The sequence below is a fragment of the Oncorhynchus nerka genome, linkage group LG16, assembly GCF_034236695.1.
Source record: "Oncorhynchus nerka isolate Pitt River linkage group LG16, Oner_Uvic_2.0, whole genome shotgun sequence".
NCBI classification, from domain to species: Eukaryota; Metazoa; Chordata; class Actinopteri; order Salmoniformes; family Salmonidae; genus Oncorhynchus; species Oncorhynchus nerka.
Genome location: NC_088411.1, coordinates 13,656,681 through 13,780,919, shown reverse-complemented (window position 1 = coordinate 13,780,919; position 124,239 = coordinate 13,656,681). Strand labels below are relative to the sequence as shown.

Sequence of the window (124,239 nt, the reverse complement as noted above, 5' to 3'; positions counted from 1 at the left end):
ATGGTGGTTACAGTGTAATATAGACCTTGGGAGACGGGGTTGATAAACTGTTCACTTATCCACCAATCTCTTGGATCCCTAACCCCTACCCTTTGTCCCTTTCCCCTAACTCCAGAGGATCTTGTGGATATCTAAATGAAATAGGTCAATCTATATGTAAATACAGTAACTCTTACTGTAATACAGTAACCCTGCTCTCTGATAGGCTGGAATAAATCACGTACACCTTTCCAATCACTTACTCCATTGTATAAGCCGCTAGGGGTTAGGGAGTAGGAGCTGTAATGTGTTGAGGATAGGAGTTAGGGGCTGAAAGAGGCCCTGGCTGGGACCAGTGAGTGTGTTTAGTCTGTGTGTTTGTATGTGTGTGTGTTTAGTTTAGTCTGATGTGTCATATTTGTGTCTGAAGGGAGCAATGTGGACATAACATTCTCTAACCCTACTGCCCTACAAACACACACACACACACACACACACACACACACACACACACACACACACACACACACACACACACACACACACACACACACACACACACACACACACACACACACACACACACACACACACACACACACACACACACACACACACTGTATTTTGTCCTCCTCTTCTCCCCCATTCTCTTCTCCCTACATACCTCGCTCCTTTATCTCTTCCTCCTCTTTTCCCCTTCCTCCATGCACCTGTGTTGTTCTGGAGCTGGAGGGGTGTGAGTGTGAGTATGTGTGTGTCAGTGTTTCAAGTTTCAAAGTTTATTCGCCATGTGCACAGGATACAACAGGTGTAAAACAGCACAGTGAAATACCATGAGAGATCTTTCCCAACAATGCAGTGATAATAATATGAATATAGATAATAGAAAATAGAATAAGTCCCGAGTGGTGCAGCGGTCTAAGGCACTGCATCGCAGTACTAGAGGCGTCACTACAGTCCCGGGTTCGATCCCAGGCTGTGTCGCAGCCGGCCAAGAACCGGAGACCCATGAGGCGGTGTACAATTGGCCCAATGTCGTCCAGGTTAGGGCAGGGTTTAGCCGGCTAGGATGTCCTTGTCCCATCGCACTATAGCGACTCCTTGTGGCGGACATGGCGCATGCACACTGAATTCGGTTACCAGCTGTATGTTGTTTCCTCCAACACATTGGTGCGGCTGGCTTCCAGGTTAAGCGAGCAGTGTGTCAAGAAGCTTGGCGGGGTCGTGTTTCGGAGGATGCATGGCTCTCGACCCTCACCTCTCCCGAGTCCGTACTGGAGTTGCCGCGATAGGACAAGACTGTAACTACCAATTGGTGAAAAATGTTGGAAAATGGTGTTTCAGAAAGAAAGTATTCACATTTTTCACCACCATACATATTTGTCCTGATTTTTTCTTTTTTCCGAGTAGGCTGGCTCATAATAATGGCTGGAACGACGAGAATGGAATGCCATCAAACACAGAAAACCATGTGTTTGATACCATTGCCATATTCCGCTATGGCCATTACCATGACCCCAATTAAAGGAGAATCTCACCCTGGGGGATTCTGGGCTTTTTTTCATACATATTTTTTTCACACATATTTGCCCAGGAGGAAGGTCTGGGCTTTGCACGCTGAATGATATGATGGTGTACTGACGGTGAGAGAGGCTGAGATCGGAAAATAAATGTAGTCCTGCTTTATAACAGTATAACATCTCAAAGGCTCTATGTTATACTGATCCCACTATATGTTTTTGTGCTTGTAGATATGGCTGTCCTTGTTCGATGGAGCCAATGAACCTATTTCAGCTATGTTCCTATCAGAGGATTCATTTCTAAATATACAAGCCAAAAAAAATTATTCTCCCGTCTCCGAAAACTACAATTCATGTGGGGCGGTGCTTTGTGCTCTGGCCTGTCCCTCCCACAAGGCAGGCTTTTTTGAAAGGGAGGCAGACACTAACGTCACAATCCTTTGGGCAAAACTAAAAGAACTGACCAGACCACAATGGCTTCAAGTGATTCCTCTGATCAACACAAATTCGACAATGAAGAATTGTTTGATGCTCTGTTAGCTACATGGTGACATTCAACCATACATGTTTCAACCAGAATAAAGCGAAAAGGATTTGAAACAAAGAGTTGGATTTAGCTAGAAGCTCAGCTACAGCTGATGCCAGCACTACTGTAAAAGGGCAGATGACAAATACGGTGGCTAGCTAAGAAAGTCATTTTCCTGCAAGCCACCTAGCTAGCTAGGTAACTTCAGTTTATCTACTGAAACCCATATTGTGTATTGCTGGCTAACATACTACTGTGTTACAGTGGGGGGAAATCAAATTATTTTTATGATTGCTAACTTAGGTAGCTAGCTAAACAACTACAGGTAAACATATCTATGGCTAAAAATAGAAGTGGTTTTACAATCAGATATCTATTGTACCTCGATTGTAAAACCTCTTCTCTTTTTATAGATATAGCTACTAAACAGCTACCTACATTACAACCAGCCACCTAAAGCTAGGTTTACCAGCAAACGTTAGCACATGACTGGAGTTGGCTGGCTGGCTAGCTAGCCTGGCACCTGCTAACTTGTTATGCCTTGCGTTTGTAACTGGTTAGCAAACATGTGTAACATCAGCGACTGTGAACCATTTTACTAGCTAGCTATGTGACGTAATTGACGAGGGTTGGCATTGGTTATGATTATGACGGTAGAATCTCACAAAATTATAAGCGTGACGCAATATTGTATTCTTAGCTCGGTACATTTGTACGGTCTGGGCCCTGTGCAAAGGTTGAGGGTTATGCCATATTTCTTTCTATTAGGCTAGATATTGTTCTAAATGTAATCTCTGTGCCTGTGCACATGTATGCGTGTTCAACTATTCTACCCTAATGCTGATGTTATGCTGGTGTAACATGGTTGGTGTAACATTTAGTCAAGTCTAAAGAAACATTTTGATATGAAGAAAATGTATTTTAGATGAACAGAATATGTTATCTGTCTATGCGCCATGCCATAGGCTGTAGGCTTGTTCATTTAGCTGACAATGTATGCTTATAAATCCTGTGTCATTATTTTATTCAACATGATTTTATAGTAAGAATAATACAATTTAACTTAGCTGAATAAAATAGAAAGGATATGTTTCCCATTTATTTATTTATTTTATTTTCTACTTGCTATATTGTATTTACTTCGCCACCATGGCCTTTTTTTGCCTTTACCTCCCTTATCTCACCTCATTTGCTCACATTGTATATAGACTCATTTTTCTACTGTATTATTGACTGTATGTTTGTTTTACTCCATGTGTAATTCTGTGTTGTTGTTCGTGTCGAACTGCTTTGCTTTATCTTGGCCAGGTCGCAATTGTAAATTGAGAACTTGAGAAATTGAGAACTTGTAATAAATGTGAAATAAATACAATTACGGAGTAGCTATGATGAGCATAAAAGTGATCATTTGAAACAGGTTCAATATGACATATTTAGAGTTATTTGGCAACTTTAGTTGTGAATGATACAAACCTTAGAATGTTTTATAAATAAGAACTTACACTACATGACCAGAAGTATGTGGACACCTGCTCGTCGAACATCTCATTCCAAAATCATGGTCATTAATATGGAGTTGGTCCCCCGTTTGCTGCTATAACAGCCTCCACTTTTCTGGGAAGGCTTTCAACTAGATGTTGGAACATTGCTGCAGGGACTTGCTTCCATTCAGCCACAAGAGTATTAGTGAGGCCGAGTGCTGATGTTGGGCGAAGAGGCATGGCTTGTGTAGCAGTGTGATGTTGTTCCCCTAGATTATGCACCAAATTGCACACAAGGACCAATTCAAATAGGCCAGGTCAAGAGGGGATGTTAATAATTTGATAATAATAATAATAATTCAGTGTATTTTTTTATTTAATTACAGCTGCATAGCTAATGTTTTTCTTTGGTGTTCAAACACTTTTTCATATCAATATTGTACATACATGTGATTGTAAAAGTTTTGTATATTTTGGTTTGGCCCATCGCAGGTTATCTGTATTTCCGTACCCCCTTATTGTTCTCTTTTGCCCCACCTTCGGCTAGCAATGTATGTTGTCCTTGTTTAATATAAAACCGTCATAATGTTACACAATGTACTGTTATGCTACCATAAGTTTGTTACTATGTGGATAATACACTGCTCAAAAAAATAAAGGGAACACTAAAATAACACATCCTAGATCTGAATGAATGAAATATTCTTATTAAATAATTATTTCTTTACATAGTTGAATGTGCTGACAACAAAATCACACAAAAAATATCAATGGAAATCAAATTTATCAACCCATGGAGGTCTGGATTTGGAGTCACACTCAAAATTAAGGTGGAAAACCACACTACAGGCTGATCCAACTTTGATGTAATGTCCTTAAAACACGTCAAAATGAGGCTCAGTAGTGTGTGTGGCCTCCACGTGCCTGTATGACCTCCCTACAACGCCTGGGCATGCTCCTGATGAGGTGGCGGATGGTCTCCTGAGGGATCTCCTCCCAGACCTGGACTAAAGCATCCACCAACTCCTGGACAGTCTGTGGTGGATGGAGCGAGACATGATGTCCCAGATGTGCTCAATTGAATTCAGGTCTGGGGAACGGGCGGGCCAGTCCATAGCATCAATGCCTTCCTCTTGCAGGAACTGCTGACACACTCCAGCCACATGAGGTCTAGCATTGTCTTGCATGAGGAGGAACCCAGGGCCAACCGCACCAGCATATGGTCTTACAAGGGGTCTGAGGATCTCATCTCGGTACCTAATGGCAGTCAGGCTACCTCTGGCGAGCAGCTGTGCGGCCCCCCAAATAAATGCCACCCCACACCATGACTGACCCACCGCCAACCGGTCATGCTGGAGGATATTGCAGGCAGCAGAACATTCTCCACGGCGTCTCCAGACTCTGTCACATGTGCTCAGTGTGAACCTGCTTTCATCTGTGAAGAGCACAGGGCACCAGTGGCGAATTTGCCAATCTTGGTGTTCTCTGGCAAATGCCAAATGTCCTGCACGGTGTTGGGCTGTAAAGCACAACCCCCACCTGTGGACGTCGGGCCCTCATACCACCCTCATGGAGTCTGTTTCTGACCGTTTGAGCAGACACATGCACATTTGTGGCCTGCTGGAGGTCATTTTGCAGGGCTCTGGCAGTGCTCCTCCTGCTCCTCCTTGCACAAAGGCGGAGGTAGCGGTCCTGCTGCTGGGTTATTGCCTTCCTATGGCCTCCTCCACGTCTCCTGATGTACTGGCCTGTCTCCTGGTAGCTCCTCCATGCTCTGGACACTACGCTGACAGACACAGCAAACCTTCTTGCCACAGCTCGCATTGATGTGCCATACTGGATGAGCTGCACTACCTGAGCCACTTGTGTGGGTTGTAGACTCCGTCTCATGCTACCACTAGAGTGAAAGCACCGCCAGCATTCAAAAGTGACCAAAACATCAGCCAGGAAGCATTGGAACTGAGAAGTGGTCTGTGGTCACCACCTGCAGAACCACTCCTTTATTGGGGGTGTCTTGCTAATTGCCTATAATTTCCATCTGTTGTCTATTCCATTTGCACAACAGCATGTGAAATGTATTGTCAATCAGTGTTGCTTCCTAAGTGGACAGTTTGATTTCACAGAAGTGTGATTGACTTGGAGTTACATTGTGTTGTTTAAGTGTTCCCTTTATTTTTTTGAGCAGTGTATAAAGATTTATGTCAACAAGTTTCACAAAGCTCGCTAACTAGGGTATCTATTGTAACTTGTGAGTACTTGGGACAGTGTTTGAGTGAGTGTCCATGTGCTTGCGCAGGTGCCTGAGAGCTAGGACTGCACAAAGGGTTAACGTAATGTGTGTTGTCTCTTCGTGTACAGGGCAAATAAAAATAATTCCACTTGCAGACCTTCAGTTGTGGCAGCTAAATATATATATATTTTTTAACTGAAATATATACATAAGTATTCGAACCCTTTACTCAGTACTTTGTTGAAACACCTTTGGCAGCAATTACAGCCTCAGTCTTCTTGGGTATGACGCTACAAACTTGGCACACCTGTATTTGAGGAGTTTCTCCAATTCTTCTCTGCATATCCTCACAAGCTTTGTCAGGTTGGATGGAGAGCGTCGCTGCACAGCTATTTTCAGGTTTCTCCAGAGATGTTCGATCAGGTTCAAGTCTGGGCTCTGGCTGGGCCACTCAAGGACATCCAGAGACTTGTCCCGAAGCCACTCCTGCATTATCTTGGCTGTGTGCTTAGGGTTATTGTCCTTTTGGAAGGTGAACCTTCGCCCCAGTCTGAGGTCCTGATCGCTCTGGAGCAGGTTTTCATCAAGGATCTCTCTGTACTTTGCTCCATCTTTACCTCAATCCTGACTAGTCTCCCAGTCCCTGCTGCTGAAAAACATCTGCCGCCACCGTCCTTCACCGTAGGGATAGTGCCAGGTTTCCTCCAGATGTGACGCTTGGCATTCAGGCCAAAGAGTTCAATCTTGGTTTCATCAGACCAGATAATCTTGTTTCTCTAGGTCTAAGAGTCCTTTAGGTGCCTTTTGGCAAACTCCAAGTGGGCTGTCATGTGCCTTTTACTGAGGAGTGGCTTCCATTTGCCTACTACCATAAAGACCTGATTGGTGGAGTGCTGCAGAGATGGTTGTCCTTTTGGAAGGTTATCCTATCTCCACAGAGGAACTCTGGAGCTCTGTCAGAATGAAAATGTGGTTCTTGTTCATTTCCCTGACCAAGGCCCATCTCCCCTGATTGCTCAGTTTGGCCTGGCGGTCAGCTCTAGGAAGAGTCTTGGTGGTTCTAAACTTCTTCCATTTAAGAATGGATGCCACTATGTTCTTGGGACCTTCAATGCTGCAGACATGTTTTGGTAGCCTTCCCCAGATCTATGCCTCGACACAATCCTGTCTCGGAGCTCTACGGACAATTCCTTCGACCTCATGGCTTGTTTTTGTTTTTTTACATGCGCTGTCAACTGTGGGACCACATGTGTGTTCCTTTCCAAATAATGTCTAATCAATTGAATTTACCACAGGTAGACTCCAATCAAGTTGTAGAAACATCTCAAGGATGATCAATGGAACAGGATGCACCTGAGCTCAATTTCAAGTCTCATAGCAAAAGGTCTGAATACTTATGTAAATAAGGGATTTCGTTTTTTAATTATTATTACATTTGTTAAAATGTCTAAAAAAACTATTTTTGCTTTGTCATTGTGGGGTATTGTGTGTAGATTGATGAGGACGTAATCAATTTTAGAATAAGGCTGTAACGTAACAAAATGTGGAAAAAGTCTAGGTCTGAATACTTTCCGATGGCACTGTATGTGTGTGTAAGGTGTGTGTAGGTGTGTAACGGCGTTCCTCCTCCTCTTCGTCTGAAGAGTGTAGCAAGGATCGGACCAAAATGCGGCGTAGTTGGTGTTCATGTTCTTTAATAAAGAAAAAAACTCAAACATGAACATAATACAAAACAATAAACGTGAAAAACCGAAAACAGTCCTCTCTGGTGCAACAAACACAAAGACAGGAACAATCACCCACAAGAGACCTAAAGAATATGGCTGCCTAAATATGGTTCCCAATCAGAGACAACGATAAACACCTGCCTCTGATTGAGAACCACTTTAGGCAACCATAGACTTACCTAGAGTACTACTCTAAACACAATCCCATAACTACAAACAACCCCAGACAAAACAAACCACATAAATCCCCATGTCACACCCTGGCCTAACCAAAATAATAACGAAAACACAGAATACTAAGGCCAGGGCGTGTGTTCTCTATCCTTACAGAGGTCTATAGGGAATGCCTATCAGTGTGAGGTGCATGTAAGGTGTGTCTGAACTCTGGTTTTACAGCGGCCTACGTATGGCGTGTCATTCAGCGTAAGTGCAGATGTGTATGTTTAAGGTGTGTGGGTAGCTGAATACTCTGTTCTTACAGAGGTCTAGGGCATGCCGTTGAGGGTGAGGTGTGTGTAAAGCAGGGGTGTCAGACAAATTTTGCCCCGGGGGCCTCATTCGGCCTTCAACAAGTGTCACGGATCTCTCCGGAACTGTCATTATGCACACCTGGTCCCTATTCCCATTGATTAGTAATTGTATAAGTGTACCCTTTGTTTACCATTGTCCTGTCGATTATTGTTCCTATGTCCGTTGGTCGTGTGAGTACCTGTGCCACTTGTATTGCGCAGATGATTATGGGTCTCGTCCCGTGTGGTAGTCATTGTATGCTTGTGTGTGTTCGGGTCTCATCCAGTGAATTTATTAGAGGCACTCCTAGCTCTGTACGTGTTTGTTTGGTCTTCGTCCCCGTGCCTTTACATGGCACACTGTAATTTGGGTCAATAAAAACCCCTATTACGCATTCCTGCGCCTGTCTTCCGATCCCTTTATACCAACGTGACAACAAGGTCCGGAGGGCCACACAAAAAATGTGCTATATTACCTTGCTGTGAACATTTTCAGAAAATAGTCCTCTGTCCATCGTTTTGGGGATTTTCGATGCTCCCTGCCTGTCTAACTTTCATTTTGGTGATTATTAGCAAGCTGGACACAGTCAAGAAACAATATGAATATACAATAGGTTCCTACACAGTTTCGTTTTAGTCATTGTAAAGTATATTGAGTTTTTTCCCCCACTGAGTGTTTAAAACACTAGGAACACCTTCCTAGTATTTGGTTACCCCCCCCCTTGCCCTTAGAACAGCCTCAATTTGTCAGAAACCTACAAGATGTTGAAAGCATCCTGCTGGCCCATGTTGACTCAAGTTGGCTGGATGTCCTTTGGGGTTGGACCATTCTTGATAGACAGGGGAAATAAATCAATCAACCAAATGTATTTATGAAGCCCCTTTTACAGCAGCAGATGTCACAAAGTGTTTATACAGAAACCCAGTCTAAAACCCCCAAAGAGCAATACAGATGTAACATTTCTGAACTTGTTTTTGATTTGTTATTATTACGGGCTATTGTGTGTAGATTGATGAGGAAACAAATACATGTAATCCATTTTAGAACAAGGCTGTAGCATAACACAATGTGGAAAATATTATAAAGTACAACACAGTAACTAACCAACAGTCACTACAGTGTGGTAACTATGAACCCGTCATGTCCCTGCCCTGATCTCCATGTTCAATCAGCAACACATCTCCTCCACCAAGTCAATAAATAATGAAAAAAGGGTAGCGATAGCATCAAAAGGAACACCATGTCCTCTTTGAAAAAAAAACGCACACAGGTGCTTCAGCATTGCCCTCACTCCTCTATCCAGATACTCATCCCTCCATTCCTTTCTCCGTCTCTCTCCGGTCAGCAGTGTGTGTGGTGTGAGTTTGAGAGCGAGAGAGACAGTGTGCGAGAAAGAGTGTTAAAGAGAGACAAGAGATTGAAAGAGGCTGCGGTTTCTTCCTGTAGTGGTGTGTGTCTGTGTGTGACATAGACCTTGGGAGATGGGGTTGATAAACTGTTCACTTATCCACCAATCCCCTGGATCGTTACCTTTTGCCCCATTCCCCTAAATCCAGAGGATGTTGTGGATATCTACTGCGACCAGGGAGTGTGTTTAGCCTGCTTGTATGTGTGTGTCTGAGGGAAACAATGTGGACATAATGTTCTCTAACACAACACTCATAAAAATGGTTATTAGGTAGTAACCCTAACCCTTTTTGGTTCCAGGTAGTACTATTTTGGGTTCCATGTAGAACCCTCCGCGTAAAGGGTTTTTACCTGAAACCAAAAAGAGGGAGAGAGAATGGGATAGAGGGAGGATAAAGGAATATTTGTCACGATCGTCGTAATGAGCGGAACAAGGCGCAGCGTGAGTATAGGTCCACATCTTTTTAACCTCTGTCAAACAAACAAACAAACAAACAAACAAACAAACAAACAAATAAATAACGAAACGTGAAGCCATGACGTGCACACAGGCAACTAAACACAAACAATATCCCACAAAACACAGGTGGGGAAATGGCTACCTAAATATGGTCACCAATCAGAGGCAACGATAAACAGCTGCGTCTAATTGGGAACCATATTAGCAACAAGATAGAAATAGACATACTAGAACACCCCCTAGTCACACCCTGACCTACTTCACCATAGAGAACCAAGGGATATCTATGGTCAGGGCGTGACAATATTGTTGTGTAGGAAATTTGCTAAATAACTTCACTTATGTCATATTTTTGAATAGAAGAGAATATAATCAAAGTTAAGGTAACTTCACTTGGGTAATATTTTATTGACTCGTTTGATCTTCAAAACTATTTTTCATAATAAAGTTCCACTTTATGTTCTTCAAAGAACTGTAACAATAAAAATAAAAGTAAAATACTGTAGAAAAATTGTATATATATAAAATCAAAAGGCTAAATGAACACTTAGATGAAGAACACCACAGTTCAATGCTCCTCCTTCACTTCAGATAGAAACAGAGAGGAGAAAAGGAGAAAGAAAGAGAGAGGAAGAGAGGCGTCGACGAGAGGGAGAGAAGAACAGAGAGAAATAGGGATAAAGGGATAGATAAAGAGAAGGAATCAATTAGTTACATTTTTCTGTCAAATTTTTAGGTTTTATTACTACTATGTCTTTAATGCTTTATGTCCTGCCCCCAGTCTGATTCCCATGCATGTGATTGGTTGGCAATATTGCTTGGATGACCCGGGGGAGCGTGTTTGCCGACAAAAGCTAGAAATACAATGTCCAGATTAGTCACAATGGAGACTACTGCCTGTTCTGGACAGTGATGTTCTATCTACTCTGTTCTTACAGTAGGTTTGTGTCTCAAATGGCACCCTATTTCCTGTGCACTACTTTTGATCAGAGCCATGTAGTTTTAGGGTTAGCACTAATAGTGCACTACTTTAAACATCTGCCATTTGAGACCTACACAGTCTTACATGCACTGAATGACATCATAGTCACACCTTTAACCTTCTCCACAGAGCCCGCCCCCACCCCCCCTACTCCTGGCTGGCTGGAATTGATCACATGGACAACGAGAGGGACAATCAACCAATGTGAACACACAGGATGCTCGGAGAGGGAGGGCCAATGAAAGTAAAGCAACTCAAATTCTATTAGCCAATGGCATCATGAACAGCTCTATCATTATAGAAACACATGATAACACTTAGTATTCTGTTTTTGATTATTTTACAGACATTTTTTTTTTGTAATATAAAACGTTCATCAGAGCACGTATAGTTGTCTATAGGACAGGCTTTAAAACGGGGCTAGGCCTGTGGCAGGAGGACATACCCAGCCTTTACACCAGGGTTACTCACTAAACCACAACCCAAAACAAACACACCAACCTGGCTCTCAGAGACCCTGGAGCCTGGTCACACTCTGCTGTGTGTTGGAAGGGATGGAACGTTGTTGTGTGTACAGCATTTGTCCTGTCTTCTTATTGATGATTGCTATATAATGTTAGTTCTGAAGTTAGCTTATCCTGTTGTGTTGTCTGTCTGTCACTATTAAGCCCTGTAATAATTGGCCCTCGGGTGGTGGATCATGTGGTAGGCTTCGGTGAGCCAGGTGGTAGGTTATTATAAGCCCAGGTGGTGGATCATGTGGTAGGCTTCGGTGAGCCAGGTGGTAGGTTATTATAAGCCCAGGTGGTGGATCATGTGGTAGGCTTCGGTGAGCCAGGTGGTAGGTTATGGCTGTACTGGGTTTAGGAGTAACCCCTGTAGTCTCTGCTCTGTTAGAAACACATGGAGTAAGATAATTCAACGTGCAACAATTTCCCCAAAGAGTCTAAACTGCCCACATGTTCATCCTCATTCTTCTTTTTCTTCATCATCGACTTCAGCATTATCATAATAATATCATCATTATCGCAGATATCGTTGCCACCGGTCAGGGATGAAGCTCTGGTAATGAAGCTCTTGTGGTGTTGTAGGAGGTGTGAGTGTGTGTGTTGTGTGTTGTGTAGGTAGGTAGGTAGGTAGGTAGGTAGTTCTGGTGTCTCTGGTCTCCTCTCCAGAGTCAAAGTCTCTCGTTTTCATAGTCTGGATGGGTTGATACAACATTGTAACGTACGTTGTATAACGTTTGAAAATAAATGTCCCGACAACATTTCAAACACACACAGCTCCCTTTTCCACGTACACACCCTACTCCGTCCCTCCCCAGCGAGTCGGGCAAACAGAGCCACCATGGCAACCCTGGTGGGTGTGACTCTTCCGGTCTTATTGGCGTGGTAACGTCCATTCTGCTGACTGGTGGGCTAGGGTTAGGGGCAGGGTTCAGGTAATCTGGTGTTCCCCCATTGGACAACACCAGCCTTACACAAAATTGAAACTGGGAGTTTATCAGGGTGTTAATCTGGATATACTGATTTTGACTCCGTACGACAGAACACTAGTGTTTTCTTTTGGTGTTCTTTCCCAGTCTGCCCCCTGCCCCCTCCTCTCTGAGTCTACAGGACAGTTTATAGCAGGGAGAGACAGGGGCTAGTCCTTGAAAAAAAACAGCTCTTTACTGGTCCTGTACCAGGAGTCTACCTGGTGATTACTCTGCTTGTCATTACGGTTATTCTGGTCGAACACAGGCCTCACACAGAGAGGATGTGGTTAGTGGTTATTATTACTGTACAGGATGGGTCTCTGCCCTCATGGCAGTCTCTATGTCTCTGTGTGTTTTCTTTTATGTGTGTGTGTGTGTGTGTGTGTGTGTGTGTGTGTGCGTCTCAGGGCATGTCCTCCTGTATGTGTGCATATGTCTGTATAAGTGTAGATGTGTATATGTGTATATGTGAATGTCATAAGTGTGTCCCTCCAATCCTCACACGTAGTACTCCTTGTCTTTGTTCTTCTTGTTCTTGGAGATCTTGGCGATGCCCAGCGGCTTGTCCTTGGTGCTGCCGTTAGGCTGGGTGGCAGAGTTACTGATGTAGTTGCGGCTCTCGTCCACGTGGTACGAGCCCTCGTCGCGGTTGCGGTACTTGTACATGGCGTAGAGCAGGATGAGGATGCAGAGGGCGGCGGCTGCCACGATGCCCACCACCATGCCGGTGGTGCTGCTGGACTCCCTCACTCCCTCTGATGTCCCTGGGAACGGCTTGACCTCCGGGAGAGGGGGGTGGGCTGCTGGAGGGAGGATGACGGGAGAGGGGGAGGGAAGGGGGGACAGTGAGAGTTGTCTGCATTGTCCAACATTTTTCTCCATGTTAGTTGCCATCATTGTCCATCTTTCTGTTTAGTCTGCAGTTGCAGTTTGCTTTGGTTTTTGTTCTGTTTGAAACTGTAAAGCGTATTTGGATTCTTGAAAAGCTCTATATAAATTCCATGCATTATTAATATTATTCATGGAAAATGATATAGAACAGTGCTCCATAGTTTCACTTGCATTAATTCCGCAAGTGTGTGATCTCAGGATAAACCTAACGCACATTAAACCTAAATGTTTCTCTAATCTACTAGTTGTACTGTAAGTGTGTGAGGGTAGTAAATGTTTCTCCAGTCTATGAGCCATACTGTTAGTGTGTGAGGGTAGTAAATGTTTCTCCAGTCTATGAGCCATACTGTTAGTGTGTGAGGGTAGTAAATGTTTCTCCAGTCTATCAGCCATACTGTTAGTGTGTGAGGGTAGTAAATGTTTCTCTAGTCTATGAGCCATACTGTTAGTGTGTGAGGGTAGTAAATGTTTCTCCAAACTTCTAGCCATACTGTTAGTGTGTGAGGGTAGTAAATGTTTCTCCAGTCTATGAGCCATACTGTTAGTGTGTGAGGGTATTAAATGTTTCTCTAGTCTATGAGCCATACTGTTAGTGTGTGAGGGTAGTAAATGTTTCTCCAGTCTACTAGCCATACTGTTAGTGTGTGAGGGTAGTAAATGTTTCTCCAGTCTATTAGCCATACTGTTAGTGTGTGAGGGTAGTAAATGTTTCTCCAGTCTATTAGCCATACTGTTGGTGTGTGAGGGTAGTAAATGTTTCTCCAGTCTATGAGCCATACTGTTAGTGTGTGAGGGTAGTAAATGTTTCTCCAGTCTATTAGCCATACTGTTGGTGTGTGAGGGTAGTAAATGTTTCTCCAGTCTACTAGCCATACTGTTGGTGTGTGAGGGTAGTAAATGTTTCTCCAGTCTATTAGCCATACTGTTAGTGTGTGAGGGTAGTAAATGTTTCTCCAGTCTATGAGCCATACTGTTAGTGTGTGAGGGTAGTAAATGTTTCTCCAGTCTATTAGCCATACTGTTGGTGTGTGAGGGTAGTAAATGTTTCTCCAGTCTACTAGCCATACTGTTGGTGTGTGAGGGTAGTAAATGTTTCTCCAGTCTACTAGCCATACTGTTGGTGTGTGAGGGTAGTAAATGTTTCTCCAGTCTATGAGCCATACTGTTAGTGTGTGAGGGTAGTAAATGTTTCTCTAGTCTATGAGCCATACTGTTGGTGTGTGAGGGTATTAAATGTTTCTCTAGTCTACGAGCCATACTGTTAGTATGTGAGGGTAGTAAATGTTTATCCAGTCTATTAGCCATACTGTTAGTGTGTGAGGGTAGTAAATGTTTCTCTAGTCTATGAGCCATACTGTTAGTGTGTGAGGGTAGTAAATGTTTCTCTAGTCTATGAGCCATACTGATAGTGTGTGAGGGTAGTAAATGTTTCTCCAGTCTACTAGCAATACTGTTAGTGTGTGAGGATAGTAAATGTTTCTCCAGTCTACTAGCCATACTGTTAGTGTGTGAGGGTAGTAGTGTGGTAGTACAGTAGTAGTATGTACTGTATATGGTATATATTACCAGAGCTGGGGTCACATGGGTCAATGTCCTCGTCATCACTGGGACACTCAGCTGATGCCACCAGCAGGTCGTCTGTCGACTGGAGAGAGACAATGTATCATTAAACACACACTTTTGTTTTTTGTAATACTTATGGATCACTGGAGCCTTTCATGTACACGTTATTGACATGTAAAGTATTTTCAGAGAGCTCCTCTCTTTCTGCAAACAGAACACAAAAAACTCAACTTGAAGTCAAATATACTTTGGATTTACAAAAATTCCAGAATCCCCGTGTCCTGGCAAACTTCCAAACTGCGAAATTGTGAAGAGAGAGGTGGAGAGAAAGCGAGAGAACGGAAGTGAGATAGAGAGAAGAGGAGGAGAGAGGTGTTGGTTACGAGCTGGGATCTAATCACAAGGGATCACATATCCATCTCCTCCTCTCTCCTTCTCTGGCTCTCCCCTTCCTCCTTTTCCCCATCTTCTCCCACATTCCGTCCTCCCCTTTATAGTGGTCCACCGATGTGCTGATTGCTGATCTCTGAGGACTGTGTGTCCATATAAGTTAACTATAATAAAGTAACTAACCAACAGTGTACCGTACAGTAACTAACTATGAATCCTTCATGTCCCTGCTCTTTGAGCAACACAAGTTGGGAAGATGCTCCTTTGGCCAATCCCCCTCCTTCCTCACTCTCTCTCAGCCGAACAATGCCTCTCCACTTCCTCTCCTCCTCCACCCTTTCTCTCATTGGCAGCGCCCTCTCTCTTCCCCTACTCTCCCGCCTGTTGCCATGGCAACTCTAAGTTCAGGCCGTTAAAACGAAGGGCGTGTTTCACTGAGAGATCTGAAACACTGGCACTCACCACCAGACAGAGAGAGAGAGATTATCAGGGCGTTAATCTGGACTCCGTATATGACAGAAGACTAGCGTTCTGTGTTCTTTCCCAGTGAGAGCGAGAGAGAGAGGATAAGAGAGAGAGAGAGTGATGTAAGTAATGGAGGTAGGGAGAGAAAAAGAAAGAGCTGTGTTGGGAGAGAGACAGGTGGAAGAAGAGAAAGAGATGGAGGAAGAGAGTCATGGAGGGAGAGATGGACAACGGATAGGACAAGGAAAAGCATGAGGAGAGATTAAGAGCTTAAGTTAACGTCATGCTAATTGAGTGTGCATATTCATGAGTTTGTTAAACATCGCCTGCTTCGACTTTACAGCTGAGAAATGTGTGTGTGTGTGTGCATGAGCGTGTGTGTTTGTGTGGGAGCGAGAGTGTGAGTGCGTGTTTTAAACCCACACAGAGTCCGCGGTGTATTAAAATGGGAGAGTGATGCATTGCAGTAGTCATAACTAACCTCAGTATGGGGACTGGAGAGAACAGCAGAACCAAATCTAGAACAGGTCTAGAACCCACAAACACCCTCACAAAAAATCTATGCAAATACATTTAGCGTAATGCATCCCAAGATAACAGAAATGCAGCACTATTGAAGTCTAGTAAAAGGCACTATAGAAGCTAACCTCGCATTAATGGCTACATCAGCCAGGTACTTCTTGCAACAATGTGATAGATTTCACTTTTGCTAATTAGACAATCAAAAATCCCGGGAGAAAAGTAAACATAACGCTGTCTGCTTATAGGGTGCCCATGATCCAAATTGCCTGAGCGTGATTGGTCAAGAGAAACTGTAAGCAGATGTGTATGTTTAGATGAATACCCTTTCGACACCTTTAACTGTAACCCCTCCAAACTCTATTCCAGACGGATTCTAATGACTCCGACTCATTCTAGACTCCAAACGGAACAGTCTCCTCACCTGACCTCTACTCACATGTCAATCAAACTACAGACCTGCCAATCAAACCACAGCCCTTTAAGTTGCCAATTAAAAGTGAGTCAAGTCTGTTCCACTGATGCACACTCACACTCCTGAACAATGCATGCCAACCTCTTCCTATAGCCTCATCTCTTTTTCTCTCCCGTCTTCCGTCTCTCCTCTACAGCCTTATCTCTCCCTCTCTTTGTCTGGCAGCGATGCATGCCACCTTCCAGCACAGACGAAGAAAGGTAGAGAGCGAGAGATAAAGCAAGAGGGGAAGAGAAAATCGAAAAGGAAAGCGACGGATAGCGAAAGAAAGAGGGAGAGAGAAAAGGGAGAGATGGAGAGATGAAGGCGAAAGATGGTATCATGCCGAAGGAGTAAAATCAGTACCTGAGCAGCCGAACAATGCCAGCGAGCGTCCATGCCTGCCTGACTGCCTAGATCACACATAACACACACACGGTGTACACACACTGCTCTACTTCAACACACACACACTCTGTTGGCTGCAGCTCTGTCAGCACGGAGAGAAGAGGAGCTATTCTGCATATGTACTGATACACTGACTACCACTGCTGACTACCACTGCTGAGAGAGAGAGAGAGAGAGCGAGAGAGAGAGCGAGAGAGAGACTTCTACCCATATAACACACACACGCACACACACAAAAACACACCGATAACACCCAAACTAAACTGAGCAAAGTGAGTCAGAGCAGACTGTAGCAAAACACAAACACACACTCTTTTACATTATTAATAACTCTTGACTTCCTAGGAGAGAGTCTCACTAAACTCATGGCAGCAGGAAGAAACACATCAAACACACACACACGTCACATGTACACACGCGTCACGCGCACAATCACAAAATCGATTACTTGCTCTGATCCACCATTAAGTGGTTTCACTGCTCCTCCCTCTGCTGCAACCGACTGTAACTAAGTACAGCCTACATGTTACCTCTATATGTTTGTGTGTGTCCATGAACACTTGTTGAATACAGCTTGGTTGCTAGGTAACCCCAGCAGCAGATTAGTGTTTCTTATTAAACACACACTCACTGCAACACACACACACACGCATGCACACACACACACTGCAGCATATCGGGCATACATTCTGTCTGACCTAGTTCCCATCTTGGGATATTGACTCATTTGCAATGCTCTCTGCAAACCAGTTACACCACCAACTACACACACACACACGTCTGAAGTGTAAAAAGGAACACTGTGTCTCACTCCATCACTCAAACCCTCCATCCATCTAGATATATTATTGATGCCTGAGGCTCTGCTCACAGCTCTGCATTCCATTATTTATGTCTGAGGTATACACAAAGGAGCTATACACTTTGGAGCACGAGAGAGTGAGAGAAAGAGAGAGAGAAAGAATATCTAAGAGGGTTCACTATCTCCATGGCAACTCGCATTATTGGAAATGATTATTTTTCAGCGTGCGTCAGACTATTTCATAACCCAGAATCCCTCTCCACACACAAACAAAGAGAGCCTGTTCACCATAACCTCCTGACAGGTAATAGCAGATACAGTTTATAGTATCTATATCTGTGAGGTTATGATTTGCTCAATTAGCCTGTTTATGCCTTAGTGTCATAGTTAGTTTCCTACCTGCTGCGTAGTTCCTCCTCCTTGCTTCCTGTTTGTGGCGGTTGTCGTGGTGATGTCGCCGGCATTGGCAGCGGGGTCTGATCGGTTTGCCCCGGCGGCAGCGCTGGATTGGGGCGTGATGGAGGAGGGCATGTCCCCAACCAATCGCGTGCTGCCCTCCAGGCGGATGTGGGCGTGTCCTTCGGCGGCCATGTTGAGTATCTTCAGTCCGTTGTAGTAGAGACCGGCCATCTGACCCTGGAACTGACCTGCTTCCTTTCCTCTTCCCACCGTCACCGTCGTCTGGCTGTTGAAGATGGTCAGCTGGCGGCCTGGACACACACACACAAACACACAGACACACACACGCATACATATGAGTCGTCGGTGTGATGATAATATACACGTTAAATCGTAATGTTAGCGTGTTGTATGTATGAACAAAGGCTGAGATGTACTGTGGAAATGGGGGGCTGGAGGAAGAGAGGAGGAGGAAAAGACGACGATGAAGGAGGATGAAAGGAAGAGTAGGATGAAGAGAGAGGACATGAGATAGCTGAGAGATGGTTGCTCTTGGAGACGCATCAGGAGCAAGTCATCATGTTGATCGGACATATCGATTGATTTCCCTCAAAATATGGTTATTACAGCCTTATGAAGCCCTAAGAAGCCAAATGAAGTGTTATAAAGCCATATGAAGCTCTATGAAGCATGCACAGGTCATAGCTTTGTCTCTGGTCACTGGTAAAGGGACTTCAGGTATTTAAAGGAGCTCTGCTGAAGTTTGAGGTTAATAAAAAAAACAATGCATTTAACATCTCTCAAGTCTTACAAGTAATATCTGATTATGAACTTTGTTCAACACTGATATGTGGTATCACTTCAGAATGACTCCTCGCAATAAAGCATTTATATAACGGAGGAGTAAATAGTTTATTCATCATTTATTGATCATTACTCCCACATTTGTACATTTTTAGTAACCTAGTTATTCACACATTTCTAAATCCCTTTTAACGTATTTAATATTGACTCATAAAGGCCATTCAGAAGATGTTTCATATATGTCCTTATAAACCATTTACTAATCATCCGTCAACTCTTTGCATGGCCTCGTCTTAAGTGTGGGCTATTTATAGATACTTTATAAACATCTTGAGTGACTGGTGTACTTTCTCACAAAAAGATGGACATGCCATTGGTAGACATCCCCCCCGAAAATGGTAACATAAGCATTTCTTGGCAGTGACTTCTCTACCAAAACCAAAGTGTGGATTGCAGTCACTCCTTAGAGCAGTGTAATCTTAGAATTTGGTCAGCTCCGTGGGTCCACACGTTAGGAATCGCCACCCTCGCTAAAGGAAACCCTCAGCCAACGGCCCACCCGCATGAAGCAGTCAAAGTTAAAGCACCGCTTTCACCCAATCCTGGTGCGGCCAAATAACCAGTGAGGAAAACCCAAACACCAGAACTACCGCTGCTTGTTACCCCACACGTTCCATGCCGTCGCGGGAGATTCCGGTTGAACGGCAGAATGATTCCATGAAAGATGAGGAGCAGTCCGTAGACTGCCGACGAGGTAAAGGAAACAAATATCTGAATACATTATCGTGCTGAACTATTCAATTACGTTTAAAGGAGTTACTACCCTTTAAAAGCCCAGTAGAGGTACAGCCAAACAAAGCCGTGTGTGAACATAGTCTGTGGTTAAAAGACTGAAGCACTGGAAGCATTTCAAGGTCCAATTCAGGCGTTTTGTATCTCAATACAGCCTAAAATCATTTCTGGGTAACAATGTACCTTACTGTTATCAGTTTTCCCCTCCCCACTCAGACCACTCACAGACAGTCGTAGATAAATTCTTGTTTGAGAAATTGCTCTTTGCTGTTTTTGTTCATTTTTTGACCATTTAATTTAAGGTACTTAATTGTTTTTTTTAACCAGAAATGATTTTATATTGAGATAAAAAATGACTGTATTGGACCTTTTTAAGGAGCATCAGGTACTGTTGGAATGTCTACCAATGGTATGTCCATCTTTTTGTGAGAAATTGCACCGGTCACTCAAAACACTTATAAACCATTTAGAAAGTAGAAATATTCAACACTTTTCATCAGGACACGCAACAATACTTAACTAATGTTTAACTGATGGTTTATAAGGACCTATATTAAACATCTTATGAATGGAGTAATGATTAATAGATGATGAATAAACTATTTACTAATCCATTATAAATGGTTTATTACGAGGAGTTACCCTAAAGCGAAGCCTTTAAATGTTTACAATTGGAGAAACAGCATTATGACAGAATCTTAATAAAGCCCTTTTTATCTGTACTAGTTTCACAGTTATTCAGATGAATCTTCCCATTGTCCCTTTAACCTGGTATTATCAACCTTTCTCTCTAGCTACAGTTTACAGTAAATTACTGTATTACAGAACAGTACAGTTACACTACAGTTTACACAGTCTGACAATATTACACTCTAACAGCTACTGTAATGTTTAAACTTAGTTATGAATTTAGAATTTTAGATGTTAGTTGATGGTCACAGTTTCAACTTGCTTCCAGGTTGACTTTTAAGCTAAAAGTTAAGTAATTTTAATGATGTTTTTACCTTTGTCGAATAGCCAATCGTCAACTACTCGACCGAGTCGATAGGGGATTCTCTGTCTAGCGATGGCCAGGCGCTCGTTATCAATGTTGCCTTTAATTTAAAGATGAAAACACAGTAATTACGCACATCAACACCTGGCACAGGAGCTGGACAACAAAATGAACAGCCATGAAGAGAAAGTCAAAGTCCTGACCAAGGTCCTGTTAGTCGGTCCGAACATTGTTGCTGTGTCTTAATTTCAATAAGAGTTACGATCAGGAGCAGCAACCGAGCGGACATTGACTTTCTGTTCATGGGCTTTGATTTAAAGAGACATTTAAACAGTTAATTATCATCTGACAGACAGGAGTTTAGAGAGTTTGATAAAACAACAGAATAATAACGATAATCATTGTTAAAGCTAACAGATCAACCCTCATACACCTCTCTGTCTAGTGTTTAGCCGTTTAGCTAACATCTAACTAAATACCTCTCGAAAATATATGATTACTACTTTTATATAAAAACAACAACAAATGTTTAAAAACCCAATGCAAAAAAAATAAAAATACAATCATTTTTTCTCTTTGTTTTTTTTCAGTCTAGTTTACTCAGAAAAGGAAATGTTTATTGTGTTGCTGTTTGGCCAAATGCCCCAATGGCTATTATTATTATTTTTTTAAATGAAACACAACTACTACCTGTATTAAATGTTTACATGGTTCATTTACGTATCACACTATTTAACATAGCAACATAAATGACCAGTCATGTCAGTACAGACTCCCTGGAGTCAAGGCAACCTGGGGAAGTGTTACTTCATATGTCTTTTTTTAATGTTTTAACAGGAAAATTACATCATAACATAAACATTTGATCTTCAGCAAGTCATAACAAAAGTCCTAATAGTAACGTAGCTATGATGTAGTAATAACATCAGCAACAGCAACATTACAACACCCTTATATTAATACTGAAAGAAATACTTACGGTATACAGTCACTTCCTTTTATTCAGGAAGTAAAGCGAAGCCCTGTAGTGTGATTGGCTGTGACAGGCGGGGTGTAGGCTGTGGTTGGTCCTTACCTGAGGGGTAACGCTCTATGATTGGCAGGTCGTCCAGCTGCAGGGTTGCGTTGCCTCCGCTGCGGGTAAACCGAACTATGTGGTACTTCCCATCATTAACGGATTTAGCAGTCTCTTCAATGTTGATGTCATCTGTTCCCACGTTAAACACTACCCTAATATTTCCTTTATCCTGAGGAGTGAAAAATAGACACAGAGAGAGAGAGATCAAGGGACAGAAAGGGATAGAGAAAGAGGATAGGAAGAGAGAAAGGGATTTATAGTTGGTAGTGTAGCAGAGTGCTGATTTGAGGAAGACAGAGTGCAGTTCCACTGGGATTTTGTAGAGGCCAGTGTTAAACAATGTAATCCTTACTATCTGTAGCTGTAGGTAGTCCCCCAGTCCCGAGGCGCTGTCGACCCGTAGCAGGGTAGCGTGTTTCTGCTGTGTGCTGAAGCCCAGCGCGAGCCGGTCAGCCCGTGTACTGGGGCGCTCGTTAGGAGGCCAGGTGTACACAATCACACCCCCATCACGACCAAAGATATACGTGGTCCCCGCTGTGGACAACAGATTTACATGACTTGTTGTCAAATGAGCAGAAACAGGATGTAGTAAACAGGAAATAGGTCATAGGAATAGAAGAAGAAAAAAGTGACTCACCGTCATTGCAGAGCGGTCCTCCGAATGATGTCATACTGCAATCACAGCTAAATCCCTCCCACTGCTGCAAACACACACCCTGATTGGAGCAAGAGTCTTCCTGACAGGTAGTACTGGGACCTGGAAAGACAAATCCTTTAACTTCTAAACGATGAAGGCTAATGTCAACCAGAGGCTGCTGAAAGTAAGAAATCAGAATAAGCCCTTAAAAATGCTCTGGTTAAAATCGACAAGAAAAAATATATTAATTCCAAAATCTTTGTGAATCATTCCATTAAGAGTTGATCCTCATTGAAAATGAATAGCACTTTTGGATTGTTGAATTGGATATCCAATTCACTGGACATCCTGTAGCTGTCCATGAGGTTGGCCAGCCCTAGGTTAGATACAGGGAGGGAGAGGTCAAACAGAAGAGGGTGGGGTTAGAAGCAGGGGGTGGGGTTAGAATCATGCTTCCAAGTGAAGGAGGTGCAGGGTGTGTGGTCTAAATTAAACAGTAATGGTGTCACTGAGGGGATGATGTCACTATGGTGACGTGGACAGGTTACGTCAGAACATACCACACACATGCACCCACAAATGTAACCGAGGTGGCTTGCGTAATGGGTACCCTTGCCTGAGACCTGAGCACATACGTTAGCTGAGCATATGCCTAAACTTTAGCTTAGCAGGCTAACACAGACGTGTGGTGCGCAGGAGGCCCAGGTTCGAACCCAGTCGATCACAAGCGCACACAGACACATACACGCACACACAGAGCGATCTACCTTGCAAGTCAGCTTTCATCAATGCAACTTTCGCCAGCCGAAAACAAAAACAAAACAACGACAAGCAAAATATGTTAGATGGTTAGTAAAAACAAAGCATAGAAATGCCTGTAAAAAAAAAACGAACAAAAAAACGGAGAGAGCAAAAGAGAGAGAAAGAGGGAAGAGAAAGACAGATGCCAAAACAAGGGGGACAATCTCCAACATAATAAAAACAGCTGTTAGCTGGAGCAATAGTGAAGGAATGAGGAAAAAAAAAAGAAGAAGCTATGATATGCATTGGTAAGGAGAAAGTCCTGGTATGTGTGTGTCTCTATACTTTTTGTTGTGTAGGTACTCATGGTTTGTGTGTGTACCTGTGTGTGTGTGTGTACCTTCACAGCCCCTCTCCACTTGTCCGGTGGTAGCTAGAGCATCGGCCAGCAGGTCGGGTAGTCGGCCATTAAGGTCAACGGTTGCTAAGCAACCCTGGAAGCCTTCCCGGGAGTGGACGAACTTGGGAAGGTCCCTATACATCTCCTTAGCCACCCCCCCTACGTACAGGTCACCTATAGGAACACAGCATAACTTGAGTGACAGCTCCATGCGACAAAAAAAAAAAAAAAAAAAATCTCTCTTAGCTGACAGTACTGCCCTCTGCTGTTAGGGAACAAGGGCTGAGGCAGAGAGATTCCATAGTAGTAGAAGGGTAGTATGGTACAGTATGTACAGTGTGTGTGTTACCTTTGAGATCCAGGTTCTTGGCCCCCATAGTGGTCTGTGTAGTGACCTTGGTATCTATCTTAACAGTGTGCAGGTTGTTGGTGTCTCTGGATATGAGCACATTGTGCCAGTGGTTGTCATTCAGAGGAGAGTTGGAGTTCCCTTTGATCAGGTGTGCCCCATTCCCCAGGTCGGACACATAGTGGAGGTAGCTGGGGAGGGTGATTAGGATTATAATATTATAATATGAACTGTATATCCATGAGTTGTCGAAAGTTGTCCCACTCTGACATGTCCCTTCACCAAATGATTTCAACCTCCTCTGTTGTACAGTATCAGTAATGTAAATAGTAGCTATAGGGAGTTCGCTAGTTAGCTATACACTGTTGTACAGTATCAGTAATGTAAATAGTAGCTATAGGTAGTTAGCTATCCTCTGTTGTACGGTATCAGTAGTAGACAGACTACAGTATCAATAGGTAGTTAAGTAAGTAATTATGCCGTACCCTTTGACCAGCTCCACCACTATGAAGTCGTTTCCGTCTCCTCTGTTGTAGAGTACGAGTCCGTCAGGGGAGGTGGTTTTGAACTGGAGGAACAGGTGCATGGAGTAGTAGGCCTGGAGCGTGGGCAGGGTCACGTAGCTCGACCGTGACCTGAACGTAACCGGGTCCGCCACGATGCTCTTATAACCAATCACAGCGTTCAGTTCGCAATAGTCGATGTCACCATTCTTACCTAGGATCAAGAGGACCAAGGATGAGATGTGCGTGTGTTCTCTGGTCTTACGGTGGTCTATATAAGGCGTGTCATTCATCATGAGGTGTGTGGAGTTGTGTACAGTGCATTCAGAAAGCATTCGCACCCCTTGACTTTTTCCACATTTTGTTGTTACAGCCTAAATTTAAAATGGATCAAATTTAGATTTTTGTCCTCACTGGCCCACAAACAATACCCCATAATGTTAAAGTAGATGTTTTTGAAGTGTTTACAAATGAATAGAAAATGAAAACCTGAAGTATTCAACTACTTTGATATGGTAAGCCTAAATACAGTGGGGCAAAAAAGTATTTAGTCAGCCACCCATTGTGCAAGTTCTCCCACTTAAAAATATGAGAGAGGCCTGTAATTTTCATCACAGGTACACTTCAACTATGACAGACAAAATGAGAAAAAAAATCCAGAAAATCACATTGTAGGATTTTTAATGCATTTATTTGCAAATTATGGTGGAAAATAAGTATTTGGTCACCTACAAACAAGCAAGATTTCTGTCTCTCACAGACCTGTAACTTCTTCTTTAAGAGGCTCCTCTGTCCTCCACTCGTTACCTGTATTAATGGCACCTGTTTGAACTTGTTATCAGTATAAAAGACACCTGTCCACAACCTCAAACAGTCACACTCCAAACTCCACTATGGCCAAGACCAAAGAGCTGTCAAAGGACACCAGAAACAAAATTGTAGACCTGCACCAGGCTGGGAAGACTGAATCTGTAATAGGTATGCAGCTTTGTTTGAAGAAATCAACTGTGGGAGCAATTATTAGGAAATGGAAGACATACAAGACCACTGATAATCTCCCTCGATCTGGGGCTCCACGCAAGATCTCACTCCGTGGGATCAAAATGATCACAAGAACGGTGAGCAAAAATCCCAGAACCACACGGGGGGACCTAGTGAATGACCTGCAGAGAGCTGGGACCAAAGTAACAAAGCCTACCATCAGCAAGGGCATTGAAGATGAAACGTGTCTGGGTCTTTCAGCATGACAATGATCCCAAACACACCGCCCGGGCAACGAAGGAGTGGTTTCGTAAGAAGCATTTCAAGGTCCTGGAGTGGCCTGGCCAGTCTCCAGATCTCAACCCCATAGAAAATCTTTGGAGGGAGTTGAAAGTCCACGTTGCCCAGCAACAGCCCCAAAACATCTCCGCTCTAGAGGAGATCTGCATGGAGGAATGGTCCAAAATACCAGTAACTGTGTGTGAAAACCTTGTGAAGACTTACAGAAAACATTTGACCTCTGTCATTGCCAACAAAGGGTATATAACAAAGTATTGAGATAAACTTTTGTTATTGACCAAATACTTATTTTCCACCATAATTTGCAAATAAATTCATAAAAAATCCTACAATGTGATTTTCTGGATTTTTTCTTCTCATTTTGTCTGTCATAGTTGAATTACAGGCCTCTCTCATCTTTTTAAGTGGGAGAACTTGCACAATTGGTGGCTGACTAATTACTTTTTTGCCCCACTGTATGTAAGTAGTAAATAAATAAGTAAAAGTAAAAATGTGCTTACCAAGTCACATAATAAGTTGCATGGACTCACTCAATGAGCAAAAACAGTGTTTAACATGATTTTTGAATGACTATCTCATCTCTGTACCCTACACATACAGATAATTGTAAGGTCCCTCAGTCGAGCAGTGAATTTCAAACAGATTCAACCCCAGGGAGGTTTTCCAATGCCTTGCAAAGAAGGGAACCTATGGTTAGATAGGGGGAAAAAAACAGACATTAAATATCCCTTTGGGCATGGTGAAGTTATTAATTACACTTTGGATGGTGTATCACTACACCCAGTCACTACAAAGATACAGATGTCCTTCCTACCTCATTTGCCAGATAGGAAAGAAACCAATCAGGGATTTCACCATGAGGCTAATGGTGAGTTTAATACAGATACAGAGTTTAATGGCTGTGATAGGAGAAAACTGAGGATGGATCAATACTAACTTAACTGACAGAGTGTAAAGAATGAAGCCTGTACAGAATACAAATATTCCAAAACACGCATCCTGTTTGCAACAAGGCACGAAAATAATGTTGCAAAAAATGTGGCAAAGAAATGTACTTTTTGTCCTGAATACAAAGTCATATGTTTGAGGCAAATCCAATACAACACAGTACTGAGTACCACTCTCCATATTTTCAAGCATAGTGGTGGCTGCATCATGTTATGGGTATGCTTGTAACCGTTAAGGACTGGGGAGTTTTTCAGGATAAAAAAGGAATGGAGCTAAGCCCAGGCAATATCCTAGAGGAAAACCTGGTTCAGTCAGATACTGGGAGATTAAATCACATTTCAGCAGGACAGTAACCTAAAACACAAGGCCAAATCTACACTGGAGCCGCTTACCAAAAAGACAGTCAATGTTCCTGAGTGGCCGAGTTACAGTTTTGACTTAAATGGCCTTGAAAATCTATGGCAACCTACAAATGGTTGTCTAGCAATGATCAACAACAATTTGACAGAGCTTGAACAATTTAGTGCAAATGTTGCACAATCCAGACTTACCCAGAAAGACTCAGAGCTGTAATCGCCAAAGGTAATTCTGTATTGACTCGAGGGGTTGAATACTTATCTAATCAAGATATCTTAGTGTTTTATTTTCATTATTATTATTTTTTTTACAAATGTTCTAATGTTTTGTACACTTTGACATTACAGAGTATTTTGAGTAAATCGTTGACAATTAAATCCATTGTAATCCCACTTCCTAACACCACAAAATGTGGAAAAAGTCAAGGGGTGTGAATACTTTCTGAAGGCACTGTATGTGTAAGGTTTGTGTGTTGGTATATGTTGTGTGTGTAGGTGTGTGCTCTGTCCTTCCAGAGTACGTAGGGCATGCCGTTGAGGGTGAGGTCTGTGTAGGTATGTCTACACATTGATTCAAGTATACTGCATTCAGAAAGTAATAAGACCCCTTGACTTTTTCCACATTTTGTTACGTTAAAGCTTTATTCTAAAATTGATTACATTGTTTCCCCCCTTATAAATCTATCCTCAATACCCCATAATGACAAAGCAAAAACAGGTTTTTAGAAATATTTGCAAAATTTTAGTGAGTACTTTGTTGTAGCACCTTTGGCAGCGATTACAGCCTCGAGTCTTCTTGGGTATGACGCTACAAGCTTGGCACACCTGTATTTGGGGAGTTTCTCCCATTATTTTCTGCAGATCCACTCAAGCTCTGTCAGGTTGGATGGGGAGCGTCGCTGCACAGCTATTTTTGGAGGTATTTCCAGAGATGTTAGATAGGGTTCAAGTCTGGGCTCTGGCTGGGCCACTCAAGGATATTCAGAGACGTGTCCTGAAGCCACTCCTGCATTGTCTTGGCTGTGTGCTTGGGGTTATTGTCCTGTTGGAAGGTGAACCGAGGTCCTGAGGTCCTGAGTTCTCTGGAGCAAGTTTTCATCAAGGATCTCTCTGTACTTTGCTCCATTTATCATTTATTTATCCTTACTAGTTTTCCAGTCCCTGCCGCTGAAAAACATCCCCACCGCATGCTGCTGCCACCACCATCCTTCACTGTAGGGATCGTGGAGGGTTTCCTCCAGACGTGACACTTGGCATTCAGGTCAAAGAGTTCAATCTTGGTTTCACCAGTCCAGAGAATCTTGTTTCTCATGGTCTGAAAGTCCTTTAGGTGCCTTTTGGCAAACTCCATGCGTGCTGTCATGTGCCTTTTACTGAGGAGTGGCTTCCGTCTGGACACTCTAACATAAAGGCCTGATTGGTGGAGTGCTGCAGAGATGGTTGTCCTTCTGGAAGGTTCTCCAATCTCCACAGAGGAACTCTGGAGCTCTGTCAGAGTGACCATCCGGTTCTTGGTCACCTCCCTAAACAAGTCCTATCTCGCCCGATTGCTCAGTTTGGCCGGGTGGCCAGCTCTAGGAAGAGTCTTGGTGGTTCTTGGGGACCTTCAATGCTGCAGACATGTTTTGGTAGCTTTCCCCAGATCTGTGCCTCGACACAATCCTGTCCCGGAGCTCTACGGACAATTCCTTTGACCTCATTGCTTGGTATTTGCTCTGACATGCACTGTCAACTCTGGGACTTTACATAGACAGGTGTGTGCCTTTCCAAATCATGTCGAATCAATTGAATTTACCACAGGCGTACTCCAGTGAAGTTGTAGAAACATCTCAAGGATGATCAATGGAAACAGGATGCACCTGAGCTCAATTTCGAATCTACTAGCAAAGGGTCTGAATACTTATGTAAATCAGGTATTTCTGTTTTTTAATATGAATACATCTGTTAAAATTTCTAAAAACCTGTTTTTCTGTGTCATTGTGGGGTATTGTGTGTAGATTGATGAGGAAAACAATGAGTTTAATCCATTTTAGAATTAGGCAGTAACATAACAAAATGTGGAAAAAGTCAAGGGGTCTGAATACTTTCCGATGGCACTGTATGTGTGTGTAAGGTGTGTGTAGGCGTGTGTTCTCTATCCTTACAGAGGTCTATAGGGAATGCCTATCAGTGTGAGGTGCATGTAAGGTGTGTCTGAACTCTGGTTTTACAGCGGCCTACGTATGGCGTGTCATTCAGCGTAAGTGCAGATGTGTATGTTTAAGGTGTGTGGGTATAAGTAGTGTTGGTAGCTGAATACTCTGGGGCATGCCGTTGAGGGTTCAGGTGTGTGTAAGGCAGGGGTGTCAAACTAATTTTGCCCCAGGGGCCGCATTCAGCCTTCAACAAGGTCCGGAGGGCCGCACAAAAAATTGGCTATATTTCCTCGCTGTGAACATTTTCGATGCTCCCTGACTGTCTAGCTTTCATTTTGGTGATTATTAGCAAGCTGGACACAGTCAATAAACAGTATGAATATACAATAGGTCCATTATCCTTCCTACACAGTTTCGATTTGGTTTTAGTCATTGTTAAGTATTTTAGTTGTTTTCCCCCACTGAGTGTATAAAACATTAAGAACACCTTCCTAATATTCAGTTGCAACCCTCCCCCTTTTGCCTTTAGAACAGCCTCAATTTGTCGGGGCATGACCTCTACAAGGTGTTGAAAGCATCCCACAGGGATGCTGGCCCATGTTGACTCAAGTTGGCTGGATGTCCTTTGGGGTTGGACCATTCTTAATACACATGGGATATCAATCAATCAATCAATCAATCAATCAATCAAATGTATTTATAAAGCCCTTTTTACAGCAGCAGAGTGCTTATATAGAAACCCAGCCTAAAACCCCAAACAGCAATGCAGGTGTAGAAGTACAGTGGCTAGGAAAAACTCCCTAGAATGGCAGGAACCTAGGAAGAAACCTAGAGAAGAACCAGGCTCTGAGGGGTGGCCAGTCCTCTTCTGGCTGTGCTGGTGGAGATTATACAGTGCCTTGCAAAAGTATTCATCCCCCTTGGCATTTCTCCTATTTTGTTGCATTACAACCTGTAATTTAAATGTATTTTTATTTGGATTTCATGTAATGGACATACACAACATAGTCCAAACTGGTGAAGTGAAATTTAAAAAATAACTTGTTACATTTTTTGTTTTAAATTTATCCGTTATTTTGCCAGGTATGTTGACTGAGAACACATTACATTTACATTTACATTTAAGTCATTTAGCAGACGCTCTTACCTGGGAAATCCAGTGGAACACGTATTTGCAGGGGAAATAGTTACAGGGGAGAGGAGGGGGATGAATGAGCCAATTGTAAACGGGGGATTATTAGGTGACCGTGATGCTTTTAACGGCCAGATTGAGAATTTAGCCAGGACACCGGGGTTAATACCCCTACTCTTACGATAAGTGCCATGGGATCTTTAATGACCTCAGAGAGTCAGGACACCCATTTAACGTCCCATCCGAAAGACGGCACCCTACACAGGGCAGTGTCCCCAATCACTGCCCTGGGGCATTGGGATAATTTTTTAGACCAGAGGAAAGAGTGCCTCCTACTGGCCCTCCAACATTTAAAATGGAAAAACAGTGTGTATTCAACCCCTTTGCTATGAAGTCCCTAAATAAGATCTGGTGCAACCAATTACCTTCAGAAGTCACATAATAAATTAACCAAAGTCCACCTGTGTGCAATCTAAGTGTCACATGATCTCAGTGTATATACATATATATATATATACACCTAATCTGAAAGGACCCAGAGACTGCAACATCTCTAAGCAAGAGGCATCACCAAGCAAGTGGCACCATGAACACCAAGGAGCTCCCCAAACAGGTCAGGGACAAAGTTGTGGAGAAGTACAGAACAGGGTTGGGTTATAAAAAAATATCCGGAACTTTGAACATCCCACGGAGCACCATTAAATCCATTATTAAAAAATGGAAAGAATATGGCACCACAACAAACCTGCCAAGAGAGGGCCGCCCACCAAAACTCACAGACCAGGCAAGGAGGGCATTAATCAGAGAGGCAACAAAGAGACCAAAGATAACCCTGAAGGAGCTGCAAAGCTCCACAGCGGAGATTGGAGTATCTGTCCATAGGGCCACTTTAAGCTGTACACTCCACAGAGCTGGGCTTTACGGAAGAGCGGCCAGAAAAAAGCCATTGCTTAAAGAAAAATTTAAGCAAACATGTTTGGTGTTCGCCAAAAGGCATGTAGGAGACTCCCCAAACATATGGAAGAAGGAACTCTGGTCAGATGAGATTAAAATTGCGCTTTTTGGCCAAGGAAAATGCTATGTCTGGCGCAAACCCAACCCCTCTCATCACCCCATCCTCACAGTGAAGCATGGTGGTGGCAGCATCATGCTGTGGGGATGTTTTTCATCAGCAGGGAAACTGGTCAGAATTGAATGAATGATGAATGGTGCTAAATACAGGGAAATTCTTGAGGAAAAACTGTTTGTCTTCCAGAGATTTGAGACGGGGATGGAGGTTCACCTTCCAGCAGGACAATGACACCAAGCATACTGCTAAAGCAACACTTGAGTGGTATAAGGTGAAATATTTAAATGTCTTGGAATGGCCTCGTCAAAGCCCAGACCTGAATCCAATTGAGAATCTGTGGTAGGACTTAAAGATTGCTGTACACCAGTGGAACCCATCCAACTGGAAGGAGCTGGAGCAGTTTTGCCTTGAAGAATGGGCAAAACTCCCAGTGGCTAGATGTGCCAAGCTTATAGAGATATACCCCAAGAGACTTGCAGCTGTAATTGCTGCAAAAGGTGGCTCTACAATGTATTGACTTAGGAGGGAAGGGGGGTGAATAGTTATGCATGCTCAAGTTTTCCTTCTTTTGTCTTATTTCATGTTTGTTTCACAATAAAACATATTTTGCATCTTCAAAGTGGTAGTAGGCATGTTGTGTAAATCAAATGATACAACCCCCAAAAATACATTTTAATTCCAGGTTGTAAAGGCAACAAAATAGGAAAAATGCCAAGGGGGGTGAATACTTTCGCAAGCCACTGTAAGAGTACATGGCCATTAAGGGAAACTGTACAGCATTGCAGTTCTTGACCCAAACTCCTGGCACCTCCTACCATACCCTGTTCAAATGTACTTACATTTATTTGTCCTGACCATTCACCCCCTGAACGGCACAATCCGTTCACAATCCATGTCTTAATTGTCTTTAGGTTTAAAAATCCTTCTTTAACGTGTCTCCTACCCTTCATCTACACGGATTGAAGTGGATTTAACAGGTGACATCAATAAGCAATCATAGCTTTCACCTTTCACCTGGATTCACCTGGTCAGTTTATGTCATGGAAAGACCAGGTGTCCTTAATGTTTTGTATTTGTACACATATATATTTATTATTTCTTACTCAAACCACCGGCCTACGGGCTGTATGTTTGACACCCCTGGTGTAAGGTGTGCGTAAGGCGTGTGTAGGTGTGTACTCTGTCCTTACAGAGGTCTATGTAAGGCATCCCGTTGAGGGTGAGGCCCTGCAGATGCCCTATGAAGTTGGAGGGCACAGCGGGCATGAAGCGCTTCTCCGTCACAATGCCTGTCTCCACGTTGTGGAACTCCAGCTGGGTGTGGTCGCCTGCCATCTGACCTGGAGGGGTTAGAGGTCAGGGGTCAGGGGAGAGATTAGTAGACCGGGGTCAAATACATTCAAACACTTGAGGTGCGCTTGATTTAGCTTGACCAGAGTCTCGGGTGAGTGGAGTTTGCACTTTTGGGAATATTCCTTTGGTTACATTGGACCAGGTAAGCTAAATACAAGACACTTTAAGTGCTTGTATGTATTTAAGCCAGGTCTGCAGGTTATGGGTTTGAGGACAGTGGTTAAGGTTAGGACTGAAAGGTCAGGGTTGACAGTGTTGGGGGGATGCTATGGTTACCTTCTACAGGTTGCAGGTCGTCGACGGTGAGTTTGAGGCTTTTCCCACGACGCACCACTCTGACCGTGTGCCACTCATTATCATTCAGCCCCACCCCCGCAAAGATGGTCTCTGGACCCTTACCTACACACATTCCAGTTAGTTAATACACACACATACCTGTACACAGACAAACACCTTAGACATTCTTTCACACACCCACACAGGCACACAGGTAGGCAGGCACACACACCCATGTCTCCTGCCATAGAGTCCTACCGTTTCAGCCACATGGTGGCACTAGATAATCAGCCCTGTAACTAGAAGGGCTTGATGGAGAGCTGGCATACAGCAGGAAGAATATTCTCCATCCATAGCTCTCTTTTTCCCTCCCCTCTTCTCTCCCTCTTTGTCTCACTGTCCATCTCTCTCTCTCTATGTCTCTCTCTCTCTGTCAGTCCTTTCATCCCCCCTCTCAGTACATCTCTCCTCATTTCTTGTCTCCCCCTGTCAGTCTTTCTCTCTCTCTCTCTCAAATAGTGAAAACTCGCCAGGCTAGACCAGCGTGTGTGTGTGTGTGTGGAGGGGTGTGGGGGTGGGGTGGGTGGGAGGGGTGGGGGTTGACATATAGGAGTGATGATAAGGCGAGAGGTAAACAGCCTGACAGATTCTGCTGTGGGAAATGTCAGCACCATGACACACACAGACACAAACACATAGCATATTGCTGCATGTGTGAGGTCTCTGTGTGTGTGTACATGCATGTGTGAGTGTGTGTGTGAGGTGTGTTAGGTGTGATTAGTTTTCAGGAGAGGACAGAGGGCTCCCCTGAGGAGTCTCAGCTGTGCTCTGGGCATGAGCATCTCATCCTGTTACCATGGATCACTGCCTGAGAGTGAGTGTGTGTGTGTGTGTGTGTGTGTGTGTGTGTGTGTGTGTGTGTGTGTGTGTGTGTGTGTGTGTGTGTGTGTGTGTGTGTGTGTGTGTGTGTGTGTGTGTGTGAGATGGGGTGAATGGGCTTATGTGAGTATGAGGCAGTGATCCATGTCAACTCGAGAACAGCCAGGACACACACTCACTCACACACACTCACAGGACCATGGAATGTGGTCATGGAAGAGAGGCTAATTGCGGAACCAATGTCTATGGAACTTATAGAAATCAAATGTATGAAATACATTGTCCTTTTGCACGCCCATAGACTGAATGGTGACATTATCATTGAGTTATTGAATGGTATGAACTCTTGTTATGTTTTATAATCAACTCAGAATATGAAGTTCTTTCCATGGCAGTATTTTAGACTCAAAATGGCTGATAACTCAGGATCATTAGAAAATAATAATCCATTTTGAAGGTTTATATGCTTATAAAAAGCATTATGTTACATACTGCAGATGGAGATAAGAAAGTCGGCTAGTATTGTTCCCATGGCAACACCTTCTCCCTTTGAGAGTACCAGGATACCGTCATAGAGCCGTCTTCCGTGGTGAAAGGACACACACACACACACACACACACAGCTCAAGTCACGAACACAACATCCAGACAAACCAAGCCCTCAGACAGAGGGAGAGAGGAAGGCATGGATGGAGGGATGTAAAGGGATGGAGGGATAGAGTCTTTTGTTTCCGGCGTGAAGGAGACATAATTACCCAGAAGCCCTAAGAAGCTTTCAGTCAATCCCCGTGATGGAACTCCACACCTTCACACTCCTCGGTACATCTCTGTCTCTCACTCTCTCTTTTCCCTTGGCTCTCCTCTGTCTTCCCTCTGTACCTATTTTTCCTGTTCCCTCTTGCCTCCTTCACTAACACCCCCCCCTTTCCTCTCTCGCTCTTCTCTCTTGCCTTTTCTCTAAAATGGCTGCCTTAGTCACCCTGGACTCTAGAAGAAGCATACAGTCGTACATCCACGAACACACACACACACACACACACACACACACACACACACACACACACACACACACACGCACATTCAAACACATGCGCTCACTAACACACACACGCTCACAAACACACACGTACTGAGAGGTAGTGTGAGATGGGGCGTGACTTACTGGCGGTACAGTTAATCCTGATACAGTCTGGAGGGAGAGCAGAGCAGAGGGTTAACGCTGCACAAACACAGAATACCACGCGCTGGGGACAAACACACCAACACACGCTACACACCTCACTGAGAACACACACTCTCCCCACCTCCTGGGGGCAAGCTGGGAGGGGGTTACGGGCCAATCAGAGCAGAGGATATGGCGTTCTGCAATCTGCTCTGAGCAAATGGCATAACAGCACAGTGAATCCAGCAGATAAGATTAGTTGATCTCTGAATTGGCTTGCTCTGTAATTGGCTGAGGGAGAGTGAGAGGTTTCAGTATAAACGGTGTGTCATTGGCTACTCTGGTCAGAGTGATGGCCTCAGTGACTATGACATCCATAACATCAGGACACTGAGGTCGGCGTGGCCCCATATTTCCATCACCTAGCAACAGAGTACCAAATCCCGCCCCTGGTGGAGCAGAGGCTCATGGGAGGTCAGAGGTCATGGTTCCCATAATACCTCAGTGTGTCGGGTGTCGTCAACCACAGCAGAGACGCAGATGCTACAGCCAGAGACCAACACACACCCCTGCATGTGTGTGTGTGTGTGTGATCTTAGGGGTGCAGTGGTCATCTGGGAGTGAGCAGGGAACGCAGCCTCGGACCGTGAGGACCAACCCTCTGTTCAACAATACACAGACAGACAGACAGTACAGTACAGCACAATAGTGTGGATGTGAGTGTTTGTTTTTGTGTAATATCAGATTTAGGTGTAAATGTATGTGTGCACCCTATTCTCAGATTATGTGTGTGTACTTAGGTTGACAGTGTCTGTGTGCATCTAGGCTAACAATATGTGTGTATGTGCTTTGATTAAAAGTGTGTGTATGTGTTTACCGAGGTTGACAGTATGGGTTAGTGTGTACCTAGGTTGACGGTATGTGTGTGTGTACCTAGGTTGACAGTGTAGGTGTGTTTGTACCTAGGTTGACAGTGTATGTGTGTTTGTACCTAGGTTGACAGTATATGTGTGTATGTACCTAGGTTGACAGTATGTGTGTGTGTACCTAGGTTGACAGAGTATGTGTGTGTGTACCTAGGTTGACAGTGTATGTGTGTGTGTACCTAGGTTGACAGTGTAGGTGTGTTTGTATCTAGGTTGACAGTTTGTGTGTGTGTACCTAGGTTGACAGTGTATGTGTGTGTGTGTGTACCTAGGTTGACAGTAGGTGGGTGTGTACCTAGGTTGACAGTGTAGGTGTGTGTGTACCTAGGTTGACAGTGTATGTGTGTTTGTACCTAGGTTGACAGTGTATGTGTGTTTGTACCTAGGTTGACAGTATGTGTGTGTACACCTAGGTTGACAGTGTATGTGTGTGTGTACCTAGGTTGACAGTATGTCTGTGTGTTTGTACCTAGGTTGACAGTATGTCTGTGTGTTTGTACCTAGGTTGACAGTGTATGTGTGTGTGTACCTAGGTTGACAGTATGTCTGTGTGTTTGTACCTAGGTTGACAGTATGTCTGTGTGTTTGTACCTAGGTTGACAGTATGTCTGTGTGTTTGTACCTAGGTTGACAGTATGTCTGTGTGTTTGTACCTAGGTTGACAGTATGTCTGTGTGTTTGTACCTAGGTTGACAGTATGTCTGTGTGTTTGTATGTTGACAGTATGTCTGTGTGTTTGTACCTAGGTTGACAGTATGTCTGTGTGTTTGTACCTAGGTTGACAGTATGTCTGTGTGTTTGTACCTAGGTTGACAGTATGTCTGTGTGTTTGTACCTAGGTTGACAGTATGTCTGTGTGTTTGTACCTAGGTTGACAGTATGTCTGTGTGTTTGTACCTAGGTTGACAGTATGTCTGTGTGTTTGTACCTAGGTTGACAGTATGTCTGTGTGTTTGTACCTAGGTTGACAGTATGTCTGTGTGTGTGTACCTAGGTTGACAGTATGTCTGTGTGTTTGTACCTAGGTTGACAGTATGTCTGTGTGTTTGTACCTAGGTTGACAGTATGTCTGTGTGTTTGTACCTAGGTTGACAGTATGTCTGTGTGTTTGTACCTAGGTTGACAGTATGTCTGTGTGTTTGTACCTAGGTTGACAGTATGTCTGTGTGTTTGTACCTAGGTTGACAGTGAGACGGACACGGCCCCCATCCAGCTCCAGTCGGAGCGTGTCGGCTGAGTTCCGTGATGTTGTTGCCATGAGAACACCATAGGCCCGCTGGGAGCGGAACCGTAGCGACACGTCCTCCGCCTCGGTGTGCATCGCTACGGGCAACTGGACCTTCATAAACTTACTACCATCATAGGACAGGATGGTCGCATCTAGAGTAGGGAAGGAAGCAGAAGAAGACATTAATATCTGCCAGTGACAAGAAAAGACAAGTCCAGACCAGCCCAGACCAGTCCAGATGACACCAAATCAAGCCAGTGTCTCCAGTTTGATTTAAATGCCAGAAAATAAATCAAATTGAAAGCTGCTTATTTTCCATGAGACGGCTGAGAGAGAGATGGTTCTATCCTTTTTCTCTGTTTCTACCTTTCTCTGATCCTTCGTTCATCTCTCTCTCACTCCTCTCTCTCTCCTCCTATCTCTGTTTCCGTGGAAGACCGTTGGAGGCGAAAACAAGAGAACAGGAAGAGAGAGGCCTCATGAATACTAATGAGCTCAGTGTGTGTTTGTGTGTGTGTGAATGTGAATAAGGGAGTGAATTTCAGAGGGAACAGAGGAGGGTTCAGTAAAGCGAGGAAGGATAGAGCAAAGGAGAGATGGGGAGAAGGCGAGAGAGGAAGAGAGTGGAAGAGCGGGAGAAAAGCTTTTGGCTAAAATGCAAATGAATCCTCATTAACTGGAGGTTAGCCTGTTACATCACGATAACATAACTAACTAACACATACGAGTGCACATACACACACACCTGAGTAATTTCTAAACAGCTGACTAATTGAAACGCTAAAATGGCACTTCAGCAGAGCACCTGACTGAGGAGGGGGGTAGAAAGAGGGAGATGGAGAAGGACAGATGATAATGAAGGCAATATGTCTGAACGTGTCCTGGTGACGACTGCTCTGGAATAAAACTGAAGAAACAAACAGATCTGAGAGAATATTGGGGACAAAGAGATAGAGAGAGAGATGAGGGAGATGGAGAGAGAGCGAGAGGGATAGAGAGAAAGAAAGAGGTAGAACCCGCAGGTAGGAGTAAACATGGCAAATCACTCTCTCCATCTGTTTCTCCATCTGTCCATCCTTTAATCCACTGAACCACCAGTTACTGAGGCTCTCTCTCTCTCTCTCTCTCTCTCTCTCTCTCTCTCTCTAATTTAATCTCCCTATTATGGACAGATCTGAGGTGTGTGTGTTAGACATTGGCAAGAAAATGAATTACCATGGTAACAGAATCAGCTGCTTCACCATGACAACATGCTCACTCTCCTCCCTCTCTGACTCATCTTTCTTTTCTCCATCTGTCTCTCTCTCTTCATCTTTCCCATAAGCCTCTAAGGGATTCACTTCATCCATCACTCACTCAATCTACCTTCTTCCATCTCTCTCGGTCTGTCTCTTTTTATATGTTTTGTTGGTTCAGTGTGGCTGTTCAGGGGAAGTAACTATACAGTAGACAATGCTTTAATAAACCAGAGACTAAATAACACCACCTCCTTCCCCCTCTCTCCATCCCTCCGTCTCTCCTTGCTCACCTCTCTCACAGGCCCGTCCCAGGTATCCGGTCCCAGAGCAGTCACACACGTATCTGTTCCAGCCCTCCCTGCAGAGGTAAGAGGTTAGGGTTAAAGGTCAAGTCAAGGGTCATGCCAGAGTAGATCCGACTACAGACTACATACACTGGAATTCCTCAATTCACCCTACACTAAAGCTTGTCCTAGGCGCTGTACTAGAGCTTGGTTAGCGACAGTTGTTATCCAATGGAGCGCTACGATTGGTTGGCCAAAATTCTGGGGCGGGGGATTAGCGAAGGGTCCTATTGGTCGAGTTGGTCGAGCAAGGCACTTTCACCGCCAGGGTTGTTTTGATTTCCAGGGCCATCCATACGTAAAATATATGCACACATGACTGTAAGTCGAAATGGATAAAACCGTCTGCTAAATTAAATATATAAATTCAAGGTGCTTTATTGACAACTGGGCAGCAGGTAGCGGTTGGGCCAGTAAGCGAAAGGTCGCTGGTTCGAATACTTGAGCCGACAAGGTGTAAAATCTGTTGAGCAAGGCACTTAACCCTAATTACCCTCATTTGCTCCAGGGTCGCATACTACCATGTAAAACAACACATTTCACTGCACCTATCCAGTGTATGTGACAAAAAAAAAATTTTTATAATTTCTTTTTAATACATTCTGTAAATATGTCTAGATAATGTCTTCTTTCTGCCTAAAACTTAAATTGAAGGTAGTCCTTTAGAAACAGTCAGGCAGACGTCAAAATAGTACAGTAGACAGTAGACTTGACTTGAGTAAGTGGCGATGAAGTAGTACAGTAGTACCTGCAGGTGGCGCTGTGTTGGCAGGGGTTAGACAGACACTGTTTAGGAGGCTCTCTGGAGCAAGAGGGCTTAACCCCTACAGCCCTCTGAACCTCAGCCAGACGACGGATGTCCTTACTCTGACCGTCCACAAACAGGTCTCTCACGCAGCCCACATAGCCGTAGTTCAATAAAGCTGTCCACACCTACAGAGAGGAGGAGAGACAGACAGATTACACACACACACACACACACACACACACACACACACACACACACACACACACACACACACACACACACACACACACACCTACAGAGAGGAGGAGAGACAGACAGATTACACACACACACACACACACCTACAGAGAGGAGGAGAGACAGACAGATTACACACACACACACACACACACCTACAGAGAGGAGGAGAGACAGACAGATTACACACACACACACACACACACACACACACACACACACACACACACACACTACAGAGAGGAGGAGAGACAGACAGATTACACACACACACACACACACCTACAGAGAGGAGGAGAGACAGACAGATTACACACACACACACACACACACACACACACACACACACACACACACACACACACACATACACAGAGAGGAGGAGAGACAGACAGATTACACACACACACACCTACAGAGAGGATGAGAGACAGACAGATTACACACACACACACACACACACCTACAGAGAGGAGGAGAGACAGACAGATTACACACACACACACACACACACAGAGGAGGAGAGACAGACAGATTACACACACACACACCTACAGAGAGGATGAGAGACAGACAGATTACACACACACACACCTACAGAGAGGATGAGAGACAGACAGATTACACACACACACACACACACACACACACACACACACACACACACACACACACACACACACACACACACACACACACACACACACACACACACACACGAGGAGGAGAGACAGACAGATTACACACACACACACACACACACACACGATACACTCAAGTGTGCGAACATACACACACACCTCAGTAGGGAAGATGAGTCCTTGGCGATCCTCTGGTAATCCTCCTAGGTACAGAGTATCATCCAGGTCTAGAATCTCACTGTCCCCTGGAGCTGTGTACGCTGTACGCTGTGAGTTCACTGAGATAGTACCTACACACACACACACACACACACGCACACACACACACACACACACACACACACACACACACACACGCACGCACGCACGCAAGCAGGTTAGGGTGAAGGGTGGTCAATGATTAGGGTGCACTGACTGTAAAGTTGAGAGTCTGGTAAATGGCTCAAATGTAAATGTTAAGAGACCTTTCCCCTCTGCCCCTCTGCCCCTCGCCAGACCATCATTGTAAATAAAGAATTGTTCTTAATTTACTTGCCTTGTGTAATGGCAAATACCAAGAAGGTTATGATGCCACTTACTACCCAGATAGCACATAACGTTCTGAGAACCATATGTTTCTTCGAGCTTGGTGAGAGCATGGTTGTCCAACGATTATTTTGCATACAACCTTCCCACAACTTCCTGGGAACAGATGTAGACTAACAGTGAAATGCTTACTCCTTTTTCAACAATGCAGAGTTAAAGATAATTGAAATAAAAATAATAGAAATAGTGACACAGGGAATAAATACACAGTGAATAACAATAATGAGTATTGCATTACATCCCAGTCGATGTGCAGGGGTACGGGGTAAATGAGGTAGCGATGTACACATAGGTAGGGTTCGAGTGACTAGCCATGGATACATTTCATTTCAAATGTTGGACTGGTTTGACATTGGGAATGTTCTCAAATTGTTCCCGAGAACGTTAAGAAACTAAATGTTCTTTTGTGGGAATTTCAGTACGTCAGCATGTTTCCTACAGGTTTCCTCCTGGTTCTATGAAACGTCACATTCTCAAATTGTTCGGAGAATGTTAAAGAAAACATTCCATAAAAACCACAAGAACATTTCAGAGAATTGTCCCCAACTGATCTTAATGAGTGCTTGTTTCCTTTGAAATGGGGTCTGTTGGAATAGAATAAAATTAAAAGCTTTGTATGCGTAAAAAAAACAAACATGGCATGCTAGCTCCATCCTGGTGGCGCAGTGGACGAAATTCCATTTATAAAGAACAGAAGATTATTGGTTTGAATCTCACTGATGCCGTATCAAAGTAAAAAAGAAATGTGTTTGCATGATTAATGCCTAAGGAAATGAATTTCTATGTGTCCTATCTGTGCTTGGAGTTAGCAGCTTTATTACAAATCTTATTGAAACATTCAGTGAACGTTTTAAGGAAGTTATTCAAAAACCTCCAACTAGCCTATCATTTCCATTCTCAGGGAGTTAATAAAACCTCCCAGGAAAACGTTCAAGGAACCAGAGTAAAACGTTCTCAGAACCTCCCTGCAGCCTAAAAATGAATGTTCCCAGAACAGGGTAAATGTTCACTTCTGTTCTCAGAACGTTTAAAAAAAAATGGATTTACCGGTCAGGAAACGTATGGATTCGTTCCCAGAACAAATCAAGACACAAAAAAACGTATGTTCCCACAACAACCCATGAAATGTGCTTGCTGGGTAGTGACCTGGGGATAATTCCAACACACAATCGAATAAAAGAGAGAAATCCAAGAATAAGTTTCGTCCATTTATTGTCCTTCTCTTCTTCTGTCATTGTCATAAACAAAAAGAGTAAGATACGGTTAAAAATGGTCTGTTCCCAGGCAGACTAATTCCCACCCACACAATCACTTGGCAGCAAAATATAATCAATGAGGACAAACCGAGTGCTAAACAGGTACACTACATAAACATCTCATTCCAAAATCATGGGTAATAAAATGGAGTTGGTCCCCCCCATTTGCTGCTATAACAGCTTCCACTCTTCTGGGAAGGCTTTCCACCAGATGTTGGAACATTGCTCCGGGGACTTGCTTCCATTCAGCCACGAGCATTAGTGAGGTCGGGCACTGATGTCGGGCGATTAGACCTGGCTCACAGTCGGCGTTCCAATTCATCCCAAAGGTGTTCAAGGGGTTGAGGTCAGGGCTCTGTGCAGGCCAGTCAAGTTCTTCTACACACCGATCTCGACAAACCATTGCTGTATGGACCTCGATTTGTGCACGGAGGCATTGTCGTGCTGAAACAGGAAAGGGCCTTCCCTAAACTGTTGCCACAAAGTTGGAAGCACAGAATCATCTACAATGTCATTGTATGCTGTAGCAGTAAGATTTCCCTTCACTGGAACTAGCCCGAACCATAAAAAACAGCCCCAGACCATTATTCCTTCTCCACCAAACTTTACAGTTGGCACTATGCATTGTGGCAGGTAGCGTTCTCCTGGCATCCACCAAACCCAGATTCGTCCGTCGGACTGCCAGATGGTGAAGCGTGATTCATCACTCCAGAGAACGCTTTTCCACTGCTCCAGAGTCCAATGGCGGCGAGCTTTACATCACTCCAGCCGACGTTTGGTATTGTGCATGGTGATCTTAGGCTTGTGTGCGGCTGCTAGGCAATGGATACCTATTTCATGAATCTCCAGAAAAACAGTTATTGTGCTGATGTTGCTTCCAGAGGCAGTTTGGAACTCGGTAGTGAGTGTTGCAACCGAGGAATTTTCTTAAGCAATGCGCGAATCAGCACTCTACCGGTGCCATTACTGTTAGCTTGTGCGGCCTACCACTTTGCAGTTGAGCCGCTGTTGATCCAAGATGTTTCCACTTCACAATAACAGCAGTTGACCAGGGCAGCTCTAGCAGGGCAGAAGTTTGACAAACTGTCTTGTTGGAAAGGTTGCATCTTGTGATCCACATTGAAAGTCACAGTTTGCCAATGTTTATCTATGGAAATTGCATGGCTGTGTGCCTGATTTTTATACACCTGTCAGCAACGGGTGTGGCTGAAATAGCCCGAAACAACACATTTTGAAGGGGTGTCCACATACTTTTCTATATATTAGTGTAAGTACAGGTAGATACAGTATAGGGATGAAATAAATAGAACACAAAACATAATAAACGGCACCTAGACCTGGTTACATAAAATCAATCAATCAGATACCTGAGCGCCCGTCCCTCTGGAAGTCGACGTGGTACCACTCCCCGTCATTGACCTTCCTGTCGATGGCCTTGGTCTTGGTGGTTCCTGAGCCCATGTCCAGCAGCAAATACAGGTGACCATCCAGCATCTCGATGGCAAAGAAATCCACCTGCAACAGTAACGGCAACAATAGAAAAAAACAGTACAACATGAACATCAACACCAACAAAAATTATAAACATCAATATAATATGAATGTGTGTGTGTGTGTGTGCGAGGGTCGGTGCGAGCTTAATGTGTGTGTGTGTCCTTACCTTTAGGGTGGGGGGTGTGCGGGGGTCTTTGCGCTGCTGCTGTCGTGGTTTCCCGTGGCTGAAGAGCATCAGTCCGTTGGGTTCTGTCGTTCTGAAGTCAAAGGAGATTGACCCCGCCTTCTTGGCGCTCCACTTGCTTAATGCCACAAACGACTCTGGGGTGTCAAAGGTCACAGGATCGAGGGTCGCCACACTCTCACACTTAAACGCCACCATACCGCTCACCTGATGGATGGGGAAGTGCATTTAAAGTGCAACACATTTTTACATCAAATAGACGCAATAAAATAAAGTGAAACAACGAGGAATAGAGCTGTGCAACAATAGACTACTGAAGGTTTAGGATGTGATTTGAGACCAGTGAATAAGAAACTATGGCGTCTTACCTTCATCTTAGCATCTCCCTGCTTAGCCAGCCGAGACAGCTCCAACCGTACATCATTGTTCTTATACACCACCTAGAGGTCAGGGTTGAGGGGTCAGGGCAAGGGTCATGGGTAAGAAGTTAAGGGAAGAGAGCAATCAATAGTCTGGTATATCCCTCTCCTTGTCTCTTCTCCTTCAGTCACAATGTTCAGAGCTAGCTGGACAGAAGAAGCGAAACCTCAGGTAGCTCTGTCATGTTGCTTCCTCCAAACTTGTGTTGTCATACCAGTCTAGATAAAAGAGAGGAGACGAGGAGACGAGGAAGAACTTATGAGGTGCAGTGCAAAAGGCTTCAGTTCATTAGGGTTCAATATAGAACTGCTTTCTCTCTCCATCTTTGTCTCCAAGTGTGTGAGCAGCATTTTCATGGCTGCAATGTCACTCACACACACAAACATTCTGCTTTCATACATCAGACCTTTGTCTGTGAACTGTGCAGAACTCAGCTAAACGCATCACTGAAATACCCTTTTATATGTGTGTGTGTGTGTGTGTGTGTGTGTGTGTGTGTGTGTGTGTGTGTTTGTGTGTGTGTGTGAGGAGGGAGGGAGGGAGAGAAAGAATGTGTTTGTGTGTATATATGTGTGTGTATGTGCATGGGTTTGGGTGTTGGTGTGCATGAAATGTTGTACAGGGCTGATGATCAGTCATGCGAGTGTGTTCAGTCGTACATCTTAATTATTTCCCATGGATTAGCATATGATCACATTAGATATGTAAATGTGTCTCTGACAGCAGCCTGCCTACAACACCATCAGTTCCAATCAACCACACGCACACGTTATGTTCTTCTATCCTCTTCTAACCCTAAACTTAACTCCTAACCCTAACCCCTTACCCTTGCCCTCATTCTAACCATAGCCCTAATGCTAACCCTAAACCTAACCCCTGAGCTTAAAATAGCCTTTCTCCTCATGAGGATGTGGGAAATGTCCTCACTAGGAAGCATTTTCCTTGTTTTACTATTGTTGTGGTGAACTGTGGGGATTTTAGGTCACCACAATAGAAGAACCAACCCCTCTCACACACACACACGCTAATAATACTGATATCACTCTGTTGGCACATCATCTGTCAGTTTGTTTGTGAGTTTTTATGTGTCTGTTTATTTGTGTGTGTGCACATGCATTTTTGTGCATATGTCCGTGTTTATGTGTGCACGTGTGTGTGCGCTGTTGGCCCTTTTTTGGAGCAGAGCGGATGGATAGAGGGTCTCGGTGGCAGAGCTAATTAGCATGTTAGCGCTTAGCGCTGCATCTGCTCCCTCTGCAACACTCATCGCTGATTCTCTCTGATGCTGCAGCCTGCAGAAGGGAGGATGGTGTGTGTGTGTGTGTGTGTGTGTGTGTATCTCTCTGTCCCTTACTACTGTATACAGTATGAGATCATGAGTGTGTAGATAAGCCTGTAGGCCTAGCTCTGTATATGAAGGATATTTGCATATGTAGATGTGTGTATTCATGTGTATGATGTGTAGATGTGTACAAGTGTGTTAGTGTGCATGTGTGTGCTCCCCACCTCTTTGAGGCAGCCCATGAAGTTGTTGCTAACAGGAGATCCAGGGAGGTCGGCAGTACTGGGACTTCCTCCCACATAGAAGAAATCGTCTGAGCCCAACATGGTGTAGTCTTCCTGGGTGTAGCCCGTAGTGGTCAGAATTCCGTCCACAGAGATGGTCACCTATGCAACAAAGCACAGGGAAAGGACACGCTATACTCACACCAAATGCAGCGCTACGCGCTAGCCAGCCGAATTGGTCTGCCCCTTTCTGGCTTGGTAGGGTCTGGGGAGGTGGTCTGGTCTTGGCTGTGGTTGGTTGGTCAGTGGATTGGTTGGTCAGCTGGATTGGATTGGTTGGTCAGTTGTTTGGGACTGGTCTGTGATTTCATTGGTCTAGCTGTGTTTGGTTTGTGTGATTTGATTGGTCTAACTGTGTTTATTCTGTGATGTCATTGGTTTAGCTGTGTTTGGACATGTTTCCTGTCTGTGTCATGAGGTGGTTTGGGCTTGTTAGAGTTTTATGGAACCAATTCCGTTCTCAGGACAGATCTGTCATAGAAGTAGAACAAATGCAAATCTGAGTCCAAGTCTGTGTCCTTTATACTCAAGCTGTAGTCGAGTTACAATTCCCTTGTTAGTGCTAGAGGCTGCGGTCCAAAAAACTTTCAAGATAAGTTTATAATTTAAAATATTTTGCTAATACTGTAGCTACCTAACATTTGCTGTTGTAGCTAAGATGTTGTACTGGAAATACATGTAATAATAGGGAGGGACTTTACCTGACAAAGTCACAAGTCTTTGAACTTGAGTCCAAGTTCAAGTCAACAATGGCCAAGTCCGAGTCATGGAAATCGTAGAGTCCTGGACTTGATTATTACATAAAACTGCCCTAAAAGCATTTTACTAATTTGTGCTTGAAGTCATTTTCCCTCAGGGCATCATGGACAAGATGCTATGCATATAAATTCTGCCCTGGGGGTGACCTTCACCCATACATTTATTTCCTTTATTTTGCATCTTAACAGTCAGTTCCAATATTTAGTTACATGGTAGCTATCTATGTTAATTATTTTGCCATCTATGGTATTAGCTTAGCATTGCTTGCCCCCTTGTTAAAATTAGCTGACTAATAGGCCATTTATACTTCTTGCATTGCATGGAGGAAATGTGGAACTCCCCATTTCATCCACAGACAATGGTGGGTTGACGAATTGGGGGAAGTGTTTCTTGGAGATTCATTGCCTCAATTCTGTATCTCCACTCTGAACAACGCAAAAAGCATGACTTCTCTGCTGTTCTGCCTAAATATCACCATGAGCACAAGGCAAGAGAGTAGGTGTTGGGCTTAAGCAATAACCCTTTATACCATATACCAGGGTAATTTGAAATAACGACGGTACGATTTTCAATACCGTTGCGGGTACCCCAGCCTTGAGGTGGCTGCGGGAGTGTGTGCTACACTGGTGCTTAAAACTATAAGTATACCTTTAAGAAAACTAAGATGTGTCAAATAAATTATGGTCAGCTCAGGTATCCAGCTTTGCTTTTGGTTTTGCTAACTTGCTAGCTAAGTGGCTAGATATCAAGAACAAGCTTCTTGGTTACAGCAGAGACATTCTAGCCTGACTACCAGTCTCTTTAGCTAACATTCCACTCCTTGCCATTGCCAAAGAGACTGGCCTTTCTGCAAATTTCAAATATGAACATTCATTAATGAGCTCGAGGAGAATAGAGGAGTTGATCCTAAACCTAATTGATAGCTCTCACAGCTATCCTCCAATCACAATGATTATCCAAATATTGGTCACTTTATTCTCCATGGAACACGTATACGGCTGCTAAGCAACCGTTTTCTGTTTGTCCAGATGAAACTAGTCTGTCAAAAGTAGCTAGCTCAAGTCTAAATCCTCAAACTAAATATATAGGCTACTGAAATTACAACCACAAAACCTATTTGCTTTGATTTTAAGCCTCAAAATACAACAACTTGCCTAGCTAACAGCTAAATGTTTGTTTTTGATTTTGTTATAATTTTTATTTACATTTTTTGAGGCTCGGGATGCTGTCATGGAAAATATTCATGTTATTTCAAACAACCAAAGAGCAACTCCGTTGTTAATCCAGCTACATATATACGTTGAGATTGCTGAAAGGCCAGTATCTTTGGCAATGACATGGAGTGGCAAGGAGTGGAATGTTAGCTAAAAAGACTGGTACCCAGATTAGAGGCATTCGATCCACTCCTGGATCAAGATCTCCCGTTGCACTAAATTGTAAATAAAACGTGTGTATCGTGTGTGCACTTACGGTAATAGCAAATACTCTATAAAAAAAAGTGTGTATCGTGTGTGCACTTACGGTAATAGCAAATACTCTATAAAAAAAAGTGTGTATCGTGTGTGCACTTATGGTAATAGCAAATACTCCGATATGATACAGAAACTGAATGACGGTATGAAAATCTGGATACCATCCAACCCTAGTGGGTGGATTGAGCTCAACGGGATGGCGGAATTTGCCCCAAATCAATGTCCCCTATTGTGCATTAGGGAATCTAGTCACCCAACATATGTTATTTTCAATCATTTTCAGGCTCCAGTTCAAGCAGTAATAAGATATGTGTCGAGTTTTAACTTCTTATTGCAATGTTGATGCTAAAGAAATGCAGCACTCAGTCTTCTTTGTCAGTGAATCCACAACACCTCTTGACCTTTTTGCCACAACCAATTGTAATTGATCTGCCATGAGTACAACCAAATGATGAACATTGGTTCTATAAAACGCAAACAAGCTTGTTGTTGATTAGCAACAATGGCTAACCCACTGGGTAGTTTAGAGTAACATGTGTACTGTAGCTAGCTAAGGCTATAGCTAGCATTAGCATTAGTATCTAGCCAGGATTACCGTGGCTATAGGTAGCATTAACATCAGTAGCTAACCAGGACTACCCTGACCATATAGCACTAGCATCAGTAACTAACAAGGATTGCCCTGACTATATAGCATTTGCATCAGTAGCTAACCAGGACTACCCTGACTATATAGCACTAGTATTAGTAGCTAACAAGGATTACCCTGACTATATAGCATTAGCATCAGTAGCTAATCAGGTAAATCAGGCAAGTGTTAGTAAGGCCTCAACAGAGGCTCAACAGCCACAGTGGTTAGTGTGTTAGTTAGCGTGCAGCTGTTAGTGTGTTAGCTAGTAGTTAGTAGTCAGTTCCAGGTTAGTAGAATAGTAGTTTGTAGTGTGTTAGTAAATGGTGTCATTGCGGTTAGTTGTGTTGAGTTTAGTGATAAACAAGATGTTAGTAGTGATGATGGTGTTGGGGGTTACAGTGTGTGAGCGGGTAGGGGTGATGGGTTAGATTGTGGGTGCGTATGTGAGTGTGTGGAGTGGGGAGTTAGTCAGATCAGCAGGTCTGAATGATGTGACACACATACTGACTCACACACGGACACGCAGAGCGTTAGATGGGTTAGTCATGTCATTCCACACACATGCAGCCTCCTCTCTCTGCATGCAGTCAACAGCAGGAGGAAGACAGGAACGGGAAAACGAATGACAACAGCAGGATGGACAGCATACAGAGGAGGAATGGAAAGAGATTAGGATTTTAAAACAGTGTGGGGGGGGAGGGGGTTGGCCTTTCTCTGTGTCTAATGGACCAATCAGAGAGCCACCACGAAGTTGTACCATGCATGGGGAGCGGCCAGTCGCGTGCAAGTGAGGGATGAGCCAATCAGGACACGCCTACATATCAACCACAGGGAGATGGGGTGAATGTTGGACAAAGGTCAAAGGAAAGGTAGAAAAAAAATAATGTGGCTCGGAGGGGAGTGATAAGCGTAGAGTACCAACCGCCGTCATCCTGTCCTAGTATAGTTTTAGTTGTTCTACGGCTCAGAAAAAGAAAATAGACAAACCCAAACTAAGAAACAATTAGAATGGTATCTACCGAACAATGGAGTTTGTTTACCATAGCGTGTCCAATGCCTGAGTGCTTTGTGGGAGACGGGGAGAAAGGAAAGCAAAAAGTGTGAACAGAACAACTTCCAGAAAAGAAAAGAAAAGGTAGAAGGCCAGTGGAGGTTAGAGAGGAGTGGAGAAGGCAACAGGTTAGTAGTATGACACATTCCATGGATGGAGGTTAGTTAGTATTACTAGCAGGTTAGTAAGTACAGTTAGTAGTTAGTAGTTGGTACACACACACAGGCAAACAGCAGAAGACTACAGTTAGCAGCACCATTGTACCCCCAGCCTTGATGCTAATGACACACGCAAGTGCACACACACACACACACGCATACATACTGTACATACATACAGTGAGTTTAGCAAAGATATGCCCTCTTTCATTCTCTCTCTCTCTCTCTCTCTCACACACACACACCCTCTTTCTCTCAGCCTGTCTTTCCCTCTCACCCTCTTTATCCCTTTCTCTATAAACCCCTCTCCCTTCCCCTCTCCCCCTTCCTTCCCACATCCCCCTCCCCTGCTGTTGCCAGGTTACCTGTCTCAGGTTGCGCGTGACCTTGACATCGTGCCATGCGTTATCGTTAAACTTCCCGTTAACTGGCTCCACCAGGGCCTCGAAAGCCCCGGACCCCAGGTTGATGACCAGTGACACGGCTCCGTTCTTTAAGGCCAGGTTGACGTAGTCAGCCGACTTTCCCGTGTGGAGCATCAGGCCGTTCCTCTGCAGGGTCTTAAAGCTCAGGGTGATCTCATCGCTGGAGGACTGGATGGGGCTGGGAGACAGGTCATAGCAGAAATACTCTGATCCCTTAAATGTTGCTAAGTAGTCCTCACGGGCTGGAGGGGAGAGGGAGGGAGGGAGGGAGGGAGGGAAGGAAGGAAGGAAGGAAGGAAGGAAGGAAGGAAGGAAGGAAGGAAGGAAGGAAGGAAGGAAGGAAGGAAGGAAGGAAGGAAGGAAGGAAGGAAGGAAGGAAGGATTGGGAGAGAAGTGGGGAGAAAGAGAAACAGAAAACATTCCATGTTTGTTTTTAATGTGTAATAATATTTATAATATGATATCAAGAGCCCCATTTTGAATGTGTGAACAGCAATGTTAGTGAAAAACGGAAACCTAATAACCGGAGTCATTTCTATATCTAATTCTTTGGTTGCTCATCCAGTAGTCTGGAATGAGTTGACTGCATCGTTCATGAGTGAGTTGACATTGAACCATATGGATCTGTCGTGATACTTCACTTTCTGATGAATTCAGCAGTCATTATGCATTCAATAGTCATTTGGCCTCCAGAGTGGTGCAGCGGTCTAAGGCACTGCATCACAGTGCTAGAGGCATCACTGCAGACCCTGGTTCGATCCCAGGCTGTATCACAACCGGCCGTGTTTGGGAGTCCCATAGGGCGGTGCACAATTGGCCCAGCGTCTTCCGGGTTAGGGGAGGGTTTGGCCGGGGTAGACCGCCATTGAAAATAAGATTTTTTTTCTTAATTAACAGACTTTCCAAGTTAAATAAAGGATAAATAAAAAATGTAATAAATAAAAAATGAAATCCGTCATCTTGTTAACAGAGGAATGCTGTGTCGTTTGAAGTGATGTGTTCTTAAGCACCTATCAGCAACTAGCCATGCCAGCCCAGTAGCGCAGACAACCAGAACAGCCAACCACAGCTCAGACAGCTTCAAGCCAATATAGCTACTTACCATGTCCACCTTTACTGACTCTCAAGGACACTAGACTATCTCATTATATATCATACACATACACACACGTGCAGGCAGACACACATGCACACACAACCACACACAGACACACTGGGAAGAGATGAGTGAGGCAACATTATCTATCTTTCTTTCACACCAATTCCCCTCTCCGAGTCATCCTTCCCCACTTCCTCTATCACTCTCTCTGTTATCTCTCACACCTCCCTCCTCTCCTGTCCTCCTTCCAGCAGTATCTAAGGCAACCCCCTGAGCCTCTGGCACTGGCAGCATCCTCTACACGTCACCACTGACTACAATAGAATGTAACGATCTTCAATGTAACACAATACAATAAAATGTAGCGATAAGAATATCATTTAACATTCTTACATAGAATATCATTTAACATTCTTATATCGAATATAATTTCATTTAACATTCTTATATAGAATATAATTTAGCATAATAGAATCAATTGTATGCCAGTATGTGTGCCAGGATGTAAGTGGGAACAGAAAGGTCTTTGCCAGCATGTCATCATGGGTGTGACCGTGTTTTGGGTATAATTACCTCCCTCCCAGTGTGTGTGTGTGTGTGTAAATATTGGTGTATTTGAGTCAGGAAAGCTATTACCAACTCAGAGCCTGCAGCGAGTCTTTACCGTGGAGGGAGAGCGAGAGTGAGCAGGAAACACACGCACGCACACACAAATGACAGGGCTGAGTGTGAGAGGAGACAATTTCTCACAATGAAGAAATCACCCACCCTTCCACCACCATTCTAGATCTAATTTACAGTCACGCCATTCGATTCCAGGCAACCATTCTGCCATTTTGGCTCTTATTTACAGTCATGTCATTAGATCAGACAGCAGGACATAAAACATCTCGACATCGATCTGTGGGCCAGTTCACGATTCTATCACACACGTACACACACATACACAAACACACACACCGACTGCAGCTGATGTGGTGGCTCTTTTCTCTCCTTCTCAGCCTCTCACGTAGTCATTTGCCATTTCCATGGTAACCCTGTTCAATAGGGCTACAGCTGTGTGCGTGTGTGCGTGCGTGTGTTTGTGAGAGAGGGTGATTGAGTGAACAGTACATTATCAGGGACAGCTGTACTGAATCAAAATGGCGGATAGAGAAACAGCAGGCTGACAACACTACCTGAGAGAGCGAGAGAGAGAGAGACATATGCTGGTGTATCTAAATCCACAGTAGTAGTCCTGTAGTCGTGGAGATAACACGATGCACCTCATTTCAGCTAACCATGCTCTTATTCTATCAGCTCCTTCCAGCCTGAGCACACACATGAATGAGCACACATACTGCATATACACACAAGTCTACACGTCGTACTTACACCATGTGTACATACTAGCACACGCATTTGTTGAGACACTCGCCCACACATACAAATGGATGTCGAGCTCTAGAATGTATGCTAACCACAGGAGGCTAGTGAGGGGAGGACGGCTCATAATAATGACTGAATGGAATGGTATCAAACACAAGGAAACCATGTGTTCGATACCATTCCATTTATTCCATTCCAGCCATTACAATGAGCCTGTCCTCCCCAACTAATGTGCCACCAGCCGCCTGTGATGCTAATGTATGCTAATACATGCAGACTCCAGATATTAACCTTCAGTCTGGTACATAGAGCCAAGTTACACCCTAGACCCTTTACACTTATATCCCTTAACACGTACACCATAGAGCCAAGTTACACTCTAAACCCTTTACACTTATATCCCTTAACACGTACACCATAGAGCCAAGTTACACCCTAAACCCTTTACACTTATATCCCTTAACACGTACACCATAGAGCCAAGTTACACCCTAAACCCTTTACACTTATATCCCTTAACACGTACACCATAGAGCCAAGTTACACCCTAAACCCTTTACACTTATATCCCTTAACACGTACACCATAGAGCCAAGTTACACCCTAAACCCTTTACACTTATATCCCTTAACACGTACACCATAGAGCCAAGTTACACCCTAAACCCTTTACACTTATATCCCTTAACACGTACACCATAGAGCCTAGTTGCCTGACGATTCACCCTGAATGTATTTCCACTGCTCTCTTGATAGCTACATACACTCAGTCTGAAAAAGTCATCCTAGAAGTCGTTTGTTTGACTTCAAAATGAGGGGCATTGTGTAAAACAAATTCATCAGTGATTGGATGGTCTCTAATATATCTAACTAATCAGAGTATCAAAGTTGATGGCATCATCATGAAGGGAGGCCCAACCCATCGGTTTCTGGGGCCAATCAGAATGGTAAGACTGTGTTCACATTCTAGAAATTGTTAGAGAGGGCGGCAAATCCAGACTCATCGTGGAGACGAAACATCAGTTAGCCTGAGCGATGTGGATGGGTAGCCAGGCAAATCGACTCTTAAAAAAAAGATATATACACTACCGGTCAAAAGTTTTAGAACACCTACACATTCAAGGATTTGTCTTTATTTTTACTGTTTTCTACATTGTAGAATAATAGTGAAGACATCAAAACTATGAAATAACACATATGGAATCGTGTAGTAACCAAAAAATACAAATAGATTTTATATTTGAGATTCTTCAAATAGCTACCCTTTACCTTAATTACAGCTTTGCATACTCTTGGCATTCTTCATGAGGTAGTCACCCGGAATTCATTTCAATTAACAGGTGTGCCTAATTAAAACAGGTGTGCCTAATTAACAGGTGTGCCTAATTAAAAGTTAATTTGTGGAATTTCTTTCCTTCTTAATGCATTTGAGCCAATCAGTTGTGTTGTGACAAGGTAGGGGGTATACAGAAGATAGACCTATTTGGTAAAAGACCAAGTCCATATTATGGCAAGAACAGCTCAAATAAGCAAAGAGAAACGACAGTCCATCATTATTTTAAGACATGAAGGTCAGTCAATACGGAAAATTTCTTCAAGTGCAGTCGCAAAAACCATCAAGCGCTATGATGAAACTGGCTCTCATGAGGACCGCTACAGGAATGGAAGACCCAGAGTTACCTCTGCTGCAGAGGATACGTTCATTAGAGTTACCAGCCTCAGAAATTGCAGCCCAAATAAATATTCACAGAGTTCAAGTAACCGACACATCGACATCAACTGTTCAGAGGAGACTGTGAATCAGGCCTTCGTGGTCAAACCACTACTAGAGGACACCAACAAGAATCAGAGACTTGCTTGGGCCAAGAAATATGAGCAATGGACATTAGACCGGTGGAAATTTGTTCTTTGGTCTGGAGTCCAAAATTGAGATTATGGTTCCAACAGCCGTATCTTTGTGAGATGCAGTGTGGGAGAACAGATGATCTGTGCATGTGTATATCCCACCGTAAAGTATGGAGGAGGAGGAGGAGGTGTTATGGTGTGCGTGTACTTTGCTGGTGACACTGTCTGTGATTTATTTAGAATGCAATGCACATTTAAACAGCATGGCTACCACAGCATTCTGCAGCGATACGCCATCCCATCTGGTTTGGGCTTAGTGGGACAAACATTTGTTTTTCAACAGGACAATGACCCAACACTCCTCCAGGCTGTGTAAGGGCTATTTTACCAAGAAGGAGAGTGATGGAGTGCTGCATCAGATGACCTGGTCTCCACAATCACCCGACCACAACCAAATTGAGATGGTTTGGGAAGAGTCCGCAGAGTGAAGGAAAAGCAGCCAACAAGTGCTCAGCATATTTGGGAACTCCTTCAAGACTGTTGGAAAAGCATTCCAGGTGAAGATGGTTGAGAGAATGCTAAGAGTGTGCAAAGCTGCCATTAAGGCAAAGGGTGGCTATTTGAAGAATCTCAAATGTATTTTGATTTGTTTAACAATTTTTTGGTTGCTACATGATTCCATGTGTTTTATTTCGTAGTTTTGATGCCTTCACTATTATTCTATAGCCATAGTAGTACGGCCTCCCTGGAACAAATTAGGGTTAAATGCCTTGCTCAAGGGCACATCAAAAGATGTTTCACCTTGTCGGCTTGGTTATTCAAACCAGCGACCTTTCGGTTACTGGCCCAACACTCTAACCGCTAGGCTACCTGCCACCCTGAAACTAAAACCCTTAAAATATATAGTGCACACTAGCTTCTAGCACTATTTAACACCTATAGACTGGTCTCTGTTACCTATAGCCTGGTTTCTCTTTACCCCTAGTCTGAACCCCCCCCCCCCCCCCCCCCTCTCTCTCTCTCTCTCTCTCTCTCTCTCTCTCTCTGTTGCCATGACAATCTCTCCAGTTAGAGCCCAGTGTTTTGTCTTAAGATAGATAAGATCAGTTTTATCCCAAGACTCTCACACACACACACACGCACACGCAGGTCATTAAGAAATTATGATAAAGTCAGAAACAGCTTCGGAATGGGCATCAATAACAAAATGGGTTTATAATTAATGGTCTGGCTACTTCAGCTGGCCTAGTTACAACTCACAAGTGCAATGAATGATGCTGCACCCACATAGGCAACAATGTTGTTGTTTTAAAAAATGCAATCCCCTGTGTGAATAAGGTCTATTGGTTAGGCACTTGGACCAAATTGAACCTTGCTAATATTCTAAATTACAATAAACTCGTGAGTTAGTTGGGGACTAGCTATGTCAGCCATGAAACAGAACGTTACCTTTGGTGACTGATTATGCCCAATAACTAGCTATTTAGCTAGCACAAAGGAAGTACGGGAAACCACAGGGAAGACAAAGTTGCCAGTAGGTAGTAACTATAGCCAGATGACAGATGAATGTTATAACACAGCGTTTCTAAATTCCATACACAGACTCATTGACAGGGAAAAGATAAGAACACCTTTTTTTCTTATCACCTGAAAGCTCTACTAAACATATCCTGGGAATAAAACATCAGGAACAGGTTTATTGTTTTATTGTTTCCAACTGCCTCGGTCGAATTCGCTGTCGCTGTTTAATCGGAAACAATGACATTCCAGTTTCGTCTTGCCGCCATTGCAGCATAAGTACAGTACATGTTTGTGTTTGTGTCTGTGTGTGTTTGGGAGGACAGCCAAATAGGACAGCCAAGCCTGATACTCTATGGTGTATAGACTGGTGTAGACCATCTCTGCCCAGATAAATACTGTACCTTGTCTATCCCCTCTCTCTCTCTCCCTCCCCTCCAGTCTCACCCCTCGTATCAGAGGGGCTGTTCTGTCTCTCTCTCCCCTCCCGTCTCCCCCTTCGTATCAGAGGGGCTGTTCTGTCTCTCTCAGATATATCAGGGCTCTGCCCATTTATTTTCTCTCTCTGACCTTCCCCCTCATCTCCCAATTGCATTAGTCGTTCTTTCTGCTCCTCTGAAACACTTCCCTATACATCCCCCTCTTTCCCTTTCTCCGTGGCCCTCTCTCGTCCTCCCCCTCTCTCTGTCGGTCTGGTGTGTGTATGGTCTATGTAGTGGTGAGGGTTAGTAGTGTGTGTGTGTGTGTGTGTAAAATTAGTTCCTTTGATTGCCAACGCTTTATGAGTCAAAAGTGATGAGTCACAATCCACCTCCCTCTTAACACATACCGACTCACGCGCCTGCAGTGCACCCCCACACACACACACACACATATGCATGTATGCATGCACACACATACCGTGAAGAGAATGCACAGGCAGCCTTACTCATGCATATTTACACACAACACACACAGAAAGAAGACACTCGATGAAGGTTATTTGTGTGTGTGTGTCTGTGAGCGTGTGTGTGTGTGTGTCTGTGAGCGTGTGTGTGTGTCTGTGAGCGTGTGTGTGTGTCTGTGAGCGTGTGTGTGTGTGTCTGTGAGCGTGTGTGTGTGTCTGTGAGCGTGTGTGTGTGTCTGTGAGTGTGTGTGTGTGTGTCTGTGAGCGTGTGTGTGTGTCTGTGAGCGTGTGTGTGTGTCTGTGAGTGTGTGTGTGTGTATGTGTCTGTGAGTGTGTATGTGTGTGTCTGTGAGCGTGTGTGTGTGTGTGTGAGCGTGTGTGTCTCAAAGGTCATGTTTAGAGAACGCTTGTTGTGTGATGATATGGTTTGGTTTGTCCTCTGTAGCACACACACACACACACACACACATACACACACACACACCTATACTAGCTCACCACAGCCACACTGTAAAGGGGTTGCCATGAATTTGACAGTAACTTACAGGCAGCTAGTGGTAAGTTACTCTATTTCATATTGCAGTATATCTACTGTAATCTACTGTGTAAGGAAACAGTACAATACCATAAAATTGGCTGTACATACTGTAAAAAGTCAATGTTCCTGTAATTGTAACGAATGAATGAAGGAGTGAAATTCATTGAGGGGAGATGGGGTTTGTATTTCTGTCTCATACAGCTGACATAAACCTTCTCTGTCTGTTGTAACGGATATTTCAGTTGCACAAGCAGGACGCAGCCCTTACACATTGCATTTTGTGTGATGATGTTAGCTAATCATTGGAGTCGTTGCCGTATCGTAGCTACTAGCCACTACTACTTTGACTGCCTGTCTGCCTCCTGCTTAGCCAATGTTCGCAATGTTTATTCAAAAATAACATCAAATCGCTAATTAGACTGCGTGTCTGTGTCTTGCTTGTATTTGTATGCTGTCTCGATAGCTGAATGTAATTACACACTTGAGTTGTGCATCATGACACGAGAGTAGTCTTCTAAACAACATCCAAAACACTTCATTTCCTTGGGACCGATGAGACAGACACCAGTCACATGCCCGAACGCATGTACGCACACACTGATGCCAGAGTGAGTTTGACTGGAGCAGGACTGACTGACTGGCACTTTGGAGATACAGACCCTAGACATCTAAGGACTTCATCTCTCTCTCTCTCTCTCTCTCTCTCTCTCTCTCTCTCTCTCTCACCCACAGACAACCCCCCCTCGCCCGCTTCTTGAGAGAAACACATTTCAGATAGTCAGCTTCAGAAAGCTTCTTTACTCCGAGCCGACGGCCACTTCAGCCCCCTCTGACTGCTTTTACATTGCTGCGTGCACACACACCACCTGCATGTACAGCAGCCACATGAACAAAGAAACATTCCAATTCCACACACATACAGCATCTTACATTAGTACAGCGTGTAGCCATTCAGTATAGCTCACCGCCATACATTCGAGCTCATAGCCATACATAGCCATAAGCAAGAAGGAATCGTATACCTCTGAGCTTTCCTACAGTCAGATGTTGAAGAGAGAAAGGGAAAGAGGGAGGAGGGAAGGAGGGGAGAGAGTAAGTTGGTTGTGTGAAACTAAGAAAGCAAAGGGGAACCATTTTGAAAAGGAAGAAAAGCAGCGCTGGCGTCAAACAAGACCAAAACACTCCCAACGGAACACTATTACACCGTGTTGTATTAGATCTCTCTCTATGAGTACCACACTGCAAGCTAAGCAGCACTCCCACCACCAACTACAGTATGCTGTATGGAGGTTTAGAATGTAAGAGACAAACTACTACATTCTGTCACTGATGCATTCCAAACTGTGTTTGATTACCTCTGAGTCTGAAGTGGTGTGTTACAGTACAGCGCCACTAAAGTGAGCAGTGGTAATAGTAGCTTAAGTAATACAAGTAGTAGTGGTGTGTTTGTGTAGTTGTCATGTGCCTTTACAGACAGGACAGAGCTACAGCGGTGTGTTTGACAGCGCTGCTTTTATACACTTTTGTTTAATTTAATACACTGTGAAAAAACTACATGAACAGAGGACTGGCCAATAAGAGGGGAGTTCCCATGTGCAGGAGTCAGGCAATGGGAGGGGAAGGGATTGCTGCAGGGAGGGGTTAGGATGAGGCACCAAAAACCTGCAACAGACATACAAGCCGCAACAACACACACACACTAGTGATGCGCGGGTCAGCTGTTTGTTCATTCGCACCCTCCCTCAATTGCTAATAACCCATCCGGAACCGCCCGACTATATGTGATAGAGTGAAAGTCTGAGGTCCGAACCCGACCCTAAGTCGCAAATATAGAAAATGCGCTGTACAGAGAGGGCGGAGCAATTTTCTGACAGGCCTTTTAGATAAGCCTATGTTCCTGCTTTTAATTTAAGACATTTTATTTGCAGTGGCTATTTGTTAGTCAACTTGTTTGTAATTAAATACATGCAGCTTCTCTTCTGTCTTACTTGTTGCCCTAGGATACTAAATACACCTTCACTCACCAGAATAATGTCATAAATCGATAGAATGAAGCCTTGAATCTAGTTGACATCGGTAACATTTTTTCTTTAATCTCTGCTTCTCTCATGCAGCAAAGACATTTAGAGACCGGGGAGAAAATTCAATAACAAAATCAAATGGAACGATTTTACCTTTGACCGTTTTTAAGGAAATCAAAAGCTCTGAAAACTACCCAACATGTTCCTGATAAGAATTCAGTTCGGCTTGGATGCATATTTTATGGTTGAAATACTATCAGCTTTTACGATGCTGATAACGATAGCACTTTTACATACGGTCCCTAACCGTGCAGTAATTCTCTCAAGATGCTGAAAGAAATCCTATTTCTCCACTCCTGTTCCCGAGTCAAAATGTACATTTGGTGTATCATTTTACTGCAAGAAATGCTTCATTCTGCAGGAGTTAATATTATATTAGGCTACATGTGAGAGGTTAAAGACACTACAGTCAGTGTCCAGATTTCAGTTACTATTCCATTTAACCCACTGCAATCATCCTCTTTTACCTCTTCACCAAATCTTCCCCATACATTAGGCTACCTACTGTTCTGACCCTCCTGTTTATTTTCAACTCTCCATTTCGCAGCTTTTCTCTTATTGAATTCAACTCCGACATTGGCCTATTTGCCTCAGTGGATCGACTTTTTCTGCCCAAGTCCCAAAAACCATTTGGCAATTGCTGTGATTTTGGCGAGCGTACAGTTAGCCCCTAAAGCTTAGGCTTAGGTTACGCACTAAAGGCAAATCAAAATAATTAAATAAAAACCTCAGTGTAGCCTATAGATGTATCATTCTTGTGGAGTTCATATTTATGACATTTTAATGTATTATTTTCTCTTTATTCAACACGCCCACCCGCCACCCACCTGCCCTTCATCCACATAATATTTTAAGACCCCAAACCCGCAGATATAACCAGGGGGACTGCGGGTTATGAGTCAACCCACGCATCACTAACACACACACATGCGCACACGCACACACAACAAACCGTCCATGGAACCAGACCTTGATCTAGGATCAGTTCATAACCTAACACTAAACCCATATCCTCACCTTAACCACACATCTGGGATCAGTTAAGCCTCTCCATATCCTAATATACCCAAAAGAACCCAATATAGACAAAAATCAAACCTGACCTTGGATCAGCGTCTAGGGTCCGGCGGTGATGAGGTTTGGGGTGAGGGGTGTGGTGGGGGTGGGGAGGTGGGGAGGTGATGGGGAGCAGCAGGAACGGGAAGTGATGTCATAGTGATGTAATAGGTCGTACCTTGGTCGCCGATCATCAGGTGAGCCAGACCTTAAAGGAAGACAAGAGCACAGTCAGCACAGCAGAGGAGCATGACGTGGTTTTGTCCACACACACACACACACACACACACACACACACACACACACACACACACACACACACACACACACACACACACACACACACACACACACACACACACACACACACACACACACACACACACACATACATACATACATACACACACAGGCACACACATGTGCCCACACACCCGCTCAAACATACACACATAGACACACACACACACCATCATGATAGCTACCGTTGCTAACATTTGCTCACAGTGATGCTAGTGTGCGGTGAACATTAGATAAAAATGTCGTCTTTCTATTAAATACTGTATATAGTTAGAATAGCACAGTGATTCTCAGTTTGGAAATTGTAGATACTTAAATTGTAGACATAAATTACAATTTGGAAATTGTAGACAAATAAATTGCAGACACTACCAGGGTTATCCTTACCTAGTGACGCATTCCTGTAAAATGTGGGTACGTTCATTCAGATCGTTCAACTGTAACTGTTACAAGCTGACAGTTCACTGCAAATGAAAGTCTTTTCGAACGCCCCCTTGACCTGTGTGGAGCACCAACAGCTGGTAGAGGGGGTTCTACAACCATCCCTGCCACCCACACGTCTAAGACACACGTCATGTTTAAACTTGTCGCTCGCTCATGTTGGTGTATATGTGTGTGTAGCTTCTACATATATCAAATAACTGCGGAATCACACACACACACACGCACTATGTACACTGGTCTTGCTCTCTTACCCGTTTAAAAAACGAAAATATTGTATCTATCATTCGCGAAGGGGGTGCTGAGTTAGTCAGCCTCGTTATTTCAACTGCCTTCTAATGACCTTTCTTTTTATCCCCTGAATTGTTTGTTTATTCTTTGGTGCCATGCTGTTTTTTTGCACTTTGACCTTAGAAATATCATGTTTATATTTGCTATTTTATTACATTTATACTTTGTAATTGTCCTAGGGTATCTTGTAATTGTCCTAGGGTATCTTGTAATTGTCCTAGGGTATCTTGTAATTGTCCTAGGGTACCTTGTAATTGTTCCAGGGTATCTTGTAATTGTCCTAGGGTATCTTGTAATTGTCCTAGGGTATCTTGTAATTGTCCTAGGGTATCTTGTAATTGTAATTGTCCTAGGGTACCCTGTAATTGTCCTAGGGTATCTTGTAATTGTCCTAGGGTATCTTGTAATTGTCCTAGAGTACCTTGTAATTGTCCTAGGGTACCTTGTAATTGTCCTAGGGTATCTTGTAATTGTCCTAGGGTATCTTGTAATTGTCCTAGGGTATCTTGTAATTGTCCTAGGGTATCTTGTAATTGTTCCAGGGTATCTTGTAATTGTCCTAGGGTATCTTGTAATTGTCCTAGGGTATCTTGTAATTGTCCTAGGGTATCTTGTAATTGTCCTAGGGTATCTTGTAATTGTCCTAAGGTATCTTGTAATTGTCCTAGGGTATCTTGTAATTGTCCTTGGGTATCTTATAATTGTCCTAGGGTACCTTCTAATTGTCCTAGGGTATCTTGTAATTGTCCTAGGGTATCTTGTAATTGTCCTAGGGTACCTTGTAAGTGTCCTAGGGTATCTTGTAATTGTCCTAGGGTATCTTGTAATTGTCCTAGGGTATCTTGTAATTGTCCTTGGGTATCTTGTAATTGTCCTAGGGTATCTTGTAATTGTCCTAGAGTACCTTGTAATTGTCTTACCTTGTAATTGTCCTAGGGTATCTTGTAATTGTCCTAGGGTATCTTGTAATTGTCCTAGGGTATCTTGTAATTGTCCTAGGGTATCTTGTAATTGTCCTAGGGTATCTTGTAATTGTCCTAGGGTATCTTGTAATTGTCCTAGGGTATCTTGTAATTGTCCTAGGGTATCTTGTAATTGTCCTAGGGTATCTTGTAATTCTTGTTGTCCTAGGGTATCTTGTAATTGTCCTAGGGTATCTTGTAATTGTCCTAGGGTATCTTGTAATTGTCCTAGGGTATCTTGTAATTGTCTAGGGTATCTTGTAATTGTCCTAGGGTATCTTGTAATTGTCCTAGGGTACCTTGTAATTGTCCTAGGTATCTTGTAATTGTCCTAGGGTATCTTGTAATTGTCCTAGGGTATCTTGTAATTGTCCTAAGGTATCTTGTAATTGTCCTAGGGTATCTTGTAATTGTCCTTGGGTATCTTGTAATTGTCCTAGGGTACCTTCTAATTGTCCTAGGGTATCTTGTAATTGTCCTAGGGTATCTTGTAATTGTCCTAGGGTATCTTGTAATTGTCCTAGGGTATCTTGTAATTGTCCTAGGGTATCTTGTAATTGTTCCAGGGTATCTTGTAATTGTCCTAGGGTATCTTGTAATTGTCCTAGGGTATCTTGTAATTGTCCTAGGGTATCTTGTAATTGTCCTAGAGTACCTTGTAATTGTCCTAGGGTACCTTGTAATTGTCCTAGGGTATCTTGTAATTGTCCTAGGGTATCTTGTAATTGTCCTAGGGTATCTTGAAATTGTTCCAGGGTATCTTGTAATTGTCCTAGGGTATCTTGTAATTGTCCTAGGGTATCTTGTAATTGTCCTAGGGTATCTTGTAATTGTCCTAGGGTATCTTGTAATTGTCCTAAGGTATCTTGTAATTGTCTAGGGTATCTTGTAATTGTCCTATCTTGTAATTGTAGGATACCTTGTAATTGTCCTAGGGTATCTTGTAATTGTCCTAGGGTATCTTGTAATTGTCCTAGGGTATCTTGTAATTGTCCTAGGGTATCTTGTAATTGTCCTAGGGTATCTTGTAATTGTTCCAGGGTATCTTGTAATTGTCCTAGGGTATCTTGTAATTGTCCTAGGGTACCTTGTAATTGTCCTAGGGTATCTTGTAATTGTCCTAGGGTATCTTGTAATTGTCCTAAGGTATCTTGTAATTATCCTAGGGTATCTTGTAATTGTCCTTGGGTATCTTGTAATTGTCCTAGGGTACCTTGTAATTGTCCTAGGGTATCTTGTAATTGTCCTAGGGTATCTTGTAATTGTCCTAGGGTACCTTGTAATTGTCCTAGGGTATCTTGTAATTGTCCTAGGGTATCTTGTAATTGTCCTAGGGTACCTTGTAATTGTCCTAGGGTATCTTGTAATTGTCCTAGGGTATCTTGTAATTGTCCTAGAGTACCTTTTAATTGTCCTAGGGTACCTTGTAATTGTCCTAGGGTATCTTGTAATTGTCCTAGGGTATCTTGTAATTGTCCTAGGGTATCTTGTAATTGTCCTAGGGTACCTTGTAATTGTCCTAGGGTATCTTGTAATTGTCCTAGGGTACCTTGTAATTGTCCTAGGGTATCTTGTAATTGTCCTAGGGTATCTTGTAATTGTCCTAGGGTATCTTGTAATTGTTCCAGGGTATCTTGTAATTGTCCTAGGGTATCTTGTAATTGTCCTAGGGTACCTTGTAATTGTCCTAGGGTACCTTGTAATTGTCCTAGGGTATATTGTAATTGTCCTAGGGTATCTTTTAATTGTCCTAGGGTATCTTGTAATTGTCCTAGGGTATCTTGTAATTGTCCTAGGGTACCTTGTAATTGTCCTAGGGTATCCTGTAATTGTCATAGGGTATCTTGTAATTGTCCTAGGGTATCTTGTATTGTCCTAGGGTATCTTGTAATTGTCTAGGAGTATCTTGTAATTGTCCTAGGGTATCTTGTAATTGTCCTAGGGTATCTTGTAATTGTTCCAGGGTATCTTGTAATTGTCCTAGGGTATCTTGTAATTGTCCTAGGGTACCTAGGGTATCTTGTAATTGTCCTAGGGTATCTTGTAATTGTCCTAAGGTATCTTGTAATTATCCTAGGGTATCTTGTAATTGTCCTTGGGTATCTTGTAATTGTCCTAGGGTACCTTGTAATTGTCCTAGGGTATTTGTAATTGTCCTAGGGTATCTTGTAATTGTCCTAGGGTACCTTGTAATTGTCTAATCTTGTAATTGTCCTAGGGTATCTTGTAATTGTCTAGGGTACCTTGTAATTGTCCTAGGGTATCTTGTAATTGTCCTAGGGTATCTTGTAATTGTCCTAGGTACCTTTTAATTGTCCTAGGGTACCTTGTAATTGTCCTAGGGTATCTTGTAATTGTCTAGGGTATCTTGTAATTGTCCTAGGGTATCTTGTAATTGTCCTAGGGTACCTTGTAATTGTCCTAGGGTATCTTGTAATTGTCTAGGGTATCTTGTAATTGTCCTAGGGTATCTTGTAATTGTCCTAGGAGTATCTTGTAATTGTCCTAGGGTATCTTGTAATTGTTCCTAGGGTATCTTGTAATTGTCCTAGGGTATCTTGTAATTGTCCTAGGGTACCTTGTAATTGTCCTAGGGTATCTTGTAATTGTCCTAGGGTATCTTGTAATTGTGGGTATCTTTTAATTGTCCTAGGGTATCTTGTAATTGTCCTAGGGTATCTTGTAATTGTCCTAGGGTATCTTGTAATTGTCCTAGGGTATCTTGTAATTGTCCTAGGGTATCTTGTAATTGTCCTAGGGTATCTTGTAATTGTCCTAGGGTATCTTGTAATTGTCCTAGGGTATCTTGTAATTGTCTAGGGTATCTTGTAATTGTCCTAGGGTACCTTGTAATTGTCCTAGGGTATCTTGTAATTGTCCTAGGGTATCTTGTAATTGTCCTAGGGTACCTTGTAATTGTCCTAGGCTATCTTGTAATTGTCCTAGAGTATCTTGTAATTGTCCTAAGGTATCTTGTAATTGTCCTAGGATATCTTGTAATTGTCCTAGGGTATCTTGTAATTGTCCTAGGATATCTTGTAATTGTCCTAGGGTATCTTGTAATTGTCCTAGGGTACCTTGTAATTGTCCTAGGCTATCTTGTAATTGTCCTAGGCTATCTTGTAATTGTCCTAGGGTATCTTGTAATTGTCCTAGGTTATCAAATCAAATGTATTATTATTATTACTCTGTCGGTCTCTAACCTCTTATCAAACCTTATTATTACACTGCCCGTTTCTATCTTTGAGTGGAGAGCCACTTAAAACCTCCGGTATATGTCCATGAATGGATCTACTTATTTGTCCATGAAGGGAGTCTACTTACCGTCTGACTGCAACCCACATACAGCACACACACAACCTACACACACACAGCCCACACACCTTTCGGTGCCCAAATCAGACATGGAAGAAGGAATGGGATAGGTGTAAAGAAGAAGATAGAGGGGGGGAGGGGTGAGAGAAAGTGAGTGAGAGAGACCCACCTGGGTTGTAGTGTTCTGGGAGCGTCCAGACGAAGGAGAGAGAGAGACAGACATTCATTAACACGCCATGCACAGCCGTCTGTTACCACGGGTACACAGATGCACGCCCACACCATTACCTTGGTTACACACATGCAGATCCACCCAGACATAACCATGATACCATGTGGCACTGATAGCCTTACATTCTTCCACACGCACGCACGCACGCACGCACACACACACACGTCAGGGTTGCGGCCAATTTATTCAATTCAGGAAGTTAATCGAAATTCAATTCATTGAAAAATCCTCAACAATAGTAGATTTTCAATACATTGCTTGAATTTCAATACACGGAATCGACTGAAGTGCCCCAAACCAAGCGCACGCACACAGGCACGCGCACACACACAGTGGCCAGGGTGGATGAAAGCGGACGCTCCTACCTGTGTGTTTGGAATCTGGAACATTTATTCACCCAGAACTTACCTTACAGCCTCCAGTACCAGAGCACAGAATACACGCACATGTTCTCTCTCACACACACACACACACACACACACACACACACACACACTCACACGCAGACACACACATTGACCATTGCTGTAAATTAATAGATCAATGGAAACAGGTAACTGATGATAGAAAACAGCAGTGCAGGGGGGAAACATGCTGGGGTCAGTACTGGAGTGTGTGTGTGTCTTTGGAACCAAATGTCCCTTTCCTCTGTCACTTATTAAAGGTCCAATGCAGCCGTTTTTATCTCAATATTCAATCAGTTCTGGGTAACAATTAAGTACCTTACTGTGATTGTTTTCAAATAATATGGTCAAAAAGAAAATAAATAGCTTCTAGGTAAAGAGTATTTTCTCAAGCAATAATTTTGCTAGGACTGTCTGGGAGTGGGGGGAAGGGAAAACTAGCTGTTATTGGCAGTTTAGAACTATTAACTGGTGATGTCACCAGGCAGGTCAAAACTCCATCCCACCAAAACAAGATGAAATTTCAGGTGGTATTTTTAAACAGCTTTTACACTAAAACGGAATTATCATAATTTTCACACTTTCACAATATTATTCCAACCTCATACTGTGGAAATATATATATATATATATCACAGGTAAAAACACGTTTTTGACTGCACTGTGCCTTTAATTAGTGAAAAGAAACGCTAATAGCTTGGTTTTCACTAATTAAAGGCCTGGTACAGTCCCTACCCGTTGATCTAAAATAATTGGATAGGTTTAAGCAATGTGACATCAATTTCACCTTCAGTCCCGGTGTTCGAAAATGTGCTCCGCGCTGCATTATTGTCAAAACAATTGTCGCGCCAACATATGTCACTTGCCTTCTTTCCAACACCCAACACACTAATCAACACACTACACTCACCACATATTTCATGTTCTTATGACAACATACTACGTTTCCAACCGAGATTTACCAACCAATTAATCCAAATGAATCAACTATTTTTTGAGCGATTGACCACCCTATTAGAGAAGGATGAAACTGTAAAGAGGGATACATCGAGGGTGTCATAGGTAAATAGGTAGAGGGATGGAGGCATAGGGCAGCATATGTAACTGAGTCTCTCTTTCAGAGCCCTGCTGTCTCCATGGTAACTTGTTCAGCAGAAAGGGGACGGGGTTGCTATGGAGACAAAGGAGGGGCCTAGATATCAGACTAAAGACGCACGCGCGCACACACACACACACACACACACACACACACACACACACACACACACACACACACACAAACACACAGGGAGGTGATGAACACAAACAGGCTTGTTTCTGAAAGCAACTCACCACCACTAGGATCCAATGACCACCACTAGGATCTACTGACCAAAACTAGGATCTACGGACCACCACTAGGATCTACGAACCACCACAAGGATCTACTGACAACCAGTAGGCTCTACTGACAACCACTAGGATCAACCCACCACCACTAGGATCTACTGACCACCACTAGGATCTACTGGATCTACTGATCCACCACTCTAGGATCTACACCACCACTAGGATCTACTCCACCACTAGGATCCACCACCACCACTAGGATCAACCACCACTAGGATCACCACTAGGCTCTACTGACCACCCACTACTACACTACTGACTACCACTAGGATCTACTACCACCACTAGGATCTACACCACCACCTAACCACCACTAGGATCTACTAACCACCACTAGGACTAGGATCAACCTGACCACCACTGAGGATCTACTGACCACCACTAGGATCTGACCACCACTAGGATCTACTAACTACTGACCACTAGGATCTAACCAAAACTAGGATCTACTGGATATTCCCACCACCACTAGGACCCACCACCACTAGGATCTACTGACAACCAGTAGGATCTGCTGACCACCACTAGGATCTACACTACCACTAGGATCAACCCACTACCACTAGATCTACCCCTGACCACCACTAGGATCTACTAACCCCTACCACCACCACTAGGATCTACTGACCACCACTAGGATCTACTGACCACCACTAGGCTCTTCTGAGGATCTACTAACCACCACTAGGATCTACCAACCACCACTAGGATCTGCTGACCACCACTAGGATCTACTGACCACCACTAGGATCTACTGACAACCAGTAGGATCTACTGACCACCCACTAGGATCAACCCACCACCACTAGGATCTACTGACCACCACTAGGATCTACTGACCACCACTAGATCTACTGACCACCACTATGATCTTCTGACCATCACTAGGATCTACCTTCTGACCACCACTAGGATCTACTGACCACCACTAGGATCTTTCTGACCACCACTAGGATCAACCCACCACCACCCACCACCACTAGGATCTCTGACTGACACCACACTAGGATCAACCCACCGCCACTATCTACTGACCACCACAAGGATCAAACCCCACTACCTACTGAGGCTCACTAGATCTACACCACCACTAGGATCTACTAACCACCACTAGGATCTACTAACCACCACTATCTACTGACCACCACTAGATCTACTGATCCACCACCAGGATCAACAATGATCTACTGACCACCACTAGGATCTACTAACCACCACTAGGATCCACCACCACTAGGATCTTCTGACCACCACAAGGATCACTAACCACCACTAGGATCTGCTGACCACCAGTAGGATCTACCAACCACCACTAGGATCTGCTAGGATCAACCCACCACCACCACTAGGATCTACTGACCACCACCACCACTAGGATCTACTGACCACCACTAGGATCACTGACCACCACTAGGATCTACTGACCACCACTAGGATCTACTGACCACCACTAGGATCACTACCACTAGGATCTACTGATCACCACCTACTGACTTCACCACCACTAGGATCTACTGACCACCACTAGGATCAACCCACCGCCACTAGGATCTACTGACCACCACTAGGATCTACTGACCACCACTAGGATCAACCCACCACCACTAGGATCTACTGACCACCACTAGGATCTACTGATCACCACTAGGATCAACCCACCACCACTAGGCTCTACTGACCACCACTAGGATCTACTGACCACCACTAGGATAAACCCACCACCACTAGGCCTAACTGACCACCACTAGGCTCTACTGACCACCACTAGGATATTCTGACCACCACTAGGATCTACTGACTACCACTAGGATCTACTGACCACCACTAGGATCTACTAACCACCACTAGGATCTTCTGACCATCAGCATCTACTAACCACCATTAGGATCCTCTGACCACCACTAGGATCTACAGACTACCACTAAGATCTACTGACCACCACTAGGATCTACCAACCACCACTAGGATCTGCTGACAACCAGTAGGATCTACTGACCACCACTAGGATCTACTGACCACCACTAGGATCTACTAACCACCACTAGGATCTACTGACCACCACTAGGATCTACTGACCACCACTAGGATCTTCTGACCATCAGGATCTACTGACCACCACTAGGATCTACTGACCACCACTAGGATCTACTAACCACCACTAGGATCTACTAACCACCACTAGGATCAACCCACTACCACTAGGATATTCTGACCACCAGGATCTACTAACCCCTCCTAGGATATTCTGACCACCACTAGGATCCACTGACCACCACTAGGATCTACTGACCACCACTAGGATCTACTGACAACCAGTAGGATCTACTGACCACCACTAGGATCAACCCACCACTACTAGGATCTACTGACCACCACTAGGATCTACTAACCACCACTAGGATCAACCCACTACCACTAGGATCAACCCACTACCACTAGGATATTCTGACCACCAGGATCTACTAACCCCTACTAGGATATTCTGACCACCAGGATCTACTAACCCCTACTAGGATATTCTGACCACCACTAGGATCTACTGACCACCACTAGGATCTACTGACCACCACTAGGCTCTTCTGATCACCACTAGGATCTACTAACCACCACTAGGATCTACCAACCACCACTAGGATCTGCTGACCACCACTAGGATCTACTGACCACCACTAGGATCTACTGACAACCAGTAGGATCTACTGACCACCACTAGGATCAACCCACCACCACTAGGATCAACCCACCACCACTAGGATCTACTGACCACCACTAGGATCTACTGACCACCACTAGGATCTACTGACCACCACTAGGATCTACTGACCACCACTATGATCTTCTGACCATCAGGATCTACTGACCACCACTAGGATCTTCTGACCACCACTAGGATATACAGACTACCACTAGGATCTACTGACCACCACTAGGGTTTTCTGATCACCACTAGGATCTACTGACTACCTCTACGATCTACTAACCACCACTAGGATCTACTGACCACCACTAGGATCAACCCACCACCACTAGGCTCTACTGACCACCACTAATATCTACTGACCACCACAAGGATAAACCCACGACCACTAGGCTCTACTGACCAAAACTAGGATCTACTGACTACCACTAGGATCTACTAACCACCACTAGGATCTACTAACCACCACTAGGATCTACTGACCACCACTAGGATCTACTGACAACCAGTAGGATCTACTGACCACCACTAGGATCAACCCACCGCCACTAGGATCTACTGACCACCAAAAGGATATACTGACCATCACTAGGATCAACCCATCGCTAGGATCTACTGACCACCACCAGGATCTACTAACCACCACTAGGATCAACCCACCACCACTAGGATCTACTGATCACCACAAGGATCAACCCACCACCACTAGGATCTGCTGACAACCAGTAGGATCTACCAACCACCACTAGGATCTGCTGACAACCAGTAGGATCTACTGACCACCACTAGGATCTACTGACCACCACTAGGATCTACTAACCACCACTAGGATCTACTGACCACCACTAGGATCTACTGACCACCACTAGGATCTTCTGACCATCAGGATCTACTGACCACCACTAGGATCTACTGACCACCACTAGGATCTACTAACCACCACTAGGATCTACTAACCACCACTAGGATCAACCCACTACCACTAGGATATTCTGACCACCAGGATCTACTAACCCCTCCTAGGATATTCTGACCACCACTAGGATCTACTGACCACCACTAGGATCTACTGACCACCACTAGGATCTACTGACAACCAGTAGGATCTACTGACCACCACTAGGATCAACCCACCACTACTAGGATCTACTGACCACCACTAGGATCTACTAACCACCACTAGGATCAACCCACTACCACTAGGATCAACCCACTACCACTAGGATATTCTGACCACCAGGATCTACTAACCCCTACTAGGATATTCTGACCACCAGGATCTACTAACCCCTCCTAGGATATTCTGACCACCACTAGGATCTACTGACCACCACTAGGATCTACTGACCACCACTAGGCTCTTCTGATCACCACTAGGATCTACTAACCACCACTAGGATCTACCAACCACCACTAGGATCTGCTGACCACCACTAGGATCTACTGACCACCACTAGGATCTACTGACAACCAGTAGGATCTACTGACCACCACTAGGATCAACCCACCACCACTAGGATCAACCCACCACCACTAGGATCTACTGACCACCACTAGGATCTACTGACCACCACTAGGATCTACTGACCACCACTATGATCTTCTGACCATCAGGATCTACTGACCACCACTAGGATCTTCTGACCACCACTAGGATATACAGACTACCACTAGGATCTACTGACCACCACTAGGGTTTTCTGATCACCACTAGGATCTACTGACTACCTCTACGATCTACTAACCACCACTAGGATCTACTGACCACCACTAGGATCAACCCACCACCACTAGGCTCTACTGACCACCACTAATATCTACTGACCACCACAAGGATAAACCCACGACCACTAGGCTCTACTGACCAAAACTAGGATCTACTGACTACCACTAGGATCTACTAACCACCACTAGGATCTACTAACCACCACTAGGATCTACTGACCACCACTAGGATCTACTGACCACCACTAGGATCTACTGACAACCAGTAGGATCTACTGACCACCACTAGGATCTACTGACTACCTCTACGATCTACTAACCACCACTAGGATCTACTGACCACCACTAGGATCTACTAACCACCACTATATAGGACAGGGAGAATGGCTGGTGCTGTGATTCACTATGTAACAGTCATATTAAAGATATGGGTTTCAATGTTCTACACTATATACTACAAATAACACCAGTAGTTTAAATCTGTGTGTAGGGGAGGTCTGTGTGTATGTGTGCGCAGGGCTGGCTCATGGCATAAGCGACATAAGCGGTCGCTTAGGGCCTCCGTCGAGGTCTCAACATACTATTGAGAGTTAGAATAGTAGAATACACAAGGTTGGAAATTTGGTTGTGCATCAGCAATTTTTTGCCATGTCAGCTAACAATTTATAGATTGGTAAGTTAGTCTAGCCAGTTATCTAAACTTGTAGGAATCATGTCTGAATACCAATCAGGCACTTGCTCAGGGACCCTGACCTCCTGGGGGCCCCCACTGATTTTGTTAGTCACTCTCACTCATATATCATTTACATGGCATAAGTCATGGCAAAATGTGTACAATTGCAGAAAATGTGTTATAGAATTGCTAAATGTTCTCTCCGTCCCATGGCAAAATGTGTAGAACTGCAGAAAACTTGCTTTAAAACTGCAACCTTTTTCGTGTCAAGAGGGGGGACACAATTATTTTATTTTCCACTTGGTAGGGCACCACCCAACCAAAAATCGCTTAGGGCCCCCAAAAGGCTAGAGCCGGCCCTGTGTGTGTGTTTTTAAATGTGTGTGCGAGATGAAATCACAACGTTTCAAGGTAGGGTTTGGGTAAGGCCTTACCTTCGCTGCAGTCGTTGCCTTTGTAGCCGGTGTCGGTACAGTCGCAAACGTTCTTCTGCTCGACGACAGAACACACCCCTCCATTCTGACACACGTGGTCCGGCCCACACCCGTCTCCCCCCATGGTAACGCCCTCCGATCCTTCCATTACAACTGCCGATCCATTGATGGTCACCGAAGTGAGCCAGCCAGCAAAGGGGGCGTGGTCTCTGACGCCAGGGGAAGTGAGGCGGAGAGGGGAGGCGTGGAGCTCTGGGGAAACCCCGCCCATAAAGGTGTGGCTAAACACTGTCATGTCTCTCCGTTTGCTCTTCACCTCTGCCCATCCCTCCATCCTTCCATCCACCTCAAGGCTTGTGTTCCTCCAATCCCGTTTCACACGAACCACATGCCAGTGTCCGTCACTCACGGCGACCCCGGAACTCACCTCAGCCGGCTCGGCACAGAAGATGGAGAAGCGTAGGCGGAGTTTCCCGCGTAGCAACAATAGTTCCAGGAAGTCACAGAATCCTTCGTCGTCAAGGTAAAGCAGCAGTCCGTCCTCACTGTGAGTTCTAACGCTGAACGACAGGATGCTCTCGCAGCACGCGTTCCACACCGGGAACCGTCCCCACTGTCCCGACACCCCCCCAAACTCTAGCACCTCCCCTCTGGATCCCCCAAGGCTACAGAGGCACAGCCAGACACACAGCAGGGGGGCCGCGGCCCACACACACACCGCCATCACACACACGCGCAAACACATACACACAACGCACACACACGCAGACACAAAGGCTAGAGCTGGGCAGCACGAACTACTCTACAACTCATGGTGCAAACATCCTTGAGAGCACCCTTAAGTCTTCTTAGGGCCCTTTCTAGTACCCTACAGTCTTCTTAGCCCCGTTAGTAGCACCCTACACCCTCCATAGGTGTTCCTCTGTCTGCCAGTCAAGTGAGGGAGCTGGCTCCTTATAGAGGTCCAAGTGTTCCCAATGTTAGTCTTCTATCTTCTCGTCTCTGTCTCTCCTCGTTCCTCCTCCACTGTCTTCCTTCAATGGTGTGTGTGTGTGTGTGTTAGAGAAATGAGGGGTGCAGTGTGAGAACCATATCGGTGTCTTCGTTAGTGCCTGTTCCCCTCAGAGAGAGAGAGGGAGAATATGGTCATACACTGTCACACACCGTAAACAGAGAGAGACTATCAGAGCATCTCCCCCTCTTTTTTTGTCTCTATCAGCGGGGCTTGTGGGTTGAGCACTGTGAGTGTGTCCCTCACTGTCCCGTCATCACCCTTTTCTTTCCAGTGACCTACAGAGGGAAGAGACAGCACTATCACCCTGGGTCAGATACATGCATGGAAACGCACTCTCTCTCTCTCTCTCTCTCTCTCACACAGTCTTTCCAGACAGTCCTCCTATCACCAACACCATGTGATATACCAGTGAGTCTTTTCAGAGAGATACAGAATATTCAGATGCATTTCATGTGTTGTATGGAACTTATTGTCAGTCAGGTAGAACAGTATAATTTCAGCTCGACTCATTACCTTAATGTCTACAACGTTCTGTACGTTTTACCTCTCTGACGGCAAAAGACATGACCACCTCGTGCCTCCGCAAGGGACTCGGAAGCGGTTTCTCGAGCGATGCGGAGGATGACTCAAATGCGCCTTGTTTATCGAATTATCCCCTTTTTCGCACCATGGGAAAAAAAAGGCACCTCACACCACTCCGGCGTCTGTCTCTCTAGTGATGTGGTTGAGATTAGGGTTCCGAATCACAGTATTGAAAGACGCGGTGAGATGAGAGCAGGTTTAAATATCGATTATCGATCAACGGCCATTCCTCTCTCCTCTCCCCCTCCTATGAGTCTCCGTGTGTGTGTGTGCGTGCGTAGGCTATTCCTCTCCTCCAGTGAGCTCGAACTCACCCGTTACTCCGAGTTTATATCTACCTCACCTGTGCGAAAGAATCCATACACCAAAAACACTGCTGCGGGAAAACGCCCATATTAGGCTATTCTAATTAAATAGGTACATATAGCCTACAGCAAAGACCTAATACAATACATATACACCGAGATAAAAATGGCTCAGCCTACCTTACACACATCTTCTGGTCGGTGTTGTGGCTACTCATCGCTTTTCTCCTTGTCATCTGATAACAATCACCGCGTTGTGAGGGGAGATGCTGAGTGCAGCCAAACCGTTCCCGGTAAATACCTGTTAGATAGGCCTACCGAAACAATCACAGTCTCTTCTCGATCAAACAGACCAGTGGAACCAAACGCATCTCTCTCTCTCTCTCTCTCTCTCTCTCTACGGAGGAGGCGAAGGTGCAGTCTGCTGCTCCGTGCATCACGTGGATGATGAAGGGGAGAGGAGAGGAGGAGAGGATGGGCGGGGCCGCTCTGCTGCAGCACCTTGGACAGCGCGCGCTCACTATCTGAATACCGGAGAGGACTCACGGAATACGGCGGCAACATCCGAATCATTACCCAATTTGCACTGATAATGACTGTCGGTGTGATAAAGTATTTGCAGAGAATCTAAGGTGATTAATCGTTAGTCATGAATGAATCACTGATTGAGCAAGAGATACTTCTGAACAGAGAGAACATTCATGGCTCGAGATCGAAAACTGCGGGAGAAAAACAACAGTGCTGTTTCCACGTGACGCTCAAGCGGCGTTCTCCCTTCTGCTCCTGCCATCAATTACCTCGCTCTCTCTTATTTTTCTCCACATCACACACACACACACACACACACACACACACACACACACACACACACACACACACACACACACACACACACACACACACACACACACACACACACACACACACCTCCAACTGTATCTCCAACTTGTTTATTACAGTGAGGTGTGCATTTCGGATTAATCTGTGTAGGTCTATCAGTTCCAGAGAGGGAGTCCCAGCTGAGTCTTGTCCATCAGAACGGTCTCTCTGGGTACCATGCCCCAGCTGCTGCCCACTCTTTTTAGCTACATGCACAGCTGCACACACACGATGACTGATTGTGCTTGGAAGTATCTAATTATGTGTTCCTATTGATGCTGTATGCACGTCATTACCCTACGGCCATTTTGATACGAGAACTCCAGGTAAGCTTGTGGGACAGGAAGTGGAAAAGCGCTTTTGACAGGTAATTAAATGTCTATGTGGCCACAGCCTTTTATAAGCTCCTACATTTCAGCATCAACACTGGCTTTACACTGGCTTAACATTCTCTACCTCTCCTTCCCCTCTCTCCCTGGCCCTGCCGCTCCCTCCTTCCCTTCCTCTCCCTCCCTCCATCCCCTCCCTCCCTCCTTCTCTCTGACAGGCTGACAGTGAGCAGTGACCCCTGACTCTTTGCCCACTCAGCAGAGAGAAGGTCAGGGCACACTGTTTGTGTATGTGTTATTGTGTGTGTGTGTGTGTTTATGTGAATTGCCGGCAGAGAGAAAATACAGCCAAAAATAAAACCTCAGCTGTCAGCATACAGAGTGAGTGCCAGTATGTGTGTGTGTGTGTGTGTGTGTGTCTGTGTGTAAATGCCATATGCAGGTGTTTAGCGGTGCACAGGTCTATATGGGTCAGACAGATACTCCCACTCTCAATGAGACTCAATGGGTGGTCACAAAGAGATGGGGAGAGAGAGAGAGAGAGAGAGAAAGAAAGAAAGGGAGTGAGAGACAGAGAGGGAGGTGTGTGTTGTGTGTGTGTGTGCAAGGGCGGACTGGCCATCTGGCATTTTGGGCAAATGCCAGATGGGCTGGCCCATCTTTAGCTCAGTGGGCCTAACTTAGATTTTTGCACAAAATTATATTTATCTGGGGGCCTCAAGGAAAATAATGGGCCGATTCTTGGTCCCAGTCCGCCCCTGTGTGTGTGTGTGTCTGACAGGCAAACAGCCCTCTGTAAATGAGATTAAATTTGAGGTTTGCTTCTAATCGTGTTGTAATGAGTTTTTGTGTAGCTCATATATTCACTCATTCCACTTGCCAATAGTGCAAACAGCTACGTGTGCACCCGTGTGTGTTGAGTGTGTGTGGTATTGGAGGTCACCCAAACTCTCATTTATAATGGTACTATCGGTGACATTATCGAATGACTGCATGTTCTAGACGCAAATAACAACATAACACAACGCATACACCCACATGCGCAACAACACACACACACACACACACATGGACAGTATGTTAGGTATAGATCTATAGTTCATTACAACCTTCTACAGATATTAGTATTGATCACCTGACCAACAGATGGAGACTGACAGCAGAGCAGAGAGACCTGTGTATGTGCGTGTGTGTCGGTGTATCCTAATGGAAAGACTATAGATCTATAGTTAATTATAACCTTCATCAGGCCACTTAGCCACCTGCAGGTAAATTTGATTTGATTTATTCGGATCCCCATTAGCCGACACCAATGGCCACAGCTAGTCTTCCTGGGGTCCGACACATAACGAAAAATACATTACAGACAAAACATAATATTTGTTTATTTACATACATTTAAAAACATTAACATGTAGTGTGTGTGTGTGTGCTTCTATCAGTTGCACAACAAGTAGGTCACATGGGGGAGAGGCGTTGTGCCTTGAGGTGTTGATTTATTCGTTTTTTTAACCAGGTTTTCTGTTCACTTGCACTCTATGAGATGGGAGTTCCATTCACTCATGGCTCTGTATAATACTGTACGTTTCCTTGAATTTGTTCTTGTCACGGATTCCCCCTGTACTGCTGCTCATTCCGCGCACCAGCTCCGGAGGTCTACATCACCGGCCTCTAGGCGTCACTGAACTGTTTCATTACGAACACCTGGTTCCCATGTCCGTTGGTCTTGTGAGTACCTGTGCTTTGTGGTTTCGTCTTTCGTGCTGCGTGTACCGTGTACTCGTTATCACGGGTCTGGTCCCCGTGTATTGTTGTGCACTTGTGATTACGGGTCTGGTCCCCGTGTATTGTTGTGCACTTGTGATTACGGGTCTGGTCCCCGTGTATTGTTGTGCACTTGTGATTACGGGTCTGGTCCCCGTGTATTGTTGTGCACTTGTGATTACGGGTCTGGTCCCCGTGTATTGTTGTGCACTTGTGATTACGGGTCTGGTCCCCGTGTATTGTTGTGCACTTGTGATTACGGGTCTGGTTCCGTGTATTTATTAGAGGTTTAACCTCGCTCTTTTGTTTGGGTTACATCCCTGTGTTTTTGTTTACGTGTTTGTTTTGGGCTTCGTCCCCGTGCCTTTTCATGGCATGTTGTATTTTTGGGTGTGGTGTCAAAAAAGCAGAGCATCTCATTATTATTGACAGACCTCTCCCCATCTTTTACAACCATTGAATCTATATGTTTTGACCATGACAGTTTACAATCTAAGGTAACCCCAAGTATTTTATTCTCTTCAACAGCCACACCATTCATTACCAGATTCTGCTGAGGTCTAGAGCTTAGGGAATGATTTGTACCAAAAACAATGTTCTTAGTTTTAGAAATGTTCAGGCTCAGTTTATTACTGGCCACCCATTCCAAAACTGACTGCAACTCTTTGTTAAGGGTTTCAGTGGCTGAAACATCAGCATACATCTGACACACATGCTTTGTTTAATGCCAGTGGCAGCTCATTGGTAGAAATAGAAACGAGTAGATGGGCTAGAGAGCTGCCCTGCGGCACACCACACTTTACATGCTTGACGTTAGAGAAGCTTCCATTCAAGAAAACGCTTTGAGTTCTGTAAGATAGATAGCTCTGAATCCACGATATGGCAGAGGTTGAAAAGCCGTAAAACACAAGTTCTCAACAACAGGTTATGGTCAATCATATCAAAGGCTGCAATGAAATCTAACAGTACAGGTCCCACAATCTTTTTATTATTCATTTATTTCAACCAATCATCAGTCATTTGTGTCAGTGTACATGTAGTACATGTTGAATGCCCTTCTCTATAAGCATGCTGAAAGTATGTTGTTATTTGTTTACAGAGAAATAGCATTGTATTTGGTCAAGCACAATTTTTTTTCAACAGTCTGCTAAGAGCTGGCAGCAAGCTGATAGTTCTGCTGTTGGAACCAGTAAATGCCGCTTCGCCACTCTTGGGTAGTGGAATGAATTTGGCTTCCCTCCAGGCCTGAGGACAAACACTTTCCTCTAGGCTCAGATTAAAGATATGCCACAGATAGGAGTGGCTATAGAGTCAGCTACCATCCTCAGTAGCTTTCCATCTAAGTTGTCAATGCCATCTAAGTTGTCAATTGTCATTATTGATCAATATTTTTTATATTTTTTTACACCTCTGCTACACTAACTTTACAAAATTCAAACTTCCAATGCTTTTCTTTCATTATTCGTTTTTTCTATGCATGAATACGATGGCTCACTGTTAGTTGTTGGCATTTCCTGCCTAAGTGTACCTAATTTGCCTATGAAGTAATAATTAAAATAATTGGCAACATCAAATGGTTTTGTGATGAATAGACCATCTGATTCGATGAAAGATGGAGTTGAATTTGTCTTTCTGCCCATAATTTAATTTAAATACGTTTTTTTGCCATCATTCTTTATACACTTGTGGACACCTGCTCATCGAACATCTCATTCCAAAATCATGGGCATTAATGTGGAGTTGGTCCCCCGTTTGCTGCTATAACAGCCTCCACTCTTCTGGGAAGGCTTTCAACTAGATGTTAGAACATTGCTACAGGGACTTGCTTCCATTCAGCCACAAGAGAGTTAGTGAGGTCGGGCACTGATGTTGGGTGATTAGGCCTGGCTCGCAGTCAACGGTCCAATTTATCCCAAAGGTTTTTCGATGGGGTTGAGGTCAGGGCTCTGTGCAGGCCATTCAAGTTCTTTCACACCGATCGACAAACCATTTATGTATGGACCTTGCTTTATCCACCGGGGCCTTGTCATGCTGAAACAGTAATGGGCCTTCCCCAAACTGTTGCCACAAAGTTGGAAGCACAGAATCGTCTAGAGTGTCATTGTATGCTGTAGCGTTAATATTTCCCTACACTGGTACTAAGGGGCCTAGCCCGAACCATGAAAAACAGTCCCAGACCATTATTCCTCCTCCACCAAACTTTACAGTTACCACTATGCACAAGGGAAGGTAGCGTTCTCCTGGCATCCGCCAAATCCAGATTTGTCCGTCGGACTGCCAGATGGTAAAGTGTGGTTCATCTCTCCAGAACGCATTTCCACTGCTCCAGGTCCTAATGGCGGCGAACATTACACCACCCCAGCCAACGCTTGGCATTGCGCATGGTGATCTTAGGCTTCTCAGCCATGGTAACTCATTTCATGAAGCTCCCGACAAACAGTTATTGTGTTGATGTTGCTTCAGAAGTGAGTGTTGCTCCTGAGGACAGACTTTGTTTTACGCACTACGCACTTCAGCACGGTACCATTCTGTGAGCTTGTGTGGTCTACCACTTACCGGCTGAGCCATTGTTGCTCCTAGATGTTTCCACTTCACAATAACAGCACTTACTGCTGACCAGGGCAGAAATTTGACAAACTGACTTGTTGGAAAGGTGGCATCCTATGACGGTGCCATATTGAAAGTCACTGACCTCTTCAGTAAGGCTATTCTACTGCCAATGTTTGCCTATGGAGATTGCATGGTGGTGTGCTCGATTTTATACACATGTCAGCAACAGGTGTGGTTGTAATAGCTGAATCCACTAATTAATAGCTGAATCCACTAATGATATACTTTTGTATATATAATGTACAGTGGGGCAAAAAGTATTTAGTCAGCCACCAATTGTGCAAGTTCTCCCACTTAAAAAGATGAGAGAGGCCTGTAATTTTCATCATAGGTACACTTCAACTATGAAAGACAAAATGAGCGTGAAAAAAATCAATCACATAGTAGGATTTTTAATGAATTTATTAGCAAATTATGGTGGAAAATAAGTATTTGGTCACATACAAACAAGCAAGATTTCTGGCTCTCACAGACCTGTAACTTCTTCTTTAAGAGGCTCCTCTGTCCTCCACTAGTTACCTGTATTAATGGCACCTGTTTGAACTTGTTATCAGTATACAAGACACCTGTCCAAGCGGGCTGTCATGTGCCTTTTACTGAGGAGTGGCTTCCGTCTGCCCACTCTACCATAAAGGCCTGATTGGTGGAGTACTGCAGAGATGGTTGTTCTTCTAGAAGGCTCTCCCATCTCCACAGAGGAACTCTGGAGCTTTGTCAGAGTCACCAACGGGTTCTTAGTCACCTCCCTGACCAAGGCCCTTCTCTCCTGATTGCTCAGTTTAGCCTGGCGGCCAGCTCTAGGAAGAGTCTTGGTGGTTCCAAACTTCTTCCATTTAAGAATGATGGAGGCCACTGTGTTCTTGGGGACCTTCAATGCTGCAGACATGTTTTGGTACCCTTCCACAGATCTGTGCCTCGACCTGTAACTTCTTCTTTAAGAGGCTCCTCTGTCCTCCACTCGTTACCTGTATTAATGGCACCTGTTTGAACTTGTTATCAGTATAAAAGACACCTGTCCACAACCTCAAACAGTCACACTCCAAACTCCACTATGGCCAAGACCAAAGAGCTGTCAAAGGACACCAGAAACAAAATTGTAGACCTGCACCAGGCTGGGAAGACTGAATCTGCAATAGGTAAGCAGCTTGGTTTGAAGAAATCAACTGTGGGAGCAATTATTAGGAAATGGAAGACATACAAGACCACTGATAATCTCCCTCGATCTGGGGCTCCACGCAAGATCTCACCCCGTGGGGTCAAAATGATCACAAGAACGGTGAGCAAAAATCCCAGAACCACACGGGGGGACCTAGTGAATGACCTTCAGAGAGCTGGGACCAAAGTAACAAAGCCTACCATCAGCAAGGGCATTGAAGATGAAAAGTGGCTGGGACTTTCAGCATGACAATGATCCCAAACACACCGCCTGGGCAACGAAGGAGTGGCTTCGTAAGAAGCATTTCAAGGTCCTGGAGTGGCCTAGCCAGTCTCCAGATCTCAACCCCATAGAAAATCTTTGGATGGAGTTGAAAGTCTGTGTTGCCCAGCAACAGCCCCAAAACATCACTGCTCTAGAGGAGATCTGCATGGAGGAATGGGCCAAAATACCAGCAACAGTGTGTGAAAACCTTGTGAAGACTTACAGAAAATATTTGACCTCTGTCATTGCCAATAAAGGGTATATAACAAAGTATTGAGATAAACTTTTGTTATCGACCAAATACTTATTTTCCACCATAATTTGCAAATAAATTCATTAAAAATCCTACAATGTGATTTTCTGCATTTTTTTCCTTCTAATTTTGTCTGTCATAGTTGAAGTGTACCTATGATGAAAATTACAGGCCTCTCTCATCTTTTTAAGTGGGAGAACTTGCAAAATTGGTGGCTGACTAAATACATTTTTTTCCCACTGTATATTGATAGCCTCAAACGTAAGTAGACAAATGTATCATTATGTATTATTGATCTTGGCTTTATAATACTTTTTCTTTTCTTCTTTTTGTTGAGTTTAGTCACATAATTTCTCAATTTCAGTAAGTAAGCCAGTCATTTGTGCAGCCGGACTTATTAGCCACTCCCTTTGCCCCATCCCCAGTCTCTATGGGGGTGCCACAGGGTTCAATTCTTGGACCGACTCTCTTCTCTGTATACATCAGAGGTCGCTCTTGCTGCTGGTGAGTCTCTGATCCACCTCTACGCAGAAGATACCATTCTGTATACTTCTGGCCCTTCTTTGGACACTGTGTTAACAACCCCCCAGGCAAGCTTCAATGCCATACAACTCTCCTTCCGTGGCCTCCAATTGCTATTAAATACAAGTAAAACTAAATGCATGCTCTTCAACCGATCGCTACCTGCACCTACCCGCCTGTCCAACATCACTACTCTGGACGACTCTGACTTAGAATACGTGGACAACTACAAATACTTAGGTGTCTGGTTAGACTGTAAACTCTCCTTCCAGACCCATATCAAACATCTCCAATCCAAAGTTAAATCTAGAATTGGCTTCCTATTTCTCAACAAAGCATCCTTCACTCATGCTGCCAAACATACCCTTGTAAAACTGACCATCCTACCAATCCTCGACTTTGGCGATGTCATTTACAAAATAGCCTCCAATACCCTACTCAACAAATTGGATGCAGTCTATCACAGTGCAATCCGTTTTGTCACCAAAGCCCCATATACTACCCACCATTGCGACCTGTACGCTCTCGTTGGCTGGCCCTCGCTTCATACTCGTCGCCAAACCCACTGGCTCCATGTCATCTACAAGACCCTGCTAGGTAAAGTCCCCCCTTATCTCAGCTCGCTGGTCACCATAGCATCTCCTTCCAGTTCTCTGCTGCCAATGACTGGAACGAACTACAAAAATCTCTGAAACTGGAAACACTTATCTCCCTCACTAGCTTTAAGCACCAACTGTCAGAGCAGCTCACAGATTACTGCACCTGTACATAGCCCACCTATAATTTAGCCCAAACAACTACCTCTTTCCCAACTGTATTTTATTTATTTATTTATTTTGCTCCTTTGCACCCCATTATTTTTATTTCTACTTTGCACATTCTTCCATTGCAAAACTACCATTCCAGTGTTTTACTTGCTATAATGTATTTACTTTGCCACCATGGCCTTTTTTGCCTTTACCTCCCTTCTCACCTCATTTGCTCACATTGTATATAGACTTGTTTATACTGTATTATTGACTGTATGTTTGTTTTACTCCATGTGTAACTCTGTGTCGTTGTATCTGTCGAACTGCTTTGCTTTATCTTGGCAAGGTCGCAATTGTAAATGAGAACTTGTTCTCAACTTGCCTACCTGGTTAAATAAAGGTGAAATAAATAAATAAATAAAAATCTCTTTCAATTCCTCATCAATCCATGGAGCGTTAACAGTTCGAACAGTCCGTTTCTTAACAGGTGCATGTTTATTAATAATTGGAAGAAGTCAAGTGCAGCATCTGGATGCTACTTATTAAATCACATCAGACCACAAAATATTGGTTGCATGCACATAAGAGTCACAGAAAAATATTTTGTATGATCTCATGCACTATTTTAGGCCAAGCTTTTAGAACATTGGCTTTCCTGAATACGGCATCATGAACTTTACCCAGTACCAGGTCATTTTAGCCAAAAACCTGGGTGCCTCTGCCAGGAGGCTGAAACTTGGCCGCAAGTGGATCTTCCAACTAGACAATAACCCCAATAACACATTAATGGTTAATTGCATACAATATAGCTCAGTATTTGTATTTTTTATTTGATAGTCATTTTTCCTCATCTTTATCAAGGGTGCCAATCATTTTGGACCTGACTGTATACATATTGTATACAGAGCCTTCAGGAGGTATTCACACCCCTTGAATTTTTTCACATTTTGTTCTGTTACAGCCTGAATTTAAAATGGATAAAACATTGTTTTGTTTTTTTTACAACTCACTTACACATAGAATCTCATCATTTCAAAGTGGAATGATGTTTATCGAAATGTTTACTAATTCATTTTAAAAAATGGAAAGCTGAAATGTCAACACTTTTGTTATGGCAAGCGTAAATAAGTCCAGGAGTAGAAATGTGCTTAACAAGTCACATAATAAGTTGCATGGACTCACTCTGTGCAATAATATGTTTAACATGATTTTTTAATAACAACCCCACATATACAATTGTAAGGTCTTACGATCTGTAAGGTCCCTCGGTGAAGCAGTGAATTTCCAACATAGATTAAACCGCAAAGACCTGGGAGGTTTTCCAATGCCTCGCAAAGAGGGGCACCTATTGGTTGTCATTGAATATCAGACATTGAACATCCATATGAGCATGGTGAAGTTATTAATTAGACATTGGATGGTGTATCAATACACTACAAAGATACAGGTGTCCTTCCTAACTCAGTTGCTGGAGAGAAAGGAAACCGTGGCCAATGGTGACTTTAAAACAGTTACAGAGTTAAATGGCTGTGATAGGAGAAAACTGTGGATGGATCAACAATTTTGTAGTTACTCCACAATTACAAACCTAATTGACAGAGTGAAAAGAAGAATAAAAACATACCAAAACATGCATCCTGTTTGCAATAAGCCACCAAAGCAATACTGCAAAACATGTGGCAAAGCAATTCACTTTTTGTCCTGAATATAAAGTCTTATGTGTTCTATTGGATTTGCTCCAAACAATACTGAGTACCACTCCCCATATTTTCAAGCATAGTGTTCCAAGATGGCGTAGCAGTAAGATGTTTGTCTTTGTCCCATGTAAATTTTCTTTTTTTCTCCATTTATTTTGTATACATTTCAATATATTTCAATCTCTTTTTTCCATTTCCGAATTAAATATACCTTCCTGCAACCTGCCTCACCCAATGTGGTACGGATCTGCTATTTTTTTTAGACCTTTTCACTGGAACCTCCATCAGAAGGTAGCCATCAGAGGCTAGCCAGCTAATTAGCTACTAGCTTTAAAGTCATTGTTAGCCACTGCTAGCGGTCTACACCTTTAGCTTAGACACCAGCAGCTTTAGCCCGGATAGCCTGGATAATACCTGCCAGTCTGCACAGCGCGATATTAGCCCTGAGCATATCGGACTGATTTTTACCGGATTCCTACCGCAACCTCTGGACCATTACACCGGATCATCACAGCTAGCTAGCTGCTACCGAGTGGCTATTGTGACTAACGCCCTTGTCCAGAAGCAAGCACCAGCTAGCCTCGAGCTAAGCCCATCTCCCGGCTAGCAAACAAAGTACGCCAACTACAATACCTATCTTGCCAATTGGCCTGAACCCATTGTCGACATGGAGCCCCGCCGATCTGTCACGACCGGTGTGCTCTCATCCGGCCTATGTGTTGTGGATGTCGGTGAAGACCCTTCTGCTAGCCCTGGGCCCGCTAGCTTCCTGAACACCGTGTCTCCCGCTTGCCTAGCGTAGTAATGACTACTGAACGGCTCCCTGTTTCATCTATTGCTGCTCATTGGACCCTATGATCACTCGGCTTCACAGCTGATACCTGCTGGACTGTTCATTAACACAATACTTCATTTTGTCAACCCCAGCTTCGAACTCAGGCCCTGTGTGTAGCTAACTGCCCTCTCTGCCCATTCATCTCCATTTACCCATTGTTGTCGTCTTAACTGTTTACCCGTTGTTGTCTTTACCCGTTGTTGTCTTAGCTCTCCCAATCAACACCTGTGATTACTTTATGCCTCACTCTAATGTCAATATGTCTTGTATACTGTTGTTTTACTACGGAGCTCCTAGTCCCGCTCAACATGCCTCAGATAGCTCCTCTGTCCCACCCCGCACACATGCTGAGACCGCACCTAGCTTGACTGCCTCCTCCAGAGATGCAACCTCTCTCATCAACACTCAATGCCTAGGTTTACCTCCACTGTACTCGCAACCTACCATATCCTTGTCTGTACATTATGCCCTGAATCTATCCTACCACGCCCGGAATTCTGCTCCTTTTATTCTCTGTTCCAAATGCACTAGACGACCAGTTCTTATAGCCTTTAGCTGTACCCTCATCCTACTCCTCCTCTGTTCCTCTGGTGATGTAGAGGCTAACCCAGGCCCTGTGTGTCTCCAGGCACTCTCATTTGTTGACTTCTGTAATTGTAAAAGCCTTGGGTTCATGCATGTTAACATCAGAAGCCTCCTCCCTAACTTTTCTTTATTCACTGCTGTAGCACACTCCACCAAACCCTGATATCCGTCCATGTCTGAATCCTGGCTTAGGAAGGCCACCAAAAATTCTGAAATTTCCATCCCCAATTACAACATTTTACGCCAAGATAGAACTGCTAAAGGGGGCAGAGTTGCAATCTACTGTAGAGATAGCCTGCAGAGTTCTGTCCCACTATCCAGGTATATGCCCAAACAGTTCGAGCTACTACTTTTAAAAATCCATCTCTCCAGAAATAAGTCCCTCACTGTCGCCGCTTGTTATAGACCCCCCTCAGCTTCCAGCTGTGCCCTGGACACCATATGTGAATTGATTGCCCCCCATCTATCATCAGATTTCATACTGTTAGAGTGACCTAAACTGGGATATGTTTAACACCCCGGCCGTCCTACAATCTAAGCTAGATGCCCTCAATCCCACACATATTATCAAGGAACCTACCAGGTACAACTCCAAATCCGTAAACATGGGCACCCTCATAGATATCATCCTGACCAACTTGCCCTCTAAATACACCTCTGCTGTTTTCAACCAGGATCTCAGCGATCACTGCCTCATTGCCTGTGTCCATTACGAGTCCGCAGTCAAACGACCACCCCTCATCACTGCCAAACACTTCCTAAAACATTTCTGCGAGCAGGCCTTTCTAATCGACCTTGCCCGGGTATCCTGGAAGGATATTGACCTCATCCTGTCAGTAGAGGATGCCTGGTTATTCTTTAAAAGTGCTTTCCTCACCATCTTAAATAAGCATGCACCATTCAAAAAATGTAGAACTAAGAACAGATATAGCCATTGGTTCACTCCAGACTAGACTGCCCTTGACTAGCACAAAAACATAATTTGGTGTACTGCACTAGCATCGAATAGTCCCCGCGATATGCAACTTTTCAGGAAGTCAGGAACCAATATACACAGTCAGTTAGGAATCAAAGGCTAGCTTTTTCAAACAGAAATTTGCATCCTGCAGCACTAATTCCAAAAGGTTTTGGGACACTGTAAAGTCCATGGAGAATAAGACTACCTTCTCCCAGATGCCCATTGCACTGAGGCTCGGAATCCACAATAATCGAGAATTTCAATAAGCATTTCTCTACAGCTGGCCATGCTTTCCACCTGGCTACCCCAACCACGGCCAACAGCTCTCCACCCCCCGCATAAACTGGCCCAAGTCCCCCCCCCGCTTCTCCTTCACTCAAATCCAGACAGCTGATGTTCTGATAGAGCTGCAAAATCTGGATCCCTACAATTCAGCTGGGTTAGACAATCTGGACCCTCTCTTCCTAAAATTATCCGCTGCCTTTGTTGCAACCCCTATTACTAGTCTGTTCAACCTGTCTTTCGTATCGTCTGAGATTCCTAAAGATTGGAAAGCAGCTGCATTCATCCCCCTCTTCAAAGGGGGAGACACTCTAGACCCAAACTATTACAGACCTATATCCATCATGCCCTGCCTCTCTAAAGTCTTTGAAAGCCAAGTGAACAAACAGATCACCGACCATTTTGAATCCCACCGTACCTTCTCCGCTATGCAATCCGGTTTTCGAGCTGGTCACTGGTGCACCTCAGCCACACTCAAGGTCCTAAACAATATCATAACCGCCATCGATAAAAGACCGTACTGTGCAGCCATCTTCATAGACTTGGCCAAGGCTTTCGACTCGGTCAATCACCGTATACTTATCGTCAGACTCAACAGCCTTGGTTTCTCTAATGACTGCCTCGCCTGGTTCACCAACTACTTCTCAGATAGAGTTCGGTGTGTCAAATCGGAGGGCCTGTTGTCCGGACATCTGGCAGTCTCTATGGGGGTGCCACAGGGTTCAATTGGGGCGCCAGGGTAGCCTAGTGGTTAGAGTGTTGGACTAGTAATCGAAAGGTTGCAAGTTCATATCCCCGAGCTGACAAGGTACAAATCTGTCGTTCTGCCCCTGAACAGGCAGTTCTGTTCCTAGGCCGTCATTGAAAATAAGAATTTGTTCTTAACTGACTTGCCTAGTTAAATAAAGGTAAAATAAAAAAATTCTCGGTCCGAATCTTTTCTCTGTATATATATCCAGGTCCAAGATGGCGTAGCAGTCGGACGTGTGTTTTGTCTTGTCCCGTCCTGTCTGGTGTAAATATAGTTTTCCTCGTTTTTTTTCTTTTCTGTATATATTTCGTACATATTTTAATCTCACTTTCCAACTACAGGCTGAATATACTCTCCTGCAACCCGCATCACCCAATGTGGTACGGATCTGCTTTTTCTATACTTTAGAACCGGAACCCTCATCAGAAGCTAGCCAGCTAACTAGCTACTAGCTAGTAGCTAGCCACTGCTAGCGGTCTTCAAAGCTAACTAGGACACCAGCGCGACATCAACCTAGAGCATATCAGACTGCTTTTTCTCTACCACATCTCCGGATTCCTACCGCAAGCTCTGAACCTTTACACCGGATCATCGCAACTAGCTAGCTGCAATCCGAGTGGCTACTCCTGGCTAACGTCTCTGTCCCAGAGCAAGCACCAGTTAGCCTTGAGCTAGCCTCGAGCTAAGCCCATCTCCCGACTAGCCGAAGAGGTCCAACAATACCTATTTTGCCAATTGGCCTGGACCCTCTACTGCCGACACGGAGCCCCGCCGATCCATCACGACTGGTCCGCCGACATAATCGTCCGAGGTGGTTCCAACAGGCTTTTCCGCTGCGACATCGCCAAAGATCCATCTGCTGGCCAAGGCCCGCGAGCTTTCTGAATCGCTGTGTCTCCAGCTCACCTAGCGTACCAGAGCACCTGTAGCATACTCCTGGGCTACAATTACCCGGGCCCACGACCGGTCTGTCGATGTCACCGCATGAAGAGGAATAAACAGACTCACCCCATCGCGACGTCCCCCAAAGGTTAACTCTCTAGCCCTCGCTATCTCCCTGCTTGCTAATTCGGCCTGCTAATGGCTAGCTTGTCAAGCTCCGGTCCGCTAACTGCTACCTTGTCTAGCCTGGGCCTACGAACTGTTAGCTTGTTAGCACAGGCCTGCTAACCGTCTGAACCACCGCGTCCCAATCACTCTCTGACCCCATTTACTTTCTATCTCTTTTTGATTTTTAATTTGTTTATACCTTCCGGAAACCTGCCTCACCCAATGTGATACGGAATCGCTATTACTTTTAATTTTATTTTTATTTTTATGACACACTCAAGAACCTCCAGACGCTAACCAGCTAACTAGCTACAAGCTATTTAGTCATTGTTAGTTTTTTTAAAAACCTGGATAACACTCGCCAGCCCAGCTTCCCTGCCCATCCACCGCTGCCCCCTGGACACTGATCTCTTGGCTACATAGCTGACGCACGCTGGACTGTCCATTAATCACGGTACTCCATTCTGCTTGTTTGTTTTACCTGTCGGCCCCGTTGCCTAGTCAATGCCATTTTACCTGCTGTTTGTTGTGCTAGCGGATTAGCCTCGCCTACTGTTTTTAGCTAGCTTTCCAAATTCAACACCTGTGATTACTGTATGCCTCGCTGTATGTCTCTCTCAGATGTCAATATGCCTTGTATACTGTTGTTCAGGTTAGTTATCATTGTTTTAGTTCACAATGGAGCCCCTAGATCCACTCTGCATACCCCTGTTACCTCCTTTGTCCCACCTCCCACACATGCGGTGACCTCACCCATTACAACCAGCATGTCCAGAGATACAACCTCTCTCATCATCACCCAGTGCCTGGGCTTACCTCCGCTGTACCCGCACCCCACCATACCCCTGTCTGCGCATTATGCCCTGAATATATTCTACCATGCCCAGAAACCTGCTCCTCTTATCCTCTGCCCCCAACGCTCTAGGCGACCAGTTTTGATAGCCTTTAGCCGCACCCTCATACTACTCCTTCTCTGTTCCGCGGGTGATGTGGAGGTAAACCCAGGCCCTGCATGTCCCCAGGTACCCTCATTTGTTGACTTCTGTGATCGAAAAAGCCTTGGTTTTATGCATGTCAACATCAGAAGCCTCCTCCCTAAGTTTGTTTTACTCACTGCTTTAGCACACTCCGCTAACCCTGATGTCCTTGCCGTGTCTGAATCCTGGCTCAGGAAGGCCACCAAAAATTCAGAGATTTCCATACCCAACTATAACATCTTCCGTCAAGATAGAACTGCCAAAGGGGGCGGAGTTGCAGTCTACTGCAGAGATAGCCTGCAAAGTAATGTCATACTTTCCAGGTCCATACCCAAACAGTTCGAACTACTAATTTTGAAAATTACTCTCTCCAGAAATAAGTCTCTCACTGTTGCCGCCTGCTACCGACCACCCTCAGCTCCCAGCTGTGCCCTGGACACCATTTGTGAATTGATCGCCCCCATCTAGCTTCAGAGTTTGTTCTGTTAGGTGACCTAAACTGGGATATGCTTAACACCCCGGCAGTCCTACAATGTAAGCTAGATGCCCTCAACCTCACTCAAATCATCAAGGAACCCACCAGGTACAACCCTAACTCTGTAAACAAGGGCACCCTCATAGACGTCATCCTGACCAACTGGCCCTTCAAATACACCTCCGCTGTCTTCAACCAGGATCTCAGTGATCACTGCCTCATTGCCTGTATCCGCCACGGAGCCGCAGTCAAACGACCACCCCTCATCACTGTCAAACGCTCCCTAAAACACTTCTGTGAGCAGGCCTTTCTAATCGACCTGGCCCGGGTATCCTGGAAGGACATTGACCTCATCCCGTCAGTTGAGGATGCCTGGTCATTCTTTAAAAGTAACTTCCTCACCATTTTAGATAAGCATGCTCCGTTCAAAAAATGCAGAACCAAGAACAGATACAGCCCTTGGTTCACTCCAGACCTGACTGCCCTCGACCAGCACAAAAACATCCTGTGGCGGACTGCAATAGCATCGAATAGCCCCCGTGATATGCAACTGTTCAGGGAAGTCAGGAACCAATACACGCAGTCAGTCAGGAAAGCTAAGGCCAGCTTCTTCAGGCAGAAGTTTGCATCTTGTAGCTCCAACTCCAAAAAGTTCTGGGACACTGTGAAGTCCATGGAGAACAAGAGCACCTCCTCCCAGCTGCCCACAGCACTGAGGCTAGGTAACACGGTCTCCACCGATAAATCCATGATTATCGAAAACTTCAATAAGCACTTCTCAACGGCTGGCCATGCCTTCCGCCTGGCTACTCCAACCTCGGCCAACAGCTCCGCCCCCCGCAGCTCCTCGCCCAAGCCTCTCCAGGTTCTCCTTTACCCAAATCCAGATAGCAGATGTTCTGAAAGAGCTGCAAAACCTGGACCCGTACAAATCAGCTGGGCTTGACAATCTGGACCCTCTATTTCTGAAACTATCTGCCGCCATTGTCGCAACCCCTATTACCAGCCTGTTCAACCTCTCTTTCATATCGTCTGAGATCCCCAAGGATTGGGAAAGCTGCCGCAGTCATCCCCCTCTTCAAAGGGGGGAGACACCCTGGACCCAAACTGCTATAGACCTATATCCATCCTGCCCTGCCTATCTAAGGTCTTCGAAAGCCAAGTCAACAAACAGGTCACTGACCATCTCGAATCCCACCGTACCTTCTCCGCTGTGCAATCTGGTTTCCGAGCCGGTCACGGGTGCACCTCAGCCACACTCAAGGTACTAAACGATATCATAACCGCCATCGATAAAAGACAGTACTGTGCAGCCGTCTTCATCGACCTCGCCAAGGCTTTCATTTAAACATAACATTTAAGTCATTTAGCAGACGCTCTTATCCAGAGCGACTTACAAATTGGTGCGTTCACCTTAAGACATCCAGTGGAACAGCCACTTTACAATAGTGCATCTAAATCTTTTAAGGGGGGTGAGAAGGATTACTTTATCCTATCCTAGGTATTCCTGAAAGAGGTGGGGTTTCAGGTGTCTCCGGAAGGTGGTGATTGACTCCGCTGTCCTGGCGTCGTGAGGGAGTTTGTTCCACCATTGGGGGGCCAGAGCAGCGAACAGTTTTGACTGGGCTGCGCGGGAACTGTACTTCCTCAGTGGTAGGGAGGCGAGCAGGCCAGAGGTGGATGAACGCAGTGCCCTTGTTTGGGTGTAGGGCCTGATCAGAGCCTGGAGGTACTGAGGTGCCGTTCCCCTCACAGCTCCGTAGGCAAGCACCATGGTCTTGTAGCGGATGCGAGCTTCAACTGGAAGCCAGTGGAGAGAGCGGAGGAGCGGGGTGACGTGAGAGAACTTGGGAAGGTTGAACACCAGACGGGCTGCGGCGTTCTGGATGAGTTGTAGGGGTTTAATGGCACAGGCAGGGAGCCCAGCCAACAGCGAGTTGCAGTAATCCAGACGGGAGATGACAAGTGCCTGGATTAGGACCTGCGCCGCTTCCTGTGTGAGGCAGGGTCGTACTCTGCGGATGTTGTAGAGCATGAACCTACAGGAACGGGCCACCGCCTTGATGTTATTTGAGAACGACAGGGTGTTGTCCAGGATCACGCCAAGGTTCTTAGCGCTCTGGGACGAGGACACAATGGAGTTGTCAACCGTGATGGCGAGATCATGGAACGGGCAGTCCTTCCCCGGGAGGAAGAGCAGCTCCGTCTTGCCGAGGTTCAGCTTGAGGTGATGATCCGTCATCCACACTGATATGTCTGCCAGACATGCAGAGATGCGATTCGCCACCTGGTCGTCAGAAGGGGGAAAGGAGAAGATTAATTGTGTGTCGTCTGCATAGCAATGATAGGAGAGACCATGTGAGGTTATGACAGAGCCATGTGACTTGGTGTATAGCGAGAATAGGAGAGGGCCTAGAACAGAGCCCTGGGGGACGCCAGTGGTGAGAGCGCGTGGTGAGGAGACAGATTCTCGCCACGCCACCTGGTAGGAGCGACCTGTCAGGTAGGACGCAATCCAAGCGTGGGCCACGCCGGAGATGCCCAACTCGGAGAGGGTGGAGAGGAGGATCTGATGGTTCACAGTATCGAAGGCAGCCGATAGGTCTAGAACACATATGTCAGAGTCAAGGCCCGCGGGCCACATCCGGCCCGCAAGAAGGTTTTTTACGGCCCCTGGGATGATCTTGATTTATTATTAGAACCGGCCCGCAGCAAGCCGGCAGCCCGCAGATCTTTTACACGCACCAATACTACATTTCCCACAATGCAAAGGTGACGCACCGAGCAGTAGGCTGCTTCATTTCAATATTTATTGGCACAGCAGTCGTCAGCATCACAGTAAAATTAACTTTCAGATACCCATCAAAAATGGCAAAACGGAAGGTGGATACTGAGAACCGGGGGTTTCAAACAAGGTGGGAGTCGGAGTATATGTTCACGAAGGTAGCTGGAAAACCTGTGTGTCTTCTGTGTGGAGAAAGTGTGGCGGTACTGAAAGAGTATAATCTGAGACGACATTATGAAACGAAACACGCGGACAAAAACAAGAATATGGACATGGAACAAAGGCTACAAAAGGCAGAGGAATTAAAACGAGGCCTCAAATCTCGACAGGCTCTGTTCAAAAAAGCCAAATCACAAGGCCAGGCTGCTGTCAAGGCCAGTTTTATTTTGGCAGAAGAGATCGCTAAATCAGCCCGGCCATTTACGGAGGGGGATTTCATCAAAAACTGCATGATTAAAGTTTGTGACGAAGTTTGCCCAGAAAAAGGCAACTCTTTTTAAATGTGAGTCTGAGCAGAAACACCATTGCCGAGAGAGTAGACCAGTTGTCCATCAATCTAAAAGAGCAGCTTGTGAAAAAGGGAAAAGATTTTATTGCATATTCCTTGGCTGTGGATGAGAGCACCGACATTTCTGACATTGCCCAGTTGTCAATTTTCATCCGCGGAGTGGACTCCAACCTAAGCGTGACAGAGGAGTTTTTGGCTTTACGTCCTATGCATGGCACAACTACGGGGCATGATTTGTATGAAGAGGTGTCAAGATGTGTAAATGAGATGGAGCTGCCTTGGGAAAAACTCGTGGGTTTGACAACCGACGGAGCACCTGCGATGTGTGGACACAGGAGCGGACTGGTGGCGAAGATACGGGAAAAGATGCAAGAGGAAAACGCGACAGGTGAGCTGACAGCTTATCATTGTATCATACACCAGGAAGCGTTGTGCGGTAAAGCCTTGAAAATGGAGCATGTAATGAGCATCATCACGCGCACAGTTAACTTTATCAGAGCCAAAGGTTTGAATCACCGCCAGTTCAAGGCATTTCTGACGGAGTTAGAAACGGAGCATGGTGATTTGCCTTATCACACAGAGGTGCGATGGCTAAGCCAGGGAAAGGTGCTTCAAAGATGTTTCGAGCTTCGTGAGGAGATTTGTCTGTTCTTGGACAGCAAAGGGAAAGACACAACACAACTCCGAGACGAAATGTTTCTGTGTGAAATGGCTTTTCTGTGTGACATTACGAGTCATCTGAATGCAATAAACTTGCAGCTGCAGGGTCGGGATCGTGTCATCTCTGATATGTACAGTACAGTGAAGGCATTTAAAACCAAACTGACTCTGTGGGAGACGCAGATGCGGAAAGAAAATTTGAGCCACTTTCCCAGCTGCCAGACCATGAAAGAGAAGCTCTCTACCAGTGCGTTCCCGAGCACACAGTTGGCTGATAAAATAGGTATGCTTGCCGCTGACTTTCGACGCCGATTTGCTGACTTTGAAGCACAAAAAAGCAGGTTGGAACTGCTCGGTAACCCATTTGCTGTTGACGTGGAAAGCTCACCACCAAACCTCCAAATGGAGTTGATTGACCTCAATGCAATGATGCACTGAGGGCAAAATATGCGGCAGTGGGTGCTGCGGAGTTCGCCCGTTTCCTCCCGGCACAATGCCCCAGCTGCGCATCCAGGCTGCTCAAACGTTGTCTATGTTTGGCAGCACATACCTGTGTGAACAACTGTTTTCTTTGATGAACCTGAACAAAACATCACACAGAAGTCGACTTACTGCTGAACACCTCCACTCAATTCTGAGGATTTCTTCAGCTCAGAGCCTTACCCCGAACATTGATGAACTTGTGGAAAAGATGGGACACCACCAAGTATCACCCTCAACCTCAAACAAGTGAACATTACTGTGCAATCACATATTTAGAGTTTTTACTCAGTTCAAGTTTAAAAGTTAAAATTTAATATTTGTTTTCACTGCATGTTACTTCTCCTTAAACAAAGTGTTGTTTTTGATTAATAGATTTTTGCACTTTATTTTTTTGTATTTCAATCCAATTATATTTTAAAAATATTTCAGTTGAGTGGATGATAGAAAATTGCTATTATTGTTTTTTCTTTGAAGTAAATTTAGCCCACTTTTGCTAAAATAGAAAATATAGTCTACTGATGGTGCCTTGAATACCGGTTTCTTTCATTTAATGTTCATGTTATGGGGATATTTATATAAAGGAAATTTGTCTTTTGTGTCTGTTGAAAATTAAAGATTACTGACAGAGCCATAAGAAAATATTGCTTTATTTATCTGATCATATTGTAATATATTTGTTAGGTTTTCAGTAGGTTCAATTAGGTTCACTAGACTATATGCGTCATTTAAAAATTTTTCAATGAACATTCGAACAGTCCGGCCCTCGTCTTGTAGCTGATTTTTTTTATTTGGCCCTCCGTCCATTTGACTTTGACACCCCTGGTCTAGAAGGATGAGAGCAGAGGAGAGAGAGTTAGCTTTAGCAGTGCGGAGCGCCTCCGTGATACAGAGAAGAGCAGTCTCAGTTGAATGACTAGTCTTGAAACCTGACTGATTTGGATCAAGAAGGTCATTCTGAGAGAGATAGCGGGAGAGCTGGCCAAGGACGGCACGTTCAAGAGTTTTGGAGAGAAAAGAAAGAAGGGATACTGGTCTGTAGTTGTTGACATCGGAGGGATCGAGTGTAGGTTTTTTCAGAAGGGGTGCAACTCTCGCTCTCTTGAAGACGGAAGGGACGTAGCCAGCGGTCAGGGATGAGTTGATGAGCGAGGTGAGGTAAGGGAGAAGGTCTCCGGAAATGGTCTGGAGAAGAGAGGAGGGGATAGGGTCAAGCGGGCAGGTTGTTGGGCGGCCGGCCGTCACAAGACGCGAGATTTCATCTGGAGAAAGAGGTCAGAGCACAGGGTAGGGCAGTGTGAGCAGAACCAGCGGTGTCGTTTGACTTAGCAAACGAGGATCGGATGTCGTCGACCTTCTTTTCAAAATGGTTGACGAAGTCATCTGCAGAGAGGGAGGAGGGGGGGAGGAGGATTCAGGAGAGAGGAGAAGGTGGCAAAGAGCTTCCTAGGGTTAGAGGCAGATGCTTGGAATTTAGAGTGGTAGAAAGTGGCTTTAGCAGCAGAGACAGAAGAGGAAAATGTAGAGAGGAGGGAGTGAAAGGATGCCAGGTCCGCAGGGAGGCGAGTTTTCCTCCATTTCCGCTCGGCTGCCCGGAGCCCTGTTCTGTGAGCTCGCAATGAGTCGTCGAGCCACGGAGCGGGAGGGGAGGACCGAGCCGGCCTGGAGGATAGGGGACATAGAGAGTCAAAGGATGCAGAAAGGGGGGAGAGGAGGGTTGAGGAGGCAGAATCAGGAGATAGGTTGGAGAAGGTTTGAGCAGAGGGAAGAGATGATAGGATGGAAGAGGAGAGAGTAGCGGGGGAGAGAGAGCGAAGGTTGGGACGGCGCAATACCATCCGAGTAGGGGCAGTGTGGGAAGTGTTGGATGAGAGTGGTGGTCGGAGACTTGGAGGGGAGTTGCAGTGAGGTTAGTGGAAGAACAGCATCTAGTAAAGATGAGGTCGAGCGTATTGCCTGCCTTGTGAGTAGGGGGGGGAAGGTGAGAGGGTGAGGTCAAAAGAGGAGAGGAGTGGAAAGAAGGAGGCAGAGAGGAATGAGTCAAAGGTAGACGTGGGGAGGTTAAAGTCGCCCAGAACTGTGAGAGGTGAGCCGTCCTCAGGAAAGGAGCTTATCAAGGCATCAAGCTCATTGATGAACTCTCCGAGGGAACCTGGAGGGCGATAAATGATAAGGATGTTAAGCTTGAAAGGGCTGGTAACTGTGACAGCATGGAATTCAAAGGAGGCGATAGACAGATGGGTAAGGGGAGAAAGAGAGAATGACCACTTGGGGGAGATGAGGATCCCGGTGCCACCACCCCGCTGACCAGAAGCTCTCGGGGTGTGCGAGAACACGTGGGCGGACGAAGAGAGAGCAGTAGGAGTAGCAGTGTTATCTGTGGTGATCCATGTTTCCGTCAGTGCCAAGAAGTCGAGGGACTGGAGGGAGGCATAGGCTGAGATGAACTCTGCCTTGTTGGCCGCAGATCGGCAGTTCCAGAGGCTACCGGAGACCTGGAACTCCACGTGGGTCGTGCGCGCTGGGACCACCAGATTAGGGTGGCCGCGGCCACGCGGTGTGGAGAGTTTGTATGGTCTGTGCAGAGAGGAGAGAACAGGGATAGACAGACACATAGTTGACAGGCTACAGAAGAGGCTACGCTAATGCAAAGGAGATTGGAATGACAAGTGGACTACACGTCTCGAATGTTCAGAAAGTTAAGCTTACGTAGCAAGAATCTTATTGACCTAAATAATTAAAATGATACAGTACTGCTGAAGTAGGCTAGCTGGCAGTGGCTGCGTTGTTGACTTTGTAGGCTAGCTGGCAGTGGCTGCGTTGTTGGCACTACACTAATCAAGTCGTTCCGTTGAGTGTGATAGTTTCAACAGTGCTGCTATTCGGGGGCTAGCTGGCTAGCTAGCAGTGTTGATTACGTTACGTTGCGTTAAAAGAACGACAATAGCTGGCTAGCTAACCTAGAAAATCGCTCTAGACTACACAATTATCTTTGATACAAAGACGGCTATGTAGCTAGCTATGTAGCTAGCTACGATCAAACAAATCAAACCGTTGTACTGTAATGAAATGAAATGAAAATGTGATGCTACCTGTGGAGCGAATGCGACCGGGTTGTTGAGTGAGGAAGTTCTATTCGGTAGACGTTGGCTAGCTGTTGGCTAGCTAGCAGTGTCTCCTACGTTAAGGACGACAAATAGCTGGCTAGCTAACCTCGGTAAATTAAGATAATCACTCTAAGACTACACACTCTAAACTACACAATTATCTTGGATACGAAGACAGCAAAGACAACTATGTAGCTAGCTAACACTACACTAATCAAGTCGTTCAGTTGAGTGTAATAGTTTTTTACAGTGCTGGTATTCGGAAGAGGGTGGACGTTTGCTAGCTGGCTAGCTGGCTAGCTGCTGGGCAGATAGCAGTGTAGACTACGTTAGGACGACGAAATACGATAATTACGCAATTATCTTTGATGCAAAGACGGCTATGTAGCTAGCTAAGAAGAAATTGCTAAGATTAGACAAATCAAACCGTTGTACTATAATGTAATGAAATGTAATGAAAAGTTATACTACCTGCAGACCGAAGCGCTCGGATGCGACCGCTCGCTCCAACCCGGAAGTACTACGACTCTGTCAATCACCATATTCTTATCGGCAGACTCAATAGCCTCGGTTTTTCGGATGACTGCCTTGCCTGGTTCACCAATTACTTTGCAGACAGAGTTCAGTGTGTCAAATCGGAGGGCATGCTGTCCGGTCCTCTGGCAGTCTCTATGGGGGTGCCACAGGGTTCAATTCTCGGGCCGACTCTTTTCTCTGTATATATCAATGATGTTGCTCTTGCTGCGGGCGATTCCCTGATCCACCTCTACGCAGACGACACCATTCTATATACTTTCGGCCCGTCATTGGACACTGTGCTATCTAACCTCCAAACGAGCTTCAATGCCGTACAGCACTCCGTCCGTGGCCTCCAACTGCTCTTAAACGCGAGTAAAACCAAATGCATGCTTTTCAACCGATCGCTGCCTGCACCCGCATGCCCGACTAGCATCACCACCCTGGATGGTTCCGACCTTGAATATGTGGACATCTATAAGTACCTAGGTGTCTGGCTAGACTGCAAACTCTCCTTCCAGACTCACATCAAACATCTCCAATCGAAAATCAAATCAAGAGTCGGCTTTCTATTCCGCAACAAAGCCTCCTTCACTCACGCCGCCAAGCTTACCCTAGTAAAACTGACTATCCTACCGATCCTCGACTTCGGCGATGTCATCTACAAAATGGCTTCCAACACTCTACTCAGCAAACTGGATGCAGTCTATCACAGTGCCATCCGTTTTGTCACCAAAGCACCTTATACCACCCACCACTGCGACTTGTATGCTCTAGTCGGCTGGCCCTCGCTACATATTCGTCGCCAGACCCACTGGCTCCAGGTCATCTACAAGTCCATGCTAGGTAAAGCTCCGCCTTATCTCAGTTCACTGGTCACGATGGCAACACCCATCCGTAACACGCGCTCCAGCAGGTGTATCTCACTGATCATCCCTAAAGCCAACACCTCATTTGGCCGCCTTTCGTTCCAGTACTCTGCTGCCTGTGACTGGAACGAACTGCAAAATCGCTGAAGTTGGAGACTTTTATCTCCCTCACCAACTTCAAACATCAGCTATCCGAGCAGCTAACCGATCGCTGCAGCTGTACATAGTCTATTGGTAAATAGCCCACCCATTTTCACCTACCTCATTCCCATACTGTTTTTATACTGTTTTTTATTTATTTACTTTTCTGCTCTTTTGCACACCAATATCTCTACCTGTACATGACCATCTGATCATTTATCACTCCAGTGTTAATCTGCAAAATTGTATTATACGCCTACCTCCTCATGCCTTTTGCACACATTGTATATAGACTGCCCATTTTTTTCTACTGTGTTATTGACTTGTTAATTGTTTACTCCATGTGTAACTCTGTGTTGTTTGTTCACACTGCTATGCTTTATCTTGGCCAGGTCGCAGTTGCAAATGAGAACTTGTTCTCAACTAGCCTACCTGGTTAAATAAAGGTGAAATAAAAATAAAAAATCAATGATGTCGCTCTTGCTGCAGGTGATTCTTGAATCCACCTCTATGCAGACAACACCATTCTGTATACATCTGTCCCTTCTTGGACACTGTGTTAACAAACCTCCAATCGAGCTTCAATGCAATGCAACACTCCTTCCGTGGCCTCCAACTGCTTTTAAATGCTAGTAAAACGAAATGCATGCTCTTCAACCGATCGCTGCCCGCACCCGCCTGCCCGACTAGCATCACTACTCTGGACGGCTCTGACTCTGAATACGTGGATAACTACAAATACCTAGGTGTCTGGCTAGACTGTAAACTCTCCTTCCAGACTCATATTAAGCATCTCCAATCCAAAATTAAATCTGGAATCGGCTTCCTATTTCATAAAGCCTCCTTCACTCATGCTGCCAATTATACCCTCATAAAACTGACTATACTACCGATCCTTGACTTCGGCAATGTCATTTACAAAATAGCCTCCAACACTCCACACAGCAAATTGGATGCAGTCTATCACAGTGCCATCCGTTTTGTCACCAAAGCCCTATATACTACCCATCACTGTGACCTGTATGCTCTCGTTGGCTGGTCCTCACAACATATTCGTCGCCAAACCCACTGGCTCCAGGTCATCTATAAGTCTTTGTTCGGTAAAGCTCCACCTTATCTCAGCTCACTGTTCACCATAGCAACACCCACCCGTAGCACGCGATCCAGCAGGTATATTTCACTGGTCATCCCCAAAGCCAACACCTGCTTTGGCCGCCTTTCCTTCCAGTTCTCTGCTGCCAATGACTGGAACGAATTGCAAAAATCACTGAAGTTGGAGACTTATATCTCCCTCACTAACTTTAAGCATCAGCTGTCAGAGCAGCTTACACAGCCCATCTGTAAATAGCCCATCCAACCAACTACCTACCTCATCCCCATATTTGTTTTTGTTTTCTGCTCTTTTACACACCATTATTTCTACTTGCACATCTATCACTCCAATGTTAATTGCTAAATTGTAATTGCTTCGCCTGTCACGTTCGTCATAACGAGGAGACCAAGGCGCAGCGTGATAAGAATACATTCTTCTTTAATGAAAGAGAAACACTGAACAAAATATACAAAACAACAAAAATGACCATTACGCTATAAGACACGCATGCTGACAGGCAACTACACATAACCCACAAAATCAAAATGGAAAATGGCAACCTAAATAGGATCCCCAATCAGAGACAACGATAAACAGCTGTCTCTGATTGGGAACCAATTCAGGCCACCATAGACCTACATATACATAGACATACCAAAACCCCATAGAATTACAAAACAACCATAGACAAGCAAAAACACACATACCACCCTCATCACACCCTGACCTAACCAAAATAATAAAGAAAACAAAGATAACTAAGGTCAGGGCGTGACATCGCCACTATGGCCTATTTATTGCCTTACCTCCTTACTTCATTTGCACACACTGTATACAGATTTTTCTATTGTGTTATTGACTGTACATTTGTTTATCCCATGCGTAACTCTGTGTTGTTGTTTTTGTCGCACTGCTTTGCTTTATCTTGACCAGGTCGCAGTTGTAAATGAGAACTTGTTCTCAACTTGCCTACCTGGTTAAATAATGGTGAAATAAAAAAAATGATTAAATATGTGGTGGCTGTATCATGTTATGGGTATGCTTGTAATAGTTAAGGACTGGGGAGTTTTCAGGATAAACAATAAATGGAATGGAGCTAAGCACAGGCAAAATTCTAGAGGAAAACTTGGTCAGTCTACTTTCCAGCAATTATCAACAACCAACTTGACAGCGCTTGAAGAATTTTGAAAATAATAATGGGCAAATGTTGCACAATCCAGGTGTGGAAAGTTCTTAGAGACTTAGACGCACAGCTGTAATTGCTGCAAAAGGTGCTTCTACAAATGATTGACTCAGGGGTGTGAAAACTAAATGAGCAAAGATGTCTAAAAACAAGTTTTTTGCTTTGTCATTATGGAGTACTTTGTGAAGATGGCTGAGAATTGTTTTAAATCAGGCTGTAACACAACAAAATGTGGAATAAGTCAAGAGGTGTGAATTATTTCTCAAGGCACTGTGTGTGTGTGTGTGTGGGGGGGGGTGAATGTTGGAAGTCAGGGCTTAGAGGTCAGTGCCAATTAAACACTGAAGCCCAAATCCAACACCCCCTGTTATCTGAAGTGTGCATTCATTCCCCCTCAAGGACTTAAAAATGTAAAAGCATTGGAATGTTGTAGACTGTAGAATAGATGGAGTCCACACCATATTTCTTCCACCAGTTCAATAATTGCACACTTCAGCGAGGGGGAAGTGAACAAGTGCACACTTCAGGGAGAAGGGCTAAAGGGAAAAGAATATCTACAAGAAGTGCCCTATTTCTGTGTGTGTGTGTGTGTGTGTGGACCGATGAGTTGATGATACTATCACAGAGACGTAGCAGATCAAAGTGCTACCATGGTGACGCCAGCAGCACTCTGTTTAGCTGCTCATTTAATTATCTTTATCTGTTCCAAGCAAAGTGGCTGAAAGCATACTCTCTCTCTCACACACACACACAGACAGACACACACACACCTGTATCTCTGTGTGAGGGAGAGATAGTGTGTGAGTATGTATGAGTGTGTGTGTGTTTATGTGTGTGTGGTGTCTAGTGTTACAATAACACCAGGGAACAGAGAGGCTGTTAAACTTTATGGAGGAGAGAGAATGGACACTTAGTGACCTTCTGACTAATAGATGTTGTCATAGCAACCATATCTCTATGCACATAACCATCATTTCCTCTCACACTCTACCTACAAGGCTGTGTGGACACCCCAAAAACATAAGACACACAGAAGTATGTACCCCATCTCTCATCAACAAGATCTGGAAATGTGACATATTATTAATGAACATCTATTTTTGATGCATTCATTTTGCATGGTTGCATTGTTAATTCTGTGTGGTTACAGTGTTCAACCAGAAACAACTCAAAAGGTTAACAGTTTAGGCATTAATTCTGTGGAAGAACTTGACTGACCTGCAAAGAGCCCTGACCTCAACCCCATCGAACACCTTTGGGATGAATTGGAATGTCGACTGCGAGCCAGGCATAATCGCCCAACATCGGTGCCGACTTCACGGATGCTTATGTGGCTGAATAGAAGCAAGTCCCCGCAGCCTTCCTAGAAGAGTGGAGGCTGTTATAGCAGCAACGGGGGGACCAACTCCATATTAATATCCCATAATTTTGGAATGAGATGTTTGATGAGCAGGTGTCCATATACTTGGTCATATAGTGTATCTTACCTGGCATGCCTGCTGGCAAGCCTGCTGAAAAGCAAGCAATTACTAAATGAACTGAATAAGACTCACATTCCTTTCCATCTTTAACCCAGACTTTAGCAGAGATGCAGAGAAGCATAAGTAGTGTATTTAAAAAAGAAACACCAGTCAGAAGAATACAGACAGCTCAAGTGGTATGCTTAGATATGTAGAAAAGTTTACACATATTTGATATAGAATTAAGCAGAATATACGTAAATTCTCCACCCCCAAGATTTTTGGGGTGTGTGTCCCCGCCATTAGGTATCATCAAGTATTCTCACGGCTTACTAGAGCATTGTGAACTGCCAAAGCGCAGTGGTCTGACGCTTTGGCTCTGAGCATCACGAGTTCGCACTAAGTTCTGGGCTGCTCTCATATACACGCCAGGGTTGGGATAAATTCCATTTAAATTCCAGTCTTTTTAGGAAATATACTGAAATCCCATTTCTCTTAAATTCTTTTAAATGAAGAAAATGAAAAATTGGAATTTGGTTCACTTTCTGAATTGACTGGAATTTAAATGGCATTGACCCCAACCCTGACACACACATACAAACACATTTGTCGCCCACTACCCCTCTCACAGCCTTTTTTCTACTTTTCCAGAGACCACTGTGAAGGTCTCCCTCCCTACCTCTGAGTCCCTCCGTCTCCCTTCCTCCCTTGGTCTTTATCTAATCTATGTTACTCTTTGTCCTCCCATCACAGGTTGCTACGCAACTGTGTTCCATTGATCTAGAAGAGCAGGATGACAGGCACACATAACTGTGATGACACACACACGCACAAGTCGACAGACTCACGCACGTGCGTACGCACGCATTCATACACACACACACACTCCTTTAAATACCTTTATTCCAATTGCACCGTTGACACAAAACGAGGGACACAGAGGGAAGAGAAGAGAGAGGAGAAAAGGAGGGGGAACGGGAGAGAGAAAAGGCAAAGAGGTAGGGGGGTGAATGGGGGCTGGGAGATTGATGCAGCGTTTCTTCCATTTTGATACAGATTGCCCTGGTCTCCTCTGCCATCTGGTGGACAACACACCACATTGTTCTTTACATGTTGTTTTCAGTGTTTTTTTTGGGGGGGGGGGGGAGGGGTCTATTTCGTGTTGTTCCATGATGGGATTGTTCAGCCTACTTGATTAAAATCCTTCCATACTCTAAACATTATGATTCAATTAAATGACTATTATGCATTATGGGTGGGTCTATAAACAGTATACTAATTATCTCCAATGTTATGATTGCTGAGTGGAAATCTCGAATGCAATTAACTTGTTTAGAACCAAGCATGTTTACAAGATGTGGCTCAATTACGAAGATTTTACAACAGATAAGGCCTATAATTACCACTATAGGGCCAGTGTGATTTGTGCTTGAGTCTTATTTACAGGATGTGACGTCAATCAAAGCGCTGGAAAGAAAACTAGTGATAACGTACCCTGACTCATTTTACTTTATGTTCGTATTCATATATTTTATTATTTCCTTTTGTTTTTGCATTGCCGAGAAGAAACCGGCATGTAGGCATTTAGTTTACCATGAGTGCATATCATGCGTATATCAGTACATACGACGAATACAACTTGAAGTTTCAGAATGATAAAGTCATCAACTACATTAAATTAATTTGTGCACAGTGATGATAAACCTCATGCAAATGTAAAACATTAAATCAAATCATGGTTTTACCTGACTCATCTAGAATGTAGGTGTAGTCCACATTATAATTTTTAGGCAATTCTTTTCGACAGTGATGGAAAAGTCACTGCACTGAAGCTGTTGCCAGAAGTAGACAGAATTGCGACAGTAGGGGCAGTGTCGCAAGTGTAGTAGGTTAGGTTGGTAGCCAGCAAGATGACATGTTGATAGCCGCCCACATTGGGTACTGTTCGAATGTGAACGTCATTGCAACTATTTAAAGATATCGATAGTGTGTCCGTCATGACATTGTTTCCCGTGCTTATTTTGGTTGTGAAACCGTTTCGCGTTGAGGAGCCTGTGTGTCAGATGTGATGTCACAGCTAGCAGCCTGTATTTTAGCATCGTGGGACGTGTAAAATGTAAGCAGACAACAACGGGGCTCGTTTGTATCCCAAATAGCCAACTACGGTCGCGCTCGAGGTAGTTTCGAAGAGACGAACATTTTTTGAGATTGCATGCGGATATCGGTCTTGTGTCATCAGAACATTTTTTTTGTGTGAGAGGAGTGTGTTCGTCTCCCTTGTGAGGAAGTGGGATGTGGCCAGAGTGTATTAATGTTGCCGACGAAGATATGAAAATCATTGTAGCAGTGCTTTTGGAGCCTCGCTACATTGTAAATACTAGGTTAGACTTGGTGCTTAACGCGAGCCCATTTGACGAATTCGATGAAGACATCCGTCGGTGTTCGAAATCGTGCTGGGGCCGCTCTGATTACATAATATCAACATGTGAATTATAGATTGGCTATTTTTATTTTATTTTTTTGAAAACCATTGATTTGCTAATGTCAACTCAACGTCAGACAGTGGACTCATCTTTAGCTTTGGGAAGACTGGAAATCAATAGTCCCATGCTGAACCTGGGAACTTGCCTCTCCGACTCAGTGAAAGAGAAGACCGCTCAGGGAGGATCGCAGGCGGCGCACCTGAACGGATGTGTGCCACTCTCCCATCAGGTGGCCGGTCATAAGTATGGCGTTGATAAAGTAGGTCAGTGACTGGATTTATCCAATATGTTCTCCTCTCGCCGCGACGGTGCATGTTGTTTATCCACTACTCAGTTGCATTTAATTTTGCAATCTTGGTCTGCATGTGTTACGCCCCTGAAAACAGGGGAGAAATAATCACGAGAGTGATACCGTATTGTTTTCTCAATTCAACTTTTAGTTCAATCGTCACACATGGTAGAATAGCTCCGTTTTTGTTCAATGTCAATACCTCAGAAAAGCTGACAGAAGTAGGCTAAACTCTCCCCCCCCCATGATTCTTTATCACCAGGACAACGCTATGGAGCAAACAAGCCGTGGTGATAGGTTTCATAATGTCAGTCAATAACCGAATAGAGCACCTGCTTGTAGCCTTTTGTGTACTTTAGTTGAAGCCTGTAGTATCTGCTCTCCTATTGTAATCAAGCAACTGAAATCCAGTTTGGCTTCTATCACCACTATCACTCTTGATCATCCACTTAGTTGTAGCCTACAAAACTCACCAGGCAACTTACCAGTGGCTATAGCCTAAATCATGAATTAGGCTTACACATCCAATGTTTGAAGTAACACTCCCTTAGCTGAAGGGGCCAATGTATTATTTCTGTCCTTGGAGACAGTGACAGAGCGCCAGTGTCAGTAGGATGTAATCCGCGTTGTCTCTCTGCTAAGAGCCTCTCAGTTGAATCCTACCCTCAGCCAGGGCTTGGGTGTCAGACTTGTATTTAGGTCAAGACTCTTGACACACGTTTAACCTCTGAGTTGATTAAACGCTGACGCTTGGAGTGTTCATTTCCTACCAGTGGGAAGGCCAGGCCGGGGTAAATTCTTTGTCATAGACAGTATCGCTAGCTGTAAATCCACAATCCCACAACCAACCGGTGCATATTCTAATCAGCATAGCCTACTGCATATGACGTAACGTACAGGAACACGCCGGTGCTTTCTTCTCAGTTTCAAATGTCACTATTTCAACTGATTTTAGGTGTAAGGTTCAATCTGTGCCTGAGCCAGTAACATTTAGTTGGGTGGATTGCTGTCCATTCTTTCCCCACTTCATTCTATCTAATATTGGAGCCAAGTCTCAGAGTGAGTGTAAAGTATCTTACTATATATGATACTGGTGCCCAGTCGTCTTTGATAAGGTGCATCGTTTTTTATGACTTCACGTTAAATACTAGTTAACCTTTGCACTTCTCAGCTGGGTATAACAGGCAAACTGTTTGGCCCTGTCTCAGTACTTTAGAAAGGCCTCCTTCCTTTCTCTCTTGAAGTAACTCCAATTTTAAAATGGTTGCACAATTGTGAAAGCTAGGGCCCTCTCGGTCACATTTTCCAATCCAGTCATATCTGATCATTGATTATTTAGCCAGAAGGATGTCTTTTTTTAGATATTCTTTAGATATTCTGTAACCAGTACTAGATCTTTAGCTAAGTGTCAGAATGGACCACACCTTTTGTTTCAACAGGCATATTGCAACATCCTGATGGCACAGTACTCAAACAGCTCCAGCCCCCTCCCCGAGGTCCTAGAGAGATGCAGTTCTACAGCATGGTAACCATCCACCTTTTGATGCACAAAATCAATAGATATACATGTTATTGTCTGAAGGTATAATCATTTTCACTGTACAGTGTGCACTTTATGAAATTGCTGTTCTGCATCACTTTCAATTAAAAAACTGTATTTTTTAATTTTTTACTAGGGAACAGTTCTCCCATGTCAGTTTGAACAAAGTTTATGTTCAAGTTGACGTGTAGATTAAATGAGTTAACAAAAAAGTGAGTGATTAGTCCTAAACCATTCTATCGTTCAATCGCCCAGAATAGTTCTTAAGGAAGCCTAGCATTCTGGCCCCTTTACAGTGGCTCTGGGGGCCTTTGTTATGGCAATACTGGGCACAGTAATGTAGTCCACATCTCTACTAGCTCAATCAATGGGCAAGGTCAGCACACTCCCCACATATAAACCAGAGGGCTATCTGTTTATTTAAGGGCTTAAGAAAGGTGTTTGCCTCAGCATGTCCACTGCAACAACATTTAGCCAAAGCATTATCAGAGATTTTCCACTGGCACCGCTCACTCTACTATTGTTAAAGTGGACTAAATGTACACGGGACGAAATGGTTGCTTTGGAAATACTCTCTTACAGAGGAATCACGTATTACAAACTTGGCTACTTTCACCACCATCATTTCACTGTAGTGAATAATAAAAGGGAAGGAAAATAAATGTTTGTACTGTACTATCGCATTACTCTTAATATTTGTTATACATGCGACGTGTTGGTAAAACAACATCTCCGTCAATAAAGACAGACATTCCCCCATAGAGATGGTGAATAGTTCCCTCAACGGAGCTGAAGTATGTCCTAACCGTCCTTTGCTTCTGACAGGTCTACGCCGAGGACTGCTGTGATCCGTGTCTGTTGGACCTTCAGCATCACCTCCCCAAATACTTTGGCGCCTGGTCCTCTCCTGAATCTCCTAACGGTAAACACCGGCACATATCAAAAATCCTTAAACCTACCTGGGATATTATTTCAACATGTACCCGGGGCCTGTATTCACAAATAAACTCAGAGAAGTGCTAATCTAGAATCAGGTCCTCCCTGCCCATAAAATGTTAGTCATTCTGATCTAAATTGGCTAAACTGATCCTAGGTCAGAACTTCATTCAGAAAGACTTCTGTCATTCGGATGGTTTCACAGCAGAGCTCTCCAGCTGTTAAATGTAAACAATCATGACAGTGTTCTGCTTTGCTCCTAGGAACATGACACTGTAGTGGTGAAACAAAGCCTCGTCTATCATTCTAGTGGCCAAATGTGTTGATTTATTTCAAAATGTCTCTCTCCCACGCCTTATTTCTGCACCGCCCTCTGATGACATCACAGAGCTGTACCTGAAACTTGAGGATGTCACTCGGCGGTTCCAGAAGCCCTGTATTATGGACGTGAAGATAGGCCAGAAGAGCTACGATCCCTACGCCTCCTACGAGAAGCGGGACCAGCAGATCAAGAAGTACCCGCTAATGGAGGAGATTGGCTTCCTGGTTCTCGGAATGAGGGTGAGTCTTCCTATTCAGCCTCCTTATGAGCCCCTCCCATTGGGTTGAAAAGGCCTCTCTAACTGCTACTGCCATTCATGTTAATGAGAGGGGCTATATGAGACCTTGGAGGAAGTACCGTAGGCCGTTTTTTACGCTGCAATTATTGAGCGGTATCCAAACATACTCGCGACTACTTATTACTGAAGTGTAAAGTTGAGAAATTCTCCCGTCCGTCCTCTATGCCACCTGTGGAGGTTGCGGGTGAGACTCGGCCAAGAGTAACCCCTCTCCGGTGTAAACATGATTGTCTCTTCAAGCGAAGTACTCGTACAGTAAAAGATCTTAATAGCAGAGCTATGTTTTTGAAACGGCTGAAATGTATTCCTTGTTTTTATTGAGTTGGAACCTGAAATTACAGTAAATGCCTATTCCGTTCTGAAGTTGACTGATGAACAGCACAGTTTGTGAAGGAGAGCATGCTTTAAAAAAAATTTATTAAAAAAAGTGACTTTCCAATCCTCCTACAGAGCCACATGCAGTCCAAGTGTTTTGATTCCTATATACCACCGGAAAGAGCAGATACTAAACTTTCTAACACCTACACTACCGTTCAAAAGTTTGGGGTCACTTACATTGTTTTGGAAAGAAAAGCTCTTTATTTTTTATTTCTTTTATTTTTTGTCCATTTACATAACATGAAATTGATCAGAAATACAGTGTAGAGATTGTTAATGTTGTAAATTACTATTGTAGCTGCATACAGCTGCTTTTTAATGGAATATCTACATAGGCATACAGAGGCCCATTATCAGCAACCATCACTCCTGTGTTCCAATGGCGCCTTGTGTTAGCTAATCTAAGTTTGTCATTTTAAAAGGCTAATTGATCGTTAGAAAACCCTTTTGGAATTATTTTAGAGCAGCTGAAAACAGTTGTGCTGATTAAAGAATCAATAAAACTGGCCTTCTTTAAACTAGTTGAGTATCTGAAGCATCAGCATTTGTGGGTTCGATACATTTGCCAGACAACTCAAAAATTGAGGGGATGGGCTCTGAAGAGGGCTCTTCAGAATATCACTTTTTTTTGTAGAATCACCATGTTTACAACGTGAATACTAGCGACACTCAGCAATAGCTTGTTTGGGGAAAATATTATTTATTTTATTATATTCTAATTGTAAAATATGTGTTGATTGCCATAAGGACAGGGGAATTTAAGTGTGTCTTGGCTGCTAAATAAACTAGTGTATTTCATTGGCACGGCACAGCAATATAGCCTAGGCTACTAGCACAGACGTAATAACAGAACATAATTATACTCAAAATATGCTATTCTTTTCTTTTGAAATGAATTTTCTTAACATCATCATGTTTCTTCATACATTTTTTATTTAATCGTTATTTGACTAGGCAAGTCAGTTAAGAACAAATTCTTATTTACAATGATGGCCTACACTGGCTTAACCCGGACGACACTGGGCCAATTGTGCGCCGCACTATGGGACTACCAATCACGGCCGGTTGTGATACAGCCTGGATTCGTACCAGGGTGTCTGTATTGACGCCTCTAGCACTGAGATGCAGTACCTTAGACCGCTGTGCCACTCGGGAGCCCACTTAAGACCCACCTAAACTAAATTATAATTGATTTCTTTGTGATGGTGTACAGTTGAAGTCGAAAGTTTACATACACTTAGTTGGAGCCATTAAAACTAATTTTTCAACCACGCCACAAAACTATAGTTTTGGCAAGTCGGTTAGGACATCTACTTTGTGCATGACACAAGTAATGTTTTCCAACAATTGTTTACAATTTACAAGCTTCTGATAGGCTAATTGACATCATTTGAGTCAATTGGAGGTGTACCTGTGGATGTATTTCAAGGCCTACCTTAAAACTCAGTGCCTCTTTGCTTGACATCAAGGGAAAATCAAAACAAATCAGCCAAGACCTCAGAAAAAATAATTGTAGACCTTCACAAGTCTGGTTCATCCTTGGGAGCAATTTGTACAAACAATAGTACGCAAGTATAAACACCATGGGACCACGCAGCGGTCATACCGCTCAGGAAGGAGACACGTTCTGTCTCCTAGAGATGAACGCACTTTGGTGAGAAAAGTACAAATCAATCCCAGTACAACAGCAAAGGACCTTGTGAAGATGCTGGAGGAAACGGGTACAAAAGTATCTATATCCACAGTAAAACAAGTCCTATATCGACATAACCGGAAATGCCGCTCAGCAAGGAAGAACCCACAACTCTAAAACCGCCATAAAAAGCCAGACTATGGTTTGCAACTGCACGTTGGTATGAAGATCATACTTTTTGGAGAAATGTCCTCTGGTCTGTTTAAATGTTTAAATGTATTTGGCTAAGGTGCATGTAAACTTCCGACTTCAACTGTATATTAAATAGATTATTATTCGTTAAAATAGGTATTGGTGGCTATTGGTAGTGTTAAATAGGCATACAGTGCATTCGGTAAGTATTCAGACCCCTTCTCCACATTTTGTGTCGTTACAGCCTTATTCTAAAATGGATTTAAAAAAAAAAAAAGCATTCATCTACACACAATACCCCATAATGACAAGGCGAGAAGTGTTTTTTTTAAACATTTTTCCAAATGTATAGAAAATTAAAAAATCATATACCTTATATACCTAAGTATTCAGACCCTTTGCTATGAGACTCGAAATTGATTTGGAGTCCATCTGTGTACATTCAATAAATGGGACATGATTTGGAAAGGCACACACCTACAGTATCCTATATAAACTCCCACAGTTTGAGGGGGGAAACAATTTAATCCATTTTAGAATAAGGCTGTAACGTAGCAAAATGTGGAAAAAAAGTCAAGAAGTCTGAATACTTTCAAAATGCACTGATGTGGTCAACTTGACCATCATGGCGCTTTGAGGTAGAAATGCTCAGAAAGTTCGTCGTTTTTATGCTGTTGGATCTCAAAGTACTGCTAGACTGTAAAATACAGATTTTTAGGAAAAATCTGCGACAGGTGGGTCAAAAGTTTTATTGAAAGGAAGTAATTGAAATTACTAAATTGATAATCGTTAGTGGTTACTTGGCATTAGTAAGCATTTTGAGAAAATAAAGGTTGAGAGACGGCAGGGCAGGATATGAGGTTATTTCTATATGGCAGGATATGAGGTTATTTCTATATGGCAGGATATGGGGTTATTTATATATGGCAGGATATGAGGTTATTTATATATGGCATGATATGAGGTTATTTCTATATGGCAGGATATGAGGTTATTTCTATATGGCAGGATATGAGGTTATTTCTATATGGCAGGATATGAGGTTATTTATATATGGCAGGATATGGGGTTATTTATATATGGCAGGATATGGGGTTATTTCTATATGGCAGGATATGGGGTGACTTCTATATGGCAGGATATGGGGTTATTTCTATATGGCAGGATATGGGGTTATTTCTATATGGCAGGATATGGGGTTATTTCTATATGGCAGGATATGGGGTTATTTCTATATGGCAGGATATGGGGTTATTTCTATATGGCAGGATATGGGGTTATTTCTATATGGCAGGATATGGGGTTATTTCTATATGGCAGGATATGGGGTTATTTCTATATGGCAGGATATGGGGTTATTTCTATATGGCAGGATATGGGGTTATTTCTATATGGCAGGATATGAGGTTATTTCTATATGGCAGGATATGAGGTTATTTATATATGGCAGGATATGGGGTTATTTATATATGGCAGGATATGAGGTTATTTATATATGGCAGGATATGGGGTTATTTATATATGGCAGGATATGAGGTTATTTCTATATGGCAGGATATGAGGTTATTTCTATATGGCAGGATATGGGGTTATTTCTATATGGCAGGATATGAGGTTATTTCTATATGGCAGGATATGAGGTTATTTCTATATGGCAGGATATGAGGTTATTTATATATGGCAGGACATGAGGTTATTTCTATATGAAGGGTAGATTAGATCACTATTGATATCCACTATCTTCATTATATTAATAGTTTATCTGTTATGTCAAGTTTGTCATGGTCAGAAAAATAAAGTTCAAGGATTTTTTGTTGTTGTTGCCAGACCTCAACTCAATACGCTGAGTACCAATTCATTAGGAACTGACTAAGTGGATCCAGGTGACAGCTATCAAGAATGGTCCACTGCCCAAAGGACACCCAGTCAACTTGACACAAGTGTCGGAAGCATTGGAGTCAACATGGGCCAGCATCCCTGTGGAACATTTAAACACCTGGTAGAGTCCATCCCCCAACAAATTGAGGCTGTTCTGAGGGCCAAAGGGGAGTGCAACTCAATATCAGGAAGGTCTTCCTACTGTTTTGTACACTGTGTTGTTTTGTACACTCACTAGCAATGAACAAGTAGAATCAATACCCGATGACCTCATCTCCGCCATCAGACCAGTTGTTTTCCGTTAACATTGTAATCACAGGAACCCAATGTCAATAATCCCTCCAAGGGCTTTTACCAGGTGTTGATAAACCTGCCTGGGCAGCTGAACCAGAGCTAGAAGGACGATTCAAAGATTGTTGTGTTTAGGTCAAGTGTTTTTGCAACAATGCCTTATGTTTGGAGTCAATGTAGGAGTGTGCCCTCTGCTCGACCTTTCTGGTCTACTACTTACTGGCTTAATGGTATCCGGGCAATGCAGGATGCAATCGCTTTTGCTAGTATCCTATCCAAGAGACTCATAGACCTTGAGTGGGAAAACTGTTCACCCACCGTCGCACAGTTGATGGCTGCAGGATTTGGTTCACTTTGTAAAACTAGAAAAAGTGTGTTGTACGTTTTCCCTTTCAAAGTGTGTTTCATTCCAAAATGACGTATATCATTCCTTCTCCAGAGGCCAGACCTCCCCTTTCCACTTGTAAATTGCTTGCTTGACTGTTGATGCTGCTTTTGGTATTTATTTTTATTTTTATCTGATTTGCCTCCATAATCTGTATTGCTGGCTTGGTCCTGCTGAGAATCTGCTACCATACTTATCCATGTACCTTTTTTAAGTGGTGTTTCTTTGCCCTGGTTCTGGCCCCTTTTAAGGATTGAGAAACACTACCTTTTGAACAATGTGCTTGCCCTAGTGCTCTCTCACTTCTTTTTTTTATTGAACTATTCACACATCATCAAGCCTTTCTTTGGGGTGGGGGTGTGTGCCCTTTTGGGTCCTGGGACCAGGATTGAGAAACACTGCCTTTTGAACAACGTTAAAATATCCATGACTTTGAGTGACCTGATCCTCTGACCCATCTAACTGTACATGTTCAGTCCACCTCCAGAATTATTGGCAACCTTGATAAAGATGAGCAAAAAATACTGGATAAAAGAACCTGATGTTCACTTTGACAGAGTTCCTCAGTGGAGAGCCTTCCAGAAAGACAACCATCTCTGCAGCACTCCATCAATCAAGCCTTTATGGTAGTGGCCAGACCTCAGTAAAAGGCACACGACAGCCCGCTCGGTGTTTGCCAAAAGACACCTAAAGGACTCTCAGACCACAAGTCTGATGAAACCAAGATTGATTTCTTTGGCCTGAAGCATCACGTCTGGAGGAAACCAGGCACCATCCCTACGGTTAAGCATGGTGGTGGTGGCAGCATCATGAGGTGGGAATGTTTTTCAGAGGCAGGGATGGAGGGCAAGATGAACAGGGCAAAGTACAGAGAGATCCTTGATGAAAGCCTGCTCCAGAGCGCTCAGGACCTCAAAATGGGGCGAAGGTTCACCTTCCAACAGGGCAACGACCCAACAGGGCAACGACCCAACAGGGCAACGACCCAACAGGACAACGACCCAACAGGGCAACGCAGGAGTGGATTCGGGTCTCTGAATACTTATACCATTGCACGGGCCACTCAAGGACATTCAGAGACTTGTCCCAAAGCAGGAGCAGGCTTTCATCAAGGATCTCTATGTACTTTGCTCCGTAAATCTTTCCCTCCATCCTGACTAGGAAATTCCTTCGACCTCATGGCTTGGTTTTTGCTCTGACATGCACTGTCAACTGTGGGACCTTATATAGACAGGTGGGTGCTTTTCCAAATCATGTCCAATCAATTTAATTTACCACAGGTTTCTACAACCTGGAGTCCACATCTCAAGGATCATCATTAGAAACAGGATACAGCTGAGCTCAATTTTCGAGTCTCACAGTAAAGGGTCTGAATACTTACATAAATGGGGTATTTCATTTAAAAACAATTTGCAAAAATGTCTAAACCTGTTTTTTTTCTCTTTTTTTTTCCCGCTTTGTCATTATGGGGTATTGTGTGTAGATTGATACATGTTTAATTTAATACATTTTAGAATAAGGCTGTAACGTAACAAAATGTGAAGCGGTCTGAATACCTTCCAAATGCACTGTAGATGCATCTCATTAGTCCAACGTCACCTGTTCCAATGTCCTACTTCCCAGTTACTGTCTGACTGGCTTCACACCTCACACATGTTTTGGTTAATGTTTATGTGAAGAGTTCCATTCCTCATCCGGTTCCATTCTGAAGTCCTCTCTGTTTGAACACAGGGTTGGTCCGTCGCTGACCAGTCAATCACACAGGGCTAAAACCAACATACCACTATTCTTCCATTCCATAATGACTTACAGGAGAGTCCTCAATTCTACCCCCATCGACCAAATCCAGCCTATTGGAATATAGTTGATTGGCCGCCTCAACAACAGGACTGTTATGCTTTTACATTGACACTACGGATTAAGTATCGAGGAGCTTTCAGTGTTTTCTTGGTATATGGAAAACTCAACGTGTCACTTTCCTCAAACTTTGTTTAACAGTCATGCCAATCGCAAGATATCAGTACAGCTGGACTGCAAAATACTACCACGTGCTATATGGTTTTATTGACCAATTCACTGAACATGGCCTTACACGTCAGCATATTTACACTGCATTCGGGAAAGTTTTCAGACCACTTTTTCCACATTTTGTTACGTTACAGCGTTATTCATTAAATCACAAATATTCTCAATCTAGACACAATTTCCCCGTAGGGACAATATGAAAAAAGGTTTTTAGAAGTTTTTGCAAATGTATTAAAAGTAAATTAACTGAAATACCTTACATAAGTATTCAGACCCTTTGCTATGAGACTCAAAATTGAGCTCAGGTGCATCCTGTTTCCATTGATCATCCTTGTGATGTTTCTACAACTTCACTGGAGTCCACCTGTGGTAAATTCAATTGTTTGGACATGATTTGGAAAGGTACACCCATGTCTATATAATGTCCCACAGTTGACTGCATGTCAGACCAAAAACCAAGCCATGATTTCGAAGGAATTGTCCGTAGATCTCCGAGATAGGATTGTGTCTCGGCACAGATCTGTGGAAGGGTACCGAAACATGTCTGCAGCATTGAAGGTCCCCAAGAACACAGTGGCCTCCATCATTCTTAAATGGAAGACGTTTGGAACCACCAAGACTCTTCCTAGAGCTGGCCGCCAGGCTAAACTGAGCAATCAGGAGAGAAGGGCCTTGGTCAGGGAGGTGACTAAGAACCCGATGGTCACTCTGACAAAGCTCCAGAGTTCCTCTGTGGAGATGGGAGAGCCTTCTAGAAGGACAACCATCTATGCAGCACTCCACCAATCAGGCCTTTATGGTAGAGTGGGCAGACGGAAGCCACTCCTTAGTAAAAGGCACATGACAGCCCGCTTGGAGTTTGCCAAAAGGCACCTAAAGGACTGTCATGCCTTGAGAAACAAGATTCTCTAGTCTGATGAAACCAATATTGATTACTTTGGCCTGAATGCCAAGCGTCATGTCTGGAGGAATCTTGGCACCATCCCTACGGTGAAGCATGGTAATGGCAGCATCATGCTGTGGGGATGTTTTTCAGTGGCAGGGACTGGGAGACTAGTCAGGATGGAGGGAAAGATGAACGGAGCAAAGTACTGAGAGATCCTTGATGAAAGCCTGCTCCTGCTTCGGGACAAGTCTCTGAATGTCCTTGAGTGGCCCAGCCAGAGCCCGGACTTGAACCCGATCGCACATCTCTGGAGTGACCTGAAAATAGCTGTGCCATGACATTCCCCATCCAACCTGACAAAGCTTGAGAGGATCTGCAGAGAAGAATGGGAGAAACTCCCTAAATGCCAAGCTTGTAGTGTCATACCCAAGAAGACTTGAGGTTGTACTCGCTGCCAAAGGTGCTTCAAGGTACTGAGTAAAGGGTCTGAATACTTATGTAAATATGAAATTTCAGTTAATAAAAATAAAACATGTTTTGCTTTAATCACTGGTTACTGTGTGTATATTGATGAAGGGGAGAAAAAAAAACATTTAATCCATTTTAGAATAAGGCTGTAACGTAACAAAATGTGGAAAAAGGAAAGTGGTCTGCATACTTTCCGAATGAACTGTACATACCTGAAAAGTACACGCAGACAAAAGGCATTTGACTGCATGGCAAATAGTCTAATCAGTTAAACACTCCACTTTGCTGGTCTATTATCTTGCCTGTGTAACTAATTCTGTAGTACTAGTTGTTGTAAAAATGTAAGCCTTGTTCAGTATTTGTAGTGTTACAGGCTAGGGTTTTTCTCTCCGTTTTAGCATGTGTAACCTAGCACCTCGTTAGTCAGGATGTGTTTCACCTGCGCAGGCCCAGCTGGTATTTAAGACCTGATGGCCCAGTGCATCAGTTGGAGAGGAGATGTTGGGAGAACTACACCTCACGTTAGCTCTTCCACATTAGAGTCTTTCTTCATATCCATTGGTACTTCATAATTTTTATTTTTTATTTTGTCTTTTCTCAGGCAAATCCAGTGGGCATCCATGGTGGGTGTTTTTTAAGACCACACTGAAGTTGCTTGGCCAGCACCCAGTAGTCACCCACATTGATGCCTTTTAGAACCCCTTCTAAACCCCACCTGTTTTGTGTTTGTCAGTGACTCATTTGTTCCCTTTTTCTTTTCTGTGCGCAACGACATTTTGAGTTTGTCTTTTGGTTACCAAACAGCAGCCTCTTGGGAGGTCAGTAATAGGAAGCCTCTAGCCACCAGTAGAACAGGATGGAGCTAGCTTCTATCTGACTGATGTCCAGATCTGTTGACTAGGACCTTTCCTTTACCCCAATCACCATTTATGCCCTCCCCTCCTTTGGGTGTTCCTCACAGGTCTCTGAGGGTCATGATAACATAACTGTTCTTAACTCCAATGTCAATCGGCAAATGAATGAGTAATCGTGCCTGTCACACTCTGCTTTGGGAAATGAATGTTGGGGACCACCGGTGTAGTTTTCACTTCTGGAATATTTGCCTCCACATGGCCTAGGACCTGCACTGGCAAGCTCTGTCATACCAGGTTGTTTTCTCACTCGTCAATAAGGTAGACTAGTAAGCGAATAAGATTCATCATAGTCTAGGCTTTGTAAGAACACAGACCTTTGTGGAGGGGTCGTCCACTGACATGCCCTGTGTTTGCCCCAGGGTCAAAGGCTTTCTGGCACGGAGCATGGAAAAATCTGCTGATCACCACAGAGTGATAAGACTAATTACTGATAATGATGTTCCGGATTGCAGTGATAGAAGGGAGGAATCCCTCTGGGGAAGACAACAGTTTTGCTCCTCTCGGCGTGGGAATGGAATTATCTCGGAGTCCTCACAGACTACAGAGATCTACTCGCATTGCTATTAATATAACCGGGGGAAAAATATGTATCATATTATGTCACATATATATGTGCATCATATTCTAAATGTTTTGAGAAAATTGTGTAAAAATAATTTCTCCACCAGAGGGAGTATTCCACCCATGATTGTATCACTGAGTTTGTTATATAGAGACACGTCATCTCCTTTTGAAGTTAAGCAGTGCTTGTTAGTGCTTCCATATGAGAACAAACAATAGGCCTATGTGCTGCATCTAATTTGGCCGCACCGAGTGGCGCATCGGTCTAAGGCACTGTATCTCAGTGCCTTAGACCGGCCGTGATCGGGAGTCCCATAGGGCGGCGCACAATTTAGCCCAGCATCGTCCTGTTTAGGGGAGGATCTGGCCCGGGGTAGGCCGTTATTGTAAAATTTGAATTTGTTCGTAACTGACTTACCTAGTTAAATAAAATGTCATTCTTCCTTTCTGTCTTTCGAACCCTCCAGGTCTACAAGGTGAACTCTGACGGCTATGACTCGTATGACCAACATTACGGACGAGGCCTCCTCAAGGACACTGTCAAAGACGGTGAGCTCCTGAGACAATAATAATCCCGGCACAAAATAAACATGTATACCTTTCTGTCTATTTCCACGGGGTTTTGCTTGTAGTTGCTAGCCAAGGTTGCTCTCAATTGGGGCGGCAGGGTAGCCTAGTGGTTAGAGCGTTGGACTAGTAACCGGAAGGTTGCGAGTTCAAACCCCCGAGCTGACAAGGTACAAATCTGTCGTTCTGCCCCTGAACAGGCAGTTAACCCACTGTTCCTAGGCCGTCATTGAAAATAAGAATTTGTTCTTAACTGACTTGCCTGGTTAAATAAAGGTAAAATAAAATTAGACGATGCCCGATGCGTTTTCCTAAACAGACTAAATCATCGCTGTCATTTCTCATCAGAAAACATTGTATTCTTCAACAACAACAATTACCTCTCCCGTTCCTCTCCCAGGTTTATCAAAATTCTTCTATAATGGGACGAGTCTGAGGAAAGACGCCATCACTGCCAGTATCCTGAAGGTCCAGAACATCCTGAGATGGTTCGAGGGCCAGATCCAGTTAACCTTCTATGCCAGCTCCTTATTGTTTGTATACGAAGGCCTGCCTCCTCCCAACCCGGAGGGCCACATCCCCAGGGGCCTACCAGAGAAGACCACGTCGGCCGCCTGCTGCGAGCCCAACGAGGACGTACTGGAACACAACAACAACGTCTGCGCTGCCGTGCCGCTCGACTACAGCCTGTCCACCATGTATGCCATGCACAAGAAGAGCTGCACCCGGGGTCACCATGGCAATGTCACCGCCACCGGCGGCAACGCCATGACAGACCCCAACCCCCAGGCGCACAACAGCACGTGGATGTGCCCAGATCTGGTGTCGTCGGAGCAGCCTAACGGCAACGGTGTCAAAGCACGACTGGAAGAAGAGGAAGTGGGGGAGGGAGGCCGGGGGGAGCCGCTGCCAGAGCAGAGGGCCAGCAAAGTGGAGGTGAGGATGATTGACTTTGCTCACGTCTTCCCCAGCGAGAGCCAGGACCGAGGCTACATCTATGGCCTGAAACACTTGCTGGAGGTGCTGCAGCAGATCCTCCACCAATAACCTTCTTTCTCCAGTGGTTTGTCTTGTCTCTCATTGGTCAAGTGTACCTAATCTGTGTTTTACAGTCCCAGTCCCTCGCCCCCTCGCCCAGTGATTCACTGCACTATATGCACTATATCAATGAAGTCATTTCTCCATAACTCTTTGTCCGACGTATGTGCTTCTTGATTCTTAACCACTGTTAACAGGTATCTATAACTCAGGTAAACTACTGTAATCAATACTCAAGTGATTATCCCTAAAGACTACCCTCGTTTTGTTGGCTTGCGTATGATATGTTGTATGTTTTTGATATAATTATATCATTATCATTTTTATATAATTAAGTGTATGTCTTTTTGTTTTATTTCTGATCCTTTTGTCTTTTTAATTGTCCCAGAATGATTTGTATTTATCCATTTTAAGTTATACTCAGTAGAGGGTAAGTACTTTCAGCATTGCTGTTCTCTATCTAGCTATATGTTTTGCTTCCAAATTGCCTTACCTGATCTTCTTAACCTGTATCCTTGCAGTGGTACTTGTTCATGATTGACTTTCAAGATTATATTAATCTCGGAAAACAAAGAACTAAAGTCTTGTTTAGTTGTGTCAGATGCTCTGTGAAGTTCTCGGGGGAGATGTTAAAAGATACTAACACGACTTGTGAAGTCTTCCCACTTCCCCAACAGAAACACTTGTTTCAGACAAGTCTATGGGCCAAATGTCCCCTTCCCGAAATTCGAAAGATCCGAGAGCACCTGTGAAATCGTGATTTGTCCAAACGATTAGTGACACAAAATCAGCATAGCACAAAAGAGTTCCTCGTTAGGTCATCACAGTCTGTCGACAGATGCTACCGCCGTTTCTGTTGCGTGCGCCTTTCCAACGAGAGCTGAAGGTGATCCGTATGCCGTAGATTGTCCTCCCTCTGCCCACTACACTGTCATGGTCTGTTCAATTGTGAAGAAATTGCAATACGCTGCTGTGATGACAATGAATTCACAGACTGACCAGAGAGAGATTTTGAGTTTATCTAGTGATTCATGTTCAGAGGGATAGAATGCCAAAGTACTGGGTCTTTTTTTTTTGTTGGAGAGGGAGCAAGGTCTGGATAGAGTTCTGAACTTAAAGGCCTGGAGGTAGATTAGATCCTCGTGGTGTTGTCTCTACCCCGACAATGCTTCCGCAGTGTGATCTCTATCAAGATATTGTCAATCGTTTCAGTGAAGAGAAATGTTGTTTTTCATTTGCTTCTTCTTAATAACCCTGATAGCTATAGAATGTTTGATGTAATTATTTGAACATACGATACGCTGATCTTTTCACAGATACGCTGACCGTGCTACATTTTTGTTTGATTTTTAAACTAATACCAAAAGACACATTTATTTTGGATGATAATCTTATCAGTCAAAAAAACCTTGACGATTTAGTACATATTTTAAATGGTAAGGAGGAACAACCTTTTATGAGAGATGTTTACAGTCTTTTGAAGATATTTTGACTTATCACAGCCTTATTTCTTTCTACTCCATATATTCATTTCAAAACGTTCATTCTGGCAGCTTTACATTTACTCAAAATGTCTTCATTTGATTGTTCCAACAACTCCTTAGTAAGCGACCAGCTTCAGCATTTTGCAACAGGGCCATTGTTTATTTGAGTAAAATTCCCCAAATTGTAGGTAAAGAACGTTTGGTAATGATTTACATTACAGTGACACTGTCTTCATTAAGTAACTCCTAACCCATTTATAAGCACATTCAATTAAAAAAAAAAAAACATTTCATAACATTCTGTTTTATAGATGTGCTATAAGTGGTCTGTTTCTGGAGGTGCAGTAATGTCCGTCGTTACTGAATAAGGTACCTCCTAAGATGGTTGTTTACTATTGACACCCTAGGCAGCTCTTATGGAAGTTGTAATACATTAGCGCCACAACGGGTAGATGGGACTCTTATACAAGGACTTTACGTTTCATCTGGGTGAAGTCAAAATGACGACTTGTTCTACAATGAATTGAAATCTCTTGTTTACACACCGGTTCTATTTTTTTCTTCTTTCTGGGTAAACGGTGTCTTCGTAAAGTTAGTGGGCAAGAAGTTAACATTGTTTTGGTTTGTGTTTGCTGAAGTCTGCTATTCTTAAAAAAAAACAAATAAATAAATGCACTGAAAAACAAATGAATATAGCTAATGTATCAAATCTGTCCCTTTGCTGTGAACTAACCAATGACTTTCCCATTGTGGGAATGTTGTTTAGTTTATCCACAAAGTGGTTTTTATATAATACCTGACTGAAATGTTTAAGTTGGTGTAGTGAAACACTCATGTGGCATTTGGCAAGACTGGATTTTGTCTTTTAGACTTGAGCTAATCAGAAGTGAGTTATCATTTATTGTATATACAGGACAAACTCAATTTCTCTCAGATTTTTTGCAACAAACTGTAGCTAAGTAATCTGATGATTTGATTGGGTTAGCGAATCAACAACTTATTTTCCAGCTTGTTGTAATTATTGTTCTGAACCCTTACTTACAAAGGCTGCATACCGAAGTGTAGCCCAATTCAGAAATGTATTTACAAATTGGTCTTTTAACCAATCAGATCAGTCCTGAAAAATATCTGACGT

At 44.0% G+C, this 124,239-nt stretch overlaps 2 protein-coding genes across 3 annotated transcripts in view; one reads left to right on the top strand and one right to left on the bottom strand.

The window, feature by feature from the left end:
* Positions 1-8,761: 8,761 nt before the first annotated feature.
* LOC115144064 (neurexin-1a-like) lies at positions 8,762-75,971 on the bottom strand. Of its 2 annotated transcripts, none has more exons than XM_029684735.2 (26): positions 75,779-75,971; positions 73,697-74,986; positions 66,311-66,325; positions 61,011-61,040; positions 50,383-50,684; positions 45,887-46,048; positions 44,329-44,400; positions 43,943-44,167; positions 43,650-43,797; positions 40,601-40,731; positions 39,564-39,748; positions 38,762-38,829; positions 37,182-37,385; positions 35,080-35,106; positions 33,039-33,161; positions 32,600-32,749; positions 24,471-24,702; positions 23,986-24,176; positions 23,637-23,810; positions 22,496-22,615; positions 22,211-22,392; positions 21,856-22,027; positions 20,791-20,880; positions 18,191-18,501; positions 14,757-14,835; positions 8,762-13,102 (listed from the first exon to the last, which is right to left on the bottom strand). In XM_029684735.2, the coding sequence occupies exons 2-26, from the start codon at positions 74,439-74,441 to the stop codon at positions 12,798-12,800; spliced, it is 4,443 nt and encodes a 1,480-aa protein (XP_029540595.1). In that variant the 5' UTR covers positions 74,442-74,986; positions 75,779-75,971; the 3' UTR covers positions 8,762-12,797. The 2 variants fall into 2 exon arrangements, with proteins under 2 accessions (XP_029540595.1, XP_064858514.1); XM_065002442.1 differs by having other exon boundaries at positions 8,762-13,099.
* Positions 75,972-106,404: 30,433 nt separating this feature from the next.
* ipmkb (inositol polyphosphate multikinase b) overlaps positions 106,405-124,239 on the top strand; it is an 18,603-nt gene continuing 768 nt past the window's right edge. The window contains exons 1-6 of the mRNA XM_029684717.2: positions 106,405-107,282; positions 108,748-108,833; positions 109,674-109,770; positions 110,173-110,345; positions 120,483-120,564; positions 120,983-124,239. The exon at positions 120,983-124,239 is cut by the window's right edge and continues 768 nt beyond it. Coding sequence (XP_029540577.1) covers positions 107,078-107,282; positions 108,748-108,833; positions 109,674-109,770; positions 110,173-110,345; positions 120,483-120,564; positions 120,983-121,629 — 1,290 coding nt within the window. The 5' untranslated portion in view covers positions 106,405-107,077 and the 3' untranslated portion in view covers positions 121,630-124,239. The remainder of the gene's footprint in view (positions 107,283-108,747; positions 108,834-109,673; positions 109,771-110,172; positions 110,346-120,482; positions 120,565-120,982) is intronic.

What these genes read in the sequence shown, in the direction of transcription:
- LOC115144064 (XM_029684735.2), bottom strand. Translation starts at nt 74,441, where the DNA reads ATGTGTTTGCGCGTGTGTGTGATGGCGGTGTGTGTGTGGGCCGCGGCC. An exon ending in CGACCTGCAACCTGTAGAAG is followed by an intron (nt 32,750 to 33,038) that starts GTAACCATAGCA and finishes TAACCCCTCCAG; the next exon opens with GTCAGATGGCAGGCGACCAC. An exon ending in AGTGGAGAGGGGCTGTGAAG is followed by an intron (nt 22,616 to 23,636) that starts GTACACACACAC and finishes TTGTCTTTCCAG; the next exon opens with GTCCCAGTACTACCTGTCAG.